The following is a 144,179-nucleotide window of genomic DNA, read 5'->3' as shown; positions in this document are numbered from 1 at the left end:
ACCTTACTTTCCCTTTTCTATTTTCTATTTATGGCTTATAATTTAAATTTTTAATATTTACTATCGATTTGTACTCTAGGGAGCACGAAGTGCAGAATCAAATATCGCTGTGATGATTTACGTTCTAATATCAATAGTTTGGCGACAATAAAGTATAAAGTAAAACTAACTCGACGTTGAAGGAAGAAAGCACAGAGCTTTTGTTCTTTGTACCGTATATCCTGATTAATTCACACTGCTTATCACGCTGTATTTTCAGAGTTCTCTGTGCTTTCTATGTGGATTACAGAAGTACAGAATAAATTGTTAGCTAGCATCTGCTGCAGCAAATCAGCAGTGTGCTACATCGCAGCATCCATGACAATTCTCCACATCCAAAAATGGAGAGAGTTATAATGCACAGAGTGGCTACCATATTTGCACAAACAGTGGTGCTAGATAGTTCGTGAACCCTGTAGAACTTCCTCTGTTTCTGCAAAAATATGACCTAAAATATGATCAGATCTTCATGCAAGTCCTAAAACTAGATAAAGAGAACCCAATTAAATAAATAGCACAAGAAACATTATACTGTACTTGCTCATTTATTTATTGAGAAAAATGATCCAATATTACATGTATTTGTTAGAAAAAGTACAGTGCATATGAGAAGTATTTCCCCCCACCGGAAGCTTTATTATTTTATAGCATTGAATCATAATTTGGTTATTAAAAGAATAAGTATATTTCACTATTTTTTTTCTCATTAGATGTGTCACAACCATGTATTCGACAATGCAGCAGATATGGCAATTGCACTTGTGAATATGCACGTGTCAGCTAATTATTATTTCATTGTGATAGTACTTAACCCCATTCATTCCATCGTTGTGTTTGTCGTGACTTGGACACAGCACAGCACCGCTTCGCTGCCTGTTTGCCTTTGGCCTTGACTGAGAAAATGGACTGTCGAGTCAACTGACTCTGAAGACTAGCGGTATTCGTTTTATATTTAGTTGTTCTTTTCAGCCGCCGTGTAGGCTTCGTTTTCCATTTGAGAGTTTTAGTTAACAGCCCTGTTTGGCCTCGCGTTTATTGTTTTCTTTTCCCTTTAACACTGTTTGCATTAAAGTTTGTGAACTATCGACCCGCCTCAGTGTCTCTCACTCCGCACTTGGGCCATATCCGAAACTGGTGACAAGATGCAGAAAATCCCTTAGTCACCTTCTCAGATGAAAAGCCAAGTAATTTCATCCCTATGGGATTTCTTTCCCAGGTCATTTGTTGCAATGAAGTAAATCGATCCAAATGCAATGACAATTGTTGTTACCCTTTCTTTAGGCTCCCACTACTGCTCTGCAAAACAATGCACAAAGTCTGCTCACCGAAAAGTATGTATTTATATTATGGACCCAATTCCCTTGGTCTGCCCCTTTGCCAAATATGTGCTAACTGGCATGTTAATTGACTATTGAAAATTGTCTTTGTCTGGGTGGGCATTAGAAGAATTGATAGTTGTGTGTAATAGAATAAGTTGTATTGAAAACAGGCTTTGGGATTGCTCTGAATCCCAATGGGCCGAATGCCAGGATCTGGGTTTATTGCTGAATCCAAATGCAGTAATAGTGTAATGTTCACTTAATAAGGAACCAGAAAGTTAATAAATTTCAAACGACGGTATGTCATGCTCATCAAACCTTATCAAGTTTAAGATCACTGTCTGTGGCTGTAATTTTTACAGACTTCTATGTGCATTTTATGGTGTGACTAGGAAATTAGGTTTTTTCAGTGGCTCGGGTGCGGTAAGTGTTGATGTTAGAGCCCCACCGAAGGTTGGGAGAGAGATAAGAAAAGGCACAGCTTTCGGCAAGGGTGGTCAACCTCCAAGATTGTATCTCCAGATTACTCCCAGTGCCACAGGCTAGAGCAGGCAGGAACGGGCTGATAGCACGGATGAGTGAGGGGCTGCAGAGGTGGTGCAGGGAACAGGGTTTCAAGTTCTTGGATTACTGGAACCCTTCCAGGGGAAGGGATGACCTGTACAGGAGGGTTGTGTCGCACCTGAACAGGAGGGCAACCAATATCATGGCTGTGAGGTTTGCAAATGCCACTTGGGAGGGTTTAAACTAGCTTTGCAGGGGCTGGGATCAGGTCAGTAAATGAAGGATCGGCCAGGAAGGTAGATGTCCGGGAAAGTATTGAAAGGTAAAATTGAAACAACAGGTATGATGGGTTAGATAGCTGTATACAGCGGGCAGCGTCATTTTGCAGGATGCGGAGTGAGCCAGGAGCAGAGTGAAGGCTTAAGGGCTTTGGCTCAATGGGCTTAGGCAGAAACTAGCGAGGCAAAGTAGGTTTGGTTTTCAATTTTTCCTGTTACTTGAGGAAAGGGGGAAGTATGAGTGTGAGGGCAGCTAGTTGTTCTCGGTGTCGGATGTGGGAGGTCCTGGAGTCTCCAAGCCTCCCGGATGTCCACATCAGCGCCGGGTGCACTGAGCTGCAGCTCCTAAGGGACTGTGTTAGGGAACTGGAGCTGCAGCTCAATGACCTTCGTCTGGTCAAGGAGAGTGGGGAGTTGCCAGAGAGGAGTTACAGGCAGGTGGTCACACCGGGGCCACAGGAGGCAGACAAGTGGGTCACGATTAGGAGGGGGAAGGGGAAGTGTCAGGTACTAGAGAATACCCCAGTGGCTGTGCCCCTTGACAATAAGTACTCCTGTTGGAGTACTGGTGGGGGGAGGGGGCAACAGCTTACTTGGGGGAAGCGACAGTGGCCGTGCCTCCAGCACAGAGTCTGGCCCTGTAGCTCAGAAGGGTAGGGAAAGGAAGAGGAGGACAGTAGTAATAGGGGACTCGATCGTTAGGGGGTCAGATTGGCAATTCTGTGGACGCTGGCAGGAGACCCGGATGGTAGTTTACCTCCCTGGTGCCAGGGTCCGGGATGTTTCTGATCACGTCCAAGATATCCTGAAGTGGGAGGGTGAGGAGCCAGAGGTCGTGGTACATATAGGTACCAATGACATAGATAGGAAAAGGGAAGAGGTCCTGAAAGGAGAATATAGGGAGTTAGGAAAGGAGTTGAGAAGAAGGACTGCAAAGGTAGTAATCTCGGGATTACTGCCTGTGCCACATGACAGTGAGAGTAGGAATGGAATGAGGTGGAGGATAAATGCGTGGCTGAGGAATTGGAGCAGGGGGCAGGGATTCAAGTTTCTGGATCATTGGGACCTCTTTTGGCGTAGGTGTGACCTGTACAAAAAGGACAGGTTGCACTTGAATCCTAGGGGGGGGCCAATATCCTGGAGGGGAGATTTGCGAAGTCTACTGGGGATACTTTAAACTAGAATGGTTGGGGGGGGGGGGTGGGAATCAAATTGAAGAGAGTAGGAGAGAGGAGGTTAGTTCACAAATAGAGAAAGCTAGTAGACAGTGTGTGAGGGAGGATAGGCAGGGGACAGAGAACGGGAGCACTCAGACTGAAGATGTAGGGGAGAAGGAAGAAAAAGATAAAGTTGTTTGCACCATCAGTGATAAACAGAGAGTAAGAGGTGGAGAGTTTCTTAAATGCATCTATTTTAATGCTAGTAGCATTGTAAGAAAGGTGGATAAGCTTAGAGCATGGATTGATACCTGGAAATATGATGTTGTAGCTATTAGTGAAACATGGTTACAGGAGGGGTGTGATTGGCAACTAAATATTCCTGGATTTCGTTGCTTCAGGTGTGATAGAATCGGAGGAGCAAGAGGGCGAGGTGTTGCATTGCTTGTCAGAGAAAATATTACAGCGGTACTTTGGCAGGATAGATTAGAGGACTCGTCTAGGGAGGCTATTTGGGTGGAATTGAGGAATGGGAAAGGTGTAGTAACACTTATAGTGGTGTATTATAGACCACCTAATGGGGAGCGAGAATTGGAGGAGCAAATTTGTAAGGAGATTGCAGATATCTGTAGTAAGCACAAGGTTGTGATTGTGGGAGATTTTAATTTTCCACACGTAGACTGTGAAACCCATTCTGTAAAAGGGCTGGATGGTTTGGAGTTTGTAAAATGTGTGCAAGATAGTTCTTTGCAGCAATACATAGAGGTACCAACTAGAGAAGGGGCACTGTTGGATCTCTTGTTAGGGAATGAGATAGGTCAGGTGACAGAGGTATGTGTTGGGGAGCACTTCGGGTCCAGTGATCACAATGCCATTAATTTCAATATAATTATGGAGAAGGATAGGACTGGACCCAGGGTTGAGATTTTTGATTGGAGAAAGGCTAACTTTGAGGAGATGCAAAAGGATTTAGAAGGCAGGTTCGATGTTGTCATTTAAAGTTAAATTGGATAGCTATATGGACAGGAAAGGAATGGAGGGTTATGGGCTGAGTGCAGGTTGGTGGGACTAGGTGAGAGTGAGAGTTCGGCACGGACTAGAAGGGCTGAGATGGCCTGTTTCCATGCTGTAATTGTTATATGGTTTATATAGATCTTTTGCAGACATGGGCAGAGAAATGGCAGATGGTGTTTAACCCAGATAAATCTGAGATGTTGCACTTTGCAAAGAGATAGTACATTGTTAAAAGCAAGACTTTACTTAGCAGAGAGATCTTGGGGTCCAAGTTCATAGCTCCATGAAAGTGGCTACACAGATCGATAAGGTGGTTAAGGTGGCTTATGGAATACTTGCTTTTATTCGTCGAGGCACTGAGTTCAAAATTCAAGGGATTATGTTGCAAGTTTATAAAATTTTGGTTAGGCCACATCTGGAGTGTTGCATATAGTTCTTGTTGTCCCCCCCCCCCCCCCCCCCGATAGGCTTTGGGGTGGTGCAGATGTAGTTTACCAGGATGCTGCCTGGTTTCGAGGGCATTTGCTATGATGAGAGGCTGGGCAAAGTTAGGTTGTTTTCTTTAAAGCGGCGGAGGCTGAGGGGAGACCTGATAGAGGTTTATAAGATTATGAGAGGCATAGATAGAGTAGACAGGGAATATCTTTTCCCCAGGGTCGAAATTCCAGAGGACATACACTGAAGTTGAGAGGGAGTAGTTCCCAAGGGGATGTGAGGGGTAAGTTTTTTACTCAAAGTAGTGGATGCCTGGAATGTGCTGTCTGATATGGTGGTAGAGGCAAATACATTAGAGGGTTTTAAGAGACGTTTAGATAGGCACATGAAGATGAGGAAGATGGAGGGATATGGACATTGTGTACGTAGGAGGGATCCATTTTTTGAGGGTTTTTGACTTTTTAGCTGGTCCAGCACAACTTTGTGGGCCGAATGGCCTGTTCCTGTGCTGTACTGTTCTTTGTTCTACATTCTTCTATGACATAAAGCAGAGAAGGGGAAATTGGCATGGAGCCTGACTGGCCAGATATGGCTTGAGATCCCCATCAAGATATTGTTAAAGCATCAAGCTTTCACTGTATTTACTAACAAATTAAACAATTACTGGAATGTCAGATATCCAAGCCTACTACTGAAAAAGAGGCAGCTTTGCAAATACTGGGATGAATACAGTAGATTATCAAGACATATTAATTCATTGAGGCAATATGCAACATAGCACAAATTGATTTCTATACAGAATTATGAGGTAATCCAATATGCCTAGGACCTGTAATACACAGTGCGAAGATTTTAGACACTATGGTTCAAATTCAGTGAACTTCAGGGGCATAGATAAGGCAAGTGTACACAGTTACAGTCTGTGAGCCGGACATGGTGATGAATGGAAGAGTCCAGACATTGTTAGTGGTGTCTGACTCCATTCTACATAAGCCTGGACATCACTTCCAAAATTTTGGATCAAGCATACGTAAGAATAGGTACTTTCTATTGCCATCTCATGATGATACAATTGTTTCACCAAGCACCCCCAGGTGAAATACCATTGCCAAGATGGAGGAGCTACATGCAGACTTATAAACAATGTTGAAATAAACTCATAAAGTACATCACCCAGGGACCTCTGGATGTGACAAGAAGAATGTTATTTAAAGCAAACACAACCAGGGTATGCTGCATAATGTAGCATGGAGTCAGAAGAGAGTCTGAGCAAAGCAATGTGGGTCATTAGAGGAGAAATAGAGTGTATAGCAGGGCTGCAAAACATTGATTTTGGACCCATGTGCTGGAATCATATGTCACAGATGTTCGACGGAATAATAGAAAAATATACCTGCAGTGGGGAAAGACCACAATCTAGTTTTCCTCCATTAGATAGGAAAGTATTGACTTCTCATTGTCAGATGGGGTAGATAAAGCCACTTCAACAGCTGGGCTTTTAAGCCAAAAACCTACCAAATGTGTGAAGGCCAGGAAAGGAGATATTTTCACTTATTTATTGAGTTGGCAGCAGCTAATAAAAAATGAAACAATAAGAATGTAAGTTCTCTAGTACCTGGTTGGTCACTGAGGCACAGATTTATAAAGCAGCCAATGAAGTGAGAGAAGAAGATATCAAAGCTTTTAAGAACTGTAACACTCTCCATAAACAATACGAATGGCGGATTCTGGATATTTTGGAGATGTCAGAGAAATTGTGTGCAATGTTCACACATATTTGATGGGAAAATGGGATGTTCAACACATACTTGAGGGAATCTCTCTTGCACTCTCATAGATCTGGGGGATTTATTGATCCACAATGTGTAGGACTGAGGGAGCCTCTCTTGATAGAAGCAGACTGAAGCCCAGCAATGTGTTTCGACTCCTGTCTCAGTGTCATGTCCAAATCCAGAGTTGACACTTTTGATTTTCGCATGGCAGACTGGATAACAGCCAACATGAAATTACATAGGAACACAGCAGGGAAAGGCACTGATATTTTAAAGACTAAAATTCTGTGGCAAACATCATGAATGGCAGAAAGAGAAATGCCTGATTTATGGGAATGAATGGCATGTATGTAAAGAGATAAATCACAGCACAGAGCGAGGTAGGTTAGAAGCACAGGGTAGTATTAAAGTGGCAAAGCATGTTCACAACGTCATGCAAGCTAACTACAATTCGTTCGTGATAATCTGAGCACGCAGTCAATAACATAATAGAAATAAAGCAAATTGGTGCAGCTACTAGAAATCTGGAACAAAGCAGAAAACAACAGCAATAGATATGTGATAATTCTGATGCCCTGTGTTAAATTCCATCTCTTGGACCTAATGCATTCACTTACACATGGGAATGGAATGCAGCCGCACTTCCACTCACAAGCAGAGCTTCAGGAAGATCTAAGGACTTGTCCCCAGTGATCCCTCTGTGCTCGTCCTCTTAACCAATTCAAGTTAAGTTGCAGGAAAACTTCTCAGCTCATCTGGGCTTTAAGGACTCAACATTAAAATTTAATGACTTATAGAAAATTTGAGCACTGTACATGTCCTGAAGAAGTGTCTCAGCCCGAAATGTCAATTGTTTACTCGTTTCCAAAGATGCTGCCTGGCCTGCTGAGCTCCTCCAGCCTTCTGTGTGTGCCACTATATACATTTACACCACCTCTAAGTTTATTGTAATTTTGATTTTTCCATTTAGCACCCCTACCTTTGCCTTCCAGCATCATCTCTTTCATTGAATCGGCTTTACTGTTTTCAACCCTATCAGCGACCTTCCTACCTCCGCCATCTTCCTGGTTCTTAAAATTTATTTGTCCTGAAAGCCCCTCCAGAGCCTGTCATGTTTCAATAAGGTAGCCTCTCATTCAAATCAACTCCAACAAATTTAAGCCGGAACTTAGCAATAACCTAGACAGTCTTCCCTCAAAAGAAAGCACCTTCACTCCCAGGAATCAACCCAGTGAATATTCTATGAACCAGCATCAATGGAAGTACATCCCTCCCTAAGTAAGGAGACTTCCAAATTTTCAAATGTAATTCCATTAATGTGCTACATTCATATAGCTTTATCCCCTTTATTGTCCATCACTTTTAAGATTAAGGCCAGCATTCTATTTTTCTTTCTAATTACTTACTCTACATGAATGCCAACCATTTGTTTTTTTAAATCCAATAAATAATCCTCAGTCCAAGTTATCATGTTACTCCTACATTGTATGTTCCACATCCTCTTAATAATCTCTTGTGTGGAATCTTATCAAAGTCTGCTGAAAGTCTAGAAGTACAGTATTCATTCCTTCCCCTTTATCTATTCCCCAGGTTACAATCTCAAAATCTCCAAATGATATGTCAAACATACTTCCCTTTCAATAATCCACGTTGTCTTTAGCCAATCCAAATATAATGTTCAAAGTTCCTTTAATAATAGGTTCTGGTGATGTCAAGTTAACTGAACCATGTTATCCATTTTTGTTCTTCCTCCTTCCTTAAGTAATTGAAGTAGCTACCTTCCAGTATGTAGGAACTGATCAACAAACTGTCATATTAAAAACAAAGGATGCACTAAACATCTCCTTAACCTCCTACTTCAATACCATGGTCTGCAGCTCATGAAGTCATGGACATTCATTGGTTTTCAGCCATATTAAACTCTCCAGTACTATTTTTAATAAATGCTAATTTCATTCTGCCTCACACTCTGGTTCAATTATTCTCCACCATTACTGAGGTTTTCTATGTAACTACTACTTTGGTTTATATTTCCTTCTACTGCCTTTTTCATTAATATACTTACTTCCACCTCATTCTATAGGGCATTCACCAAACTTCAGCTTTTTTTGCTTCTTACTTATCTATAGAAGCTTTTCTAGTTTGCTTTTATTCTTTTTACTTTTATATTTTGTTTTCCCTTATTTAGTAATACATTATTGTCTGAGATAGACTGAATCCTCTGATTAACTGTTAGAATCATAGGGTCATAAAAAAAACAAGCCCTTCAACCCATCTAGACCATGCCAAGCCATTTAAGCTTCCAGCCCCCATTGATCTGCATGGGGACCACAGCCCTCCATACCCCTACTATCCATGTACCTATCCAAACTTCTCTTAAATGTTGAAATCGAGCTCACATGCACCACTTGCGCTGGCAGCTTGTTCCAAACTCTCACACCCTCTGTGTGAAGAAGGTGCCCTCATGTGCCCCTTAAACTATTCACCTTTTACTCTTAACCTATGACCTCTAGTTGCAGTCCCACCCAAATTCAGCGGAAGAAGTCTGCTTGCATTTACCCTATCTATACCCTTCATAATTTTGTTTACCTTTGTCAAATCTTCCCTCAAATTTCTACGTTCCGAGGAATAAAGTGTTAACTTACTCAATCTTTCCTTATAAATCAGGTCCTCCAGTTCTGACAGCATCCTTGTAAATTTTCTCTGTATTCTTTCAACTTATTTACATCTTTCCATTAAGTAGGTGACCAAAACTGTACACGATACTCCAAATTAGCTCTCAACAATGTCTTATAAAACGTCAATATAACATCCTATCCCCTGTCTTCAGTAATTTGATTTATGAAGGCTGATGTATCAAAAAAATTTTTTATGCACTTTCTACCTGTGACAAAACTTTCGATGAGTTATGGTCCTGTATTCCCAAACCCCTATGTTCTAAAGCATTCCTCAGTGCCTTATTGTTCACTGTGTAAGATCTACCACCATTGTCTTACTGACACGTAACATCTTGCATTTCTATGCATTAAATTCCATCTGCCATTTTTCAGCCCATTTTTTCAGCTGGTCCAGATCCCACTGAAAACTCTGATAGTTTTCCTCATTGTCCACTGCACACACAATATTGGTGTCATCCACAAATATGTTGATCCAGTGAACCACATTATCATCCAGACCATTGATATAGATGACAAACAACAATGGACCCAGTACTGATCCCTGTGGCACACCACTAGTCACAGGCTTCCAGTCAGAGGGGCAATCTTCTATCACTCTCTACCTTCTCCCACAAATCCAATGTCTAATCCAATTTACTACTCATCCTGAATGCTGAGCAACTGAACCTTCTTGACCAACCTTCCATACGGGACCTTGTCAAATGCCTTGCTGAAGTCCATGTAGACAACATCCACTGCCTTGCCCTCAACTTTCCTGGTAACTTCCATGAAAAACTTTAAGATTGGTCAGACACCACCTACCATGCACAAAGCCGTACTGAGTATCCCTAATCAGTCCATGTCTATCCAATCAGTCCACGTCTATCCAAATACTCATGCATTCAGTCCCATAGAATAGCTTCCAACAACTTTCCCACTACTGATGTCAGGCTCAGCAGCCTTTAATTTCCTGGTTGATTTTTAGAGCCTTTCTTAAATAGCAGAACAAATTAGCTTTCTTCCAATTCTCCAGTTCCTCACTCGTTGCTAAGGATGGTTTGAATATCTTAGTTGGGGCCCCTGCAATTTCTGCACTTGCACCCACCAGGTCTGAGGGAACACCTTGACAGGCCCTGGTGTTTACTTACCTTAACTGACCTCAAGAAAGCAAACACCTCCTCTTCTGTAATCTGTATAGGGGCTATAAAGTCGATGCAGCTTTGCCTCACTTCTATAAACTCTGTGTCCATCTCCCGAGTAAATACAGATGCAGAAACACCCATTCAAGATCTCCCCATCTCTTTTGGCTCCATGCACGGATTACCATTATGATCTTCCAGAGGACCAATTTTGTTCCTTGCAATCCATTTGCTCTTAGCATATCTATAGAATCCTCTCCTTCACCTAGTCTGCGAGGGCAGTCTCATGCCCTCCTGATTTCTTTCTTAAGTGTTATCTTGCAATTCTTATACTCTATAAGACCTTGATTTGTTCCTACCTGCCCTATACCTGCTATGCACCTCCTATTTTTTCTTAACTAAGGCCTCAATATCTCTTGAAAACCAAGATTCCATAAAGCAATTATCATTATCTTTCGTTCTGACAGCACGTATAAACTTTGTACACTCAAAATTTCACCAGTGAATACTTCCCACTTACCAAGTACACCTTTTGATTGCTGGTCGCATTGCTCTATTATGGAGAGCCATTGATCATTTATTACTGCATATATTTATAATTATGATAATTTATTACCATATCAGCTTCACAATCTGCAATAACCAGCTCATACATTCATAGTTTTCTTTGTTCAAATTTAAGACTAAACTAAATCAGTGTTAACCTTAATACCGTATCATATTGTAGTTGCCTTTTCCCCCTAATTATCCCTTAATTACATTGTTACTAATCATTTCTTATTGCATAATACTAGAACTGAAATAGTATGTTCCTTTGTTGATTCATCGTTCTAGACAATTATCTCTCATATACACTTGGAGTATTGTGTCCAGTTCTGGTCACCTCACTATAGGAAGGATGTGGAAGCATTGGAACGGGTACAGAGAAGATTTACCAGGATGCTGCCTGGTTTAGAGAGTATGCATTATGATCAGAGATTAAGGGAGCTAGGGCTTTACTCTTTGGAGAGAAGGAGGATGAGAGGAGACATGATAGAGGTGTACAAGATAATAAGAGGAATAGATAGAGTGGATAGCCAGTGCCTCTTCCCCAGGGCACCACTGCTCAATACAAGAGGACATGGCTTTAAAGTAAGGGGTGTGAAGTTCAAGGGGGATATTAGAGGAAGGTTTTTCACTCAGAGAGTGGTTGGTGCGTGGAATGCGCTGCCTGAATCAGTGGTGGAGGCAGATACACTAGTGAAGTTTAAGAGACTACTAGACAGGTATATGGAGGAATTTAAGGTGGGGGCTTATATGGGAGGCAGGGTTTGAGGGTCGGCACAACATTGTGGGCCAAAGGGCCTGTACTGTGCTGTACTATTCTATATAATCCTTGGGTTCATGTTTAACTGTTACTAATTGGATTTGATCTGTTTATTTGTCCAGTAAAGTCTGTTTGATTATTGTATTGCTCTCGTGTAACTATGCCCCGAGGACCTACATTTACCACAACTATTTTGTCACTTGCTCTTTCTTGGTTCCACTCAACTGAATTCACTTTTTGAATTTCTGAGCAACAGTTCTTTCTCTCCCTTGTTTTTATCCCAAGCTTTGTTATCAGCGCTACTTCCCTTCTTTTCAGTTTTGCCTTCCTCTTCTAATATCCCGGAATAGTTAATTCTCATCATGGTCATTTTGCAACTACACTCTAAATTGCTTTTTAAATTGCAGGTCGTTATTTCTATTGTTCCATTAGCTTATCTAGCTAGTTACAGAAAACATTTAGTTCCATTTATATTTTGATAAAGTATCATTGTTTATACTATTATATTACAGATGCGAGACGTGGACACTCACTAAGACTATTGTGGCAGGATCCTGAATTACCCCTATGAACTGTGCTCGTTTGCCCCTTTTAACTGTGCTCTTGAAAAGAGAGAGAGAGTTATTTAACACCAACAACTTGTTTTTGAAAAGAGAGAGAGAGACAAAGTCTGCTCACAGGTTGTTTATGCTTTCTTCAAGGACATTTTGCTTGCTTGCATTTCTTACACAGAGAGAGGAAGGAGGAGTTATTTGAATGACCGCTGGTATCCAGTACGGGAAGATAAAATAGGAGGTCAGATGATAGACCTCAGACACATGTTTTGGACACTGAATGAGCATTGTTGTGCCTGCAGAAAAAGTGGGTTTTGGAGGATCAATCAGGCAGATCAATCCATCACTCTTGCAGTGAAAAGGAAAGGGGTTGACTGGTGGGGAGTTGTCCATGTGTCCACCCTCGCCTGGGTGATAGCTCCACCACAGAAAACCAGTCCCTTTTGTTAAAGTCACAGTCGGTGACTTTTAAAGGATTTCGAAGGACAACAAGAAGATTGACGTCATCAGCTCACCTGAAGACTCAAATCTCTCCCCCCCTCTCTCCGTCACGACTCAACTCAATACCACGAACTGAACCGAACTGAACTTCACTCATCATCGTAAGACTGCATCTTTTTACCCCTAGACATAAAGAAGCTTGGTTTTTTTTCATACACATATTTCCACACTTACCGATATACTTACTTTTATATATATAAACGTATACATAAAATCATTGCTAACCTGTTTGACTTATCTACATTTATATTACTGTATTGTGTAGTTTCTAATAAATATTATTAGTTAATAGCAATACTGGACTCCAAAGTGCTTTCCATCTCTGCTGGTTCTTTATTCCTGTCATGGGTACGTGACACTATGCGAAAGTCTCTAGATGGTTGCTATACACGAATGCTCTGGATGGCTCTTGACGTGAGTTGGCAACAGCACATGATGAATGTCCTCTATGACGACCTACCGATGCTCACCACTAAAATCGAGGCGAGAAGACTGCAACTAGCGGGGCAGTGTCTACGCCACCCCGAGCTACCTGCCAGCCTAGTCATCATATGGGAGCCCAAGCACGCGAGGATGAACCCCGGGCGCCCTCCCTAGACTATGGTCAACACACTCCTAGAAGACAGCGGCGCGGCTAATGTAGATGGACTGAACACACTGATGAGGGAGAGGGAGAAGTGGAGAGTCCGTCATCGTGCCCGACACCGGCCCCCTAGGCCTGAGCCGACATAGTAGTAGTAGTTATATTTTTATCATTCCTACATGCTAATTGGAGGTGTTCTCTTGTTTATATTGCTAAACTCTGCAAGTTCAAGCTGATGTTTTTTTGTTATTCAGCCATATATAGGAACATGCCAAATGAAACACTGTTCCTCTGGGGCCAAGGTGCAAAGCACAGAACCAGAGTCACACAGCACATATAATTACCTTAGCAGAAAAACATATAGTTCAGTTCTGAGTTGTGCCAATTGAAGTTATCCACATCAGTTCAGAGCGCAATGGTTGCAGGGTAATAACTATTCCTAAAACCAGTGGTGTGGATCTTAAGGCTTCTGTGTCTCCTAAGTGAGAAGACATCCTGGCCTGGAAGATGGGGGTCCTCGATGATGGATGCTGCTTTCTTGTGGCAGCGCTCCTCATACAGTAAATGTGTTCAGTGGTGAGGTGTGCTTTTCCTGTGATGGACTGGGTTGTATTCACTACCTTCTGTCAACTTTTCCATTCTTGGGCATTGTTCCATCCATACCAGGCCAAGGTGCCACCAGTTCGGATACTCTCCAATATGTATCTGTAGAAGGTTGTCACCATTTAGGTGACATGCTGAATGTATGCAAACTTCTGAGAAAGTGGAGGTGCTGACATGCTTTCTTTGTGATCCCAGGACCGATCCTCTGTTATGATAACACCAAGGAATTTAAGATTACTGACCCTCTCCACCTCCAATCCCCTAGCTGGCTCATGGACCTCCAGCTTCTTCCTCCTGTAGTCAGTAATCATCTCTTTGGTTTTGCTGACATTGAGTGAGAGGTCATTGTTGTGACATGATTCGACCAGATTTTCAATCTCCCTCATAGGTAGCCCATAGCCCAGCACATCACACAAACCAATCTTCCATCCTTGGGCTCACTTTACACTGCACGCTGTCGGAGCAGTGCTACCAGGATAATCAAGGACATGATCCACCCAGCCAACACACTTTTCGTCCCTCTTCCCTCTGGGAGAAGGCTCAGGAGCTTGAAGGCTCGTATGGCCAGATTTGGGAACAGCTTCTTTCCAACTGTGATAAAACTGCTGAATGGATCCTGACCCGGATCTGGACCATACTCTTCAAGTATCCGGACCTGCCCCTCAGATTTTTTGCACTACCTTACTTTCTCTTTTCTATTTTCTATTTATGATTTATAATTTAAATTTTTAATATTCACTATCGATTTGTACTCCAGGGAGCACGAAGCGCAGAATCAAATATCGCTGTAATGATTGTACATTCTAGTATCAATTGTTTGGGGACAATAAAGTATAAAGTAAGGTCAAGATATGTTAATTCATCATTACATTCGATATGGCCAGCGACAGGGGTGTTGTCAGCAAACTTGAATATGGCATTGGAGCTGTACTTAACCTCACAGTCGTAAGTATAAAGTGAGTAGAGCAGGGGGCTAAGCACACCGCTTTGTTGTGCACCTGTGCTGATGGTGATTGTGGAGGAGATGTTCAAAGGTTCAGTTATTATCAAAGTATGTATGTAGTATACAACTCTGAGATTCACCTTCTCCAGATAGCCACAATACAAAGATAGCCATGGAAGTCGTTCAAAGAGAAACATCAAACCTACCTCCACAGCACATAAAAAGAACGGCAACATGATCATTGACTCCCAAATGCCCCTCCCCAACAAAAACGCAGTAAGATCATCGACCCCCCCAACCCTTCTCCCTCACACAAAATGCAATAAGAACATCAACCCCGAAACCCCCCCCACACAAAAACCTAACAAAACTCAACAAGAACATCAGTCCCCAAAACCCCTTCCCTCGCACAAAGAAACAATGAGAAAGAACGGGCGACAGCACAGGGTATTAAAACCATAAGACTGAAAAAGTCCACAGCCCATAGTCCAATACATAAACGCAGAACCTCGGTAACATCTTCCTGCCGCATTGAGAGAGAGCCAGAGGGACACCACTCAAAGTCAGAGGCCTACCCCTTAGGCCACCATATAGACTCCTCTGGCAGCGGAGATCCAACCCATCAGCGGTCAAAAGGCAGGCAATTAGTTCTGAACCCTCACTCGCCTTCCGCATTCGCCTTGATGTTTCAATCTCCATTGATGCTTCAATCGGTGATTAATGGAAGCTTTAATCAGCAAAATGGAGTCAAGCATCGGCTCGCGCCATCTCTTCACCTTGGAGGTGCTCAAGCTAGTGCTCCCATCTTGGAACCTTCTTGGAGATAGCAAAGCGCTGGATCACTCCGTTGATGGATCCCCAAGCTGTAAATTGCAGCCTCCAGAAACACACTTAAGATGAAAAGCAGATGTAAAGCAAGTGAAGTAAACTGTTTTGTGGACTATCTGGAAGACGTTGCGGACCATCTGGATGGGTGCGTTGTACGCTGGCGCCACCTTGACCGGAAGTTGTTGTGGCCAATTCCAGGTGACTGGGGTCTGCAAGTGAGGAAATCAAAGATCCATTTGCATGAGGAGGTATCGAGACCCGAGTCTTAAATATTGAAAAGACCTGAGGGGATGATAGTGTTGAATGCAGAGCTGTAGTGAACGAGGTGAATTGAATTGAATGATCTTTATTGTCATTATACATAGGTACAATGAAACTCCGTTTGGCTTCCTCTCAGGCAATTAAATAAAGCGGGAGATAAAAACAAGACAGTAATAGAAAAACAGTATTAAATAGATAAGTAGCAGAAAATAAGTTGCAGCAGCACCAGAATATCACAGTAATGCACAAAGTGCCGTTACTGCAAGTATTTGAGTCCTTGTGTGTGCATGTGTGTGCTCACAGTTTCAGTCACTGTCCTGTGGGAGTGGTGTAATGGAGGCCACAGCCCTGGGATAGAAGCTGTTCCTCAGTCTATTTGTTCTGGCTTTTAGCATCCTGAACCTTTTGCTGGACAGCAGCGGGTCAAACAGGGAGTGGCCGGGGTGTGTGGTGTCTCTGGTTATGCTGATTGCTTTCCTCCTGAGTCTGCTGGAATAGATGGTGTCCAGTCCTGGGAGCTCCATCCCGACAATTCACTGGTCCGCCTTCACCACGCGATGCAGGTCCTGTCGCTCAGCCGCTGTGCAGCTGGCACACCACACTGTGGCGCTGTTGGTCAGGATGGTTTCAATTGTGCTTCTGTAGAAGTTAAGCAACAGCCTTCATGGGAGTTTGGCCTGTTTCAGCTTTCTGAGGAAGAGGAGTCTTTGTTCTGCCTTTTTTACAAGCAGCGAGGTGTTGGTGGTCCATGTCAGCTGTTTTGACAACATAACTCCAAGGAACTTCAGGTTTCCCACACTTTCCACTACCTCTCCATGTATATGGAGGGGGGTGTGTACTCTGCCCTTTGATCTCCTGAAGTCAATGATCATCTCCTTTGTTTTAGAAATGTTAAGGACCAGGTTGTTGTCCTTACACCACTCCATCAGATGATCCATCTCAAGCCTGTAGACTGTTTCATCCTTGTCCGAGATCAGGCCCACCACTGTGGTATTGTCCACAAATTTAATTATGGAGTTGGAGGCGTAGAGGGGGGTGCAGTCATGTGTGAAGAGTGTGTAGAGCATAGGGCTCAGCACACAGCCCTGCGGGGTGCCTATTTTTAAGATGAGGGTGGTGGAGGTGTGCTGTCTAATTCTGACTTGCTGTGGTTGGTCTGTGAGGATGTTCATAACCCATGAGCACAGGGAGGAACGAAGGCCAAGAGTGTTCAGTTTGCTGACCAGTTTATGGGGGATGACTGTGTTAAATGCAGAACTGAAGTCCAAAAATGACATCCTTACAGAAGTGTTCGGTTCCTCTAAGTGAGTCAGAGCAATATGGAGGGCTGTTGTGATTGCATCCTCTGTGGAGTGGTTTGCCCGGTAGGCAAACTGGTGTTTGTCCAGATCAGGTGGGATTATAGCTTTAATGTGTGAGAGCACGAGTCTCTCAAAGCACTTCATGGCTATGGGTGTCAGTGCTACAGGGCGATAGTCGTTCAGGCACTTCACAGCTGATTTTTTGGGCACTGGGATGATGGTGGAGGTTTTAAGGCATGGTGGAACAACAGCTTGTTGCAGTGAGAGGTTAAATATACTTGTAAACACCTCAGCAAGCTGGTCGGCACATGTTTTCAGTACCCGGCTGGGCACTCCGTCTGGGCCAGCTGCCTTACTCGCATTCACTTTCCTCAGGGTGGGTCTCACCTGGTGTTGCTTAAGAACCCGTGTGGACTCATCGTCAGGTGGGTGGATGAGTGGAGCAGCCTCCTCCCTCTGGGTATCAAAGCAGCCAAAGAACTGGTATAGGACATCAGGCAGTGTGGCGTCATCACCTGGCAGCAGATTATTGGTTTTGTAATCTTTCAGCGCCTTGATGCCTTTCCACATACTGCGGGGGTTGTTGTTATCAAACTGATTTTCAATGCGCAACTTATATTTGCACTTTGCATCCCTGATGCCCCTGCGGAGATTCCCCCGTGCTTCACTGCAGGCTTGTTTGTCTCCTGACCTGAAGGCTGCATCGCGCTCCCTGAGTAGTCCCTCACAAGTGCATCCTGATGTAGACATCTTCATTGTCCTGACGTTCCAGAGCTGAATGAAGGGCCAATAAAATGGCATCTGCTGTTTACCTGTTACGACGGTAGGCTTCAACAATTAGGCTTCTTAATCAGCATGGATAACTTTACTCACGTCTACTCTGAACATAACCCATGCTCACTTTCAAGGACTCAGCAACACTTGTTCTCAGTATTAATTTTTTGTGTTTGCACAGATTGTCTTCCTTTGCACATTGGCTGTTTGTCAGCCTCTGTGCACAGTTTTTCATTGATTCTATTGTATTTATTTATTCTACTGTGAATACCAGCCCAGCAAGAAAACGGTGACATATTGTACATGTACTTTGATAATAAGCCTAGCTTGTACAAACGGTATTTTGTATATCCTTCATTGTGCTGTGTGGCAATCATGCTAAAGAGGATGGATTCAGAACAGATCTGACATCTTAAAATTGGGCAGCCACGAGGTATCATGTGCTATCAGCAGCACAAATGTTCACTATGGTAACCTGTAGTCTCATGATCCAGCATGACCTCACCCGGCATATTCTTCTCTTTCCAATATTTTTATTATTAATTTTACATATAATACAGAGTACAAGAAAAAATATCAATACATTATACTAAATCGCATATAAAGACTCCTTACCCTATATTCATACAAATTAATTAATTCGTAAGATTGAAATATAGTAATTTTATTATTTAAAAAAATCTAACCCACTACCAAGACTGAAGCTGATTAGTAACGAAAAAAAGGAAAAAAAATTATTAGTCATCATCTGTGCTTTAAAAGCAAATCAAGGGTTTTGAAAATGATATAAAAAAGGTCCCCACAATGTTTGAAAGTCTTGGCTAGATTCTGAGATTGAAGATTGAATCTTCTCTAAATTTAAACATGATATCACATCAGGTAACCATTGAGCGTGAATAGGAGGGGTCGCATCTTTCCATTTAAACAAGAGCATCCTTCTGGCCATAAGAGACATAAAAGCCAAAATGTGGAAGTCAGATGTCTCCAAAATAATATCCTTTCCTCCAACAATACCAAATAAAGCCGTCAAAGGATTAGGCTTAAAGTTTACTTTGAAAAGTATCGAGAAAGTTTGAAATACTTCTTTCTAATATTTTCGAAGACTCAGGCATGTCCAAAACATATGAATGAGTGAAGCTTCTCCTGTAGTGTTCTCGTGCAGTGTGTTGAAACTCTGACTAAACACCAAGTTAAACCGGAGCCAATGAAGACAGAGTCGTAGTAAGGTTAACCATTTACTGTTCACTCTTCCACATTAACATGGAAGAGTTTGTGAAAAGAGTTAATGTGAAAAAGAGTTATGGTGAAAACTGTTGATAAAAAAATACAAGCATATACAGTGCCTGTTTCATTCTTGAGAACACACGCGCTCTTTTCTTTTAGCGAGTGTCTTCAGCCGCCCGGGGGGGGGGGGTCGTGTCAAACCGCTGCTGGGCTTGAGCCGACCCCGCGTTTGAAATTGAAAATCCACCATGCGCTCCACTCCAACCGCCATCTCCTTTAACAGAATCCGCGTTAACATTTTTTACTTCAACATGTCCGCTGTCACATGAACTTACGGCGTTGCTTCTATAATGTTTCTTTGTGGGTAGACATGGAGCTTTTTACGTTCATGCTGCACGCACGGGACCCCACCTTTTCTCCTTCTCCAAACTGGAAGTTACCCACAAGACGTGGCGAAACCGGAGGTGATGTCATCACATGCCACGATATACCATAGACAATGAATTTTACCTTTTGTTAAACTGTAACGTGGTTATCAACCTTTAACTTTAGCTAGAAAATCGTTACAAACAAATTATTTAAAGTGGAAATTTGATAAAGTTAAATAAATGCCTTAAGGGCAACACACTCCCCGCCTGACCTTTGTAAGGTCACTATAAACATGGTATAGAACTTTAGTCTCTAGATCAGTCTTCAGGTAGAAGTAGAACAACCTCTGTAACTGGTCTCGGTCTGGAATAGAACGTGACAATAGTTTGACATTGTTTAGGTCAATTAATATCTTAGAAAACAAACGTAGTACTGACATTTTGTTATCATCTGCAGAAGTTTAAAAAAATAACTTTGTGCACTCAACAGATTAAATCCTAAAAACTGCAGTTTACTGTACCTGGTTAGAACCACGCAAAAACAAATTGTCAATTTGTCAGCAACATCTCAATTCCACTTATCACTAATACTACAGGCATGGCTGGGTTCAGTTTTAATGTTTTGGTATCACCCTTTTTACACTTATCTCTAAAAACATAAATACACCCGTTGCAACTGGCAATCTTCCACAGGGAGGGCACACGACTCCAAACCTCTGGGAAGCGTGGTCTGGTGAAGCTGTCAAGCAGTGGGTTGTAACATACCAGAGAACCTCCCTCAGCTACTATAAAAATCGGGTCCTTGTGAATAGTAGCATGCCTACGGCCTGCAAAAAGGAGGAGATATGACTTTAACTGGCGTGTCCTGGAACGCATGTCAAAACACTGAAATGAGACGAGATGGTTTGGTAAAGAAGTCCGGGTCATTCTCTTCCCCACCCAGGAGATAGATAGTTCCATTAAGGTTAACACCAGCAGCATGACACTGCAGTCTCCAGCTGATTAGTTTCAACCCACACGTTGTCACAGACCACATAATAATGACAGCACTGGAAGGTGTATACTGAAGGGTTTTTCCACCCAATGAATAAATGGCATCTTCACTTGGGACGGATACAAGCATGTGCTGAAGATGATCTCTTGGCAGTGATGCGCATTGTTCCCAGTCCATTGTCTCCATGTTGCATCGTGGGATGGGGCCACCTTCCACATACAGGTCACTTCCATGCTTGCATGCAGCAGTAATCTGCTGGTGCAATCGATTTTGCCCACTGACACTAACAGCATCATCATCACAGTGCAAAGAAACTGCCAGCGTGTGCGTCCGAGTGACCTCTTTTCCAATCAGGTAAACATGACAATTTCACCAATTTCCTTTAAACTGGATACCAGATTCTCAAAGTATTGTGCTCATTCTTCCTTGTCACGACCAATCCAGGTTTCTATTGCCTTGGCTGGTTTCTGAGAGCGGGGAACATCATGAGGGACCGGGAGCTGTCTTAGGTCTTGAAGTGAATCTCTCCAAGCTTCCCATCTGCTTAGCTTGTGCTCTGGTAGCAGAGTGTCCCAGTCGGAGAGCTCGGAGGTAAGTTCCCTGAGGAGGGCTCTTCCCTGGATTGTAACCGGCGCCAGTAGACCCAGGGGATCGAAAACACTGTTGAAAGTGGAGTGAACTCCATGGCAGGTGAATGGTTTGTTAGTGGTCGGCACAGAGAACGTGAATGTGTCGGTTGTGATCTCCCAAAGGTTACCCAAGCTCCTTTGTGTGGGTGTAGTTTCTCCACCTAGACCTAGGTCCTTGATCGCTGGAGCACAGTCATCGGGTGGGAAGGCCTCCATGACTGCCTGCTCTTTGTTGTTTGGCAAGCGCTGATGTGGTTCTCTGGACGGTAGTGGGGCAACCCAATTGGTTGCTTCGTCTCTGAAGATCTTTGTGTCCATTATTTTTAAGAAGATGATGTCTTCCACTGATAGAGCAAGTTTATTGTTGTGCTCAGTTTGGGGCGAAGACTGACTGTCCCAGTGTCTTCTCAGCTACTTTACTAAGCTTGTGCTTTTGTTGTGTTTCCTTGATACACATAATGCTTGTGCAGGGCTGAAAAGTTGAATGGCAGCCACTCTCTAGCATGTTAGTCTTGAGCATGTTAACTGTCGGTTTGTGTACGTTACCAAGGCACACCTCCCATATCATCACCCAGCCCAGATCCAGACGTTGGGCGAAGGGGGCGTTGTGTGGTCCATTGACCTGCTGCCTGACTTTGTGCACCCTAAGAACGTCTCTTCCGAGTAGCAGGAGTATTTCTGCTTCCAGATCCAGTTCTGGGATGTGTTTGGCAATGTGGTGGAGATGGGGCTGGTGTAGCACTGCGCTTGGCGTCAGAATCTCGGATTGGTTATCCAAGATCTCGTTACACTCTCAGAGTGGAGGGAGACAGGTGATGACTTTGCCATCCAGCGACTCGAGCTGGAAGCCTTCGGCCTTCCTGCCATATATTTCTGCGATGCCAGAGCAAGTTCTGAAGTAGTATGGGAATGGATTACTTTCTACGCTGAACAACTCAAAGAACTCTGGTCTCACTAGTGAACGGTCGCTCTGGTCGTCCAGAATTACATAGGCTTTGATGGCCTTGTCTTTAGTTCCCTTAGGGTATACCTTAGTGAGGCAGATCTTTGAGCACAAACGGCCCGACTGACCTGGACTGCAAACCTCTGTGCGGCTCGAGCTGACAACAGTTGTACCCCTCCCTCCCCGCCATCCTCTTGTGAGAGCGGAGGAAGCTTGGCAGTTTGCGATGATGGGCCGGGATGCATGGCCCCATAGTGATTAGTGCTGTTGCATTCCGAGCACTTTATGGGGAATGTACGCTCTTTAGCGAGGTGGGAGGTAGAGGAATAGCACTTAAAACATATTCCTTTTTCCTTGAGAAGGGCCTTTCTTTTGTCAAAGGGTTTGTTTCTAAACATTCTGCATTTTTTGAGGGGGTGGGGTTTGTTGTGCAATGGACAATTCTTGCTAGGGTCATCGTTGGTTGAGAATACTTCGGTTTTATGCACTGAGATGGGTTTATTGATGTTAAAATTGTTCAAAATGGATTTGACTGGCTTGGTGTGAGTTGTGGTGCTACCTTGATTCATGAGGGAGGGTCGTTTTGCCTTTTCGCCTCATTGCACACAAACCCACTAAAATACTCAAAGGGAGGGAACCGACCACCGTTCTCTTCCTTGTACTCTGAGCCAATAGACACCCACCTCTCCTGCAGCCCAAATGGAAGTTTGTCCACAAATGGTCCAATTCTGCATGAACTATCCAGCTACGACAGGCCAGTTAAATAGCCGTCTTCTTTAGCACCTTCAATCTCCACGAGTAAATCTCCGAGTTCTTGTAATTTAGTGTGGTCCTTGGCTGACACCCTAGGAAAATTGTCCAGCCGTTGAAATAGCGCCCTCTCAATAATTTCAGGGGCTGCATAGCAGCCCCGAAGTCTCTCCCATGCTTTGTGTAAGGCTAGCTTGGGGTTGTTGACGTACACTGAGCGTATGCATTTCACCTGTTCACTTGATTCCTTTCCCAGCCATTTAGTCATAAGGTCCAACTCTTGGGTGTCTGTGAACTGGACTCCGCCGCCGACTGCACTGGTGAACGAGGAGTACCACGCACAGTGATTTTCAAGCTTATCGTCAAACTGGTACAGTCCTGAATTGACAAGGTCTTGTCGCACTAAATACTGTGCCAAGGGTTCTGCTGCAGGTGGCATGTGAGCTGGGGGAATATGTTGGGGAACATATGACTGGGCGTGTACATTCATGATGGGATTTGATGTTCTGACTTCAGCCTTTGTTTCTGATCTCCCCGGATCTGGTAAGTTTGGTGTCGGGAAGTATTTGTAGTTAGCCCTTTCATACTTGAGTTTGTGGCAAGGTTGCAACTGTGAGTTGTCTTCCCCAGGTGGACGTGATGCAACGAAGTTTCCCTGTGATTTCACATGAGATGAGATGCCAACAGGCAAGTACAGAGAGGGAGAATGAATCTGCAGGTCAATTTGATTGGCCCTTTCTGACATAGATTTTCCTGCTTCATCTAGAACATGCATTTCTTCAGTGTTTTCCAATACTTGTGCTTCCACCGCGGCCGCATCAGCTTCTCGTTGTAGTCTCAGCACTTCTAACTCTGTATCTATCCTTGCCTTCTCCAACTGGTCTTCCGCTTTTCCATCTTCAGTTTAGCCTCTTGGTTAGCGTATGACGCTCGCACCTTGGCGGCTTCTGCTTTAGCTCCTGTGAGGGCAGCCACACTTGCTGACGTCCTACTGCTCTTGGCGCCGGATGCAAACGACTTGGTGCTCGATCGCGAAACCATCGTACCACTCGTCGAAACATTTAATGATTCCGCCTTTTCACTGTAGTGTTCTCGTGCAGTGTGTAGAAACTCTGACTAAACACCAAGTCAAACCGGAGCCAATGAAGACAGAGTCGTAGTAAGGTTAACCATTTACTGTTCACTCTTCCACATTAACATCGTATGGTGAAAACTGTTGATAAAAAAAATACAAGCATAAACAGTGTCTGTTTCATTCTTGAGACCACGCGCGCTCTTTTCTTTTAGTGAGTGTCTTCAGCCGCCCAGGGGAGGGGTCGTGTCAAACCACTGCTGGGCTCGAGCTGACCCCACGTTTGAAATTGAAAAGCTGCCATGCACCACTCCAACCGCCGCTTCCTTGAACAGAATCCGCGTTAATATTTTTTACTTCAACATGTCTGCTGTCACATGAACTTACGGCGTTGCTTCTATAATGTTTCTTTGTGGGTAGACATGGAGCTTTTTACGTTCATGCTGCACGCACGGGACCCCACCTTTTCTCCTTCTGCAAACCGGAACAAGACGCGGCAAAACCGGAGGTGACATCATCACATGCCGCGATATACCATAGACAATGAATTTTACCTTTTGTTAAACTGTAATGTGGTTATCAACCTTTAACTTTAACTAGAAAATAGTTAGAAACAAATTATTTAAAGCAGAAATTTAATAAAGTTAAATAAATGCCTTAAGGGCAACACATCTCCATTATTACATTTATCACAAAATACGGAGATATATCTAAGTAAAACTCAGACAACTTATCCTTGGTCATATGGCCCTATGGACCACTTTAAATTGAAGGAGAGAGTGACAGGCACATAACGATGAAGTGTTAACCAATTTAAAAATTTGATTCCAAGTTTCCTCAGAAAATGAAGTCTGTAAATCTTGTTCCCAAAGATTTTTAATTTTATCTAAAGGAGCACTTCTCATTTCCAACAGCACATTATAAATATTAAATATATTAGAACAACACGAGCGAGGGCTGGAGGGGAATGAGGACCATCACTGGGTTCCAGCAAACTAGCAACAGAGGAGCTGAGGGCAGTGTGGACAGGGCCAATGAACTTAACCTGATCTTTAACAGATTTGACATTGTGGCCCCTGCCCATCCCCCACATGAGTCATCTGTTGTCGGCCCCCAACTGACACATATTCCACTCTCCCCTCCTACCCCTCCTCACAGTCCCCCACCCTGCTCTCATGACTATACCCCTTCCCCACATGAAACCACCACGGTGGGCTTCACGGCTGAACAGGTGAGAAGACCACTGAAACATCTCAACCCAAGCAAGGCTGCAGGACTGGTTGGTGTCAGTACCAGGGTGCTCAAAGCCTGTGCCCCTCAGCTATGTGGAGTACTTCGCCATGTCTTCAACCTGAGCCTGAGGTTCCGGAGGGTTCCTGTGCTGTGGAAGACGTCCTGCCTCGTCCCTGTGCCGAAGACGCTGCGCCCCAGCGGCCTCAATGACTACAGACCGGTGGCATTGACGTCCCACATCATGAAGACCCTGGAGAGACTTGTTCTGGAGCTGCTCCGGCCTATGGTCAGGCCACACTTAGATCCCCTCCAGTTCGCCTACCAGCCCCGACTAGGAGTTGAGGATGCCATTGTCTACCTGCTGAACCGTGTCTACGCCCACCTGGACAAGCCAGTGAGCACTGTGAGAGTCATGTTTTTTGACTTCTCCAGTGCATTCAACACCATCCGCCCTGCTCTGCTGGGGGAGAAGCTGACAGCGATGCAGGTGGATGCTTTCCTGGTGTCATGAATTCTTGATTACCTGACTGGCAGACCACAGTACGTGTGCTTGCAACACTGTGTGTCCGACAGAATGATCAGCAGCACTGGGGCTCCACAGGGGACTGTCTTGTCTCCCTTTCTCTTCACCATTTACACCTCGGACTTCAACTACTACACAGAGTCTTGTCATCTTCAGAAGTTTTCTGATGACTCTGCCATAGTTGGATGCATCAGCAAGGGAGATGAGGCTGAGTACAGGGCTACGGTAGGAAACTTTGTCACATGGTGTGAGCAGAATTATCTGCAGCTTAATGTGAAAAAGACTAAGGAGCTGGTGGTAGACCTGAGGAGAGCTAAGGTACCGGTGACCCCTGTTTCCATCCAGGGGGTCAGTGTGGACAAATATCTGGGGATACGAATTGACAATAAACTGGACTGGTCAAAGAACACTGAGGCTGTCTACAAGAAGGGTCAGAGCCATCGCTATTTCCTGAGGAGACTGAGGTCCTTTAACATCTGCCGGACGATGCTGAGGATGTTCTACGAGTCTGTGGTGGCCAGTGCTATCATGTTTGCTGTTGTGTGCTGGGGCAGCAGGCTGAGGGTAGCAGACACCAACAGAATCAACAAACTCATTCGTAAGTCCAGTGATGTTGTGGGGATGGAACTGGACTCTCTCACGGTGGTGTCTGAAAAGAGGATGCTGTCTAAGTTGTATGCCATCTTGGTCAATGTCTCCCATCCACTACATAATGTACTGGTTGGGCACAGGAGTACATTCAGCCAGAGACTCATTCCACCGAGATGCAGCACTGAGCATCATAGGAAGTCATTCCTGCCTGTGGCCATCAAACTTTACAACTCCTCCCTTGGAGGGTCAGACACCCTGAGCCAATAGGCTGGTCCTGGACTTATTTCATAATTTACTGGCATAATTTACATATTATTATTTAATTATTCATGGTACAACTGTAATGAAAACCAATTTCCCCCAGGATCAATAAAGTATGACTATGACTACTATAGATCCATTATAAAAAGGTTTCAAATTAAAAATTATATCCAGTAGATTCTTATCAGGACTGAAATGTACATATTTGAAACCAGAAAAAATCTCTTATTTGTAGATATCGAAAAAATGAGCTTTGGGTAAACTATATTTAGTTGACAGTTGTTCAGATGAAAAGAGACTTTCCTCCACAAACAAGTCCTGAAAGCATTTAATACCTAGTCTATCCCATTCTTTAAAAGCCACATCAATCATAGAGGGTTTGAAAAAATAATTAGAAAAAATGGGACTCAAAAGAGAGAATCTCAATAAGCCAAAGTATTTTCGGAATTGTATCCAAATTCTCATAGTGTGTTTATCTACCAGATTATCAGTTAACTTACTCAGAGAAAAAGGAAGTGAGGATCCAAGAAGAGAAATAGTAGAGAATTTATTAACAGAGTTAGCTTCTAAAAAACCCACATCAGGCAACTCTCGTGATTAACGTAATACAACCAAAATGTAAGATTTCTTATATTAACTGCTCAATAATAAAATCTAAAGTTTGGTAAGGCTAATCCTCCATTCTTTTTATCTTTCTGAAGATGAATTTTATTTATTCTAGATCACATACTCTTAACATTACAGATTTGCTAATTCACTGAAGGTATGGCTCATCTTCCCAGTGTCTAGCCTCCACTCATCTACACAAAATCATTGTGCCAGTTTTGTCAGTGATAAATCCAAAGGAAAAGAATGCAATGAAATCTTTACTTGCCTCATGGTTGTACCATTCCTCTGTGGTAATTGTAGGTAATTATGGGTGGTTGCTGATTGAAATCCATCACATGAGATTCATATCAGCCTGGGCATATCAGACCTTGTGTAATTGATATGAAGCCTGTGCAACCAATCCCCTTTTGGAAAACAACTTTTTGTATTAAGTATCCTTGTTTATTTCAATCAACCATGATACTGAAAAAAGCCAAGAGTGAACAGACTTAATGATATCAGCAAAATGATTTTCAACAGAATGTAATAGGATGCATAATAACTTTGCTGTCAGTTCCCTGTTAGAATTAGTACCATGGTGAAGCTTGTTAAATTGGTAAGGGGCATTACAAAATAGGGCATCAGATATGTACCCCCGTAACTAAAATGACTAAGTGAAATTCTAAGTAATTCTTGCTCCTGTTTTATTGAAGTCTTGAGACTGCTCTAACATCTCTCTGTGTGTGAGCTTTCTTTCATTATCTTGATAGATTGTGCATTGGAGGCAGAGAATAAGTATTGATATCCTTGTTAAGAGATTTGCATTTCTGATGAGGGTGATTAATATGCTGCACCTGCAGCAATGGGAAACAATACAAATTCCCTCTTCAATGGGCTCTGAGGAGACATTAGCCATGGGATTGTGTTTAATACTAAGACACCGCATTAGAATTGAAATTGGTGCGGTGGCAAGGGGTGTGTAAAGGGAGCGTGGATCATTACATCCAGTGAAGGGAGGGAAAAGGGTTGCGGCGGAATGTGGAACTGCTGGGATGTTGTGGGGGACATTCTGTGGGAATATTGACCGACAGCCTGTATAGGTCCGGAATGATATTCGTACACGGTTCCTTGCAAACTCTGATAGGATGGCAGGGAGGGAGACTGATGGTGACAGCAATAGCACGGAGTGTGAGTGGGAAGAGGGACTAAGAACAGGAAGATGATGGGTTGGAAGAGAAAGAAAGGAGGTGGGTCTAGTGTGGGTAGATCAGAAAGTGAGGGAAGAGAAGTTGAGGAGAGGGGCCCGAGGGCAAAATTGCTAAATGTAGTGGTAAGATTTGAAGGGGAAGTGGGAGTAAAGAAAATCAATCCACTCAAGCGAACAAAAATCATCAGAGGGCAAGTAGGGGAAGTGAACCATGTGAGAATTTTAGGAGGTGGAAACCTGCTGATAGGATGTAAAACGAAGAGCAGATGGAGAAGGCAATGAAGGTGACTAATGTTGGGAAAATCAAAGTGTCCAGGGTTGTAGGAGTTGGAGCACAAAGGGTCAATGGTTGCAAGGGGGTGATCTCTGGGGTTCCCCTCAGTGTTAATATGAAGGAGCTAGTGGAGAACTTGAGGGTGAGGAATAGTTCAGTGAAGAGTGTGAAAAGAATGACAAGGGAAGCAGAGAAAAGGGAGACTGAAACCATTCTGGTAGAATTTGAGGATAAGGTGCCTCCAAAGGAGTTATATTCTGGATTTCTAAGATACAGTGTAAGAGAATATATATTAAAACCTATGAGGTGTCTCAATTGCCAGGAGTTTGGGCATGTGGCCAAAGTGTGCAAAGGAAAGAGAAGATGTGCAAGGTGTGGTGGGGAACATGAATACGCAAAATGTGGAGAGGGAGTGAGACCAAAGTGCTGTAATTGTGGAGGTAACCATAGTGTAGCGTACTGGCGATGTGAAGTGTTGAAAAAAGAGGTGGAGGTGCAGCAGATAAGGGTGAAGGAAAAAGTCTCATCTGCTGAGGCAGTCAAGTTGGCAGGACAGAAGAAAACGAATGAGGGAGGGTGTAGCAAAGAGCAAGCGGCAGCTAAAGGAGGGCAAGATAAGAAGAATGCATGGATAGAGAAGAAGAAATTGGTGACCTTTATAGCAGGAGTGGTAAACGCAACTTATGAGATCAAATCTAAAACTGAAAGGATTCAGATTATTGTGAAAGCTGCAGAGCACCATTTGGATATGATAGGATTAAAATGGGAAGAAGTAAACGATGAACTCAGGGTACAGTCAAGTCAAGAGACAGTATGTGTGAGGATATTACTAATAATGCTACTTCTTCAATGGAATGCATGAAGCCAGATTGCTAATGGACAAGATTTCAAGCAGTTTATAGCTAGTAGGACAGAAAAAACAGATATTGTGTGTATCCAGGAGACCTGGTTAAAACCTAATTTAGATTTTGTTTTATATGGTTATGAGGCAGTAAGGTGAGACGGGAGCGAGTGAGGAGCAGGAGGATGTGCAACTTATGTAAAGCAAGGTATTCCTTATAGAATACTAGGTGTAGGAAATGAACAAGAGTATGTGGTAGTAAAAGTATGGGCTGAAAGGAAAGAGTTGGTGATTGTGAATTATTATAATCCATGCAAAAGACTAGAGTTAAACAAGCTTGAGGAGATAGAAGGGCAGAATAGTAGTAACGTTGTTTGGTGTGGTGATTTTAATGGACATAATGTATTATGGGGGAGTGACAGAACAGACAACAATGGTCGGGTAATAGAGGAGTGGCTAGATGAGAAGTATTTAGTGTGCCTGAATGATGGCAGTAGTACTAGAATTGATGTTAATACAGGTAAAGAGTCTGTGCTTGATCTTACATTAGTATCAAACTCCATTGCATCAGTGTGTGATTGGTTAGTGTACCAAGAAGGAACTGTAGCGAGTGATCACTACTCAATCTGGTGCAAGATAAATATTTCTGCCTCATTGGTCACAGAGAATACAGGTGGGAAATGGATCCTTGAGAAAGCCAATTGGCAGAAACTTCTGGGAAAAAAGTGATAGATATCTAAGTCAGGTCAGTGATGGAATGGACATAGAAACACTTGACAGCATAATAAAACAAGGTATAATATCAGCTGCATTAGAATCCATTCCTAAAAGTGAAGGAAGAACAAAAAAGAGAGTAATACCATGGTGGGATGATAATTGTAAGGAAGCAGTGAGAAATAGAAATAACTGGTTAAAAGAACTCATAACTTCCAACATATGATTCAGTACAAACAAGCTCAGACAGTAGTAAGGAGGACAATAAGACATGCTAAAAGGGCGCATTATTGTGATTCAATCGGAAACACAACTCAAGTAGGAGAGGTGTGGGGGATGATAAAAAGGATGGGAGGGGACAGGAGAGAGTGGAGGTACCCAGCTCTGGTTGATGGAAATGTGACTGCAGTAACAAATAAGGAAAAGGCAGAGTTGTTGGCAAACACTTTTTTTATGGTACATAGTTCCGATAATTTGTCTGAGAAGGGAAGAAGAGGTAGAGGGAGAACAAAAGCTGAAAATATGGAGGCGTTATGTAGGAAAACTAACCTTGACGGTGTGCAACACGTCCCTTTCAGCATGGGAGAATTAAGAAAGGCACTAGATAAAATAGGAAAGACTGCACCAGGTAAAGATGAAATATGTTCTAGTATGATAAAACACTTGAGTGAAGGAAGTCTGGAGAAACTACTGCTTCTGTATAACTAGGGAGCTGGAAAGAGGCAATAATTATTCCAATAAGGAAACCTGGAAAAGATGCCAGCAGGCCAGGAAACTACAGGCCAATTGCCTTGACGTCACATGTATGTCAGAAAAGGATCTGTAGAGGTCAATATTAAATTATCAAAATCAGAGGGGAAGAGCATCGTGTGGAGAAGGATAAATAAACAGTGGCAGCAGCATTGGGATAGATCAATAAAAGGAAGACATTTACATTCAATTCAGAACAGAGTAGGTATGGGAAGAAGTAGGGGAGTAAAGCGGAAGGAGCAAGTATACAATTATAAGTAGACTGAGAATTGGGCACAGCAACCTTAATGGTACTCCGTCCATCAGAAATAAACATCCAATTTATGTCAGGAAACTGAAACAGTAGAGCATATCCTTATTTCATGCAGGAATTTTGCACAGGAAAGACAACAAATGTTACAACAATTACGCAAAATAGGACAGGTAGAGAACAGTGTTAAAGGTTTATTGGAACGTGGGGAGAGTGATCAGGGCAGGAAATGGTTGTTTAGTTTTTTAAGGGCGACGGGACTGGAAAGACAGTTTTAAAGTGAATGGGCAATGAGGGACAATAAATCCTGAAGATGGCAGTAATGAAACAGTGGGGATGCCAACTGCTGTAAAAACTCAAGGAAGAAGAAGAAGAATTGAAATTGGAACTGGCTTATTATTGTCATGCGGACTGAAAAATAGTGAAGAACTTAGTACTGCAAGACATCCATACAGATCATCTCAAGACATACATATAGTGAGCTAGGATATGGGAAAAGTAATAACAGAATGCAGAATATAGTTACAGACAAAGAGCAGTGTAGGGAGATAAGGGCCATGAATACATAGACTGTGAGATCAAGAGTTCATTCTTACAAGTCTTTTATGACAACAGGTTAGAAACTGTTCGGGCTTGGTGGTGTGTGTTTTCAAGCTTTTGTATCTCCTGTCTGAAGAATGAGGGAAGAAGGGAGGTTGTTCAAAGTGGTAGGGGTCCTTGATTTTGTTGGCTGCTTTTGCAAGGCAGCAGGAAGTGTAGACAGAGCTGAAGGAGAGCTAGTCATCTGCTGTATTACCCTTTCTTACCATGAATACTTTAGCACCTCAATATCACAACACTTGATAATGGCACTTGGAATCTTAAACAGCAACTGCACACCAAAAACACAGGCACTGTATATACCTGAAACAGAAACAGTAAGTGCTGGGACTGCGCAACAAGTCAGGTCGTATCTGAAGGGGAAGAACCAGAGTTAATCATCAGGTCAAAAACCTTTCATCATCGTTACCATCCCTAAGTGTGGTTAAGAAGGCATACATTATATAGGGTGATTAAGAAGGCACATGGTGTGTTGACCTTCATTAGTTGGGGGAATTGAGTTCAAGAGCTGTGAGGTAATGTTGCAGCTCTATAAAACTCTGGTTAGACCACACTTGGAGTATTGTGTTCGGTTCTGGCTATCTCATTATAGGGAAGTTTCAGAGAGGGTGCACCTCGATATGATCTTGCACAGAAAATTTTCAGCAGCCTTTACATTTTATTCTGTATTGTTATTATTTTCCTGGTTCCTCAAGGTCGTTATAGCAGGGGGTGGTAGTGGGATAAGTTCCCACTACCTATTAAATGCTACCAATGGCGTGTGTCTCAGATAATCTTCAGCTCCTGGCCTTCATGCGTGGCTTAACTACTAAGCCTGGCGGATCCATTTCTACTGACAGGAGAAGGGAAAAGGCAGGTTACTGGTGCCTTAAAAACAGTCGCTTTGGGCAGAAGGGGCTCGTCAGCCGCGTTTGGCAGCTCACTTAGGAGAAGGAAAACCCTAATCTCAAACCTCTGCTGCCTTGTGGCTGTATCTACTCACAGGGAGACTTTTGGAGTAAATTCTGAGGGAAAAGTCCAGAGCTGGAGTCCCTAAGGTAGTCCTACGTTAAGATCAATGCTGACTGGCAGCTCCTGTGACGTTACTGGTGCCAAAATGTGTCGGTTTCTGCCATTCCTTTGGATTCGTCAGCTGCGTGGGGGAGCCTGTTATATGGACAACAGCTTGCTCTCCATATTGTACTGTTCTGACTTGCATATCACGGAGGGAACTGGGACAATATCCATGGTAAACCCTAAGCAACAGAGGGCCTTAAAAGTATTGTTCTAGCTGAGAGTGCTGTGCAATGATTCGATCTGTGTGAACAGCATGCAAGGCAAGCTTTTCATTGTAGCTTGGTACATATGAAAAGAATAAACCAATTAATAAACCAATAAACTTAGTCCTTCAGGATTCATGATTCAGTATTAAACCTAGCAATTTTTTTTCCCCAGCTTTTTCTGTTTGTTTGGTCTATTCTAATGTAAGATCATCTACCTGTTAAATTAACTTATCTCTCATCATGTCTGAACATTTAAGTATTTCTAGTGCTACAGTTTCCTTTTGATTTTGAGCTTCTTAAAAGGTTATTGATTGAAATGTTCTATTCAAAATATAGCCTAATATATCCCTCTCTGGGCCCAGGTTGAATTACAAGTATTGAACATACAAAAAGTGTCATAACTGAGCCAAGACTTTGACCATGCATCAAGAAGTTGAGATACTGGCCATTCCAAATTTGTGGTGTAGAATAATGGGGAAGGAAATTAATCTCATGTGAAAGAAAGGTTATTAGATGAAGATATTGATCTTTAAGATGTACTAACGTATCAAGCATTACTTACAGGAGAATAATGGATGACAATTATTTCATCAAAAACAGTAATTGAAAATTAATAAGGTCTAAAACTTTAAGATGTGCAAAGAGGTAACAACTGCAAAAACTACACAGTAAAGTAAAGGTATCCGTTAGTCTTGCGAGACCATGGATCTGCGCCTGGAAAGTCTTCACTCTCCAGGGTGCAGGCCTGGGCAAGGTTGTATGGAAGACCAGCAGTTGCCCATGCTACAAGTCTCCCCTCTCCACGACACCAATGTTCTCCGAGGGAAGGGCAAAGGCCGATACAGCTTGGCACCAGTGTCGTCACAGAGCACTGTGTGGTTAAGTGCCTTGCTCAAGGACACAACACGCTGCCTCAGCTGGGGCTCGAACTCACGACCTTCAGATCACTAGTCGAATGCCTTAAACACTTGGCCACGTGCCCAGAGAGAATCTAAATGTTGACCCTGCTCCACCACTCGATATGATCATGATCAATTTGATTTTAAACTTAACTCTGTTTTCCAACCCAATCGCCCAAAGATCTTCATTTCACAGGACTCCAAATATCTACCTGAGCCAAGAACATACTTAATCCACAACCCTCCAGGAGAAAGGTTTGCAAAGATTCATAACTCTCCCTGGAAATAAATTCCTCCTTCTCCTCACTGGCTCAGTCCTCAACCTGAAATGGTGCCTCCTTGTTCTTGACTCATACAACAGGAAACGTAACCTCAGTGGCCACGTTATTAGGTACACCTGCTCATTAATGCAAATATATAATCAACCATTTCTGCTTAATGGTTCTGGTTTTGCATGATTCTTTTAATTGCATCATTACTGAACTTCATAGAGATATGATTTCCTGATACAAGAGTGGCCGTTTGTCTAATTTCATCACTTCTGTCTCAATGCACAAAGCTGTTTGGTAGAGTGCCATATTACAAGCTTTTCATCAAGATGAAAGGACATGGAAGAAAAGTTCTTACATCAGCAGAAGCAGAATATTGGTTTAAGCCGGAAACAAGGATGCAGGAAAACACGGTTTCTCAGACTGATGGAAAGTACATATTGGAATTTCTCCTGCTACAGCTGTTATTATATTAATGATCTGGATTTGCAAATACTCAGCAGAATTTCCATGCACTCAGGTGAGAAATTAAACTTCAAGGAGATATAGGCTGACATGTGGCATGGGTCAAGAGGTGGAAGGTGAATTTTGATGCAGGGCAACCTCCAGTACCTAAAAAGTGGCTCCAGAGTGTATATTCATAGTCTTCTACTGCTGTAGTCCATCCACTTCAAAGTTCAACATGTTGTGTATTCAGAGATGCTCTTCTGCACTCCACTCTTTTAATGCATGGTCACTTGAGTTACCGTCACCTTCTTGTCATCTTGAACCAGTCTGGGCATTCTCCTCTGACCTCTCTCATCAACAAGCTGTTTTTGCCCACAGAAATGCTGCTCACCTGATGTTTTTTTCTTGTTTTTTACAGACCATTCTCTGTAAACTCTAGGGACTGTTGTCAAAATCCCAGGAGATCAGTGGTTTTTCAAATACTCATACCTCCCCATCTGGCACCAACAGTCATTCCACAGTCAAAGTCACTTAGATCACATTTCTTCCCCATTCTAAAAAAAAACTGAACCTCTTGACTATGCTTGCATGCTTTTATGCATTGAGTTGCTGCCACAGGACCCATATCACCAGGTTCAGGAACAGCTATTACCCCTCAACTATCAGGCTCTTAAACCAAAGGGAATAACTTCACTCACCCCTATACGGAACTGTTCCCACAAACTATGGACTCACTTTCAAGGCTCTTCATCTCACGTTCTCAATATTTATTGCTTATTTATTTACTATTATTATCTTATCAGGCTTTTCTTCTTTTTGTATTTGCACAGTCTGTTGTCTTTTATATTTTGGTTGTTTGTCTTGTTTTGTACATATTTTCATTGAATCAATTGTGTTTCTTTGTATTTACTGTGAATGCCACAAGAAAATGAATCTCAAGGTTGTATATGGTGACATATATGTACTTAGGTAATAATAAAATTACTTTACTTCACACAAAAGTCTGAATAGGTGCCTGCATTAATGAGCAGGTGTACTTGTGTACCCAATACAGTTGCCGCTGATTGTATGAACCAATATACTTTAGTAGGAAGAATTAGAAGGGGTAATTGTGGTGGGGTGGAGGTACATCTCTACCAAAGGAGGTGTGAGACGCTCCTTCCCTCTGCAAGACTGCAGGTCACCCTTAAGCAAGGTGGGGCACCCTGCTTAGCCCCCCCACCACCACCACCACCACCCCCGATCCGGGACACGTGAAGCCACGGGGAGCAGATGGTGGATGGTCGTACGAGCAGATGGTCATATCACAAGTTGTGGTTATGCGACTACTGACGCCTGGCTTGTAAAGACACTCACAAGCAAAGAGAAAGGCTGCAGATGTTGGAGATCCAAACAACACACACAAAATGCTGGCGGAACTCAGCAGGCCCTCTGTCCTCTCAGATCAGGTTCCCCCTTCTCCAGCCCCGTATCTCTTTCACCAATCAACTTCCCGGCTCTTTACTTCACCCCTCCTGGTTTCACCTCTCACTTTGTATTTCTTCCTCCCCTCCCTCACCTTCCAGCTCTGACTCCTCATCTGTTTTCCTCCATTCCTGATGAAGGATCTCAGCCCAAAATGTTGACTGTACTCTTTTCCATAGATGCTGCCTGGTCTGCTGAGTTCCTCCAGCTTTTAGTGTGTGTTGCTTGTAAAGACACTGCCCAGAAGATGGCAATGACAAAAGATTTCTGGAGAAAAATTTGCTAAAAATAATCACGGTCATGTAGACAATATTGCTCATGTCATACGACACTGTATGTAAAGGTGACAATGCTGAATATAAGCTGGAGGACTTAATTCAAAAAGGGACGCAGGGTTGGAGGGATTATGCATACTGTAGATGTGCAGAGTTCATTGCAAGTAGTAGGGCAAGTTAGGAATGGAATTAATAAGGATATAGAATCTTGCAACACACATCAAAGTTGCTGGTGAACGCAGCAGGTCAGGCAGCATCTGTAGGAAGAGGTGCAGTCAACGTTTCAGGCCAAGACCCTTCGTCAGGACTAACTGAAGGAAGAGTGAGTAAGGGATTTGAAAGTTGGAGGGGGAGGGGGAGGGGGAGATCCAAGAGTTGATAGTGGAGGAAGGAGCTTCCTTAAAGAAAGGGGCTTCCCTTCCTCCACTATCAACTCTGCTCTTAAACGCATCTCCCCCATTTCATGTACATCTGCTCTCACTCCATCCTCCCGCCACCCCACTAGGAATAGGGTTCCCCTGGTCCTCACCTAACCACCCCACCAGCCTCCGGGTCCAACATATTATTCTCCGTAACTTCCGCCACCTCCAACGGGATCCCACCACTAAGCACATCTTTCCCTCCCCCCCCTCTGCATTCCGCAGGGATCGCTCCCTACGCAACTCCTTTGTCCATTCGTTCCCCCCATCCCTCCCCACTGATCTCTCTCCTGGCACTTATCCGTGTAAGCGGAACAAGTGCTACACATGCCCTTACACTTCCTCCCTTACCACCATTCAGGGCCCCAAACAGTCCTTCCAGCTGAGGCAACACTTCACCTGTGAGTCGACTGGGGTGATATACTGCGTCCGGTGCTCCCGATGTGGCCTTTTATATATTGGCGAGACCCGATGCAGACTGGGAGACCGCTTTGCTGAACATCTACGCTCTGTCCGCCAGAGAAAGCAGGATCTCCCAGTGGCCACATATTTTAATTCCACATCCCATTCCCATTCTGACATGTCCATCCACGGCCTCCTCTACTGTAAAGATGAAGCCACACTCAGGTTGGAGGAACAACACCTCATATTCCATCTGGGTAGCCTCCAACCTGATGGCATGAACATCGACTTCTCTAACTTCCGCTAAGGCCCCACCTTCCCCTCGTACCCCATCTGTTACTTATTTTTATACACACATTCTTTCTCTCACTCTCCTTTTTCTCCCTCTGTCCCTCTGAATATACCTCTTGCCCATCCTCTGGGTCCCCCCCCCCCGTCTTTCTTCCCGGACCTCCTGTCCCATGATCCTCTCGTATCCCCTTTTGCCTATCATCTGTCCAGCTCTTGGCTCCATCCCTCCCCCTCCTGTCTTCTCCTACCATTTTGGATCTCCCCTCCCCCTCCAACTTTCAAATCCCTTACTCACTCTTCCTTCAGTTAGTCCTGACGAAGGGTCTCGGCCTGAAATGTCGACTGCACCTCTTCCTACAGATGCTGCCTGGCCTGCTGCATTCACCAGCAACTTTGATGTGTGTTGCTTGAATTTCCAGCATCTGCAGAATTCCTGTTGTTTGCGTTTAAATATAGGATCTTGGCTTATTCCACTGAATAGAAGATGGAGAAAGTCATGACGAAGCTTTATGAAACACTGGAATGTTGTGTCCTGTTCAGGGTGATGAATTGGGGAGGCTTTTGGGAAGCCACGGAAAAGATTTAGCAAGATGACTCCAGGGCTGATGGACCTTGGTTGTGCAGATAGATTCAAAAAGCTCAGGTTCTTCTCCCACCATGGAAATGGGGGTGAGGAGATCTGATACAGGTAATTAAAATCATGAAGACTATAGATATAGTTGACATTGTTATATATTTCATTATTAAATAGTATAATAGCTAACATAATAAACATTATTCTGAAATAGCTATAATAGACATTACCGTTCCCAATGGCAGAAAGGTGATGGATTAGAGTAAAAAGTGTGAAGGTGATAGACAAAAAATATATCCTCCTGTTACTTTTGACTCCTCCAATCACTTTCACAGTTACTTTCTTACGTATTTCTTGAACTTGACAATGAGGACAAAGTGGCACAAGGAGATATTTTTTGACACAGCAGGTGACTAGGTCATGAATGTGCTTCTTGTGTTAATAGAGGAAGTAGGTTCAATAGCACCATTTAAAAAGCAGAAGTCAAAGACTTTTTGGGGCTACAGAAAGAGAAGGCAGAGGAGTGGCACTGGCTAGAATATGAGGAGCTTGTTCCAACCAGTAAGGTCAAACAGCCTTTTGATATAACTACTCTGGCCAAGTGGTTAAGGTGTTCGTCTAGTGATTTGAAGGTCGTTGGTTCGAGTCTTGGCTGAGGCAGCGTGTGTGTCCTTGAGCAAGGCACTTAATCACACATTGCTCTGCGATGACACTGGTGCCAAGCTGTATTGGTCCTAATGCCCTTCCCTTGGACAACATCGGTGCTGTGGAGAAAGGAGACTTGCAGCATGGGCAACTGCTGGTCTTCCATACAACCTTGCCCAGGCCTGCCCCCCGGAAACCTTCCAAGATGGTCTCATGAGACTAACGGTCGCCTATATATAATAAACTATTCTCCATTTCTGTAGTCAGTTGGAATTGCTTCACATTTTCTTTTCTGTTGTGTGCTTCAAAATCTTGGTTTGGATGCAATTTAAGTATGTGTTTTGAAATTCTAGCGATATATCTCAAAGCATTATTCAGCGTTGATTGGCTCAGCGAACTCCAAGTCCTAACTGCAAGCACAAGTCTGCAGAGAAGTTCGAGGATTATTCTGTAATCATCCAACAACAGGAATAACGCTGCAAAGAAGTAAATATTTGCCTTGTACCGACTTAATTGACCTGGACCTTGAATTAGGAGTATGTCACTTTTGTGTCGTATGTAATCTAACTTCAAGAACTGAAAATTGGGCTGGTCTTGAAAGTTGCATTAAATGCATGATTATCATTCCATGGCTGCTGGTGCATTGGTGGCCATCAATGTGCAATGATGCAAGGGCATAATACACAGGTCTTCAACAGCTCATTCATGGCCATAGAGTTGGGCAGAGACACACTTTGTTAATTTGCAGTAAAGCTACTCCTTAAACCTTCATCAAAGTGGGCATTCAAGTGCCACTGCTTCCCTACCGACAGTGCTCCTCTTCCTCCTATTCAGGTACATAGCCCTCTCCTAGCTGATCCTCAATACCATTTACCGATCTACTGACATCACCACACAATAACCAATCATCCCTTCTCTGAAACCCAGCCCTAGTAGAGGTTATCCTAACCTCCAGTCACCAATCTTACTCTTTAGATTATTCCTAGTCCAACCACTAAATCCCACTTCATCCTTACTGAAACCCATTGATGTGTGGAGGTACCTTGCATCACTAACCACCTCCTGCTCTCTCTCTCTCCCCCACAATCCTTTGGAACATACCAAGAGTTATCAGGTTTACTCTGGGCACTCCCAGTGGATGAAAGACCGATCACCTTGAGCACCGCTGAGTTCTGCAATACGCCCGTGGAGAACACGTTTGTTGCTTCTTACCAATGTAGATTGACAGGAAACCGCCAAGTTCTGAACATTGCCTACGTCGGCTCAGCTCATAAGCCCACTGGGGGGAAAATCAATAGGTTGCAATATCCGCCGTCTAGGTACCTGACAACTGCATTTTTCCAAGCTAACAGGGTTTGTGGTCATTTTTCCAAAACATATTAATCCCATCTGTTGAAGAGGACCATGATCGAAAATCTACCATAAAGCGGCGACTCCACATCCTCTATTCTCTTTGTATATTTTTAAAGGGACAAAAAGAGGTTAAAATGGTTTTGCCAGGCCTTTATTAGAGTCACGTCGGTTCTGGTTTATAAACCTTATAAAATTTAAAAAACACTTACAGACGAACAATTCTTTTAAAAGGTATTACTGGAACTTCTGAAGTACTGGTATCGATACGCAAGCCCATTTACTGCTGTTGCGCCGTCAGTACTGCCGCTTTCCAATGAAGGCAACGGTTGGCTGTGGAGTTCCAACGTAGCTTTGTAGAGGAGCTGTAAACCAGGATTTCCAGCTCGGGGTTGAAATTAAAGCGGAGCAATACGCCGACGAGGGAGCATCCACCTCACAGATCTAAATATTTCGCTGCTGTTCTTCAAATGACCCCGAAATGGATGGTCATAAAGTGGATATACTACGTGAAGTGAGTAGTCTCCATTTTTAGAAGTTTCCTACCGCTCTCCCGGGTGCTCCTTAACGTTTGAATGAAACTAAAACCAATACCGTAGAGTATCTAAGTCTGACTTTTGCCCGAGTCACTGTTTTCAAAAGTTCAGATTTGCGCTGTGGATATAAACGTTTGAATTGTGGCGAAATGTTTAAGCGTGCGTTGGCTCGGATGGTCATAACTCTGAGCTGCGTAGTCGCTGTTGCTTTGTGAGAGAGCCGCTGCAATGGGTTCTTGGGGGTGGTGGGCGATTGATATATTGGGCAAAAGTCTAAGGAGTAGATGTGGGCGATATTCTTGACTTTGGCGGTGAACCCAACTGAGTCTGTCGTTTAAACCTCTTCTATTCGGAAATGATTAAACATTACTTACTAAAGAGAGCAGAGGGACGAATGAGTGCTGTCGAGAAACTTAACGTAATGCTTTATCTATGGTGTTACTTTACGAATATACATAATTACGCGCAGTTAACCGAAAACCGAAATAGATTCTCTACCTAATTCAGTTCACAGTATGCCTCACTGTTATTAATTCGAGGACTCAGCTCAAGCATTTGTAGCGTTTTAAAATCTCGTACCAGTCAATCGTTGTACCTGAAACAATATCGAACAATAAAACGGTGTTACCAAAATATCTTTTTGCCAACTGATATCAAACAAGAGAAAATTTGCAGATGCTGGAAATCCAAGCAACGCACAAATGCTAGAGGAACTCAGCAGGCCAGGCAGCACCTATAAGGAATAAAAAGTACACTCGGCGTTTCGGGCCGAGACCCAACGTCGACTGTACTTCTTTTTTCTATAGATGCTGCTGGGCCTGCTAAGTTCCTCCACCATTTTGCCTGTATTACCAACCGCTATGAACGATTTGCGTAGTAGCACCAACAAGATAAGTACCACGCCCAGGTCTTTGTAAGAGCCAGTAAAAAGTTCGCTGGGGGGGGGCGGGGGTGGTGCAATATCACAGAGTTATATTTTCCTAGCCTAATGTTTCCCAAACTTTATTAGCCCAACGCCCCTCTAAAACACTTTCATACTACTTGCCAACACCCCTCTTAGGCACTGTACATATACTTTTCAGTGCCCCAGTAGTGCAATATGATTCATGTCTACCATATGCTAACATGAGAAAAATTATTCTGTTTTACATTTTTATTTTTCTTTAAACCTAGCTTATACAGTACCTGTGTGCTGTACAGAAGGTTCACTATCAATGTGATCCTTGAGCTTGAGGGCTTTTAGCAAGAGTTGAAATATCTGGTTTGAGTTGTGACAGCAAAAGCCTTCAGTCCACCACCCATGAGTATGTGGTTCACTGCAGTGAAGACATTTTCATCAAGGTAGAAGGATGGAAATGCTACTAAGGGCAGCTTGGCTCTTCAAACGCCTAGACACTTTGTATGATGGTTTAGCCACATACCACAACAGCTGACATTTTTTAAAAGTAATTTTGCTTCATAATTCTGAATTTCGATAATTTCTTCTTGCAAGCTGTCTTCCTATTCTGCCACCTTGCAAAGATCCTGGAATCAATTCTGAAAATCCTTCATCAGTGACTTCAGGTGTAAGCAGTGCTCTTGCAAATCACCATCTGTGAAAGAGAGTGCCATACTTTCCATATAGGGAAACTGTGAGAATGTCCTTCTAACGTTTTGCTTGTATATTTCCAATTTTCTGATAAATGTGGACACTACTTTTTGCCTGCATTAAATTGAAATTCTCACCCTGCAGTTTCATATTTAGTATGTTCACTTTGTCATACAGATCGGTTAGATATGCCACATCTCCGCATAGTTCAATCTTGTTTCTCAAACACTTGTCAGATTTGAGCAAAAATTCAACCACAGTGTCAATAAGATAAAGGAAATGTTTTAAGCTGCAGCCTTTTGACAGCAACACACTTCAGTGTAAGTAAGCAAGCATTCAAACTCTTCATCGATATCTTGGAATAACTGTTGAAATATTATGCAGTTTAATGGATGAGCTTTAATTTTGTTGATGGATATTACAAGAGTCATGCTTGAAAAAAGTTGCTGGCTGAAGTTTTTGGCTGTGATAAGATGATGAATTAGATTGCAAACAGACTTGGAATTTCCGTTTTTCATAAATGCCACTAAACCAGCATGGCGACCTATCATATATGGTGCTCCATCTGTTGCTCAAGAAATCGTGTTCCTAATACTTTTATCCTCAATATAGATTATGGGCTCATTGTAGGTTGATTCTCTGTTGATATATTTATAAGCTTCCATTTTTGATAAACCAGAGGCATTGGTTTTAAAATAATTGTATCTATTTTAATGGTGAGTGTTTCTGATAAAGGAGGCATTATTAATCTTTCACCAACTGTATCAGATTTTGCACACTTTACTATCATTTTGTAAATGTTATAAGAAACAATGAGACCATCAGCAAGGTCATTTTTAGCTTTCTTGGCAAATGACTCGAGTGTGCAACGCTTTTCGAATACTTCTTTCATCTTCCGGAACTGAGTAACACCACAAGTAACCTTTTCAGGGTGTCTTTGATGGAAGTGTTCTGCAATCTGGATGGTTTCATGGCATCATTATATTGATGCACTTTCTGTGGTTTCTGTTTCTTACGGTATTAGAATTCAAGGCTTCACCGCCTTCAGACTTGGAGATCATGCTGAACTTATTTATCCATCATTAATAGGGCTAAATTAAAATTAAAAAGTTAACACTAACTGGGAATGCCTATCGGATGTTGACGATGGCAGTGAGTTGACAGGGATGGAACTATGGTCGCGGCACGTAGAGGAATGGCAAGGCAAAGATCAGGACGATCACAACAGCGAAAATTACGTTGACAAGGATTCAGATTGGAATCTGAATGTTAGTTGGGATAGAGCTGGTGTGGGCAAGCTACCTTTATACTATGCCAGATAGCACGATTGATCAATCACACAGGGTTTCATTATCCCCGAAGATGGTGACTGCACATATGAAGCTGAGGTCACCTTGAACACCTCAAGCAGAATCATCGAGTTTGGCACGTTCACTGATTGGCTCTGTTTCACCATTTGGTTCCGGCCAACGTGGTATCATCGCGTAACCTGTTTTCTGTAGAGAAAGTTGAGGGGATGTACTTGACTTACCAACTGTTAAATTGCATGAATTCATTCCGTGCCACACATCATGGAAACTGTTGGGCACCCTGTTTGCTTATTTATGCATCCCCAATAATGTCTGTTTGGTTGGTAAGATTGGATGAGATTGTTGAGTTTCAGACGTGTTGTGACGACGAGTGCTCACTGCCTGCAGAGCTGTGGTTCTCCCTGTGTTCCAATGCCTTGTGCTTTTTTTTTTGGAATTGCCTGCTCTACTGACGGTTGGTCATGTCTCGTGCCTCATTAAGGTGCCACTTACTCCTTCCCTCCCGCCCCACCCCCCCCAGGAATCTTGAACACCCCATGACGACTTCTGTTTCCCCTAATGCTCCCTTGAGACACGTAACTGCCCCCATTGGGAATCACTGTCCTAGCCCAATAAACAATGCAAGTACAGGAATGCATTATTTTGACCTCTTCACAAGGCATCATGGCATGGGATGGACCAAATCTCTCAAAAGTAATCTTTTTTTAAAAACGTAGAACAATACAGTACTGGACAGGCCATTATGCCCGTGATGTGCTGACCTTGTTGCCTCTTCACACTAAGTACCCTCTTGCTGTGTATGAAAGATATCCATCCATTTCCTTGATATTCTTGTGTCTATCTAAAAGCCTGTTAAACTTCATGAAACTGCTTGAATCTACTGCTGCATCTGGTAACTCTCCATGTTTTAAAAAAAAGTCTCCCATGTTGCCTTTAAACATACCTTCCCCCAGCGCCCCCTCCCCAAAACCAGCAACCTTAAAAGCATGTCCTCTGGTGTTGGATATTTCTACCCTGGAGAAAAGATTCTTGCTGTCTTCCCTGTCTATGCCTCTCATAATTTTAAAAACCACAGTCAGGTTTCTTCTCAGTCTCTGATGCTGTAGTCATATCCTCTTGATCTTTTGGAATTTTTAGTTCTCTTGACTTTTGACTCTTGCACAGTTTCACTTTGAGAGTTCATTTTCCTTTCCTTTGCACGCATTCTGGACATCTCTTTGTGTCAGCTCAAATCCTTGAAGAATCTTTATCCAGTCAGATTTGTGCCAAAGTGCATTCAGTGAAATATTTGTTACTTCTGAAACTCGCTTGCACAAAGTAATGAGAAAATAAGGATTAGCAATAGGACATGGCTGTTTGGTTCGAGTAGTCTATGCTATTCACCAAAATTACAGCTGATCTAATTTGATCTAATTCACCTTTGCCTCCAAATCCACTCTGGCCTTGAATTTATTTAGGCTCTGGATTTCCTGCATTGCAAAACCTTCTGTGTCTATGATTTATTTCAGGACCATTTTCCTGCATGTAGAACATGGAAAGCAGGTCTTTCAGTCCATGATGGTGTGCCCAACCAATTACATTAGCTAAACTAATCCCTTCTGCCACCACAATGCCTAGATCCCGCCATTCTCAGTGTATGCTGTGTGTGTCTGTGACCCTCTCAAAATCTTCTATGACATTTGCCTTCACAACCATCCCTGGCAGAACATTTCAGGCGCCCACTGCTCTGTGTGCAAAGTCTCAGCCAGAACATTTGCCTTTTATTCCCCTCAGTAGATGTTGCTGTGTTCCTCCAGCATTTTGTGTGTTGAACTTGAATTGCAGATCTCTTTTGAATTTAAACACCCCCCATTTTGAATGTACATCTTCGAGTATTAGGCATTTGGACCCTGGGCAAAAGTACCAACAGGCCACTATACCTAAGAATCTCATAAAATTATAAGATTCTATTAGGACTACTACTTCTTCTTCTTGTTTTACGGCAGTTGGCACCCAGCTTAATGGTGCATTACCACCACCTTCTGCTCCGGAGTGTGCAATAGACTTACATTCCAAATTCCTTCACCCAATCATACACACACACATACCCTAACCTACATTTTATCCTCCCATCTTTGACCATCCTGCTTATTCATCATATCCTATTTTTAAAAAAACCCTGTACGCCTTAAGAAAGCTAAAAATACCCTGACCTGTGCTCTCTCACCCATGCACAGCAACCCTTTTAATGTGAGTTCCTGCACCCCCAATTCTCTTAGATTGATTATCATCATCATCTCTCTCTCTATCCCATACTTCCTGCAACTCAGAACTACGTGTTCTACTGACTCTTCTTCCTGACATTCCTCACACAATCCTGTCTGGTGTTTCCCTACCATTCTTAAAACTTCTATTAGGACTCTTCCAGTATTCTCCAATAACCAGTAACTCTGACTCTTTTCCGAATGAATTAGAACTGGTTTATTCTGGTCATATGTACTGAGATATGGTTAAAGCTTGTCTTGCATATGTGTTCATACTACACGGTGCATTGAGCTGGAATAAGGTAGAGTAATAACAATGCAGAATAAAGCTTAAAAGTTTCTGAAAAAGTTCAGTGCCGGTAAATGATAAAGTGCATATTGAGGTAGATTGTGAAGTTGAAAGTTCATCTTTTCCCACTTAATCTTATCACATTTAATCTTTTGAACTGTGGTAGATACTGTCCTTAAGCTGTTTTTGTTTACTTTCAAGCTTTTGTATTATCCGCCAATGGGAAAGGAGAGAAAAGAGTATGTCTGGGCTGGGTGGTATTTTTAATGATGCTAGCTGCTTCATATAGAAAGCCTACAGCACAATACAGGCCCTATGGCCCACAATGCTGTGCCGAGCATGTATTTACTTTAGAAATTACCGAGGGTTACCCATTGCCCTCTCTTTTTCTAAGCTCCATGTACCTATCCAGGAGCCTCCTAAAAGACCCTATTGTATCCGCCTCCACCACTGTCGCCAGCAGCCCATTCCATGCACTCACCACTCTCTGCATTAATAAAAAAAACTTATCCCTGACATCTCCTCTGTACCTACTTCCAAGCACCTTAAAACTGTGCCCTCTTGTGCTAGCCATTTCAGCCCTGGGAAAAAGCCTCTGACTATCCACACGATCAATGCCTCTCATCATTCTATATACACCTCTGTCAGGTCACCTCTCATGCTCTGTTGCTCCAAAGAGAAAAGGCCAAGTTCACTCAACCTATTCTCATAAGGCATGTTCCCCAATCCAGGCAACATCCTCTTAAATCTCCTCTGCACCCTTTCTATGGTTTCCACATCCTTCCTGTGGTGAGGTGACCAGAACTGAGCACAGTACTCCAAGTGGGGTCTGACCAGGGTCTTATATAGCTGCAACATTACCTCTTGGCTCTTAAACTCAATCCCATGATTGATGAAGGCCAATGCACCGTATGCTTTCTTAACCACAGAGTCAACCTGCGCAGCAGCTTTGAGTGTCATATGGACTTGGACCCAAAGATCCTTCTGATTCTCCACACTACTAAGGGACTTACCATTAATACTATATTTTGCCATCATATTTGACCTACCAAAATGAACCACCTCACATTTATCTGGGTTGAAATCCATCTGCCACTTCTCAGCCCAGTTTTGCATCCTAACGATGTCCTGCTGTAACCTCTGTCAACCCTCCACACTATCCACAACATTCCCAACCTTTGTGTCATTAGCAAATGTACTAACCCATCCCTCTACTTCCTCATCCAGGTCATTGATAAAAATCACGAACAGAAGAGGTCCCAGAGTAGATCCCTGAGGCACACCACTAGTCACCGACCTCCATGTGGAATATGACCAGTCTACAACCTTCTGTGGGCAAGGCAGTTCTGGATCCACAAAGCAATGTCTGCTTGGATCCCATGCCTCCTTACTTTCTCAATAACCCTTGTATGGGGTACCTTGTCAAATGCCTTGCTGAAATCCATATACACTACATCTACTGCTCTACCTTCATCAATGTGTTTAGTCACATCCTCAAAAAATTCAATCAGGTTAGTAAGGCATGACCTGCCTCTGACAAAGCCATGCTGACTATTCCTAATCATATTATGCCGCTCCAAATGTTCATAAATCCTGCCTCTCAGGATCTCCTCCATCAACTTATCAACCACTGAAGTAAGACTCATTGATCTATAATTTCTTGGGCTATCTCTACTCCCTTTCTTGAATAAGGGAACAACATCCTCAACCCTCCATTCCTCTGGAACCTCTCCCGTCCCCATGGATGATGTAAAGATCATTGCCAGAGGCTCAGCAATCTCCTCCCTCACCTCCCACAGTAGCCTGGGGTATATCTCGTCCAGTCCCGGTGATTTATCCAACTCAGTGCTTTCCAAAAGCTCCAGCACATCCTCTTTCTTAATATCTATATGCTCAAGATTTTCAGTCTGTTGTAAGTCATCCCTACAATCACCAAGATCCTTTTCGTAGTGAATACTGAAGCAAAGTATTCATTAAGTACCTCTGCTATCTCCTCCGGTTCTAAACACACTTTCCCACTGTCATATTTGATTGGTCCTATTCTCTCAGCTCTTGTCCTCTTGCTCTTCACATACTTGTAGAATGCCTTGGGGTTTTCCTGAATCCTGCTCGCCAAGGCCTTCTCATGGCCCCTTCTGGCTCTCCTAAGAAATATAGAAACATAGAAAATAGGTGCAGGAGTAGGCCATTGGGCCCTTCGAGCCTGCACCACCATTCAGTATGATCATGGCTGATCATCCAACTCAGAACCCTGTACCTCCCTTCTCTCCATATCCCCTGATCCCTTTAGCCACAAGGGCCATATCTAACTCCCTCTTAAATATAACCAATGAACTGGCCTCAACTGTTTCCTGTGGCAGAGAATTCCACAGATTCACCACTCTCTGTGTGAAGAAGTTTTTCCTAATCTTTGTCCTAAAAGGCTTCCCCTTTATCCTCAAACTGTGACCCCTCGTTCTGGACCTCCCCAACATCGGGAACAATCTTCCTGCATCTAGCCTGTCCAATCCCTTTAGGATTTTATACGTTTCAATCAGATCCCCCCTCAATCTTCTAAATTCCAACGAGTACAAGCCCAGTTCATCCAGTCTTTCTTCATATGAAAGTCCTGCCATCCCAGGAATCATTTCATTCTTAAGCTTCCTCCTGCTAGCCTTATAATTTTGTAGATCTCTATCATTACCTGGTTTTTTTTAACCTTTTGTAATCTCTTCTTGGCTAGATTTTCAACAGCCTTTGTACACCATGGCTCCTATACCCTGCTATCCTTTCCCTGTTTCATTGGAATGTACTGATGCAGAACACCATGCAAATATCCTGTGAACATTTGCCACATATTTTCCATACATTTCCCTGAGAGCATCTGTTCCCAGTTTATGCTACCAAGTCTCTGCCTGATAGCTTCATATTTCGCCTTAATCCAACTGAACGCTTTCTTAACATGCCTGTTCCTATTCCTCTTCAATGCGGTGGTAAAGGAGATAGAATTGTGATCACTATCTCTAAAATGCTCTCCCACTGAGAGACCTGACATGTGACCAGGTTCATTTCCAAATACCAGATCAAGTACAGCCTCTCCTCTTGTAGGCTTATCGACATATACTTTATATACTTTATTGTCGCCAAACAATTGATACTAGAACGTACAATCATCACAGCGATATTTGATTCTGCGCTTCCCGCTCCCTGGATTAGGAATATTAAATATTAAAAATATTAAAAATTGTAAAAATGAGTAAACATTAAAAAATTAAATTATAAATGATAAATAGAAAATAGAAAAATGGAAAGTAAGGTAGTGCAAAAAAACCGAGAGGCAGGTCCGGATATTTGGAGGGTACGGCCCAGATCCGGGTCAGGATCCATTCAGCAGTCTTATCACAGTTGGAAAGAAGCTGTTCCCAAATCTGGCTGTACGAGTCTTCAAGCTCCTGAGCCTTCTCCTGGAGGGAAGAGGGACGAAAAGTGTGTTGGCTGGGTGGGTCGTGTCCTTGATTATCCTGGCAGCACTGCTCCGACAGTGTGTGGTGTAAAGTGAGTCCACGGACGGAAGATTGGTTTGTGTGATGTGCTGCGCCATGTTCACGATCTTCCGCAGCTTCTTTCAGTCTTGGACAGGACAACTTCCATACCAGGTTGTGATGCACCCTAGAAAAATACTTTCTACGGTGCATCTACAATGTTTGTATGAAAATTAGTGAGGGTTTTAGGGGACAGGCCAAATTTCTTTAGTTTTCCCAAGAAGTAAAGGTGCTGGTGGGCCTTCTTGGCAGTGAACTCTGCTTGGTTGGACCAAGTCAGGTCATTTGTGATATTGACCCCGAGGAACTTAAAGCTTTTGACCTGTTCCACTTGCGCACCACCGATGTAAATTGGGTCGTGTGGTCTGCTACTCCTTCTGAAGTCAACAACCAATTCCTTCGTCTTGCTGACGTTGAAGGATAGGTTATTGTCTTCGCACCATGGCACCAGGTTCTTAATTTCCTCTCTGTACTCAAACTCATCATTACCTGAGCTATGGCCTACAATTGTTGTGTCAATAGCAAACTTAAATATTGAGTTTGATGGAAACTTGGCTACACAATCATGGGTGTACAGAGAGTACAGCAGGGGGCTGAGTACACAGCCTTGTGGGGCACCGGTGCTCAGAGTGATTGTAGAGGAGAGCTTGTCCCCTATTTTTACAGCCTGGGTCCTGTCTGTGAGGAAGCTGAAGATCCAGCTGCAGATCTGAGTGCTAAGGCCCAGGTTCCGGAGCTTAAGAATCAGTTTATTTGGAATGATGGTATTAAAGACAGAGCTGTAGTCAATGAAAAGGAGCCTTACGTATGTGTCTTTATTCTCCAGGTGTTCCAAGGAAGAATGTAGGGCCAGAGAGATGGCATCTGCCATTGACCTGTTGCTCCGGTAGGCGAATTGCAAAGCGTCGAGGTTGACCGGTAGGCTGTGGTTGATGTGTGCCATAACCAATCTCTAGAAGCACTTCATAGCGATTGATGTCAGAGCCACAGGTCGATAGTCGTTCAGGCATGCCACCTTGCTCTTCTTCGGCACTGGGATTATCGTTGCCTTCTTAAAACATGAGGGGATCTGAGACTGAAGCAAGGAGCAGTTGAAGATGTCAGCAAACACTCCAACTAGCTCGCTTGCAGAGGCCCGGAGAACCTGTCCCATTGCCTTCCTTGGATTTATCTTCAGGAAGGCCCTTCTAACGTCCTCCTCGGTGACGATGAACCTCGATGCCACCAGGTCGGATTGATCCGGAGGGAGCAGGACGCTCCTCCTCTGTTGGAATCTTGTGTGGAATATGTTAGGTTCGTCAGGAAGAGAAGCACCACAGTTATTGATATTCCCAGCCTTTTCTTTGCGCCCAGTGATCTCATTTAGACCCTGCCATAGTCGACTGGCATCCCTCTGGTTAGCCTGGGCTTCCAACTTGGTTTGATATTGCCTCTTGGCACCCTTAATGGCTTTCTGGAGATCACGCCTGGATTCCGTGTAGTGACTGGTATCCCCGGACCTAAAAGCCGCAGTTCTAGCCTTTTTCTTCCTCTGTCCCTCTGACTATACCCCTTGCCCATCCTCTGTTTTCCCCCCCTCCCCCTTTTCCTTCTCCCTGGGACTCCTGTCCCATGATCCTCTCATACCCCTTTTGCCAATCACCTGTCCAGCTCTTGGCTCCATCCCTCCCCCTCCTGTCTTCTCCAATCATTTCGGATCTCCCCCTCCCCCTCCCACTTTCAAATCTCTTACTAACTCTTCATCAGTTAGTCCTGATGAAGGGTCTCGGCCTGAAAAGTCGACTGTACCTCTTCCTAGAGATGGGAAGATGGGCTGCTGTGTTCACCAGCAAATTTGATGTGTGTTGCTCTAGCCCTTAAACGGGACTTGACCTCATTATTCATCGAAGGTTTCTGGTTAGGGAATACCCGGATCGTCTTGCGAGACACACAGTCCTCCGTGCATTTCCAAATAAAGACCATGACTGCTGAGGCATACTCATCAAGGTTAGCTGCTGAGACCCTGAATACTAACCAGTCCACCGATTCAAAGCGGTCATGGAAGATCTCACCCATATCCTCCGTCCTACGCAACACTACTTTTGACACCGTGACCTCCCGCTTCAGTTTCTATTTGTAAGCCGGGAGGAGGAGAACGGCCTGAAGGTCCGATTTTCCGAAGTGAGGTCGTGGGACGGAACAGTAGGCATCCTTGGCTGCTGTGTAGCAGTGGTCAAGTATATTCGGGGCTCTAGTGGGGCAGGAGACATGTTGGTATAACTTTGGCAGCACCTTTCTGAGGTTGACCTGGTTAAAGTCCCTGGCTGTAATGAGCAAAGTCTCCAGATACCTGGTTTCAAGTTCACTGATGTTGGCATACAGTATGTTCAAAGCACACTCCACGTCTGCCTGGGGGGGAATGTAGACCTGTGTCAGTATGACCGAGGTGAATTCCCGTGGCAGATAGTTGGGACAACACTTCACCGACAGGTGTTCCAGGTCCGGGCTGCAGGAGCTTGTCAGTGCCACTGTGTCCGAGCACCACGCAGTGTTGATCAGACACCACCTCCCCTCGTCTTGCCCGATGGATCAAAAATCCCTCTGGTTGGATGGCACAGTCGGGGGTGGCAGGGGAGAGCCAGGTCTTGGTGAAACAGAATACACAGCAGTTCTGCATCTCCCTGCAGTAGGTGAGTCTCCCTTTAAGATCACCCACCTTGTTCTCTATGGCTTGCACATTAGCTAGTAGGATGGTGGGCACAGGGACCCGGAAGCCCCTCAGCTTCAATCTGACCAGCAGCCCAGCTCTTCTCCCACACTTCCTCAGTAAGTAGTGCATCTTTCCAGGTTTCCATCGATGCAGTGTTTTGTTGTCAGCTCTTTGAGGTTGGTGGATGCATCCCGGGGATCGATCGGTGGGTCGCGTCGTCGGGTGCTGCAGGTCGGGCTGAGTGACGGGGGAGGCTCCGCTGCCACTTCCAGCTGCCGGGGGCCCGGGCTGTCGATTGGGTCGGGCCCCGAAGCCGACACTTAATCCCGGATGGCCAGGCTCCTGGCTGAAACAAGTCCTTAAGCTGAGTCACGGTTGTGGAGGCCTCCGCTCCAGCCGAGCCTCGGGCTCGATTTCCGAGGTCGGCGGTGGAGGCCTCACTTCCGGTAGCTGTGGATGGCCACAACGGGGCTTTACGGTGGTCGCTCCGGGGAAGTGTCTGGGGCACCTTGAAGTCTCCGCCGTCACTTCTGTGTGGTCGTTTGCTCCGGAGAGGTGCTGGTCAGAATGGGCCGTGTCTCCAAGCGCTCCGGCACGGTAGCAGGCCGCGGGTCTCTGGGAATGTGGTGGGCCTCGCTGGTTGGGTCCAGAGTTTAAGAAGAAATTCTGGCGCAGTGGTCTCCAGCTGGGTCAGCAGCTTCGCCAGAGTGTTGTTGATCTTGCTAGATTGAAGGTTTAGAAGGATTTCTTGGGTATAGGATAGTGGAGAGGGCAGTTTGCTCGGGAGAGCACGTGTAAAGCTGCCAGTTACTGGTGCCATCTTTCTTTCTACCTTCCTGAACACACCTAACAAACTCCATCCCATCTAAACCCCTTGCTCTTGGGAGATGCCAATCAATACTGGGGAAATTTAAATCTCCCATCATGACAACCCTGTTATTATTGCACCGATCCAGAATCTGTCTCCCTGTCTGCTCCTGGATGTCCCTGTTACTATTGGGTGGTCTATTTAAAAGAAAACACCCAGCAGAGTTATTGACCCCTTGCTGTTCCTGCCTTCCACCCACAGAGACTCTGTAGACAATCCCTCCATGACTTCCTCCTTTTCTGCAGACGTGACACTATCTCTGATCAGCAGTGCCCCCCCCACCTCTTTTCCCCTCCCTCTCTATACGTTCTGAAACATCTGAAGCCTGGCAGGCTAAGTAGCCGTTCCTGTGCCTGAGCCATCCTAGTCTCTGTAATGGCCACAACATTAAAACTCCCAAGTACTGATCCACGCTTTAAGTTCATCCACTTTGTTCATGATACTTATGGCATTAAAATAGACACATCTCAAACCATCAGTCTGAGTGTTTCCCTTCTTTATCACCTACCTGTCCTCCCTCTCACGCTGTCAACAAGCTTTCTCTATTTGAAAGCCAACCGCCCCTTCTTCCTTCTCTTCAGTTCAGTTCCCACCCCACCAGCGATTCTAGTTTAAATTCTCCCCAACAGCCTTAGCAAACTTCCCTGCCAGGATATTGGTCCCCCTTGGATTCAAATGCAACCCGTCCTTTTTGTACAGGTCATTCCTGCCCAAAAGAGTCCAAATGATCCAGAAATCTGAATCCCTGCCCCCTGCTCCAATCCCTCAGCCAGACGTTTATCTTCCACCTCACTCTATTCCTATACTCACTGTTGTGTAGCGTAGGCAATAATCCTGAGATTACTACCCTTGAGGTCCTGCTTCTCAACTTCCTTCCTAACTCCCCGTAGTCTGTTTTCAGGACCTCTTCTCTTTTCCTACCTATGTTGTTGGTACCAATATGTACCAAGGCAGAGAGGAGAGCTGACTGAGTTCATAGAGGTGACCAGCTGAGATGTGACCAAAATTGTCTAGTTTCTTGTGGTTGTATACAGAGCAGTTGCTGTGGTGCATTGATTTTTTTTTTAATTGCCAAGATTTGATGGGACCATGCCAAGTTTCTTTAACCTCCTGCGGAATTAGAGGTGCATGTGAGCTTTGTTTGTTGTGACATCCATGTAGTTGGACCTGGACAGACGATCAAGTGGTGTTCATTCCCAGGAGCTTGAACCTCTCAACCTTTACTCTCTGACTGGGCCTGTATAGCACACTGCAATGGAGAATTCCCAAGCTTTACTGCCTGCGAGTTGTGAAATTTCTCCTCATTTCAGTGCTAAATGGCCTATCCCACCTTCAGAGTCTGTGATCCTAGGTTCTAGATTTCGCAGTCAAGAAGACATCCATCTGGTAAGAACATGGTACATTTCAATGAGATCTCCACTTAATTTGTCTAAAATGTATAAAATAGAGGCCTAATCTACTTAATCTGTCTAATACTGTCAAATTAGATTAGATTAATTTATGAGGACACTCAGTCCTCGTTTATTGTCATTTAGAAATGCATGCATGCATTAAGAAATGATACAGTGTTCTTCCAGAGTGATATCAGAAAAAAAAACAGGACAAACCAAAGACTAACACTGACAAGACCACATAATTATAACATATAGTTACAGCAGAGCAGTGCAAAGCAATACCATAATTTGATAAAGAGCAGACCATGGGCACGGTAAAAAAAAGTCTCAAAGTTCCGATCGACTCCCGATAGTCCCTGATAGCAGGCGGCAGAAGGGAGAAACTCCCCCTCCCATAAACCTCCAGGCGCCGACAACTGTCGATGCATTGGAAGCACCCGACCACAGCCGACTCTGAGTCTGTCTGAAAGCTTCGAGCCTCCGACACCGAGCACCAAGCACCATCTCTGCCGAGTACTTCGACCTCGTCCCGGCCGCCGAGCAACAAGCAAAGCCGAGAACTCGGGGCCTTCTCCTCCGGAGATTCTGGATCACACAGTAGCAGCGGCAGCGTAAAAGGCATTTCAGAAGTTTCTCCAGATGTTCCTCCGTTTTCTCACGTCTGTCTCCATCTAATCAGGGTTGTGCACGGCACCCTACTTGACAGATTACAGACATCATTCACTGGAGTGGCCGCGCAAGTTGCGTCGCGCCGCCATCTTCTCCTCCTCCTCAACTCAGGAACTATTTTGATGTGTCTTCTGTCACACGATGGAATGTGTATTTTTTGGATAAGGAAACGCAGGTGCATTGATCTTAACATCAATGAAATTTCTTTTATTCTTGTGTAGTCTTCAGCCTTGTATAAGAATGCACTTTTTATAAGGGCTAATGTTATCATTGTACACTGTACCTACTTGTATGTTGTAGTGAGTGTAGGGCCACCTCAAGCCCCCTTCAATATCAGCAATACCTTACCAAAAGCAAGAAGGGAAATAATTATTGAGGAGAATGCTATTCTTTTTTTCAGTTATTGTCTTTTATTATATATTCCAGATTCATTTTGATTAGATGAAACATTTTGGTAGTTCATTGTTTTCTTTCTCCCTCTTCTGTATTGCATTTCTGGGGCGCTTTCAAATGGGCGAACTAGCAGCAGAGCTGATCAATGGATACAGCTAAATATTCCTGTTTCAGCCAGCTACAGCTGAGAATCACTACTGTATCTGAGGTCTGTATAGTTAATAGAGATGTCTTAAGGTGATTTGAATAATCCAGTGCTGCTTAAAAGTGGCAGAAATAATGTCAATGGTGGCCATACGATTTTTAACCACCATTACTGACTATCTTGCTGGCAAATGTACCGTCTCTGGCAAATAAAATTGACAGTCTCAGCTAGGGTGCTGCATCAGAGACACATTAGGACAGCATGCGGCTTCTGCTTCACGGAATCCTGGTTAACCCCTTTCATACCGGACGCAGCGATTCAACTTGATGGATTCACTGTGCACCGTCAGGATAGGACTGTCGACCCTCTCAAAAGCCGAGGTGATGGTGGTGGTGTATGCCTCATGATCAACTCCTCTTGGTGCACAAAAGTGTCAGTGATGTCCCAATTCTGCTCACCAGATCTGGAATATCTTGCAATTAAGTGCCATCTATTTTGCTTGCTGTTAAGAGGTTTCTATGATCATTTTGTGTGGTTGAGTATGTGCCCACAAAAATATTCCTAACCAAATGCCGCAGATGAACAGGAGGTTTGTCACCTGCTGAGGACTAGATCTGTGACACTCGCGTCTGACGACTCAGGCCCATACAGGAAAAACAGGTATGACTTGCAGAGTGATGAAACTATTCCAGGTGAGGTTGGAGATGACATCAGATGTATGTCAACTCTGGCAAGGATTGCAGGACATTACATGCTACAAAGTGAAACCCAATAGTGCGAATGGCAGTGATGCTTCACTACCAGTTGAGCTCAGCGCCTTTTAAGCCTGCTTTAAAAGGGAGAATATAACTACAGCTATGAAGGTCTCTGTCTTGGAGGCCGATATCAGGAGGGTGAACACTCGTAAGGCGGCAGGCCCAATGGAGTACCTGGTAAGGCTCTGGAAACTTGTGCCAGCCAACTGGTGGGTGTATTCAGGGACATTTTTAGCCTTTCGTTGCTTCAGTTAGAAGTTCCCAGCTCCTTCAAAAGGGCAATTGTTATATCAGTGCCCAGGAAGAGTAGCATGAGCTGCCTTAATGACTGTTGTCCAGTAGCACTCACATTTACGGTGCTGAAATGCTTGGAGATGTTGGTCATGGCTAGAATCAACTCCTGTCTCAGCAAGGACCTGGACCCGCTGTGATTTGCCTAATGCCACAATAGGCCTATGGCAGACAAAATCTCAATGTCTCTTCACATGGCCTCAGAACACCCGGACAATACGAACACCTCTGTCAGGATGCTGTTTGCTGACTATAGGTCAGCATTTAACACTACCCCTCCTACAGTCCTGATCGATAAGCTATGGAACCTAGGTCTCTGTACCTCCCTGTGCAATTGGAGCCTCTACTTGGGAACTGGAAGACCATAATCTGTGTGGATTTGTATTAATAACTCCTCCTCGTGCACTTCCAGGATCTGTGCTTTGCCCATTGCTCTACTCCCTCTTTACCTATGACTGTGTGGCTAGGCATGGCTCAAATGCCATCTGTAAGTTTGCTGATGATAGAAACATTGTTGGCGGAATCTCATGGAGATGAGAGGGTGTACAGAAGTGAGATATAGCAGCTAGTTGAGTGGTGTCACAGCACCAATCTTGCACTCAACGTCAGTAAGATGAAAGAGCTGATTGTGGACTTCGGGAAGGGTAAGATGAGGGAGCACAAACCAACCCTCAGAGTGGGATCAGAAGTGGAGAGAGTGAGCAATTTCAAGTTCCTGGGTGTCAAAATCTCTGTGGATCTAGCTTGGTCCCAACATATCGACGTGGCTATAAAGAATCCAAGGCAGTGGCCATATTTCATTTGGAGTTTGAGGAGATTCAGTTGGTCTCCTAAGACACTCAAATTTCTGCAGATGTCCCATGGAGAGCATTCTGACAGGCTGCATCACTGTCTGGTATTTGGGGGCGGGGGAGACGGGTGAAGCTACCATACAGGATTGAAAGAAGCCACAGAAAGTTGTAAAATTGGTCAGTTTCATCTTGGGTATTAGCGTCCATTGTATCGAAGACGCTTTCAAGGAGTGGTGTCTCAGAAATGCGATGACCATTATTAAGGCCCCCATCACCCAGGGCATGCCCTGCTCTCATTGTTACTGTCAGGAAGAAGGTACAGGAGTGCACAGTCAGGGATTCAGGAACAGCTGCTTGCCATCTGCCGTCAGATTCCTAAATGGATATTTAACCCATGAACGCTACCTCACTTTTACTATTTTTGTTTTTGCACTGTTTCAAATTTAACTATTTAATACACATTTACAGTAATTGATTTCATTTATTTTTTCTTATCATGTATTGCATTGTACTTTGTATGTTAACGAATTTCACGACGTGCTCCAGTGCCTCATTCTGGCTTTCTCTGTAACTGCAACACAACATTCTTTGATCTGTTCGTACTGCCTGGATGTTCTTGTATATGGGATGATTTGTCTGATTGCACTTGCTGCCTGTTTTGCTGCTGGCGTTTAGGGCAGCAAAGAAGGTCCTCCATCTCTGTCTGTCATATTGTCGCATGCAGATATAGAACGATTCTTCATTTCAGTTTCCATAACAATTTCGTTTTACCAGTCAGAGTTGTTATCCCGAAACTGAATCCCTGATCCTCTGGCCTCTGCCCTTTGACCTGTTTGGCATGGGTGACCCTACCAAGAGCCAAAGCATAAAGCCCTGATTCCAGCCAACGTGGCTGTCGAGGTCATTGAGGCACGCAAGCCTCCAAACCCTACGGCACGGTTGTAGTCCTCTTGGAGCACCTGTATGTGTGGCATGGAAACAAATGCCTTTCACTGGACCTCAGTACATGTGATAATAATAAATCAATTATTGATAAGGGTGTTCATTTGCCAGAACCACTGCGGGATCTATAGGATTTTGAAAGTCATTGATCAATGAAACCATGGAGTCTATCACCATCTGTTTCAAAACTCTTGGATGTAGATCATTGAGTCCTTGGATTTCAGACTCACCAATGATTTCCTTCGATACCTAATTCTTGTTGCTTCAGACGTCTGACAGGTTATCTTTGTCTCTCTCCTGGCCACATACTATTTATTTAATATCTCTGGCATTTCTTATTCGGCCACCCGCCCCCCTCCCGCCCTCCATTAATTCAACTATCTCTGTAAGGGGCTGCATTTATTGGTATTGTCAAAAGTAGTGAGAGGTAGTGAAAAGCCTTTTATGCATGTCATTCATGGTATGCATAATTATATTGAGGTAGTTAAAAAACCAAAACTGAATGCAACATATAGTTTTTCATTTACAGAGGAAGTGCAAGGGTTATGATTGTACAGTGGTGCTGGAAAGTTTGTAAACACTTTAGAATTTTCTCAACTTCGGACGGACTTCCGGGTCATCAAGGGAATGACGGCGTAAGGAAAAGGTCTCTCGACAAAAAAGAAGGTAAACTGCCCCATAATTGAATTTAGACAAATACTTAATATTGCATAACTATATTAATAAAATGGGCAAGGATGATGTCTAAGAACAAGATTAAAAAGTCCGCTCCGGGAAGGCTGATAAACATAAAGAGACGCAGCAAGGCGACGGGCCTAGCTCCCCCACGGCAAGCCAGGACGGAGATAATGAGGGGGAATCGGTGACTCTATCCTTGATTCTCGGAGAGATTCGTGAGTTCCGACAAGATAACAGCAAACAGCTGGAAGATATTAAAGGAGAAATAGTAAAAACTAACTCGCGGATAGATGAAGCCGAAGCGAGGATTGTTGGAATTGAAGAGAAGCTACAAAACGCAGAGGAGGTGATAGCAGAAATGCTGAAACTGCAAGACCAGCTCCAGTGGAAACTAATAGATCAAGAAGGCCGCTCGAGAAGGGAAAATGTGAGGATTTACGGAGTTCCCGAAGGAACTGAAGGTAAACCCGGATTGATGATTCCCTTCGTGGAGAAGCTACTTAGAGAGAACCTTGATATACCAGCCGCAAAAGACCTACAGATAGAAAGAGTTCACCGCGCGTTGGCACAACAGCCTCCAGCAGGCGCCCAGCCCAGATCGATTCTGGTCAGATTTCTCAGTTACAGAACGAAGGAAGAGGTGCTTAAAAGGGCATGGCAAAAGAAAGGTTTCATGTGGAACAACTGTAAAATCAGTTTAGACCACGACTATGCACCGGGGATTCTTGCCAGACGGAAGGAATATACGGAAACATGGAGAGTCCTGAAGGAAAACAACATCAGATTCCAGACCCTGTATCCAGCTCGGCTGAGAGTCTTTTACGACGAAGGGACAAAAACTTACGCTACGGTGGAGGAGGCAACATTGGACCTGGCGGACCGGGGACTACCTATTAAAGTTATCACCCAACCGGAGTCGCTACTGGAGAGGATTCGGCAGAAGTCGTGGCAGTTAGTGCGGCGAGGACGCTCCACTCGAACCAGAGTGTCAAACTACAAGGAAAAGCTGCAAATATTCAGACGCGAATGTACAGAGAACACAGATTAATTAAGAGAAATGACTGAAAAGAGTAAATCGGACTTAAAGGTAAAATGAAAACTGGTAACTGAAAGTAAACTAGACGGAATAACTTGAATGATAACAATATGGTCGAGACATAAATAGGAGAAAATTCTCTATGATTATTCAAACTGCTGAGGGCCCTCTAACACAGGGTGAAGATAGAGGTTATCCCTCTGAACTGAGGCGGGTCGGTGCTCAGGCCTCACTGTGGGAAGTCGGGAAACATTTTCAAATGTTGCACGTTCAAAAATGTCTAGGGTGTGGTTATATGTCTTGGCTTACTGTTGAGAAGGGATTGCTTACTGTTTGGTTAGAAAAGGAGAGTTTTTTTTTCTACTCGAGAAAAATGCAAACTGAATTGGTAAAAATAATTTCCTATAATGTTAATGGGGTTTTGAATCCAATTAAAAGAAATAAGATTATGTCTAAATTGAAAAAAGAGAGGGCACAAATAGCTTTCCTCCAGGAAACACATATGAGCCAATCTGAACATGGAAAATTAAAAAGAATGGGCTTTAAGCATGTATTTTATTCATCATATAAATTGAGTCACAAAAGAGGGGTAGCTACTTTAATATCAAGTACTCTTAATTATGAACATATTTCAGAGACTAGAGACAAAGAAGGACGGTTCGTAAAAATCACAGGAAGAATAGAAGGTACAGAAATAACATTGCTGAATGTTTATGCTCCTCCAGGTTGTGAATGGTCATTTTATAGACACATTTTTGACCTAATGGTCAGTTCTCAAGGGGTAGTAATTTGTGGAGGGGATTTTAATATTAGATTAAATCCTATATTAGATTCTTCAAGAATAGTTACTCAGAATAAACCTCTGACTCGGAAAGTGAATTCATTGATGGAGGAGTTGGGAATTATAGATGTGTGGAGGGAATTACACCCTACTAGTAAAGATTATACATATTACTCTTTCCCTCATTCAGCCTATTCAAGGATAGACTATTTCTTTATCTTTAATACAGATAGACTCAGGATAAAAAAACTGTAATATTGCAACAATTGATCTGTCGGATCATAGCCCAGTCTCTATGTCTCTAATCCTGGAAAGGAAAATGAGGAAAACACTATGGAGGCTAAACTCACATATACTCAATAACTCGAAAGTAATGGAGAGATTAAGGGGAGAAATCAAAGAATATCTAGACCTTAATGACACGGAAGAAACATCACCAATGATCTTATGGGATACATTGAAAGCTGTACTGAGAGGGAAAATTATTTCCATTACCACTCACACGAAAAAAATCAATGCACAAAAATTAGCAGACCTTCAAGGAAAATTAAAACAACTTCAAGTTGTAGATAGCAACAAAAGTAATTCAAATCGAATACAGGAAATTAGGAAATTGCAAAGTGAAATTGACGATACTTATACGTTGGAAACTCAAAGGAATTTTCTTTACCTGAGACAAAAGAATTATGAAGTGGGAGGTAAATCAGCTAGATTATTAGCATATAAATTACGAAAACAACAAGCAGACAATACAATTCATAAAATAAAGAATCCAAAGACAAAGCTTGTGGAGAGTACAATAGGGAAAATTCAGGAGAGTTTTGAAACATATTATCGAGAGCTGTACTCCCAACCCCGGGCCCCCAATGAGCCCTATATAGACAGTGTATTGAATTTTTTAGATCTACCTAAACTTACAGATTTACAAAATGAAAGTTTATTAGAACCAGTAACTGTCAAAGAACTGAACGTGGCCATCTCTAGGTTAAAGGCTGGAAAGTCCCCGGGTTCTGATGGGTTTACCTCAGAGTGGTACAAGTCCCTGAAGACACAGTTAGCCCCAATACTACTTAACACCTTTAATTGGATCTTGCAGAGAGGAGAAACTCCACCTTCCTGGAGAGAAGCGATTATTTCAGTTATTCCTAAAGAGGGTAAAGATAAACTAGAATGTGGCAATTATCGGCCAATTAGTGTTCTTAATTTAGATTACAAACTATTTACATCTATATTAGCGCGCAGATTGGAAAAGCTTTTACCTGGCCTAATCCACTTAGACCAGACTGGATTTATTCAACAAAGACAAACACAGGACAACCTAAGGAGAACTCTGCACATATTAGAACAGGTTAATAAGAACGAGACAGAGACAATGGTAGTAGGATTGGACACTGAGAAAGCTTTTGATTCGGTTAGTTGGGCATTCCTATACAGAGTGTTAGGAAGATTCGGCTTTCAAGAAAAGTTTATTAAGGTAATTTAGACTCTATATGACAGCCCTACAGCCCGAATTAAGATAAATGGGGACCTCTCTGACTTCTTCATCTTAGAGAGAGGCACTAGACAGGGATGCCCAATTTCTCCTCTCCTTTTTGCGCTATATATTGAACCGCTTGCCCAACTAATAAGACAGAGCGAAATCGTAAAAGGTATCAAGGTGGCAGGGATTGAACAGAAAGTGACGTTATTCGCAGATCATGTTTTAATCTATCTGAGTGAACCAGAAAAATCATCTATAGGATTGTTTACACTGTTGGATGACTTTGGGAAAATATCAGGTTATAAAATAAATGTAAAGAAAACGCAGGTTATGTGCCTAAATTATACACCATCCAAAAAATTGCAGGATACATATGATCTTAAGTGAGAAGCTAAATCATTAAAATATTTAGGAATAACCCTGCCGAAGGATCTTTCAACACTGTCACAGGTAAATTATGGGCCATTAATCTCAGAGATAAAAGCAGATATGCATAGATGGAATCTTATCCCCTTTTTAAGTTTAAATTCAAGGATAAATACTATAAAAATGAATATTCTTCCTCGGTTATTGTATCTTTTCCGTACTTTACCGGTGGAGGTGGATGATAATCAATTCAGGGAATGGGACAAATGGATTTCCCGCTTCATTTGGCAAGGAAAGAAACCTAGAATTCGATATAACACCTTACAGTTAGGGAAGGAAGGAGGAGGTATGGTTCTTTCTTGCCTGAAAAATTATTTTTTTGCCTCACAGATAACCCCTCTGTTATATTGGTGTAATAGGGAATATAAGGCTAGATGGAAGGAAATAGAATTTGGATTAGTTGACAGTTTTCCTCTTCAGGCCTTAATAGCTGTCAAAGGATTGATGGCTCAGTTGGAAAAATTTAAAAACGCTTGGATAAATCTTACATTAAAAGTATGGCAGAAGGTGGTTAATTCATGTGGAATTAATAACATGTTAAAACTCTTTAGATGGTGTGCATATGATACCGAATTCCTTCCCAACAAAGGAGATAAAAGATTTGAGCTATGGATAAAGAAAGGTCTTACAACCTACCTCTCATTTATAGATAAAAAAGTATTACAAAGTTTCCAAATCCTGCAGGACAAACATGGCCTAGAACACAATGACTTTTTTTAGGTACCTTCAAGTACGAAATTATGTTAACCAGAGTTGTAGATATACAGACCTATCAACAGTATAATTAGAATTTTTCAAGATTCTGAATTCGGCTTGCAGTTCAATACCTAGTAGATCAGTTTCTCGATTATATAATGCACTCTCCCATGCTAAAAATGTAAATACACTGTATATTAAAGAGAAGTGGGAGAAAGAAGCGGGGTTGGTACTTTCAGAGGAGGCTTGGGAGAAAATCTGCAGCTTTCAATGGTCCTCGACTAGTTCTTTGACTTGGAGAGAACATTGTTGGAAAAACGTTATAAGATACTTCAAGACCCCATATCAGGAAAAATATAAAGATACAAATGCGATGTGTTGGAGAAGGTGCGGCTCCAAGGAGGCAAATCATTTTCATATTTTTTGGGATTGCCCTAAATTAAGTCTATTTTGGGAAGGTATTCATAGAACATTAGTTAAGGTACTTAGGTCCCAGATACCTCTGAGCTTTGAGACGCTCTATTTGGGGCATGTATTGTTTCTTGAACAGAAGGAAGATATAAAGTTGCTGCAGGCTCTCTTAGCGGCAAGTAAGAAATCAATCACTAGAAAGTGGCTAAATCCAATACCACCTACATTAGAAGATTGGTACGAAATTATCTTGGAAATATTTAAAATGGAAAAGTTGACTTACTCCCTGAGAGCTCAAAAAGAAAAATTTTATCAAATCTGGAATAAATGGATTGAATATATAACCCCAATGCGAGCAGACTTTAGATGACTCTGCTAATGATTTATACTGCTCTTCTCATCAACACAGTAATATTGCTAACGTAAGCAACCCTAGTCTAAATGTTTGTTTTTTTTGTTTTCTTTTGGAAAATAGAGAATTAACACAAGTAAAGGGAAAGATTTGGGAAAGGGATAAAAAAATAAAAAAATTAAGTAAATAAATACATAGGGATTGGATAATTATGTCTGCGGGCAGGAGCAAGCATGAACAAATTAGGATATAAACACCCACAATGGTTGATACTTAGGTTTATATACAACATTTTGGACCAGTGGAAATGGTCCAGAAGGGTTATATGGAAACTATTCTTACCATTTTTCTTAACAACTAATTCCATTACTTAGCCTAATAGGTTAGATTTACCACAGTACATAATTATCTATTTAAATGTTTATTTTCCTTCTATATCATCTCAATGTGTACTTAAGAATGTATAAATAATTGTAGTTTTATACATATAAAAAAATGGAAAAGGTTATATGTGTGAAAAAAGTACATGATATTTGTGAATTCCTTATCCAAATAAAAATAAAATTAAAAAAAAAAGAATTTTCTCAACTTCAGCATAAGTATGCCCATATCTTCATGGAAGTCCTAAAACTAGATGAAGAGAACCCAATTAAATAACACGATTCACATGAAATTGCTGTCAGCTGTGACACTTCTGCAATCAAAGTGGTTAGAAGGCTTTATTTTTATATAAGAAGAAATTATACTTGTTCATTTATTGTGGAAAAATGATCCAACATTGCATGTATTTGTTGGGAAAAGTATGTGAATCTTTGCTTTCAGTAAGTGTTATGATCACCTTGTACAGCAATAACTTCAATCAAACATCTTCTGTAATCGTTGATCAGTCCTGCACATCGGCTTGGGGGATGTTTTAGGGCATTGCAATAGGCCATTTTAAAATTGCTTCAACTCTGGGATGTTGATGGGCTTCCTTGCATGGACTGCTTGCTTCAGATCCTTCCACAACATTTCTATAGGATTAAGGTCAGGACACTGACTTGGCCATTCCAAAACACAAATTTTCTTCTTTTTAAACCATTCTGTTGTTGATTTACTCTTGTCTTTTGGATCATTGTCTTGTTGCATTATCCAATTTCTGTTAAGCTTCAGGTGATGGACTGCTACCCTGACATTCTCCTGTAAGATATCTAGATACAATTTTGAATTCATTGTTCCCTCAATGATTGCAAGCTGTCCAGGCCCTGAGGCAGCAAAGCAGCCCCAAACCATGATGTTCCTTCCACTATGCTTCACAGTTGGGATGAAGTTTTAGAGTTGGTGTGCAGTACCTTTTTCCTCCAAACATAGCAATATGCATTTCTGCCAAAAAGTCCAACTTTTGTCTCACCTGTCCACAGAACATTGTCCCAGAAGCATTGTAGAACATCCAGGTGGTCTTTTGTAAACTTGAGACATGCAGCGGTTCTTTTTGGAGAGCAGTGGTTTCCTCCGTGGTGTCCTTCCATGAAAACCAATCTTGTTCAGTGTTTGTCTTCTAGCGGACACATGAACAGAAACTTTAGCAAGTTCTAGAGATTTCTTCAGGTCTCTTGCTGTTACCCTTGCGTTCTTTTTGACCTCCACACCCACTCCTAGGGAGAGGAGCAACAGTACTGAGTTTCCTCCATTTGTAGACATTTTCTCTTACTGTTGGCTGATGAACACTTAGGTCTTTAGAAATGCTTTTGTAGCCTTTTCCATCTTTATGTATCAATACAGTTCTCCTAAGGTCCTTTGAAAGTTGTTTTGATCGAGGCATGATGCACATAAACGGATCTTTTTTGAGAAGAGCAGGGTCTGTCAGTAACTTGACTTTGTCTGTCTTTTTGTAGGGCAGGGCACCTCTACAACCCATATCTCCAATCTCATCTCATTGATTGGAACACCTGACTCCAAATAACTTTTGTAGAAGGCATTACCCCAGAGGTTCACATACTTTTTCCAACAAATACATGTAATATTGGATCATTTTTCTCAATAAGTAAACAAGTGTAATGTTTTCATTATTTATTTAATTGGGTTCTCTTTATCTAGGGTTAGGACTTGTGTGAAGATCTGGTCACATTTTAGATCATATTTATGCAGAAATAGAGAAAATTCTACAGGGTTCACAAACTTTCTAGCACCACTATACATAGAGGAATCAAGAGTACAACTTTTAGTGTATCAGAGGTCCTTTCAAGAGTGTAATAACTGTCTTTGTTTCTGGTAGTTTATGCTCTGAGGCTTTTGTATTTTCTGCCTGACAGGAGAAAGGAGGACAGGGAATGACCGGGATGGGACGGGTCCTTGGTTATACTGACTTTTATGTCTTGTAACTTCAAAACATTATGCTAATTCAAAGGACGATGCGGGGAGTCCAAAATACAGCTTTACGTTAAGCAAGGTGCGAATGTATCACCTGGTAGCTTGATTTTGTATGCAATTACCATATTTTAAATATAACCTGTAATTAATAATTTGAATGAACAAGAATGCTTAATTAAACAAATAAACAAAATTATTCAAATATTATTGAAATATTAGATATACAGCACTCCTCCATGTTTAGTTATAAAGTCCAATTCAATAGACAATGCATCTCAACTATATACATAATATACATTACAATACAACTACTTTATAGAGACATCCACGGCAAAGTAAACTTTAAATTGTCCCAATTCAGGCTTAAAGATTTAATCTCTGAAGGACTTCTTATTCTTGTGGGACAATGTCTTTTCTGACAAGGGGCATCACTCAGTTTGGCAAGTGATATTTGAGGCTGTGAAACAATATTGGGTTCTAGGGCCTCCTCTGTGGTGGTTGTAGGAGTCAACCGAGATGCAGAAAGTCGTTCTGGCTGTGGTTGCTACCTTGGAAAGGTGCATTTAGTTCACTGGAGTATTCTCTTATTAATCCTTCAGTTGCTGTCTCTCTTTATGAGCTGATCTCTCATCTTGATTTCCTCATCCACAGCATCAACTGATGAATCCTCTGTTTTCGCATCTCCATTGACTCCTCCTTAAAAAATTTTTAGCCTTTCTTTCATCCATCCAGCTGGTCTTTGATCTTTGCATCTGCTGTTACAAGCAGCTTATTGTCTCCCACTTGACGTTCATGCAATGCACACAGAGTAGATTCTGGTTCTTTATATTTAAAAAGCTGAATGCTTGCCACTTTCTTCCAGCTCTTTGAATTCACTTCCAGCTTAAAACCAGGTCGTGTTTTGCAAGTTAACTGCCTGATTAACGTATCAGAAGCTTTCTCAGATATGTTCCCTGTAAAAACTGTAGTCTAACCACTGCCTTCATCACTTTTGTGATACCTCTGAGCAGCACGAAGCCCTTCCTTCGTCCGATATGCTTTCCAGCCAGAGGCACCGAACTTGGCACCAACACCTGTTTATTCTCTGGGCAATTGTTCAAAGTGTACAGTATGGAGACAGTTTTGGCATCATCCAATACCTTTTAGTTGACTTCATTGCAAGGAATGTGGCATGCAATTGGTGGGCAGGCCTTTTAATCGAGTTGTAATTATCTGAGCCACTCACGTCCCAATACATGTTTTCCTGTTTTTACCACATACAAGTTCAATGTGGCTTGTTGGTTGTTGTATTTTACTGCTACAGTTGTCTTCCCCACAGGAGTCATCTTTTCTTCAGTACAAGTTCTTAGTTGGATGTTTGCAGGCTTCTGTTTGGTATCTTTGAAATGCTGTTCAAACTCATTTTGTAGAATGACTGAGACAGCTAGGCTAGTGTTGAATTCCATTTTAATTAATTCACCCTTCACTTGTGTAGGCCATATTGCTTGTCTGTTGTTAATCTTCACACTGTAAATCTCAAAGTTATACAATCCTGTGTCACTCTCATCATTATCAGCATGCAGATTAGCACTGTTTTTGAAACTGAAACTTGTCTTTTTAGCTTTTTCTCTTCCCGGAGCAGATTCAAAATCAGGTTTATTATCACTGGCGTGTGTCATGAAATTTGTTAACTTAACAGCAGCAGTTCAATGCGATACATAATAGAGAAGAAAAAAAGTAAAAATAAATACAGTAAGTAAATCAATTACAGTACAGTTTTCTCCCGCCATCCAAAGGTAGAGCATTCCTATGAAACGGTTTGTAAGCCAAAACGTCGTAAAGCGAAGAAGCAGTTACCATATATTTATATGGGAAAACTTTGTGAGCGTTCGCAGACCCAAAAATAACCTACCAAATCATGCCAAATAACACATAAAACCTAAAATAACAGTAACATATAGTAAAAGCAGGAATGATATGATAAATACACAGCCTATACAAAGTAGGAGTACTTTTCCACAATCATTACTGAACTGTTCTCTGTAGCGAAAATCTCACGCAAGCGCTGTTGGCAAAAACACAGCGCAAGCACTCTCCAGTAACCTTTAAGCTATGAAACTGCCAAATCATACCAAATAACACGTAAAAATACACAGCCGATATAAAGTAGAAATAATGTATGTACAGCGTAGTATCACTTACAGGAATCGGGAAGACAGCGCAGAGCACACTGATGATGGTGTGTTAGGCTGAGCCGTCGCAGGCTGGGGTGGTGCAGTGGCCCCCACCCTCTAGGTTGCTGAGCGATACATTGCTGCGAAGGATGCAGGGGTTCAGTGGTAGTCGGGAGGCATCCAGCACATCTTTAAGAAAAAAGCCAAAATAAACATGCCAATTAATTACGTGTCGGGGGACACATAATTAATTAGCATGTTTATTTTGGCTTTGTTCTTAAAGATATGTTGTGTGCCTCCCGGCTACTGCTGCATTCTCCGCGAATCGGTACAGTATCTGTCCGCGGCGTGGGTGTTGGGGTGATGGGACACTGGGGTGTCATCTCGTCGTCTGTTTCCATTAGAGCAGGCAGCTCATCTTCTCCTATGACTGCCCGCCTCAATGTCAAAGGTCGAGGTTCGTCATCTGCTGTGGCTGATGTGGAAGGCTTGCTTGACTGCTGAGCCTCGTGCATTTTTCTATCATACAGTTCTTTGTAAGGACTCAAACCATCTTGAAAATATCCCCTAAACCTACGTACCCTTTCAAAATTAAAGTCATACTTTATCATTGAAGCAAAAATCGCACGTAGTTGCTTCACTTTTGCTACTGCATTCAGTTTTGATTGTTATCTTTTCCTCTTCCAATTGCATCAGTTCTTTATCTATCAGTTCTTGGTCATGAGATGCCAAAACTTCTTCAACATCATCTTCGTCAGCTTCCACAAGCCAAACTCACTTAGTCCTTACTTCATTCACCACAATCGAAATGCTTAATTATGTCTAGTTTTACGTTAAGTGTAGCACCCTTATGAGCTCTTTCAGGCTTTTCTGACACCATAGAACTCATCTTGCAAACAGCTGCTCACAGGCACGTGTTAAAGCAAAGCCGGCTGGAATGCAGTTCTGAATCCGGGGAGAGCGGCTGCTTGGGGCACGCGCTGCCTTTTATCACGCGCTGATTTTTTCGCGTGCTGAATTTTTTTATTGCGCGCTGCTTTTTTTTCCGTAAGTGAAAAAACCTTCTGAAAGCGAAAACAGGGTACTAATGTAGGTCTTTCGTAACAGTGAGGTTTTGTAAAGCAAACATTGGAAAAGTGGGGGACACCTGTATATGTATAGTGAATAGATTAAAAATTAGTCAAAAGCTGGAATAATATATATTAAATAAGTGAGGTAGAGTTCACGGATTCAATGTCCATTTAGGAATCGGATGGCAGAGGAGAAGAAGCTGTTCCTTAATCGCAGAGTGTGTGCCTTCAGGCTTCTGTACTTCCTACCTGATGGTAATAGTGAGAAAATAGCACGCCCTGGGTACTGGAGGTCCTTAATAATGGACGCTGCCTTTCTGAGACACCACTCCTTGATGTCCTGGGTACTTTGTAGGCTAGTACCCAAGATAGAGCTGACTAAATTTGCAACCTTCTGCAGCTTCTTTCACTCCTGTGCAATAGCCCCCCCCCCCCACCCAATACCAGAGAGTGAGGCAGGCTGAATGCTCTCTATGGTGCACCTGTAGAAGCAGTCCATTTATTTTTGTCTGCCCGACATCCTCTTTGTACGTGTCATATCTTGTTGCATTTTCTGCAAGTTTCATTTTAACTTCTGTATTTGGTGAATGTGAGCCCCTGCCACAACGTAATAAAATTTGTTTGGCCGAGCTGATTTCTGGTTAGATGATGCAATTTTATTCACATTCATTCCTGATTGCATCTCAATTGCTTCCTCTGCATGCTGTTTCTGTTGAAGCAGTGATTTGCGCTGCTCATTTGAATGTAAGCTGTGCTTCAGTTAGGAGCCATTTTTTGAATGCTTTCTTGTAAGATTCCACAAACTAAATGATTTCTTGGTGTATCATTAAGTCCATTACCAAACTGACGATGCTCAGGTAATCTCTTTAATTCAGCCACACAAGCTGAAATGGACTCCCCTTCCTTTTGATTCCGCTTATGTTCTGCAATCAATAATGGCTTTGGTTCAAAGTGTTCCTGTATTGCTTTTACAGTAGCAGCTGAGCTAATTTCTGCAGGTTTGTTTGCACAGTCAAACTTCGAAGTAAACTTTATGCCTTTGTACCCAATGATCTCAGCAAAATTGACACTCACTTTTCGTTGGTTATTTTATTTACTTCAAAATGCTGTTCTCATAGCTCTGTGTACATGCCCCAATTACCTGTTGTACAATCAAACTTGTCAATCTTTCAGATCGAGCCAGCCATTTCTAATTTTTTTAATGATTATTATCACCTAGTTCTTGCCCTTTATGAACCCTGAATTCTTCTATTTATGGCCATTTTGTCCGTTCATTGCACTTTCTATTTTAGTGCGAGCATCTGACTGCACTTTATCAAGTCTGTAGCCATGTCGGGTTAGTTTTAAAAATGCCTCATCGCCAATGTTAAGTTTTGTAACTTCAAAACATGAAACTAGTTCAAAGGATGATACGGAGAGTCTGAAATATGGGTGTAATTTCAACTTTCCGTTACGTGAGGCACACACGTATCACATGGAAGTGTGGTGGCCTATGCATTAATGTATTTTAAATAATCTCATGTTCAGTCTTCCTTTCTATTTTTAATTTTATGACCTTTCTTTTTTGGATTTACCACTGTCATTAACTTATTCTGTCAGCTGTGGCCAGACCAGTTTTCTTGTTGCAAGTTTGTGCCTCAAAGGATTTTTTTTTTTGTAAACCATAGGTTATTTCTTTAAATGCTAGTCATTCTCTGTCCACCGTCATTGTAGGACATCTCATCTCTTCATTGTGGCCCTGATACTTCCCAAAATTAGCTGCTGAGTCAGTTCTTCTAGGTTGGTGCTTCGTAAGGTAAATAACCAGGATAGAACCTGACAATGAAAATTCCTTATTAAAGGTAGTCAACCTTCCACTAACAGTAGTGACTGGTATGGAAACATATTAGTGTCAAGGTTCAAAGTAAATTTATTGTCAATGAATGTATATGTCAGTATATACATACTACCTTGAGATTCATTTTATTGCAGGCATTTACAGGAAAATAAATACAATATAATTTATTAAAACTGTAAATTGAGGCTGACAAAAAACAATAAACACAAATTGCACAAATAATAAAAAGTAAATAATTTTGAGAACTTGAGTTGTAGAGTTCTTGAAAGTGAGTTGATAAGTTGTGGAATCCGCTCAGTGTTGAGGTGAGACAGTTTATCCATGCTGGTTCTGGAGCTTGATGGTTGGAGGGTAATATCTGTTTCTGAACCTGGTAGCATGAGATCCAAGGCTCGTGAGCTTCCTGCCTCATGCTGGTAGCAAGAAGAGAATATGGCCTGATTGAAGGACTTCTGTGATGATGGATGTGGCACTCCTTGTAGATGTGTTCACTTTGGGGAGGGCATATACTGTGATGGACTGGGCAGGTTATACCATTTTTTTGGTAGACGTTCCCAATCTTGGATATTGCTGTTTCAGGACCAGGCCATAATGCAACCAGTCAGGATGCTCTCCACTATGCACCTATAGAGGTTTACCAGAATTTCAGATGATGTGCCATTTCTACACACACCTCTAATAAATTAGAGGTACTGTTGTACTTCCTTTGTGATGGTTCTTGCTTGCAGGTCCTAGGACAGATCTTCTGATGTGATAATACCAGGAAATTTAAAGTTATAGACCATCTCCAGTCCATCCCTAATAAGGACTCATCCCGTACATTTCTAAATTTTATAGTACAGTGGTATATTGAACATCCTACATTCTGTATATTGTTCCTAAAGGTACAAACGTGTGTATACTCCACTCATCTTTGTGAATCTCTAGGCGTGCCTGGCTTGGGAGAGCTGACCCAACAAAATGATGAAGTCACCAACATGGGATTGTGTCTCTCAGCCAGTGTCCAAGACTACTTTTGATACCCTGTGTATGTTTAGTACCATCAGTGGTGGCAGAACAGAGTTATATAACTTGGAAGAAGTTGTCCCATCACTTATTCCTGATCCTTTGAAATATCATGGCTTCTGGCCACAGATCAGAAACCTACCAATGGTTTCCACCTGCAGTCCCTTCCGAGCTTGCTGAGTCGATACTTGTCCAAGTTGAACCCTGCTTGGAAGCTGCACTGAAGGCAGCAAGGACACAGATGATTCCTAGGTTGGGCACTTCATCATCTTGCATCAAGAATAGCTTGTTTAAGTTGCCACTAACCAAATGACCAAATTCTGACAAGCAATGCTGTCTGACTGCACGGTGAGAGAACCCACTTGGGGGGGATTGGGGTAGGAGAAGACTATCTAATTGGACTTGTTCTGCTAATCCATCCACCTATGATAATAACAGACAGAAAATGCCAGAGGAGCTCGGCAGGTGAGGCAGCGTCTATGAAAGTGAATGAGCAGTCAAAGTTTTGGGCCAAAACCCATCTTCAGGACTGGAAAGGAAGGAAGAAGATGCAAGAATAAAAACTTGAGGGGAGGAGAAGGAGTGTAGCTCGAAGGTGAAGCCAGGTGGGTACTAGAGGTAAAAGGCTGGAGAGGAAGGAATCCGAGAGGAGAAGAGAGTGAATCATAGAAATGGCAGGAGGGGGGGACCCAGGGGAAGATGATAGTCAGGTAAGAGGCCAGAGTGGGGAATAGAAGAAGAGGGGTGGGGGTTAATATAACCAGAAGGAGAAATCAGTATTCGTGCCATCAGGCCAGAGGATATCCACACAGAATACAAGATGTTGCTCCTCGACCCTGAGGGTGGCCTCATCACGGCCCAAGAAGAGGCCATGGACTGACATGTCAGAAGAGGAATGGGAATCTGGAATTAAAATGTTTGGCCGTCAGGAAGTTCTGCTTTTGGCGGATGGAGCAAAGGTGCTTGAAGAAACTAACGCCCCCCCCCACCAGACTTACGATGGGTCTCTCCGATGCAGAGGAGGCCAAATCGGGGTCACTGCGTGCAGTAGACGACCCCAGCATATTTGCAGGTGCAGTGTTGCCTGACATGGAATGACTGTTTAGGGCCCTGAATAGAGGTGAGGGCAGAGGTGAACAGGCCGGTGTAGCACTTTGGTCCCTTGCAGGGATAAGTGCTGGGAGGGAGATTAGTGGGGAGGGACGAATGGACAAAGGCATCACAGGGGGACTGATCCCTGTGAAAAGCAGAGCATTTGTTGATGTGATAACTACACAGTCCTTGTGCAGGAAGAGTTCTTCCTTTACACCAAAAACACCCCATCCATTTTATGACCCCTCCACTGTTCTTCATGAAATAGCTTTGGAGCTGATCTCTCAGCTCAAAACGAAGCAATGATGTGACACTAAGAATTTATGTATCCTGAAATTTTCTACAAGGATTTTTTTAATCTTGAGAACCACAAATTCTCTGGGCTACTATAATCATTAAATGAATGGACCAACCCAGCTTCAATGAAAAATGTAAAAAAAATATAATTGAAATGCTAATCTAGCACAGTTATGCTTACCGGAAGCATATTAATCAGTTGAACACTCAGTTAATTGTGAATGGTGGACAATTAAATGAGTTGTAGAAAGGGATCCCATGAACTTGCTTATCCTTATTAATACCAAAGTCAGCACGAGAATCCACAAGTTGAGGCTGAAGCATTTGCATGGAGATAGTCCATCTTCAACCTCTTACTGAGGGCCCACCTATCCAGACTCCAAGTCTTCAGTCAATTTAATTCCAAAATACACTTGGGTAATTGGTGATAATATTTCCTCCTCACTGACACTGGTGCACCTCAAGAGTGTGTGCTCAGCCCACTGCTCTACTACCTCTATACCCATGACTGTGTGGCTAGGTATACCTCAAATACCATGGTAGAATTTCAGATGGTGATGAGAGGGTGTACAAGAGCGAGATAGAGCAGCGAGTGGAGTGGTGTCGCAGCAACAACCTTGAAAGATTGAAAGGAGATAGAGCGGATTGTGGACTTCAGGAAGGGTAAAATGAGGGAACACGTACCAATCCTCGTGGAGGGATCAGAAGTGGAAGGAGTGAGCAATTTCAAGTTCATGGTTGTCAAAATCTCTGAGGATCGAACCTGGTCCTAACATAACGATGCAGTTATAAAGAAGGCAAGACAGCGGATATATTTCAGTTGGAGTTTGAAGAGATTGGTTTGTTACCTAAGACATTCAGACTTCTATAGATATACTGTGGAGAGCATTCTGACAGGCTGCATCACTGCCTGCTACGGTGGGTGGGGGTTTGCTACTGCACAGGACCGAAAGAAGCTTCAGAAAGTTGTAAAATTAGCTCCATCTTGGATACCAGCCTCCATAGTATCTGAGACATCTTCAAGGAGTGGTGTCTCAGAAAGGTGACAGCCATCATTAAGGACCCTCATCACCCAGGACATGCCCTCTTCTCATTGTTACCGTCAAGAGGTACAGAAGCCTGAAGGCACACACTCAGTGATTCAGGAACAGCTTCTTCCCCTCTGCCAAACAATTTCTAACTGGACATTGAACTCATGAACACAATCTCAGTATCTTAAAAATAAACTACTTCTGTTTTGCATTTATTTAAATATATTTACTTATTTATTTTTTCTTTCTATGTTGTATTACATTGTACTGCTGCTGCTAAGTTACCAAATCTCATGACACATGCCGGTGATAATAAACCTAATTCTGAGTGAAAACAATTTCACTACTTCGGAGCTACGAAGGATTTGAAGGTATCGACAATCATCTTGAAAATGAAGATTTGCAGGATGCAATAGTTCAAAGCATTGTATGAAGGCAGTCCATACACTGTATTCGATATTTTGCACAGACCTTTTTTATCTTGCAGTCAATCAAGGGAACACAGTAGTGTCAACTGGTTGAATTCCTTTGACCGTTAGGAACTACAGTTTTATAGAACTGTTGCATTATTGTTAGCGTTCATTTAAATACATCATTTATATTTAAATATGCATATTTAAATTTTATTTAAATAGATCATTTGTTACTCAGTTAAACAGTTTTTTCAATACATTTTTAATTATTTCCATGAAGCTCCGGTTAATTGGGGCAGCTGCTTAACTGGGCCAAAATGTACTGGTCCTGATGTGTCCCAGTTAACCAGAATCTACCGTATATCATTGTTCTCAAGGGCTTGAGAGCTGTTAACTCTATTGTTTACTCTTTTCTGTCGATGTTATCTGGCCCTGCTGAGTTCCTCCAACATTTTGTGTGTGTTTCCTGTTTATCACTTTGTCACGAAGGGAGTTTGCAGCAGCTATTAGTCTACCAGCGCAACTTTGCTATGTGGAAGAAAGTTGGGGAATAGACAATAGGTGTAGGAGTGGGCCATTCAGCCCTTCGAGCCAGCACCGCCATTCACTGTGATCATGGCTGATCATCCACTATCAGTATCCAGTTCTTGCCTTATCCCCATAACCTTTGATTCCGCTATCTTTAAGAGCTCTATCCATCTCTTTTTTTGAAAGCATCCAGAGACTTGGCCTCCACAGCCTTCTGGGGCAGAGCATTCCATATATCCATCACTCTCTAGGTGAAAGTTTTTCCTCAACTCCGTTCTGAATGGTCTACCCCTAATTCTTAAACTGTGGCCTCTGGTTCTGGACTCACCCATCAGCGGGAACATGCTTCCTGCCTCCAGCGCGTCCAATCCCTTAATAATCTTACATGTTTCAATAAGATCCCCTCTCAGCCTTCTAAATTCCAGAGTATACAAGCCCAGTTGCTCCAATCTTTCGACATATGACAGTCCCGCCATTCCAGGAATTAGCCTTGTGAACCCTTCAAATTATTTTCCATAAACCTTTGCATGTCTGACTTTGGGAGCTAATAAATCCACATCCATTAAGTTGTTCTTTGGAGCCTTGGTGGGGGAGAGATGTTGAGGTGAGCTCTCAGGAGCAAAGTTCACTATTTCTGACCATTTCAGCTCCGTGTCCAGCTGCAGAATTATCAGATATGATTGTGGTTTGGAGGGGTAACAATGTAGGCCCTTATCGGGGAGGTTCTCAAATTGACCTTGGAAGTATCATGTTAATCTAGTGTGACGCTTGTATAAATCAGTAAGTTTACAGATACTGAGGACTTGAGATATGAACTGAAACTGCTAAAAACCAGGATGCCAGTTTCACAGTTTCTTAATATTTACCTGCATGATTAAAGATGTGATGACTCGTTAAAGGAAATAATAAGGCTGTGGTCTGGAATGGAGCACTTTGGTCATGAGGAGAGCCTGGAGAGAGGAGGGGGGTTTTCTTGCAGCAGCGAATGCTAAGCGAGGAGATGATTGAAGCAAGTAGTATTTGAAGGGTATAGATTGGGTAGTCTGCAGGAAATTCTTTTCCCCAATAGGGGAGGTAGATAAAGTTGGAAGGCATGAATTTGGGGTAAGGGAAAAGAGATGTGGAGGCATGATATGAACCTCTTTCATCCAGAGTGATTACCTGGAATATGCTGCATGAGAGAGTGGTGAAAGCAGAGCCATGGGCAGCATTTAAGAAAGCCCTTGATGTGCACTGAATTGCATTAGGCATAGAAGACAGTGGGCCAGCTCCTGGAAGATGGGATTAATGTAGATGGGTTGTCATGGATGCAGTGGGCTGAATAGCCTGCTTCCTTGCTGTATACCTCTGAGTGCCTAGATCATCAGCAGTTGCATGAGGAATTGGACTGACTTTATTTCTTACATCCTTCACATACATGAAGAGTAAAAATCTTTACGTTAAGCCTCCATCTAAATGTGCAAGGTGCCATCATAGTAATTTATAATAAATAGAACAGTCAGTGTAATGTAGAGTACACTCAAATCAGCTTGAGTAAATCAGTCTGATGGCCTGGTGGAAGAAGCTGTCCCGGAGCCTGTTGGTCCTGGCTTTTATGCTGCGGTACCATTTCCCGGATGGTAGCCTCTGGAACAGATTATGGTTGGGGTGACTCGGGTCCCCAATGATCCTACGGGCCCTTTTTGCACACTCCTCAATGATGCTGAGCTCTCTGGAGGGGTGGGAAGCGGGTGTCAGCGTGCCCTTTCCTAAACTTCATTTCTGTGATGTTGAAACGTGTGCATTTGAGTTTGCATTAAGTGTAGCGAAGAATCAAGTATCTTAATCTCAGGTGGTGACGAGAGGACGTACAGGAGTGAGATATGCCAACTAGTGGTGTGGTGCTACAGCAACAACCTGTCACTCAATGTCAGTAAGACGAAAGAGCTGATTGTGGACTTCAGGAAGGGTAAGATGAAGTGTTACGTACCCCGTAACTGGGTTGCCAAACCAGCAGAAATGGATCACTCAGTTGGAGTCTGGATTACTAGAACTAAGAAAGTTTTATTAAAGAAACAAGCAACACAGTAATCGAAAGGATAATAAATGCAACAGTTCAGCAATGATAAACACACATGAGCACAGAACTAAGATAACAGCATCAATCAAGCTCTATCGTTGTCTAGGGGTAAATGACCAATTTCAAAGTGACACAAAGTTCAGTCCAATTTAGTTCAGTTCGCAGTAACTGTTCCCATGGCGATGGACAACGTGGGGGGGGAGGGAGAGAGAGATCGAGAACGACTGATCATTCAGAACGGCTTCCACTCACAGACCAGCGATATTGCTCACAAAGCAGCTTTCGGGCGGGTCCTTTGTGATGTCACCTGAGGTCACCGACTGTGACCCCTCCTCCAGATGCGGTCAATCCTCTGCAGTGAACCCGGCACCCAAGCGAGGGTGGACACACACCAGGTTCCCGCTGATCGTACCTTTCCACCCTGTGCGTTTAAGGTCCGGTACTTCCCACTGACTCATGAGAGGCGCACCGCTTCCAGGGTCTCGTTACCTCGGGTGTCGTGTGTGCTGCCTTAGCGAACCTGTCCCTTTTTATCCCCCTGCTGGGGTATCGCCTGTCCATCACTTCAAACAGTTCAAGGTTCAAAGGGGGAGCCGCTCCAGACAGCTCTCTCTCTCCCGTCCCTTCATTACACATCTCCAGATGCTGTTTCATTGTGTTCCTTATCTCTCTCTTGAAGACAGGTGGCAGACCGACTGCTGATCACACAGGACAGCTAACATCTTATCTATGTGTATTCTCGTCACACTTCCCCCCCCCTTTAAGGATTTTTACCGGGAGGTAAAAATTACAAACATGAATACATTATTTGATACACACACAAATATACATCGTTATCAGCTATTTGGCTAATACAGAGAATTTGAAGTTGTCAACACCTTGACAGACAGTCATCGCATTTTCTGTTCCTTTTACATGTGTTATTAATAATCCCTTAGACCAGGCTCCAACTTAGTAAACTTCATAGTGGCCAAAAACACTGATGAATTGCAACCAATGTAACCTCTCATTTGGTTTTGTCCCGGACCACAATAACTTCTCTCGCAAGGGCTTAGTAGGAGGGGGAGGGGTATTGACAGCAAAGTTATTGCAAAACTTCCTACAGTACCCCACCATCTCCAAGAGCCTTCTGAGGGCCCTCTTGTCTGTCAGGGTTGGGAGGTCAGCGATAGCCTGCACTGTAGCTTGCATCGCTGCCAGCTGCCCCTGTGTCACCACAATTCCCAGGTAAGTGACCTTCACGTGGCCGAATTCATTTTTTTCAAGGTTCACTATCAAGCTGGCTTCAGACAGCCGTATTAAATTGCCAATACACACCTCTGTGTTCATCAGCCCTTTAGTCACTGAATTACTCATTATATATGAATGTTGTTTACTAGGCTGACCTATTGTAACAGACATCACCCAACGTCCCAGTTCTTTGCATCGCCTCGGGACAATCAAGCACACGGGTGCGAGTCGTTTAATTACTTCTGCTAAAGATTCGCTTTGTTCAGGGATTAAGGGAGAGACCTTATCAGTAGACCTGGCCAAAACAATAGCCTTCTCCCATCTGATCGATCCCATACTAATCTTTTCAAAATGGTTTTTTCCTCTTATCAGGGGGCCCCTAGCTTCATTGATTTCCACACTAACACCGACTAGGTTTGTTAGCATATCAAAAGCCGACGACCGTCTCAGTTCGCGTCGGTCATGATCAATAACATTCTTCCCCCTGGGCAGCCAGTAAATCTCTTTCATGATTCCACCAACCGTTTCCTCCAGCACCGCAAAATGTCCACCGGGGGGTACCTCGTGGGCCATGTTAAAAACCTCATCCCCATAACTCTTTTGCACCACCCCCCACTCCTCATCTGCGGGTACTGTACTTGATTTCCCTTTTTCCCTTAGCACTTCCTCCTCCACACAATAGCCTACTAGTTCCCTTGTTAAAGCTGTGTCAGAGAGAGCTGTCTCTGCCAAAACCATCAGCCCCTCGTCTCGCTCTTGCGTCGGCACAAATTCTTTCCTGGCTACTGCTACGTCTGTCCCAGCTCCCTCACTACCTCTTGTCTCACTACACTCCTTCTTTTCATTTTCTACCCCCGTCTCATACAAGGTTGGCAGAAATGTGTCAGCTAAATTTACCACCACAGCCCCATGATGAACCTGTGAGTCCATGGGCGGGGCCTCACTGCTGGCAGGCCGACCTGTCAACCTCACGACTGGGAACATGATTCCCCCGGCGATGTCATTACCGAGCAAGACTTCCACGCCTTTCATCGGTAATTCGGACCTCACCCCAATCGTGACTAGTCCAGAGACCAGGTTGTTTTGTAAGTGTATCTGGTGCAAAGGGACTGACTCTGTCCCTTCCCCAACACCTTTGACCTCTACCTCCCCAGTCTGGGTCTCTGAGCTAAACTCTAATACACTCTCCAGTATTAGTGACTGACACGCTCCCGTGTCTCTCCAGATCCGCACTGGAACTGGTTTTAACCCCTCCTTCACTGACACCAATCCAGCCGAGATAAACCTCTCGCGCCCTTCCTGAACCTTGGCAGACCTGCCCTTCCCTAGCGGTTCGCTTAACAGCTCAATACAGCCATTCAAAATTGCCGTTTTTCTTTTTCCCATCTCCTTCTTTGGGGCAAAGCACCTGGACGCAAAGTCTCCGACTTTCCCACAATTATAACAGACGACCCCAGGAGACTTCCTACCAGACTGCTCCCGGTCTACTTTATCCTTTTCACTAGTTCCCGGCTTACTTACTGACTTTTCTGGCGGACTCTCCCCGCCGTCCTGACGACCCTTTTGGTAGCCTTTACTCGGGGCAAACTTCATTTTATGCGTCAACGCATACTCATCCGCTAACTTAGCAGTTGCGGCTAACGTGGCTGCCTCTTTCTCATCGAGGTAGGGTCTCATACCCTCAGGGACACAACCTTTAAACTGGTCAATCAGGATCAGTTGTAGCAGTCTGTTATAATCCCCCTCTTACCCCCTTCGAGGCGCACCAACGCTCACAATATGTCTGCATCTCACGGGCAAACTCCAAATACGTGCGGTCCCACTGCTTTCTCGCATTCCGGAACCTCTGGCGGTATGCCTCCGGGACCAACTCATAAATCCTGAGGATGGCCTCTTTTACCACCTCATACCTCTGGGCATCTTCCGCGGACAAAGCGGAGTAAGCTTCTTGGGCTTTCCCTTTCAGTACACTCTGAAGTAACACAGCCCACTTATCCCTCAGCCATTCCTGACTTATAGCCACTTTTTCAAAATGGAGAAAGTACCGATCCACGTCGGTATCGTCAAATGGAGGAACCAGCCTAACCTCCTGGGTCGCCCGGAACCCTCCACCTTGGTTCGGCACGAGCCCCTGCTCGGCCCTTATCTTTAACTTCTCCAGCTCAAATTCCCTTTCCCTCTGTTTCCCTCTCTCTTCTCGCTCCCATTGCCTCTCTTTCTCTTCTCTGTCCAACTGTCTCTCTCTCTCTCTTTCTCTTCTCTCTCCAACTGTCTCTCTCCTTCTTGCCTTTCTACCTCTTTCTCTTTCTCCTGCCTTTCTAACTGCTTCTCTTCGTGTTCTAACTGCCGTACCCAGAACTCGTGCTCGAGTCTCAGTTTTTCAAGCTGTACCTGTACCGCGTCTCCAGCAGGTTTTTCAATAGACACCACCCCCAGCTCGCCTTGGGGAAACACACCTTTAGATACATAGTGCTCTACAGTAGCTCTGTGTATCTCCTCTCTCCTCATTGTCGACTTCACCTTCGCAAGATTCAACCGTTTGGCCACAGCTACCAATTCCGATTTCCTGGCATCCTCTAATTCCTCCAAGGTCGGCGCCTTTATAAATTCCTCAGCCTCCATTTCTGCTGTTTGTCTTTTCTTTCTTTCGGGAATTTTAACCCAATCAATTTACTCTGTCCCAAATTTAGCGTTCAAAATCCCGGACGAGAACCCCACTTATGTTACGTACCCTGTAACTGGGTTGCCAAACCAGCAGAAATGGATCACTCAGTTGGAGTCTGGATTACTAGAACTAAGAAAGTTTTATTAAAGAAACAAGCAACACAGTAATCGAAAGGATAATAAATGCAACAGTTTAGCAATGATAAACACACATGTGCACAGAATTAAGATAACAGCATCAATCAAGCTCTATCGTTGTCTAGGGGTAAATGACCAATTTCAAAGTGGCACAAAGTTCAGTCCAATTTAGTAGTTCAGTTTGCAGTAATCGTTGCCATGGCGATGGACAACGTGGGGGGGTAGAGAGAGAGAGAGAACGGGAACGACTGATCATTCAGAAACGGCTTCCACTCACAAACCGGCGATATTGCTCACAAAGCAGCTTTCTGGGCGGGTCCTTTGTGATGTCACCTGAGGTCACCGACTGTGACCCCTCCTCCAGATGCAGTCGATCCTCTGCAGTGAACCCGGCACCCAAGCGAGGGTGGACACACACCGGGTTCCCGCTGATCGTACCTTTCCACCCTGTGCGTTTAAGGTCCGGTACTTTCCACCGACTCGTGAGAGGCGCACCGCTTCCAGGGTCTCGTTACCTCGGGTGTCGTGTGTGCTGCCTTAGCGAACCTGTCCCTTTTTATCCCCCTGCTGGGGTATTGTCTGTCCATCACTTCAAACAGTTCAGGGTTCAAAGGGGGAGCCGCTCCAGACAGTTCTCTCTCCCGTCCCTTCATTACACATCTCCAGATGCTGTTTCATTGTCTTCCTTATCTCTCTCTTGAAGACAGGTGGCAGACCAACTGCTGATCACACAGGACAGCTAACATCTTATCTATGTGTATTCTCGTCACAGAAGGAGCACATTCCAATCCTCATAGAGGGATCAGAAGTGGAGAGAGTGAGCAGCTTCAAGTTCCTGGGTGTCAAGATCTCTGAGGATCTAACCTGGTCCCAATATATCAATGTAGTTGTAAAGAAGGCAAGACAGCAGCTATACTTTATTAAGAGTTTGAAGAGATTTGGTACGTCAACAAATACACTCAAAAGCTTCAATAGTTGTACCGTGGACAGCATTCTGACAGGCTGCATCTCTGTCTGGTATGGAGGGGCTACTGTACAGGACCGAAAGAAGCTGCAGAAGGTTGTAAATCTAGTCAGCTCCACCTTGGGTACTAACCTACAAAGTACTCAGGACATCTTTAAGAAGCGGTGTCTTAGAAAGGCAACATCCATTATTAAGGACCTCCAGCACCCAGGGCATGCCCTTTTCCCACTGCTATCATCAGGTAGGAGGTACAGAAGTCTGAAGGCACACACTCAGCGATTCAGGAACAGCTTCTTCCCCTCTGCCATCCGATTCCTAAATGGACACTGAATCTTTGGGCACTACCTCACTTTTTTTTAATATACAGTATTTCTGTTTTTGCACATTCTTTTTTAATCTATTCAATATATGTTTTTTATTATTTCTTGTTTATTATTTTATACTATTTTTTTTAATTATTTGTTTATTTTTTTTCTCTCTGCTAGATTATGTATTACATTGAACTGCTGCTAAGTTAACAAGTTTCATGTCACATGCCAGTGATAATAAACCTGATTCTGATTAAGACTCTGCAACCACATCACCATTGCAACTAGGTTTTGCCTCATGGAATTTGCTTTTTATTCTGATTTCAAATGTTTTTTCTTGGTCAAAAACAGTTAATTATTTATCCAAGTTGCGCTTGACCTTCTGAACTTGTACAGCTAGCACTGCCTGCTTCACATCCAGTAAAATATTACTTTGAATTACACAATCCTTCAACATATCATGGTTTTCATCATGTGCCTGCTGGTCCTTGTCAATTTTTTTTTGCAGATACACCATACAGAGTGGTCTTTATATTATATTACAACTCTGGTCTGGAGAAACATTGACTCTGGGGGTTTACGTGTAAATATTTAAATGACAATAGACTTGATTGTATAATAAAATGCATCACGACCTCACAATCTAGCTCACCTGCACTGCGCTTCCTCTGTAACTGTAACAATATATTCAGCATCTCACACAAAATGCTGGAGTAACTCAGCAGGTCAGGCAGCACCTACAGAAACGAGTAAACAGCCGACATTTCGAGCCGAGACCCTTCCTCAGTATTTACTTCTATAGATGCTGCCTGACCTCTTGCATTCCTCCAGCATTTTGTGTGTGTTGCTTTGGACTTCAGTCATCTGCAGACTTTGTATTTTTAATATATTGTGTTCTGTTTTTGCTTTTCCCTTTTACTACCTCTGTTGTGAGATTATCTGTATGAATGACAAGCAGAGCTAACTGTTTTCTCTGTACCTCAGTACATGTTAAATAAAATGCCAATTACCAAGAAATATCCTTCTTGTAGTGATCTTTAACACCCTCTATCATTCACGCTTTTTTCTGGCACTATAGCTGTCGTCTTAACCACTAACAAAGTTCTATAGGGTCAATTCTTCACCAAACAATTACTTTGCACTAAAGTGGAGTATGATTCTCTACTTTGTGGAAAGGGGCCAGATGGTAGAATGTTTGGTAGTCCTTACAAAATTACGGAATGTTTTCTGCATCTCAGTACTCCCAAGTACTAATGGATGTTTGCATAATTGCCACTGAAGTGTTAGAATGAAAACGTTCTGAGAGCCTGTTTATCCTGTCTTTTCTGTTCTTTATTTAAATTTTTTTTTTCGTGGATGTAAAAAAAATGTTTCTTACAAGGAAAGTAATCGCCAACACACATCAAAGTTGCTGGTGAACGCAGCAGGCCAGGCAGCATCTCTAGGAAGAGGTGCAGTCGATGTTTCCTAGAGATGCTGCCTGGCCTGCTGTGTTCACCAGCAACTTTGATGTGTATTGCTTGAATTTCCAGCATCTGCAGAATTCCTGTTGTTAGAGTAATCGCCAATAGCTTCTGTTAATCCTGGTGCTGAGGATCTTAGAGAAAGATCACAGCCACATTTGCCACTCACACCAAATGGAACCGTTCCTACCTCATATTAGGAGGTAGGGAATTCCCAAAATCGAGAAAGTAACCAGGATTCCCTTTTGTTTATTTGGGACTCTATGCTGCTTAATTGGGGCAGGAGATGGTTGCTAACATCAGATGCACTTGCATGGCTGTTAAGCTATGCTTAGAACGAACAGTTTTAAAATAATGACTGTCGTGTGCTTGTGTTCAAATGGCAGTTATCTTTGTCACTGATAGTTGGCGAGAAATAAGTATTAAGCAATGCAGAATTGTTTGTTCACTGCGGTGTCAAGCATTCAGGCACAGAGATGCCAGAAGCAGCCATGATTGAAAATGAAATGATGAATTTGGAGGTATTGACTTCAAAGTTGTAATGAAAATGAAGATTTGGAGGATGCAGGAGTCGATAGCATTTTATGAAGGCAGTCCATTATTTGTGCTGATTTTGTTCATTTACAATCAACCAAAAATCACAGTATCCTCCAATAACTATTAAGAAGTAATACAGTTTTGATAGTATTCTAATTTGTTCTCTATTTCTTTTAAATACATAATTTGTTGCCCATTTAAACAGTAATTTGTCTTTTTTTTTATACCTTTTAAAATATTTCCATGATGTTGCGACAGGTTGGAGCACAGTGAATTGGACCAAAATGTACTTGTCCCGATGTGTCCCAGTTAACCGGAATTCACTGTATTAAGTTAAAATTTTCTGCTTTTTATCTGATGAAATGGAAGCATGCACTTGGCAATCAAGAGATAGAGAACAAAGGCAACCTTTTTTGTAAGCATTGTCTACAGGCAGAGAACAATTTCATTTGGGGAGGTGGGATTAAGTAACAAAAAGAACTTATGTAAACAAGTTAATAGACAATTTAATGTCCATTTGTAGCTACTGATTTCCAAGCCATAATAGTTATTTCAGTTGATTATTTGGATTACGTGTATAAATAACAATGTGTGTGTTTTTTAAAAAAATTATCGGCAGTGGTTGCCTGTACATGCAGTACATGCTTACCAGAAATTTGGTAGTTCAAGACCAGGTGCATTGAATCAATTGCATAGCAATGGGTCATTTGGGGCATTTGATCTATACTGTTCTCAGTATTGCACAGAAACCTCGTGCCATTGTTTAAATCTCGTGGTATATTCATGCCTCTCTTTATTAAATGCATCTTTACTATTGCCTCACCAACTCATTGTGGAAGCGAATTCCATTTTCTTGTACCTCTTTATCCAGCTTTCCAATTGGGTTTATGAACAACCTCTCCCATCCTTCCCCAAGATTTCCTTTGCAGTCTGGGCAAAAGCAACTACACAGAGAAATTACTTTCCTTCTGCAGTGAATTTCCCCCTTCCCCCACTGAGGTCTAGAGCCAAGAGTTACTGCTTCATAATAAGGGAGGGTTGTTTTGGACTGAAATTTCTTCACTCGGATAGCGGTATATCTCTAGAATTCTCTGCTGCATTTGTCTTTGCGGCACAGTCAATGAGCTAGTTCAAAAACGAGTGTGATAGGTTTCTGGATATTATGGGAATCGAGGGTTATTGGTGTGGTGCAGGAAAATGGGGCTGAGGTGGAAGGCTAGTCATGGTCTTAATGAATGGTGGAAGAGGGTTAAAGGTTCTTGTTCCAATTTCTTATATTCTTAACTAGATTTTCCTCTCCGTTCATATGCCAAGTACCCTCTACACAAAACTTCAGAGGCCTGATGGCCTAAAGCAGGGATGGCCAGCATGGATTGTCATTGAGGACAATTTTGCTGTCACTGAACTCTCACACTCTGATACTCCATCTGTAGCTGAGGGTTGGAAGGTTACTCACTCTAGTCATAGTCCTCATTTGGGAGTGATGGGGTAGGGGAGTGCTGGATGCAGCAAGTTGAGAGAAAGGATTACTAAGCTTGCACAATAAGCATACAACAGATAAATGCATTGCAGAAAACATAAGAACCAGGTTGATGCACAAAAACTTGATGTGGCCATGTATTGATTGGGAAACAGCTCAAACATGGTAACAATTCTCAGAAATGCACAGATCACGGAAAATTTGCAGCTGCTCCATAAGGGCATAATTAACACTGAAATGAAAAGTAAATAAATTTTGCTGGTGTTTACTTAACATTAGTTAGACTTCAGTGTACGATTCCGCCTGCAAATTTGTTCTCTTGTATAAGACTGGTGGCAGAACTCTGTGATGAAATGAAAAAGATGAAGATAAAACTGACACCTGTCCTTCAAAATTAATTTCACTATTTTGTCCACCATTGAAGTTAAACTAACTGGTTTTATCCTTTCCCCCCCTTTAAAGTTCAAAGTGAAATTTATTTTCAGTGTACATACGTGTCACCACATGAAACCCTGAGATTCTTTTCCTGTGGGCATACTCAGCAAATCTATAGAACAGTAACTGTAAGCAGGATCAATGAACAACAAACTACAAATATAAATAAAAAGGAGTAAATAACAAATATGAAATACGTAACAAGATAAAGAGATCTAAAAAAAATCTAATCTAATCTTTAAAAAAAAAGGTAGAGTCCTTAGAGTGAGACCATCGGTTGTGAGAACACCAGCAATAGAATGAGTGTCATTATTCCCTTTTGTTCAAGAGCCTGATGGTTGAGGAGAAGTAACTGTTTTTGAGCCTGGTGGTGTAAGTCCTGAGGTAGCTGTGCCTTCTACCTGATGGCAGCAGTGGGAAAAGAGCATGGCCTGGATGGTCAGAATCTTTCATGTGTGTTGCTTTTCTACGGCAACTTTTCATGGAGATGTGCTCAATGGTTGGGAGGGCTTTACCTGTGATGTACTGGGCCAAGTCCACTACCTTTTGCAGGATTTTCTGTTCAAAGGCATTGGTGTTCCCATACCAGGCTGTAACACTTTCCACCACACATCAATAGAAGTTTACCAAGGTTTTTGATGACATGCCCAATCTCTGCAGATTCCTGAGATGTTGTCCTTAGAGGCGCTGTCATGTTTTCTTTGCAGTACTGTAATATTTATATGATGGGTCCAGGACAGTCCTTTGAGATGGTGACGCCCTGGGATTTAAAGTTACTGATCCTCTGATGGAGAGTGTTATGCAGAACTCTGGTTCCTCTCTGCTGAAGTCTACAATCAGTTCCTTGGTCATATTGGCACTGAGTGAGAGGTTGTTGTTATTACACCACTCAGCCAAGTTTTCAGTCTCCCTCCTGTGTGCTGATTCATCACCACTTTTGATACGACCCACAACAGTGGTGGCACCAGTGAATTTGTACGTGGTGTTGGAGCTGTAATTAGTCACACAGTCCTAGCTGCATCCGTGATTTAAGTGCATCTGTGTAATATGCATGCACTCCTTTTAAGAACTTTTGGTACAATGTGGAATGATTTTAGCGTTGTTGTGATTTTTATTGATTTGACCACTCCTTAATGACTACTCACATTCTGATTTTCCTAAGTTTGTATGCTTTATTGAGTTTCTCAGTGTTTTATTTTGGCTATGGAATTTTCTAACCTCTGTTTGGTATCATGTTCCTGGTCTTTTGATATACTGACATGGTCATCTGCCATCTGATTTCTAAGAGGACATTGAACCCATGAACCCTTGTTAAAATTTCTGTTTTTGTGCTACTTATTTTAACGTAACTATTTAGTATACATATAATTACTGTAATTCAATTTTTTCTGGATTTATCATGTACTGCTGCTGCAAAATTTAACAAATTTTATGATACATGCCAGTGATATTAAACCTGATTCTGGTATCTACTTTCTCTTACGTTCCCTTAGTTTTTTAAAGTAAGCTCTCAATGTGTTATTGTCTGTTTTATGCATGCAAACAAGGTTAAATCAACTTGTTGTCTCTTGTCTATGTGCTACTTCACCTTTGATCCTACAGAATTTTGGCAAATTTACAGAGCTACAAGTCCTAGTGTGGAGTATTCATTGGATCCAACAATTACTGATATTGCCCTGAGCAGTTTGTGATTGATGCAATTTTCAAAATATCACCTAGAGCAGAATATATAGTATAGAGTCAAGGTAATTAATATCTTGGTGTTCACAGGTGTTCATTAGGACACTTAAATGTGGTGCATTTTCACTTGGAATTGCTGAGGTCTGCCTTCCATTTTGTGGAGACGTGGGCAGACCTTTTATTCCTTTGTAATCACCTCTACCTTGAGCATTTTAATATGTCCCAGTGTTATTTGCCTTTTGTCTTAAAGTACTCATTCATCTTTAACCATTAAAAATGCTTGAAAGAGATAGAATAGTACAGCACAGTGCAGGCCCTTCAGCCCACAATGTTGTGCCGACCCTCAAACCCTGCCTCCCATATAAGCCCCCACCTTAAATTCCTCCATATACCTGTCTAGTAGTCTCTTAAACTTCACTAGTGTATCTGCCTCCACCACTGACTCAGGCAGTGCATTCCACGCACCAACCACTCTCTGAGTAAAAAAACCTTTCTCTAATATCCCCCTTGAACTTCCCACCCCTTACCTTAAAGCCATGTCCTCTTGTATTGAGCAGTGGTGCCCTGGGGAAGAGGCGCTGGCTATCCACTCTATCTATTCCTCTTATTATCTTGTACACCTCTATCATGTCTCCTCTCATCCTCCTCTCCAAAGATTAAAGCCCTAGCTCCCTTAATCTCTGATCATAATGCATACTTTCTAAACCAGGCAGCATCCTGGTAAATCTCCTCTATACCCTTTCCAATGCTTCCACATCCATCCTATAGTGAGGTGACCAGAACTGGACACAATACTCCAAGTGTGGCCTAACCAGAGTTTTATAGAGCTGCATCATTACATCGCGACTCTTAAACTCTATCCCTCGACTTATGAAAGCTAACACCCCATAAGCTTTCTTAACTACCCTATCCACCTGTGAGGCAACTTTCAGGAATCTGTGGACATGTACTCCGAGATCCCTCTGCTCCTCCACACTACCAAGTATCCTGCCATTTACTTTGTACTTTGCCTTGGAGTTTGTCCTTCCAAAGTGTACCACCTCACACTTCTCCGGGTTGAACTCCATCTGCCACTACTCAGCCCACTCCTGCATCCTATCAATGTCTCTCTGCAATCTTTGACAATCCTCTACACTATCTACAACACCACCAACCTTTGTGTCGCCTGCAAACTTGCCAACCCACCCTTCTACCCCCACATCCAGGTCGTTAATAAAAATCACGAAAAGTAGAGGTCTCAGAACAGATCCTTGTGGCACACCACTAATCACAATCCTCCAATCTGAATGTACTCCCTCCACCACCACCCTCTGCCTTCTGCAGGCAAGCCAATTCTGAATCCACCTGGCCAAACTTCCCTGGATCCCATGCCTTCTAACTTTCTGAATAAGCCTACCATGTGGAACCTTGTCAAATGCCTTACTAAAATCCATATAGATCACATCCACTGCACTACCCTCATCTATATGCCTGGTCACCTCCTCAAAGAACTCTATCAGGCTTGTTAGACACGATCTGCCCTTCACAAGGCCATGCTGACTGTCCCTGATCAGACCATGATTCTCTCAATGCCCAGCGATCCTATCTCTAAGAATCTTTTCCAACAGCTTTCCCACCACAGACGTAAGACCTAGTACTAGATCTAGTATGGCATTCCCCCTGGTCGGCCTGTCCACATACTGTGACAGGAATCCATCCTGGACACACTTAACAAATTCTGCCCCATCTAAACCCTTGGAACTAATCAGGTGCCAATCAATATTAGGGAAGTTAAAGTCACCCATGACAACAACCCTGTTATTTTTGCACCTTTCCAAAATCTGCCTCCCAATCTGCTCCTCTGTATCTCTGCTGCTACCAGGGGGCCTATAGAATACCCCCAGTAGAGTAACTGCTCCCTTCCTGTTCCTGACTTCCACCCATATTGACTTAAAAGAAGATCCTGCCACATTACCCACCCTTTCTGTAGCTGTAATAGTATCCCTGACCAGTAATGCCACCCCTCCTCCCCCTTTCCCCCCTCTCTATCCCTTTTAAAGCACTGAAATCCAGGAACATTGAGAATCCATTCCTGCCCTGGTGCCAGCCAAGTCTCTGTAATGGCCACTACATCATAATTCCATGTATGTATCCAAGCTCTCAGTTCATCACCTTTGTTCCTGATGCTTCTTGCATTGAGGTACACACATTTCAGCCCTTCTACCTTACTGTCTTTACACCGTTTATTCTCCTTCTCTTTCCTCAAAACCTCTCTGTATGTTAGATCTGGCTTTACTCCATGCACTTCTTTCACTGCTCTATCGCTCTGGGTCCCATCCCCCTTGCAAATTAGTTTAAACCCTCCCGAACCATGCTAGCAAACCTACCTGCAAGGATATCTTTCTATTTTTTTTAAATTGAGGTACAGCACAAAATACAGCCTTTCAGCCCTTCGAGCCATGCTGCCCAGCAACCCCCTATTTAATCCTAGCCTAAACAGGGGACAGTTTACAATGAGAAATTAACCTCAGTGTGCCTTTGGACTGTGGGAGAAAACCAGAGTACCAAGAGGAAACCCACACTGTCACTTGCAGAACGTGCAAATTCCTTACAGGCTGCAGTGGGAATAGAAACCAGATTGCCTGAACTCTATAGCATTGTGCTAACCACCACACTATGGCTAACAAAGACAAACTCCTTCTGAGTTTGGTATTATCCAAACTTTAAATCTCAGACTCCACATAAACTCTCCAGCCCATGTCCATGGCAATCCTCTTAGCCTAACACCCCACCAGAGCTCATTATTTCTGTCATGTGGATAACATGTGATGGCTTCTTTGACCTTGCTCTCCACTGACGTAGTCGGTTCCTTCCTCCGCCTTTCCCTCGGTCACGTACAACAAGACTTGGTGTTTCTCAGTGGTGCAACTTTTATCCTGCAAGTTAGGGCAATATTTCAGCGGCTAAATCACTCCAGCATTTTCTGGTTTGGTGCCCATTAAAATTGTTGCTCCTTGCCATTTATAACCAATTATTTTGGGTACAGCTGGATCTGACAGGAGAAGTGAATGAAGTCTTCCCTTGGAAAACTGTGCATGATTCCAAAATTGCTGTGTTAATGCAGAAATAGCCCAAGTTCTTTCTCCACACTAAAACAACTTTTGTAGCCCTCCCGCTGTTTTATCCACTCGAAGCGCCTCACAATTGTGAGGAGCTCCATGATCTCGTTTGAGCTCAGTTAGCTTCCCCTGCCACTTCCCTCCTTCACCCTAGACCACTCAGCCCACGTCCAGGACCTTCGTGCCTCCATTGCATTTCCATCCAATCTTGCTCTGACCCTGAACTTAAATCCTCCATTAGTTTCTCCCCCATCTCTCATGTTTCCTCCAAACTCACTTCCTGTATTGCCATCCTACTCCTGTTAAACAGATAACCACCAAACTCCTAAGCTCCATTGTTTCCGAGATTAAAATGTGCAATGTCTTCTCTTGGAGATTTAACTCTTTCCTTCAGATCGGCCATCCCTACTCTTTCCTCCAAGGAATAGATAACCCTTACAGCTTTTCATCAACACTAATGACATTCTTTGTGATTACAAAAGTGATAAACAGACCCTCTTCTCTGCTGAATGCCCAGGGCAAAAATGATGAGGTGAACTGGGACTTAAATGTTGAGGTGAATGGAAGATCAAAAATTGGATGTTTAGAACTGCATTTTAAAAAAAAAGCAAGTGAATAGGAACAGCAAGAAAAGTGAACAGCATCAGCAGATTTTTCTCTTGTTAGTGAATAGGAAAAGTTTTTATTTTCCAGAGGAGGTGCCGAAGGAAGCAGATTTTGGGGATGAAGAAGGTACCAAAATGGAGATCAATATGAGAAGGAAATTGGAGGTAGCCTTTTGTGTAGCAGGATGGAAGTAATGAAACAAAAGAGGCCAAAGACAGAGATGGCTGTGAATTTTGATTGACAGCCCATAAAGATGCAGACATCCCACCTCTCCCGGAAGTTCCGGGAGTCTCCCGCACATTAATAGTGGCTCCCTGATGCCCGCAATTTATATACAATATCATGGAAATCAATTTTTTTGAGAGTGAGCGAGAGAAAAGCGCGAGAGAGTGCGAGAGCGACCACGAGAGAGAGAGTGCGCATGCGAGCGTGAGCAACCACAAGAGAGACAGAGAGAGAGAGAGAGCGCACCATGGCAGAGTGTTCTTAAAAAAAGAAAATATAAAAGGTACGTCACCCCAGACTACACGAAAGTGTACCCCAACCTAATAGGGGTCAAAATAATGACAGTGTTGCTCGCTGCACTGTTTGCAACAGTGACTTTTCTATTGCCCGTGGTGGGTTAAGACTGTAAAAGACATGTTGAGGTGAGGTTAACAGGTGTCATTCGTTCGTTAGCATAGCTAACGTTATTTAAACTAGCTGGCTAGCTGCTAAGGAGCTACTCTATTGCAGACATCCCACCTCTCCCAGAAGTCTCCCGCAAATTGATGGTGCTACATCCCTGAAATCAGTTTTTGCAGGGTGGGATGTCTGAAGATGTAAAGGTAGAATGACTGAAGGGAAGTGAATACTGTGGAGAGATAGCACGGGGAACCTGAGATGGTTTAGTCTTCCTGAATTGAGAAGGCTGGTGGTGCAGAAGCGGGTGGTGGTGACCAATGAAGATGGCTTGGAGTAAAGTGGGTGGGCAATAGGGGGCAGTGATTTTAAATGAGAAGCGAAGGAAGGAGAGATGCAGTGGAGCAGAATATATGCAAGATATCCATGCCTATAAGTGGCAAGTAGCATAAGATAAAATTAGACCTGGAGGGCTCATGTACATTCAAAAGCCATCATCCTTTTGACAACTTCCTGATTTGGATGCATTCTAGATCTAGGCTGACAGGACTTGATCTGTTTGACAGGGGCAGAGTTGGGTGTGTACATCATGAAAATATTTGAGTCTTGTCTAGCTCTGACCAGCTCACCTGGCTCAGGAAACCTTGCCCACCTTGGCAAACAAATGCCACACGTGCTTGAGATGGGCCCAGACAGCCACAGTCTGATCGGGCCTTGGCTGGACTCCAGATTTACAACCAAATGGGACTCAAATAAAATCATGTACAGTAAAAGCTGTGTCCACAAGTAAACAGTCCAGATGCCAATGCTGAAAAGGGCAGTGATTGTACACCCATTGGCCATAGCTATAGGATCAGCACTGGGGAGGTAAACTGGACCTGAAGAAAGTAGCCAGATTAGTCCCAGTGGGAAGGAAGGTCGTTGAGAGAAGGTTGGTAGGGTTTGAGGTTTCAGACCCCAGGAGCAGCACAGAGGGAAGGTACTGACCCTCTGATTTGTGACAGGAGATGTGAGTAGAAGAGCTGTGCTAAAATGTAGGGTTTCAGATGTGTGGGCGAACTGAAGGAAAGAGTGATAGCAAGAGACCTGTATAAATAAAGAGGAAAGAATCATGTCAGGTTGACATCAGGTTCTTGGTTACACTGTAGGCACTCAGCTGGGAGTATCATTTCCTGCCCAAGGTTAATTTCTTTTTTTTTGTAATTTATTTTTTATTGAATTTCATCATCAAACAAACATTTCCAGAAGATGTATTTCAGATACTGTACATTAATATCATATAATCATATTTGTCACAAATCTCCACATAATATTTATCTGAGGTATATGCTTACAGAAAGGAAAGAAAGAACAATCGAAAGAAGAAAACTATGTACATAGTAGGGAGTGATCTTTTTCTTTTACAACATATTCATTGACTTGTGAGAATAAAATCAGGCCTATGAGGTGTTATGTAGTTAAACCATTTTTTCCAGCATGAATAAAATTATTCCAACTTATGATTAACAGATACTGTTATCTTCTCCATTTTGTAAATGTCCATTGTAATTTCCATCCATACATTTAGAGTTGGGCTCTCCTGTGATAACCATTTCCTGGTAAGAGTCTTCACCAGCCTCCAGCAGTACATTCATTAAATATTTATCTCTTTTCAATCACTCTTCAGGTATATACCCAAAGTATATGGTATACTCTGTATGGGTATTTCACATTTAAAGATGTCTTGTAGGGCATTATGATCCCACTCCAATTGTCTTTGATAATGAGGCATTCCCAGAAAATATGATAATGGTTTGCAATTTGATTTCCACAGTTTCTCCAGCAAACAGGGGGGTTGTTATCATAATGGAATTTCAGAGAGGGTGTAATAAAATCTTATCAAGTTTTTCCACCCGAACTCCCTCCATTTCTGTGAACTGGTACACTTCCATTGATACCTCCATATTATTGTCCATTCTTCCTCAGATATTATTATCCCTCCTTCCTTCTCCCATTTTGTTTTAATGTATGAAGTTGAATGTGCTTTAAGATTTGATAAACCCTTATACACGCTTGAAGTGATCTTACTACCGTTGTCTGAATTATATGCTTTTCTAAACAGCTCTATCAGACATGCACTTGCCTTGGTTATATTTTAAACCATCTTATTAACATGCTGTCGCATCTGTAAATACCGGTAAAAGTCTTGTTTTTCTAACAAGTGTTTCTCTTTGAGCATTTCAAAACTGAACAGTGTTCCTTCTTTCATTATATTGCAAATAGCTGTTATTCCTTTAGCTGTCCAGTCCTTAAATCCAGCATCCAGTTTATTTTGCGTAAAATCCAAGTCATATGCACACCATTTAAGAATTGCAATGTCTCTCTCCAGTTTATATTCATAATAATAGTTTTCCATATTTTGAGAGTCCATTTCACCCACGGGTTGTCAATATTATTTATGTAACTTTGTAGGTTGTTATCAGCCAAAATTGCCGGTATGGGGATGGAAAGTATCCTCTCCTCAATGTTTTTCCATTGAGCTTCATATGATGGGTTGCACCAGCATATCACGGCTCTCAACTGTGCTGCAGAATAATAACCTCTAAGAAAAGGTAGGCCTCATCCTCCCCTTTCCTTGGCTAATTGCAAAGTTTTGAGACGAACCCTAGGCCTTTTACCTTGCCATATATATCTTGATAGCATCTTGTTCCATTCATTGAATTGATTTTGGTTTATCTCTATTGGTAGGTTCTGAAAGAGATACAGTAGTCTTTTTTAAGTAGTTTGGGCAGTATATTCATTTTAATAGATTCAGTCCTTGAACTGAGACCAAGAAAAGGGATTAGGTTCCACCTTGTTATATCTTTCTTAATTTTTTTTATATATATTGGCTGGTAATTGCATTCTGATAATTTTGCCAAATGTTTTGGCATAATGATGCCCAAATATTTGACGGACTCTGTTTGCCATGCCGAAGTATATCAACTTTCAAATTCTCTTGGTGGGCTATAGTTATATGAAAGTAGTTGGGTTTTATCTGTGTTGATCTTGTATCCTGATAATTGGCCATATTGTTCAAAGGATTGCATCAATTTAGGTAAAGAGTCTGTTGGTTGCCCTAGATAGATCAAAATGTCATTAGCATATATAAGTTTTTTTCTTCAGCTTTATTAATTATATACATACTAATTTGTTGAATTACTGTATTTTATAGCTGTAGAAGATTATATATTAATAAAAAGATTTAAAAAATGACAAAATGTCATCCGCGTAACAGGCCATTTATGCTCTGTCCCTTTAATAGTAATTTCCCTGATATCTTCATTTTGTCTGATATACTGAGCTAATGGTTCCAGATATAATGCGAAGAGTAGTGGTGACTATGCACAACCCTGTCTGGTGCCCCTTTCTAGTGTAAAACTATCAGATAAATATCCATTGATTTTAATCCTGGCAGTAGGATTGTCACATAGTGCCTGTATAGTTTTAATAATTGTGTCATGTAGACCAAATCTATGTAAAACTCTATAGAGAAAATTCCAATTAACCGAATCAAATGCCTTTTCAGCGTCCACGCTTATCACTATTGCTTCAATTTCATTCTTTTTATATGATCCATAATGTGAAGTGTCCTTCGTATATTGTCTTGAGTTTGGAGTTGTTGTATGAAACCTGTCTGATCATTATGTATCAGTGTGGGTAGAAACTCTGCTAATCGTTTGGTCATGATGGAGGTAAATATTCTATAAACCGCATTAAGAACAGATATTGGTCTAAATAACCCACATTCCATTTTATCCTTGCCTTCTTTCGGTATAGCTGAGATTATCACCCCCTTCCAGCTGGGTGGCATTTGTGCCTTTCTCAGGGCCCAGTTCAATGTGGGGAGTAAAACAGGGATTAACTCACTTCTAAACTCTTTATACCACTCTGCCATATATCCATCTGATCCCGGTGATTTGCTTAATTTAAGCCTACTAATTGCAGTTTTTATTTCAGCTTCAGTTGTGTCAGCTGTCATCTTTTCTATTTTGTTCTTTGCTTAAAGTGGGTAACTCTAAAGAATTCAGGAATGTGTCAATTTGGGTTAAGTTTCCCCCTGTAACTTTGGAATATAGAGTTTTGTAAAACATTTCAAAAGCTTCATGAATTTCACTTAGCTTATTTTTTTTATCACTTTTGTTCTTGGATCCCTAATGCTATGAATTGTATTTTCTGCTATCTTTTTTTTTCAATTTCCACGCCAGTATTTTCATAGATTTAGATCCACTTTCGTAGTGTCTCTGTTTCAGAAACATTAAATTTTTTCTAATTTCTTGGGTAGCCGAACTATTAATTTCATTCCTAATTTTTAAAATTTCCTCTAGTATATCCTCTGCCAAACTCAATTTGTGTTTTTTTTTCTAGTTCCTTCAGCTTATTTTGTAATTCCTCTAATGTTCTATTCCTTATATGAAGATATCGCTATAATTTTCCCTCTTAAGACAGCCTTCAGAGTATTCCATAGAATGGGAGGTGAAACCCCTCCATTATCAGTGAATTCTAAGTAAAGACCAATTTCTTTTTTAATTTGTTCCTTAAAATAGGGATCATTGAGTAGACTTGAATTTAGTTTCCAAATAGTATCCTTTGGTTGTAGGTCAAAATCAACAGATAAATATATAGGTGCAGGATCACTTAAATCTATTGTCCCAATTCCACAGATGATTATTTTGTCTCTATCTTTTCCAAATATTATGAAATAGTCTATTCTTATATATACGGAATTGGGGGCAGAATAATAAGTGTAATCCCTTCTGTCGGGGAAAAGGTCCCTCCATATATCAATTAGTCCAAAATCCTCAAAAAGAGTATTAACTTTCTTATGTAAGGACTTTGTTTCATAAGCTTTCCTATTGGAAGAGTCTAGCTTTGGTTGTAATTGTAAATTTAAGTCCCTCCAACATATCAAGAGACCTTCTGTTTCCGTTACAATAATATTAGTAATTTTCTGGAAGAAACTTATATCACTTCCTGGGGGTGCGTATATATTCAATAAAGTAACTGGATTTCCATCTATATTCCCCCTTACCAGAATATATCTGCCCTCCTTATCTCCCATTTTGAATACTTTTTCAAAATTTAGCTTACTTGAGATGAGAATAGCAACTCCTCTTCTATGTCCTGATTTATATGAGGAGAAAAACAAATTAGAGAAGCCCATTCTCTTTAATTTTCCATGCTCAGTATCACTTAAGTGAGTTTCCTGTAAATATACTACATGGGCTTGTTCTTTTTTCATTTTTGATAGAATTTTACTGCGCTTGACTGGATTCAACAGCCCATTGACATTAAAAGAAATGAATTTTACTTTGTCTTTAGCCATGTGTATTTATCTGTTAGTATATCATTAAAATTTGCAGAATATAACTTAATTGATCTACTCCCTGAACAAATAAGAGCCAAAAAAGGCAAATAATGAAAAAAAAGGTAACGAAGGTGTGATTCCAAGGCTGGGGTCTCTAGATGACCCTGGGTAGGGCTAGAAGAAAAGTCTAGCCGTGGGGGTTAGCCCCTCCTACCTGTGGGTTGAGGGCCCCTGTTGCAGTACCTATAAAAGTAAGTAAAAAAAAAAACTACATCCGTTACACAGAAATGATCTCCCTGTGTATTCCTCCCATGTATATATATTCTCATTTAGGTGGGGGAAAAGGAATGAATAAATGAATTTTCAAAAAATTGAGTAATATAAAAACCACATTATAACACACATTTCTCAAGATAGTTATATCACCTAAAAGTTGCTGGTGAACGCAGCAGGCCAGGCAGCATCTCTAGGAAGAGGTGCAGTCGACGTTTCAGGCCGAGACCCTTCGTCAGGATTAACTGAAGGAAGAGTTCCTTCAGTTAGTTCCTTCAGTTCTTCCTTCAGTTAGTCCTGACGAAGGGTCTCGGCCTGAAACGTCGGCTGCACCTCTTCCTAGAGTTGCTGCCTGGCCTGCTGCGTTCAACAGCAACTTTTATGTATGTTGCTTGAATTTCCAGCATCTGCAGAATTCCTGTTGTTTTAGTTATATCACCGTCTATTTTTGCTTCCGTTTAGCTTATCAGCACTTTTAAAGTTAGTCAAACCTTAATGGCTCTTCTGGAGGAGGTGAGGGTTGTCTTCGGAGAACTCACAGTCTCTTCCTAATATCCTTCTCTTGTCCTGTTGCTGTCCCCTGCTTTCTCGATTCTCTTACTATTTCCCAAGCAGCTCGGGACAACTGTTCAGCCAGACTTTCCCTTGGTTTGACCACGCTAATGGACAGTTGTATCCCTTCTTGGTAAAATGCTCTCAGTTTAGCAGGGTACAGGGTTTGAAATTTAACCTTTTCTTCCTGTAATGTTAGTTTTGCTTTGGAATACTTCCGTTTCTGTAGGACCGCTGGGGAGTAATCATGATGGAAGTATATTAACTTCCCGTTCCAAAACACCCTCTTCTTACCCCAGGCCCTTCGTAGAATCTCCGCCTTGCTCTTGAATCGGAGAAATTTAAGTCCAATGGATCGCGGTTTACTTTGTCTGTCTCAGGCATGCTGCTGGGCGAGAGAATGGTGCGCCTTTTCTGTTTCCATCTCCATATTCGGGGGAATCTCCAGCGCTTCCGGCAGCAGCTTGTCTAGAAAGTCTATCATCGACACTCCCTCCAATCCTTCGGGAACATTATAAATCCTGATATTTTTCCATCGTGATCTTCCCTCCTGGTCAAGCAATTTACTTTCCTGTTGAATTAATCGTCTTACTTAGTATCTGTTCCACCTTTTGCACACAATCTTCCACCTTCTCAATTTGAGTCTCTGCCACCGCTATTTTCTGATTGACGTTGGCGAGCTCTGACTTTATATCATTAAGTTGCTGCTTTATATCTTTTTGGACTTCCCTTATCTCTTCCAGAATCTTCATCATACTTGTGGCTTCACCTGAATAAGGCCCAGCGTCAGCCTTGCAGCCACGCTCACGTGTAGGAGAGCCGCGCGCTGCACCTCTCTCTTCCATAGGCTCCGCAGTGATGCTTTTTTTATCTCCATTCTTCCTCCCCGTTCTTGCCCCCCTTATCAATTCAGAAATGTTCGAAAGATCTTAGATTTGATGCATTAACGGGGCAAAATATCCATTTTTCTGGAGGAGCTGTTGATTTAAGCTGCCATTCTGAACGATGACGTCACCGGACCCAAGGTTAATTTCATGCGTTTTTGTCTCACTTAATGATTTACTGTTGACCGGTCTAACTGTGTATTCAATTATTTGCTTTCAGATTTATAGAAGGATTCTTTCCCATGGAGAAATGTCATTTGCCCAAAGGATTAGAATTAAAACCTGGAGACCACGCAGACAATTACCTGGACCATTGGTAAGTTTTTTGTAAACATTTATCAATCGTTTGTTTTCTATTAGATAAAAATATTGGGGCTCATCTTCCATTGCCTGACATTGCCGCTGGTGTGTTCCTAGGGTGTACTATTTGTTCCACTGTCACTTATCTCTACGGGCACAAGAGTTTCTGCAGATGCTGCAAATCTTGAGCAATGCAAGCAAAATGCTGGAGGATCTCAGCAAGTCAGTGAGCAAATATGGAGGAAAATTTACAATCGAATTTACAGGGTGAGACCCTTCATCGGGTCTCTGATTCAGCTGGATTCTGACGAAGGATATTGGCCTGAAAGGTTGGGCTGTTTATTTACCTCCATAGATGTTGCCTGACCTTCTGAGTTCCTCCAGCATTGTGTGTGTGTGTGTGTGTGTGTGTCTCTCTCTCTCTCTCTCTCTCTCTATTGCTGAAGATCTCCATGGGGAATCTAGCTTCCAGCTCTTTGGCAGGGTAAGGAAAGGCTCTTCATGCAGGAAGCAAGCTGCTCTCATAGAACAGCTGGTGGGACCATTTCCTCAGTTCCCCTTTCTCCTCCAATTCACGGACAGACTTTTGCTTTACGTTGATCCATGGCGATGTGCCTTTAGGACTTGGCATTAGCTACAGGGTCTGGATGAAAAATCCTGTATATCCTGAAGTCCAAGATATCCTGAAGTGGGAAGGAGAACAGCTAGAGGTCATGGTACATATTGGTACCAATGAAAAAGGCAGGAAAAGGGAGGAGGTCCTGAAAGCAGACTTACAGGGAGTTAGGAAGGAAGTTGAGAAGCAGGACCACAAAGGTGGCAATCTTGGGGTTACTGCCTGTGCCACGCGACAGTGAGTATAGGAATAGAGTGAGGTAGAGGATAAATGCATGGCTGAGGGATTGGAGCAGGGGGCAGAGATTCAGATTTCTGGATCATTGGGACCTCTTTTGGGGCAGGAGTGACCTGTACAAAAAAGACGGGTTACACTTGGATCCCAGGGGGACCAATATCCTGGCAGGGAGGTTTGCTAAGGCTATTGGGGAGAGTTTAAACTAGAATTGCTGGGGGGTGGGAACTGAACTGAAGAGACGAAGGAAGAGGCGGTTGGCTCACAGATAGAGAAAGCTTGGAGACGGTGCAAGAAGGAGGATGGGCAGGTGATAGAGAAGAGATGCACTCAGACCGATGGTTTGAGATGTATCTATTTTAATACAAGAAGTACAATGAACAAAGCCGATGAGCTTAGAGTGTGGAACAGTACTTGGAGCTATGATGTTGTGGCCATTACAGAGGCTTGGATGGCTCAGGGGCCGGAATGGTTACTTTGAGTGCCAGGCTTTAGGTGTTTCCAAAAGGACAAGGAGGGAGGCAAAAGAGGTGGAGGTGTGACACTGTTGATCAGAGATAATGTCATGGCCGTAGAAAAGGAGGAAGACATGGAGGGGTTGTCTACGGAGTCTCTGTGGGTGAAGTTAGGAACAGGAAGGAGTCAATAACTCTACTGGGTGCTTTTATAGACCACCCAATAATGACAGGGACATCGAGGAGCAGATAGGGAGACAGATTCCATAAAAGTGTAATAATAATGAGGTTATCGTGGTGGGAGATTTTAATTTCCCAAATATCAATTGGCATGTCCCTAGAGCGAGGGGTTTAGATGGGGTGGAGTTTGTTAGGTGTGTTCAAGAAGGTTTCTTGACACAATATGTAGATCAGCCTACAAGAGGAGAGGCTGTACTTGATCTGGTATTGGGAAATGAACCTGGTCAGGTGTAAGATTTCTCAGTGGGAGAGCATTTTCTAGATAGTGATCACAACTCTATCTCCTTTAATATAGCATTGGAGAGGGATAGGAACAGACAAGTTAGGAAAGCATTTAACTGGAGTAAGGTGAAATATGAGGCTATCAGGCAGGAACTTGGAAGCATAAATTGGGAAAAAGATGTTCTCAGGGAAATGTACGGAAGAAATGTGGCAAATGTCCAGGGGATATTTGCGTGGAGTTCAGCATAGGTATGTTTCAATGAGACAGGGAAAGGATGGTAGGGACAGGAACCGTGGTGTACAAGGCTGTTGTATATCTAGTCAAGAAGTAAAGAAAAGTTTATGAAAGGTTCAAAAAGCTAGGTAATGATAGAGAGTGAGAAGATTATAAAGCTAGCAGAAAGGAGCTTAAGAAAGAAATTAGGAGAGCCAGAAGGGGCCATAAGAAGGCCTTGGTGGACAGGATTAAGGAAAACCCCAAGGCATTCTACAAGTATGTTAAGAGCAAGAGGATAAGACATGAGGGAATAGGACCAATCAAGTGTGACAGTGGAAAAGTGTGTATGGAACTGGAGGAGATAGCAAAGGTACTTAATGAGTACTTTGCTTCAGTATTCACTACGGAAAAGGATCTTGGTAATTGTAGGGATGACTTACAGTGGACTGAAAAGCTTGAGCATGTAGATATTACGGAAGAAAATGTGCAGGAGCTTTTGGAAAGCATCAAGTTGGATAAGTCACCGGGACCGAATGAGGTGTACTCCAGGCTACTGTGGGGGGCGAGGGAAGAGATTGCTGAGCCTCTGGCAATTATCTTTGCATCATCAATGGGGATAGGAGAGGTTCCGAAGGATTGGAGGGTTGCAGATGTTGTTCCATTATTCAAGAAAGAGAGTAGAGATAGCCCAGGAAATTATAGAGCAGTGAGTCTTACTTCAGTGGTGGGTAAGTTGATGGAGAAGATCCTGAGAGGCAGGATTTATGAACATTTGGAGAGACATAATATGATTAGGAATAGTCAGCATGGCTTTGTCGAAGGCAGGTCATGCCTTACAAGCCTGATTGAAATTCTTGAGGGTGTGACTAAACACATAGATGAAGGTAGAGCAGTAGACGGAGTATCTATGGATTTCAGCAAGGCATTTGACGAGGTACCCCATGCAAGGCTTATTGAGAAAGTAAGGAGGCATGGGATCCAAGGGGAAATTGCTTTGTGGATTCAGAACTGGCTTGCCCACAGAAGGCAAAGAGTGGTTGTAGACGGGTCATATTCTGCATGAAGGTTGGTGACCAGTGGTGTGCCTCAGGGATCTGTTCTAGGACCCCTACGCTTCGTGATTTTTATAAATGAGTTGGATGAAGAAGTGGAGGGATGGGTTAGTAAATTTGCTGATGACACAAAGGTTGGTGGTGTTGTGCATAGTGTGGAGGGCTGTCAGAGGTTACAGCAGGACATCAATAGGATGCAAAAATGGGCTGAGAAGTAGCGGATGGAGTTCAACCCAGATAAGTGTGAGGTGGTTCATTTTGGTAGGTAAAATATGACAGAATATAGTATTACTGGTAAGACTCTTGGCAACGTGGAGGATCAGAGGGATCTTGGGGTCCGAGTCCATAGGACACTCAAAGCTGCTGTGCAGGTTGACTCTGTGTTTAAGAAAGCATATGGTGCATTGGCCTTCATCAATTGTGGGATTGAATTTGGGAGCTGAGAGGTAATGTTGTAGCTACATAGGACGCTGGTCAGACCCCACTTGGAGTATTGTGCTCAGTTCTGGTCGCCTCACTGCAGGAAGGATGTGGAAACCATAGAAAGGGTACAGAGGAGATTTACAAGCATGTTGCCTGGATTGGGGAGCATGCCTTACGAGAATAGGTTGAGTGAACTCGGCCTTTTTTCCTTTGAGCCATGAAACGTGAGAGGTGACCTGATGATGAGAGGCATTGATCGTGTGGATAGTCAGAGGCTTTTTCCCAGGGCTGAAGGCTAGCACGAGAGGGCACAGTTTTAAGGTGCTTGGAAGTAGGAACAGAGGAGATATCAGGGGTAAGTATTTTACGCAGGGAGTGGTGAGTGGGTGGAATGGGCTGCTGGTGACGGTGGTAGAGGCGGATAAAATAGGGTCTCTTAAGAGACTCCTGAACAGGTATATGGAGCTCAGAAAAATAGAGGACTATGGGTAACCCTAGGTAATTTCTCAGGTGAGGACATGTTCAGCACAGCTTTGTGGGCTGAAGAGCCTGTATTGTGCTGTAGGTTTTCTATGTTTCTAAGGTCTGCCCCATTCTTATTTTAAAGACTTTCCACCCTCTCTCATGAGTGCTGTCTCGCTGGTGTATAGCTCAAGGGATGTCTTCATTTGTTGGCCATTTTTTTCATGTTTTAGCCCACCAGTAAAATTTGCTAACATTTGATGTGGGTTTGTCTCCCGTTGTGGCAGCTGGGACTTTCTTCAATTTGAGTATGTGTCATGAGCAGTGTTGGCTGTCCGTCCCTGGGCACCCTGAGGTGAATAACATGCTACACTACTTCAGAAGGCAATTCAAAATCAACAGTGTTTTGGGTCTGTCGGCACCTATAGAATGGGTTGGGTACTGATGGCAGTTTTTCTTCCCTGCATGATGCTAGTGGACTTTATTTTGTTTTAATTGCTGATTCTAGTTGCTTGTAAACATACTATCCTTCTACAACTTATTACCATTCGTTTTGTAACTTTTAAAACGATTCAGTGGATTCTTGGTTACTGCTGTTAATACCGAATATTGTCATGTCTCTTTTATTCCAAGCTTCTGTCTGATTTGAATTGTGTGGCTGCTAAGGTGATGGTATTGAAGACCATATCATTGATAAATAGTCCAGTAATATTGAATTATTGAGCTGTGCAAAATACAAGCAGATCCTTTGGCCCATCAGTTCTGTGCTGACCTTTTTGCTTATCTATAGTAATCCCATCTGCCTGCATTAGGACATTATCCATCCATGTACGGCTTTGGAGGCGGTGCAGAGGAGGTTCACCAGACTGATTCTGGAGATGAGGGGGTTGGCCTGTGTGAAGAGATTAAGTTGCTGGAGCTATGCTCGCTGGAATTCAGAAGAATGAGAGGGGATCTTATAGTCACGTGTACAATTATGAAAGGGAAGAATAAGATGGAGGCAAGAAAGTTGTTTCTGCTGGTACATGAGACTATAACAAGGAGACATAGCCTCGAGACTTGAAGGAATAGATTTTGGATGAAGGTAAAGAGAAACTAGTTTCCCAGATGTTATGTTTTGTAACTTCATAACATTAAAACTAACTCAAAAGATGACGCACGAGTCCAAGATGGGGGTCTAACTCGGAGTTTACTTTCAACGAGGAGTGCACTTGTCACGTGGTAGCATGATGATGTATGCAATTCACATATTTTTACATATAACCCATAATGAATTATCTAAAGGAGCAAGAATGCTCAGTCAAACAATATATATGTATACAAGATTACTGAAATATTACATACACAACATCAGAGAACAATGAATCTGTGAAATTCTCTGCCTAGTAGAGGCGACCTCATTAACTGTACTTAAGTCACAGATTTTTATATAGCAGTGGAATTAATGATTATGGGGAAAACGGCAGGTAAATGGAGCTGAGCCCGGAGCCAGATCAGACATGATCTTGCTGGATGTTTTGGATGGCCTACTCCTGCCTCTGTTTCTCATGTCCCATGTTCTTGTGCTTAATTAAGAATCAGAATCAGGTTTATTATCACCGGCATGTGGCGCGAGATTTGTTAACTTAACAGCAGCAGTTCAATGCAATACATAATCTAGCAGAGAGAGAGAGAAAAAAAAGAAAAAAATAAATAAATAAACAAGTAAATCAATTGCGTATACTATATATTTAAAAAAAAGTGAGGTAGTGTCCAAAACTTCAAAGTTCATTTAGGAATCGGATGGCAGAGGGGAAGAAGCTGTTCCTGAATCGCTGAGTGTGTGCCCTCAGGCTTCTGTACCTCCTACCTGATGGTAACAGTGAGAAAAGGGCATGCCCTGGGTGCTGGAGGTCCTTAATAATGGACTCTGCGTTTCTGAGACACCGCTGCTTGAAGATGTCCTGGGTACTTTGTAGAGTGGTGCCCAAGATGGAGCTAACTAGATTTACAACCTTCTGCAGCTTCTTTCAGTCCTGTGCAGTAGCCTGTCCATACCAGACAGTGATGCAGCCTGTCAGAATGCTCTCCACAGTACATCTATAGAAGTTTTTGATTTTATTTGTTGGCATGCCAAATCGCTTCAAACTCCTAATAAAGTCTAGCTGCTGTCTTGCCTTCTTTATGACTACATCAATATGTTGAGATCCTCAGAGATCTTGACAGCCAGGAACTTGAAGCTGCTCACTCTCTCCTCTTCTGATCCCTCTATGAGGATTGGTATGTGTTTCTTCATCTTACCCTTCCTGAAGTCCACAATCAACTCCTTCGTCTTACTGACGTTGAGTGCCAGGTTGTTGCTGCGGCACCATTCCACTAGTTGGCATATCTCACTCCTGTACGCCCTCTCGTCACCACCTGAGATTCTACCAACAATGGTTATATCATCAGAAAATTTATAGATGGTATTTGAGCTATGCCTAGCCACACAGTCATGTGTATATAGGGGGTAGAGTAGTGGGCTAAGCACACACCCCTGAGGTGTGCTACTGTTGATAGTCAGCGAAGAGGATACGTTATCACCAATCTGCACAGACTGTGGTTTTCCCGTTAGGAAGTCCAATTCTGTCAAATAGTCTCTTAAACATAGTCATTGTATCTTGATTACACCACTTCCTCTGGGAACATGTTCCAAATTTAGTAGCCATTCAATTTTACCATGCAGCATTATACACAAAGAATTTTTGCTGTAGTTGAGGGATGTTTAAGTCAGTAGTTTTATTCTATTCAATTGTTAGTTGAGAAGGTGGCATGAGTGAACAAGTTCTGGGAATGGAGGGAGAGGAAAAAGTCAACCTGGGCTGCTGCTCCACATCAGTGACCTGTTTGATCATGACGATAACAACTCAATTGGTATCCATTTAATAGTCTAAAACACCGTCTGAAATATTGCGACTCCCATCTTATTAATGTCTGCTGTCTCAAAAGAACGCTTGGCATGGCATTAGCTCACTTGGAGGTGGACTACTGATTTGGAGGGAAAGTTTGTTTCCAGTGGAACTTGTGCTGCTTCATCATCAAGAAGCAAGAAATTAAAATGCTGGGGATGCTCAACAGGTCAGGGAGACATCTGTGTCAGGAAAAAAAGTCTTGCTGCTGTTGTATAGTGGTAAAGTGAAGGCAACAAAGGAAATGTCTGTGATAGGGTGGAGACCAAGGTTGTCCAGTTGATACAATCTTATTTTCCTGTTCCATCTAAGAAAGGGAACTGATTGTTTGTTGGGACTGGCTCATTTAAAAAAGAAAGTGATTATCAACCTCCGAAGACTTAATATTGAATTCAACAATGTGAGTCAGAATCAGGTTTATTATCACCAACATGTTGACGTGAAATTTGTTAATTTAGCAGCAGCAGTTCAATGCAATACATAATCTAGCAGAGAGAGAGAGAGAGAGAAAAATAGTAATAATAATCTTCTTCTTGTGCCTTGCGTGTTACACGCTTGGGCGATCATGGCTTTCCACATCGAACGATCCCATGATCAATGATGTCTCGCACACTTAGATCTGTTAGTTCTTTCACAGTGTCCATATATTTTCTTCTTTGCCTTCCTCTTCCGCGTTTCCCAGGCTTACGGCCTTGTAAGACATTCTGTTTCTCCCTTTCTGATGACATGGCCCAGGATGTTAAGTTTCCTTTCATTTAATGTTCTCATTAAAGATCTTTTTGTATGGGCACGTTGGAGTACTGTCTCATTAGTTACCCTATCTCTATATGATATTTTCAGCATTCTTCTAAGAAACCACGTTTCTGTTGCTTCTAAGTTTCTTTGGAGTTCTGGTGTTATAGTCCATGTTTTAGAAGCATACAGCAAGATTAATATTAATAAATAAAATAAAACATAATAAATAAACAAGTAGATCAATTGTGTATATTGAATAGATTTTTTTAAAAATGTGCAAAAACAGAAATACTGTATATTTAAAAAAAGTGAGGTAGTGTCCAAAGGTTCAGTGTCCCATTTAGGCATCAGATGGCAGAAGGGAAGAAGCTGTTCCGGATTCGCTGAGTGTGTGGCTTCAGGCTTCTGTATCTCCTCCCTGATGGTAACAGTGAGAAAAGGGCATGCCCTGGGTGCTGGAGGTCCTTAATAATGGACGCTGCCTTTCTGAAACACCACTCCCCAAAGATGTCCTGGGTACTCTGTAGGCTAGTACCCAAGATTGAGCTGACTAGATTTTCAACATTCCGCAGCTTCTTCCGGTCCTGTGCAGTAGCCCCCGGCCATACCAGACGGTGATGCAGCCTGTCAGAATGCTCTCCACAGTACAACTGTAGAAGTTTTTGAGTGTGTTTGTTGACATGACAAATCTCTTCAAGCTCTTAATAAAGTCTAGCCGCTGTCTTGCTGCCTTCATGACTACATCAATATGTTGGTATCCTCCGAGATCTTGACAGCCAGGAACTTGAAGCTGCTCACTCTCTCCACTTCTGATCCCTCTATGAGGATTGGTATGTGTTCCTTCGTCTTACCCTTCCTGAAGTCCACAATCAGCTCTTTTGTCTTACTGATGTTGAGTGCCAGGTTGCTTCTGCGCCACCACTCCACTAGTTGGCATATCTCACTCCTGAGGTGCGCCAGTGTTGATCGTCAACGAGGAGGATATGCATCACCAATTTGCACAGACTTCTGGTTAGGAAGTTGAAGATCCAATTGCAGAGGGAGGTACAGAGGCCCAGGTTCTGCAACTACTTAATCAGGATTGTGGGAATTCATTCATTCAGGTGCCTTGCCGTTTGGCGTGGGCGATCATGTCTCTCCATCCTTCACGGTCCCTGACCCTCTGAATTGTAGTTGTTGCCTCCCCTGTTTCTAACCATGATGTTACTCCATCTATCATTTTCATTCTCTGTGTGCGTCTGCTTCTTTTTCCTTCCGGCTTTCTAGTTGTAACTAAATGTTCTAATGTCAGTCTTCACATGATGTGTCCAAAGAATTTTGATTGCTGTTTTCAGATTTTTTTAAGTGATGTACATTTTGTTTTCATTCTCTTTAGAACTTCTTCGTTGGTTATCCTGTCCGTATATGATGTGCATAGCATTCTTCTGAGGAACCACATCTCTGCTGCATTGATTCTTTTTCCATTGCATTTGTGATGGTCCATGACTCGCAGCCATACGTTAATATAAGAAGAATGTAGCAGCTGAGAGTTCTAAGGCGGATGTCAAATGTTATTTTCTTGTTCGTTGGGATGTTTCTCATTTCTGTAAATGCTGTTCCTGCCATCGCTATTCTTGCTTTTGTCTGTTCCGCATTTGCCATCAGATGTTACCCATGATCCAAGGTACTTGAAGTTGTGAAGTTGTTTCAGGATTTCATTTCCCAATACGATCCTACAGTTGTGGGAATGATGGTATTAAATGCTGAGCTATATTTGATGAACAGCACCCTGACGTAGGTGTTTGTGTTGTCCAGGTGGTCTAAAGCCGTGTGGAGAGCCACTGAGATTGTGTTTGCTGTTCTCCTATTGTGTCGATAGGTAATCTGCATTCGGTTCAGGCCCTTGCTGAGGCAGGAGTTCAGTCTAGTCATAAGCATCCTCTCAAAGCATTTCATCACTGTTAATGTGAGTGCTACTGGGTGATAGTCATTAAGGCAGCTCACATTATTCTTCTTTGGCACTGGTATTGTTTCCTTTTTGAAGCAAGTTGGAACTTCTGCCCATAGCAGTGAGAGGTTGAAAATGTCCTTGAATACTCCCGCTAGTTGGTTGGCACAGGTTTTCAGAGCCTTACCAGGTACTCCATCGGGACCTTCTGCCTTGCGAGGGTTCACTCTCTTTAAAGACCACCTAACATCAGCCTCTGAGACAGAGATCACAGGGTCATCAGGTGCAGCAGGGATCTTCACAGCTGTAGTTATATTCTCCCTTTCAAAGCGTGCATAGAAGTCGTTGACTTCATCTGGTAGTGAAGCATCGCTGCCATTCATGCTATTGGGTTTCACTTTGTAGGAAGTAATGTCTTGTAGTCCCTGCTAGAGTTGCCATGCATCTGATATCGCCTCCAACCTCGTTCGAAATTGTCTCCTCACCCTTGAGATAGCCCTCCTCAAATCATATCTCATTTTCTGATGCAGGCCTGGGTTGCCAGACTTGAATGTCACAGATCTAGCCTTCAGCAGACGACGTACCTCCTGGTTCATCCACGATCTGACTGATGATCAGATGATGTTGCTTCAGCTTGCATGGAGTAAGGTTAGAGTAACTCATTGGAGCTGTACAGGAGGTCAAAGGCAGAAAAACACTGTGGGATGGAAAACTTGAGTTAATCAGAATCAGGTTTATTATCACCAGCATGTGGTGTGAAATTTGTTAACTTAGCAGCAGCAGTTCAATGCAATACGTAATCTAGCAGAGAGAAAATAAATAAATAAATAAAGTTACTTATATTGAATGGATTTTTAAAAATGTGCAAAAACAGAAATACTCTGTATTTAAAAAAATATACATGCAAGTGGACCTAGAGTTTATCATAAGAGGCTTTCTACCAAGAACTTACCATCGTGGCTTCAGTTTCTTCAAAACCTGTCGTTACTAAAAAGTGTTAATCTGCTTAATGCTAATATAATTTTTCAATTGTGAACAAATGTATACTGTAAATCTCTGGTGTAAACATTTAGAACTCAGGAGGAGGAGAAGTAATCCTTCCTGGCCTTCAACCTTATTTCATCAATCATTACAAGCTTCAACTTAACATCATCTACTAATACTTAACAACATATCCCCTGATTCCATTAATATCCAGAAATCCACCTTTTCTATCTTGAATGAACTCCATGACCAAGCCTCTGCAACACCAGTGGAGAGTTCCAAAGATTCAGCACCTTCCTTATCTCAGTCCTGACTGGCCTATCTCTCATTCTTAAATTGTGCCTCCTGTCTGGACTCCTCAGCTGTAGGAAACCTACCCCCTTTATCCAGCCTCTCAAGATTTTTGGTTTCAGTGAGCTCCTCGTATCACTCCAAACTTAAAAGAATACGGTCACAGACTACTCTGATGCTCCTCTCAGGATGCACCCATTGTCCCAGGATCAATTACTGTTCTGGCCAGCTGGAGGCATAGTGGCATCAGTGCCGGACTTCGGAGCGAAGGCTCCCGAGTTCGAATCCAGCCGGCTCCCTTGCATGCTTTCCACCCGTGTTGGGTTGAGCGTCAATCTAGCAACCCAGCCTCGTAAAAAATAAGAAAGCCTGCTTTAAAAAAAACGTCATCATGATGGCGTCCCGATGACTCCATTTGGAGTTAAGGGCTAGAATAATAATTACTGTACTGTAAATCTTTACAGCACTCCCTCAGTGGTAAGTGCATCCTTTCTTGGGTAAAGGGCTAAAAACTGCAAATGACGTATCAAAGTTCTATAGTTAAAAGTAAATTTATTAACAAAAGTACATGGATGTAATCATATGCAACCATGAAATTCGTTTTCTTGTGGACATACTGAATAAAACCATAGAATAATAACCATAACAGAATCAGTGAAAGACTGCACCAGCTTGGGCATTTATCCAGTCTGCAAAAGACAACAAACTATGCATGTACAAGAAGAAATAATAATAATAAATACAACTCAGTTATGGGACAAGTGATTTTCAGTGAACCCTTTGGTTCAAGAGCCAGATGGTTGAGGGTTTACAGCTCTTCCTGACCTGATGCTGTGAGTCCGGAGGTTACTGCACCTTCTTCCAGACGGTAGCAGTGAAAAGAGACCATATCTGGGGTAGTGGGAGTCCCCATTGATGGCTGCAGATTTCCTATGATAGCATTTTGTGTAGATGTGCTAAGTCATAAGATGGGCTTTACGAATGATGTATTGGGGCGTATCCACTAATTTTTGTAGAGGTTTTGGTTCAATTGCAATAAACCCTATGTAATTCCTTATTCCTGTATTTAAAGTGTTTTTGCAATAAAGTCCAATTTTCTTAATAATTGCCTATTCACCTGTATATTGGTCTTGAATTTTTAGCCACGTGTGAGATACTAGAAGACTGAAGGGTGGCTAATGTTGTGCCTTTATTTGAGATGGGCTGCAAGGATAATTCGGGTAACTAAAAGGCAGGATCTACCTTCATTTTAAAAAGTCAAGAACTGACTAGGGAGAGTCACTATGGCTTCATGCATGCGAAATCAAGTCTCACAAGTTAGACCAAGTTTTTTGGAAGAGGTGTCAGGGCCGAGGGCAAGTGTTGCCTATATGGACTTTGGCAAAGATCCCTGCGGTAGACTGGTCTGAGAGGTTACTTCATGTGGAATCCACAGTGTCCTAACTTTGTGATAGTAGTTGAAAGTTGGTTTTCAGATTGGAGTACACCATTGCTTGACATTTCTAAGCAGGAATTGCCAAAATTTCAAGAGTGTTAGGGGCAGAAGTGAGTGTACTCGCTTATTACAAAGGCAGAGGTTCTTGAAAAGCATTAGGGTCTGAAGATGGATCAGTCACCTGGACCAGATGGACTACACACTAGGGTTCTGAATGAGGTAGTTGAAGAGATTGTGCTCCTTCAGGAGTCACTAGATCCTGGAATCGTTCCAGGGGACTGGAAGTTCATGAATGTCACTCCACTCTTTAAGAAGGAATGGGATAATAGGAAATTATAGACCAGTTAGCCTAATTGCAGTGATTGGCAAGATGTTAGAATCTATTGTTAAAGACGAGATGTCGGGGTACTTGGAGCCACAAAATACAATGGGCCAAAGTCAGTGTGGTTTCATAGAACATAGAACAGTTCAGCACAGGGAAAAGCTCTTCGGCATCCAATATTCTGCCAAACCAAAAATTAGTGATCAAATGGCCAACTTAACTAGTCCCTTATGCCTACACAATGTCCATGTCCCTCCATTGTCTTCACATTCATGTGTCTATTTTAAAAGTCCCAAACGCATCTGCTTCCACTACCATCCCAGGCAGCACATTCCAGGCACCCTCCACTCTCTGTGTAGTCACTTTCACTCCAAGATCCCTCTGCACATCAACACTATTAAGGGTCTACACACTGCCTCTTCACATTTGAACTACCTAGGTGTAACACTTCATATTTTGTCAGGCTGAACTCTATCTACCATTTCTCTGCCTATATCTGCAAATGATGTATATCCCACTGTGTTCTTTTCCAGTTATCTATGCCATCCACAATACCACCACCAATCTTTGGATCATCTGCAAACTTGCTAACCCACCCATGTAAGTTTTCATCTTGGTCATTTACATACATCACAAGTAGCAGAGGTCCCAGTACAGATCCCTGTCGAACACCACTAATCATAGACCTCCAGCTTGAACAAGTCCCTTCAACCTTCACTCTCTGTCTTCAATGGACTAATCAGTTTTGAATCCAAACGCCAATTCACCATTGATCCCGTGCATCTAAATCTTCTGGATGAGTCTCCTGCGTCTTACTAAAATCCATGTAGACAACATCCACAGCTCCACCTTCATCAATCACCCTCGTTACAAGACTCAATCTAGTAAAACACAATTTGCCCTGCACAAAGCCATGCTGGCTCTCCCTAATTAGGCCATGGTTTTTTAAATGCTCATAAATCTTATCCCTAAGAATGCTGTCCAGTAGCTTCCCTACCACTGATTTTAGACTCTCTGGTCTATAATTTCCAGGATCATCCCTAGTTCCCTTCTTGAACAATGGAACAACATTAGCTATTTGCCAGGTCGCCAGGACCTCTCCTTGGCTAGAGAGGACATTAAGGTATCAGTCAAGGTCCCAGCAAGCTCATCTCTTGCCTCTCTCAATAACTTGGGGTATATTCCATCAGGGCCTGAGGACTTAGCCACCTTAATATTCTTTAAGAGACCCAACACTACCTCCTCCTTTACCTTGAAATGGACTAGCCTATTACTGCTCTTAGCACTGATCTCCCTTTCGTCCATATCCTTCTCCTTAGTAAATGCTGAAGCAAAGTACTCAAGGACCTCACCCACATTCAAGCAAGGGTTCCTCCCTTTACTGTTAAATGGTCTCACCCCTTCTCTAGGTATCCTCTTACTTTTGATGTATGTATAGAATGCTTTGGAATTCTCTTTAATCCAACTTTCCAAGGACTTTTCATGGCCCTTGCTAGCTTTATTAATTTCCTTCTTGACTTTCTTATAATTCTCCAGAACTCTGCTTGATTCTAGCTTTCTAAGCTTTACATATGTTTCCTTTATCTTCTTGACTATACTTATCACCTCCCTCGATGTTCAGGGTTTTCTTACCTTAACACCCTTGTCCTTCTGACTGGGAGATGCTGTACCTGTACTCAGTGCAGTTGGTTTTTAAACACCCTCCACGTGTGGTATGGGGATTTGGCCAAAATCAGATGCTTCCAGTGAACTTCCCTGCAAGATCCAAGCTTATCCTTACCTATGGCCTAGGAATTGTTACTGTTCCCTAACTGCTCACCCACTGAAGGTCAGTCACCTGGCCAGGCTCCCTGGCCTTTGTCAGTTCCAGTCCAACCCTTCTTCTTGTTGGACTATTTACATATTGATTTATGAAAACCTCCTGGATGCACCTAACAAACTCTGCCCCATCTAAACTACGTACAATAAGAAGCTCTCAGTTTATTATGAATAAAGTTGCAGGCCCCCATGACAACAATCCTATAACTTTTTATACCTTAATCTGTCTTCAACTCCTTGCCCACCTCTTTTTACCGTCCTTTCTATCTTACGGAAAACATCAAAACCCTTGAACGTTAAGCACCCATTCCTGTCCCTCTCTCAACCAAGATCTGTAAAGGCCACAACATCATAGTTCTCTAAGTGCATCATCTTTACCTGTAATACTCCTAGCGTGAAATACGTAGAATTCAACCTATCTGTTCTATTCTATCTACTACTTTGCTCCTGCCTGTTTTTACTGACCCTGATATTTACCCAACTCTTTATCTCTCCGCTTTCTAACCTTAGTGCTCTGGCTTCCATCCCCCTGCCAATCTAGTTTAAACCCTCCCGGGTAGCCCTAGAGAACCTCCTGGCCAGGATGTTGGTTCCCCTCCATTTTAGGTACAACCTGTCACATTTGTACAGTTCACTCCTAACCCTGAAGAGGCACCAATGACCCAAGAACCTGAAACCTTGGCTCCTGCACCACTTTCGCAGCTTCTCATTCATCTGCACCGTCATCCTATTCCTACCCTGACTAGCACGTGGCATCCGGGAGTAATCCAGAGATTTGGAAGTCCTGCTCTTCAGCCTCTTTCTTAACTCCTTATACTCTCTACGCAGGACCTCTTCCTCCTTTCTACCCATGCCATTGGTGCCAATGTGCACCTTGACCTCCAGCTGCAGAAGGATGGGAGAGGGAATTTAAATTGGAGAAGTGCCAAGTGATGCATTTTTGGAAGTTAAACCAAGACAGTACACAGTGAAATGCAGGGCCCTCAAGTGCTGAAGAGCCTTTTACCTAGGGGTATAGGTACATGATTTCCTGAAGGTCGTGATACAGGGTGTTAAAGAAAGCATATAGCACACTTGTCTTCATCAGTGAGGGCACTGTAACATGGCATCCCAAGAGTTGTGATGCCAAGTTGCAGTTGTCCGAGACATTGAGATTACATTGGAGTATTATGTGCAGTTTTCGTTGCTGTGCTAAAGGAAGGGTGTGATTAGCAGAATTGATTTGTGTGGTTGTTGCTTAGGGTAGAGGACCATAGTACAGTGGACATGATCTTTTCACTGAGGCAGCTCCAAGAGAAATGTGTTGAGCAGCAGAGAAGTCTCTATGTCACATTTGTTAATCTAACCAAAGCGTTTGACACTGTTGGTAGAGATGGCCTGTGGAAGCTCCTACCAAAATTTGGCTGCCCCCCCCCCCCCATGCCTAACCAACATCATCCATCGGTTCCACAAAGGCATGGAGGGCCGCATCAACAAGTGTGGTGAGTTGTCAGACCCATTTTCCATCAGCAACAGCGTAAAACAGGGTTGTGTTCTGGCTCCTACTCTGTTTGGACTATCCTTCACTGCTGTTCTTCAGGATGCCACATCAGACCTGAAGTTAGGGGTCTTCCTACAAACGAGGGCTGATGGTGGGCTCCTCAGCCTCACAGGATTGAGAAGAAAAACAAAAGTCAGGGACATTGTGACACATGAGTTACAGTTTGCTGATGACTGTGCACTGGTTGCCCACTCTCTCGAAGACTTACAGGATTGAATAGTTTGCTTCTTTGCTGTAATATAATGAATCTCATATTGGGAAAGTAGGCATGGCCTCCCTCCAAGAGGATCACAACCCTGTAGGGTTTGGAGGCTTGGTGCCTCAATGACCTGGAGAGCTATGCTATGCTTTGGCTCTTGGTAGGGTCACCCATGCCGAACAGGTCAAAGGGGAGATGCCAGAGTAAGAGTGGGCCACCGGTCCTCCAGGTTCAGGGATTCAGCTCAGGGCTAACAACCCTGACTGGTAAAACAAAATTGTTGCAGAAATAACAATGAAGATCCCTCTACATTTGAGTGAGATGACTTTCCTGAGTCCGCTCCTGGGACTTGCATAGCTGACAGTAGTGAAAGCCAAAAGAAGCTACTGACATGCTGAAGGAAGCCCTGAGCACCACAGTTGGAGGACCTTCATTGCTGCCCTAAACACCAGTGGCGTAATGGACATTAAATACGTAAGGAAGTGTGGCTTCAGTATCTTTCCCTGTCAGTACTTAGTGATTGAGACAAACATTGCCCGAAAAGTCAACTATACTCTTTTCTATAGATGCTGCCTGGTCTGCTGGGCTCCTCCCGGCACTTTGAGGCTTTCCAGCGTCTACAGATTTTCTCTTGTTTGTTATTAGAACATTTTTACCTGCTCAGACCCGTGCATCAAATGAGACAGCATTGGAGGTATTGTGTGGAGAAGATAGAAGTTGTTTCTCATAGTTATCTTTTCCATACCCTCCAGGACCAGGACTGATGTTCAAACCTGCACAAGTTGGAATGCTCCTATCATTTGGGAAGGGACCTTTAACCCAACGGATTTCGATGAGATGTACAAGAAAAAGGACACCGTTATTGGTCTCACAGTCTTTGCAGTTGGCAAGTACGTAAAGAACATAGACATAAAACGTAGAACAGTACAGCACAGTACTGGCCCTTCGGCCCACAATATTGTGCCGACCCTTAAACCCTGCCTCCCGTATAACACCTACCTTAAATTCCTCCATATACCTGTCTAGTAGTCTCTCAAATTTCACGAGTGTATCTGCCTCCACCACTGACTCAGGCAGTGCATTCCACGCACCAACCACTCTCTGAGTGAAAAAAACCTTCCTCTAATATCCTCCTTGAACTTCTCACCCCTTACCTTAAAGATGAGCAGTCTCAATTCTAATAATCATTTATTTTAGAGTACAAACAAACATACAAATACTAAACAAATGAAAAACAATGCTAAGAGGTAAATGAACGGCAAAGAATGTGAAGGCAAAAAGAATAAAGATGGTGCCTCTGAAAATCCATCACTTTTATTGTCGAGATAAGTAAAACTGGAAATAAACTAGTTAATAGGCTACATAATTAAAGCAATTCCATCACATGGGTAATGAGCTAATACTTAGCCGATGAAAAATGAAAAAGGTGATTAAACGGTTAGTTTAGCTGCTATACCACCTTCTGCCAGTGACTGTGAAAAATACACGAGTTTGTTTAAAAGGTACAAATCTTATAAAAAGTATTATTTGAAAAAAAGAATTCTCTTTGCTGGTGTTCCAGGAGGAAACTGTCTAGACTTTGGGTCAAATTGATCTGATTGACTATGACATTCAACAGTTAAGACATGGATAGTTGGTAATTAAAAACGTAAAATGGAAATATAAAACAAAATAAAGATCCCTGAATATCTTTATGCATTTTCAAGCCCACATTATCCACAATGTGCTTAGCTTCTGGATAACAGAACTCATTTTGCACAGGAATTAATTTTAAGATGGGCACGATCTAAATATGCCTGAGTGGCTGCCAAAGACCTGACATGATCCAAAAAGAACTAGTTAAGGAAATTTATTTAAAATACTACAGGAAGTAGTGTTATTTCCAGACATGTAAATCATTTCTGGAAGCCCACAAAAGTTGCCTGTGAGGCACTGATTAGAAAAGAATGATCTTTGTGGTCTCAGAGAACTTTAACATTACTCTTCCTTCGACAATGTTTCACTTTTATTGTAAAAAATATTCCATACAAACTTGCGTACTTACAAGCACACGCACAAATCAGCAGTACAAAACTTTTGCATTCATGGTCAATATATTCATTGGTATCAAGCAACACACATAAAAAATGCTGGTGAGCGCAGCAGGCCAGGCAGCACCTCTAGGAAGCGGTACAGTCGACGTTTCGCGCCAAGACCCTTCGTCAGGACTAACTGAAAGAAGAGCTAGTAAGAGATTTGAAAGTGGGGGGGGGGGGAGGGGGAGCTCCGAAATGATAGGAGAAGACAGGAGGGGGAGAGGGGGAGGAATGGAGCTAAGAGCTGGAAAGTTGATTGGCAAAAGGGATATGAGGGGATCATGCCATCAAGTTGGAGGCTACCCAGACAGAATATAAGGTGTTGTTCCTCTAACCTGAGTGTGGCTTCATCTTGACAGTAGAGGAGGCCGTGGATAGACATATCAGAAAGGGAATGGGACGTGGAATTAAAATGTGTGACCACTGGGAGATCCTGCTTTCTCTGGTGGACAGGGCGTAGGTGTTCAGCAAAATGGTCTCCCAACCTGCGTCGGGTCTTGCGAATATATAGAAGGCCGCATCGGGAGCACCGGATGCAGTATATCACCCAGCTGACTCACAGGTGAAGTGTCGCCTCACCTGGAAGGACTGTCTGGGGCCCTGAATGGTGGTGAGGGAGGAAGTGTGAGGGCATGTGTAGCACTTGTTCCGCTTACAGGGTAAGTGCCAGGAGGGAGATCTGTGGGAAGGGATGGGGGGAGCGAATGGACAAGGGAGTTGCGTAGGGAGTGATCCTTACGGAAAGCAGGGGGTAGTGGGGGAGGAAAAGATGTGCTTCGTGGTGGGATTCCGTTGGAGGTGGCAGAAGTTACGGAGAATAATATGTTGGACCCGGAGGCTGGTGGGGTGGTAGGTGAGGACAAGGGGAGCCCTAGTGGGGTGGCGGGAGGATGGGGTGAGAGCCGATGTGTGTGAAATGGGAGAGGTGTGTTTGAGAGCAGAGTTGATGGTAGAGGAAGGGAAGCCCCTTTCTTTAAAAAAAGGAGGACATCTCCTTCATCCTGGAATGAAAAGCCTCATCCTGAGAGCAGATGCGGCGGAGACGGAGGAATTGCGAGAAGGCAATGGCATTTTTGCAAGAGACAGGGTGGGAAGAGGAATAGTCCAGGTAGCTGTGGGAGTCCTTAGGCTTATAGGAGACATCAGTGGATAAGCTGTCTCCAGAGACAGAGACAGAAAGATCTAGAAAGGGGAGGGAGGTGTCAGAAATGGACCAGGTAAACTTGAGGGAAGGATGAAAGTTGGAGGCAAAGTTAATGAAGTCAGCGAGCTCAGCATGCGTGCAGGAAGCAGCGCCAATGCAGTCGTCGATGTAGCGAAGGAAAAGTGGGGGACAGACACCAGTATAGGCTTGGAACATGGATTGTTCCATGAAGCCAACAAAAAGGCAGGCATAGCTAGGACCCATACGGGTGCCCATGGTTACACCTTTAGTTTGGAGGAAGTGGGAGGAGCCAAAGGAGAAATTATTAAGAGTAAGGACTAATTCTGCTAGACGGAGCAGAGTGGTGGTAGAGGGGAACTGGTTAGGTATGGTGTCAACTTTTTTACAGCCATAGCACCATGGCCACTAATGTGTGCCCCCCCCACCCCCGGAGTGACACATCATTTCAATGCTTGAGGGCTTTTCACACCTGACTCAGCCCCTCCATGTGCAGTTGCAGATAGACCTTAGACTGTGATCCTTCTCCACAGAACCTTGGAGTTGGCTGCACTGAGCTTAGCACATCCCTCAATGCACACTCTTCAGCCTGGAATCTGCCAGTCAGCCAACTTGAGAGTGACTTTGAAACCATTCTTCCAAACTTTAGCTTCCCACAGAAATTAGTCTTAATCTTATTTCATGCAAAACGTCATCTTAAGCACTGCGTTTGTTGTGGGCCTTGACTCCGAGAAATTTCAGGTCAAGTAACACTTTGGGCATCATGCCAACAGTGCCCTTAAATTTTTGCCATTGCTGTATACACTTTGGCTCCAACAACTTCTCCAACGAAGTGGAGATATTGTGTGGGACAACAGGAAACCATTCATTTTGTATCATGTCAGGAACCAAGGCTTTTCCAATGATCTCTATTGTGCCGAAGATAGATGCGTAAGCACAGGCTCAGACGTTGTCTACTTGCTATGAGAGAATGTGTCCTGCATTAAAATTCATAAAGCAAAGGTTTTCGACCAGTCTGGCCTCATTGTACTGAATTGGTTACACATGAGATTGAGATCTAGGGACACAAGAATTGTTGGAATATCAGGGAAATAGGGTTAGTGAGAGGACGTTAACAGTTTTGAAGAATTGTAGCTTGTGAGTACAGCCTCTGCTACAAACATCAAATTGGAATGATTCCGTGTTGTGTATTTATGGCTTGATGAAGCTTTCACCTCCAGACCCTATCAGCATAGGTGAATTGTCCAATATTTTTAAAACTGGCTTGCTTATAGACAAATTTAAATTCGTGTTGCTTTCACTTTCTTAAGATTGAGAGAGGGAGATCTAGGAAAAGAACGAATGTGTCACAGTCACAGGAGATGGGCTAGTCTCTAACATCCATTATTAGCCTACCAACTGCCAAAGCTATCTTGACTACTCTTCTTCCCAACCTGCCTCCTCAAGATTTCCAGCATCTGTAGAATCTCGTGTTTATTTTTAGATTTAGGTTATTTTATCTATGTTTTCCACTCTTAACTGCTCCCATTCATTCACTGACTGATAAACTTGTTTGCTGCTTGTTCACCCTTGTTTTGCATCATCAGCGATGTTCTCCTTCCCTGCAAGCTAACAAACCATTCTCCTTCCCAATTCTGATGAAGGGAAACATTCTGTTTGTTTTTTTTTCTTTCTCCCACAGATGCAGACTGACCAGCCTAGTGTTTCCAGCATCTTCTAACCACTTAAGGGTTGGATTAACACAATTTTAGGAATGAGGGATAGGGACAGATCTGTGTCATGTTTGTGTCAAAATTTGCAAAGTCCTACTTTAAGTTGTCAGAGTAAAGGGGATGTGTTTAGTGTGTTTACTAGTTGTAATTACTTGTTAAAATCTGTTGACTCAAATGTTCTGATGCCTGGGTTAAGTCTTCTTGGGTAAAGAAGAATTTGGTCAGTGTATTAGCTGAAAGTGAACCTGTATTCCTGGTCTTGCTGCTGATAACTGTGATCTTGGGAGCTTATTGCCCAGTCCCCATGTTAAATTTTCCAGAATCAGAGGTTGGGGGAGTGGTGGTGAGGTAATGCAAAGAAAGTGAAGACTGGTTTGGTCACCATTACGTCTGGAACTGTTAGTATTGGCTGATGTTGCCTCTGCATTTCACGCAACTTCATAGCTTGAGATTGTAAAATTAGAAAAGAGTTGGTTGTGTGAGCCAAAAAGTGTGTGAGTCTGTTTATTATGCTTCTAAGAGAGTTTACCTTTCCACGTTTCAGCTACTTGGACTTGTACTTGGAGCATTTCCTGACGACTGCTGATGAACATTTCATGCCGGGATTCCCTGTCATCTTCTGTGTGTTTGTAGATGACCTGACCAAGCTTGAGCAGATAGATTCAAAGCTGAGTGGAAGAGGGAAAGTCAGAAGTTTTAAAGTTGAACGGCACAAGCGATGGCAGGACAATTCCATGTTCCGTATGAAGCAGATCTACGAGTTGATTGACAATCATGCCAAAAAGGAGGCCAGCTACATATTTTGCTTTGATGCGGATCAGTATTTTCAAGGCCGCTTTGGCACAGGGGCACTGGGTGAATCGGTGGCTCTCCTGCACGCCTGGTTCTATAGAAAGCCAAAGTTTTTGTTCACTTACGAAAGTAATCCTCACTCCGCAGCGTACCTAGAGGGCGAGGGGGATTTCTACTACCACGCTGCTGTGTTTGGTGGCACTTGGCAGAGTGTGAGGAACCTGACAGAGGCCTGCTACCTGGGGATTATGCAGGACAAGGAGTGAAACATGGAGGCCCTTTGGCATGACGAGAGTCACCTTAACAAATACTTATGGTTGCATAAACCCACCAAAATCCTTTCGCCAGAATACTGTTGGGATCCAGAAATTGGATGGCGGAGAGACATCCGTGTGTTCCGGCTGCTTTGGGTCAAGAAGCAGTATGCAGTTAGTCGAGAAATTAACTAATTATTTGAGAAAAGGGATTTATATTGATTTTTATCTCTTTCCCCTTGGTTGTTCTCCTGGCAGACACAGAGTGGACTAGGTGCAAAGGGGAATAGCTGAAGTCTGTCCTGAATTATATGTGCCTTATCTTTCCTCACACATACCGAATTTAGAAAAGGATCCCCTTTTCCACCAGTCTGTTGCAAGGCACCATCTTGAAAGTGGGTCTGAAGCTTATTAGAGGAATAATTGGCCTGGAGATGATTAAATCACTGAAATTTTCTGATGGTGAAATGGTTCTTGGATGGCCCTCATTTCAGTTAATATGTCCTCCTACTAAGCAGCAGCCAGAAAGAACAGCCACCAACAAGCCACTCACATGCTGAGAGTTGGAGGGATTTTTTTTTCAATGGACTATTCACAGATGAGGGTTCCGCAGAGGAAGTAGAAAGGGGAGATGAGGTCAGGCAGCCACCAGTTTGACAAGGAAGATGGGAAAAGGAAGGACACTACATAGGATGAGATGGAAGACGCCAGCACCATCTCGCATTCCAGATTGAATTGTCCTTCACTCTCTACCAGGACTTGAGCTGATCCTGTGTTTACCTGCTGCTGTACTTGTGCACTGGGCTACATCTGTACATACATGCACGCTAATGCATCTACTAAATCTTCAGATGTTTAGCGTCAGTCTATTTCAAATTACTGTAATCAGTAAATAAAATCAGAATTCTGCACTAAATTCAGATATCCACCTAGGAATCTTTTGTTAGCAGGTTTAGCATAAATTCTCATAATTTCATTGAAACAGCTACTACCTCGATGATTTTTCATTGTAATAATCTTTAGTGTGTCCATCCAATGCCAGAAACAAATTCCTTTTAAACACGGTTCTGGGTCAAGTGGATAAAATAAACTAAAGCTTTAATGAAATATTTTTTTAAAGAATAAAAAAATCTGTGAATTATGTTTACAGAGACCCTTTAAGGTCAGCACTGATTTTACATTGTTTTTATATCATTAATAATTTGCAGATCTTTCTTTTTGGGTATGAAATTGTATGTTTGAGTTGGGGTGAATAAATTTACAATTCTGGCAAACGTGTTTTCATTTTGAATTTGAGAGATGTACCTGTGTGTGTTTATTTTGGCACTTGTGTAGTTTTGCTGAGTTAACTCTACAAAATCTCATGGAATGGGTGAGCTCCAACACCTTGGCATGCTTGCCTTTCTCTCCCAAATGATTGCCAGTCCGAGTCCATGTTGGGGAGCCCGGCAGATTAGACTAGACTGCTGGAGCAAGTACACATACCATGTATTTGAGGAGTCAGCAAAACTCATTGATTCATGAATCATTGTCAGCTGTGTCTTTAGCTTCACACACCCTGAGACTTGCAATCTCTTCTCAAAACACAATTCAGTTTTTTTTCCCCACAGATTCCTTGGGGGATATCTGAGGAATATAAAGTTGGCGAAGACATAAACAACAGAAGATCATGCTGAATGGTCTTTGAACTGTGGCAATATGATTAGTGGAATTCTCTGTGGGTCTGTGTCAAGGCTATTACTTTGTTTTTCTCTAGACTAATGGCCTGGACATGTGGGGGGTGGGGTGTAAGCACAGTTTTGCAATTTTCAGTTGACATAAAAGCTAGCAAAGCAATGAACTGCAAAGAGGAAAGTGATAGCAGCAGGTTAGTGGAAATAGTAAGTAAAATGTATTGGTGAGAAACATCAATTGATGCCAAGTAGAATAGAGATCAATGCAGTCCTTTTGGCTTGGATGTTATGCCAACCAGTACAAATGTACTCCACAATCAATTTAACCCTCCCTGCCTACACAGCCTGTACTCTCCATTTTTATTAAATCTGTGCCTATGTGAGAGTCTTTTCAATTTCCCCCTTGTATCAGCCTCTGCCACCACTGCCAGAAGCTCATTCCAGGCACCCATCATTATCTGTGTATTTAAAAACAAAACTAAATTGGACATAATTATAAACTTTTCTCCACTCATCTTAAACAGATAGCCTTTGGGATGAGTCATTGCCACCCTAGTAAAAGGTGCTGGCTTTCCATTCTATCTATGACTTGTAATTTTCTACACCGCTATCGTCCTCTCAGGTTTTCTTATGTGGACAGCATCCTAGTCAATCTCCTCTGCACTTTCTCTAAAGCTTCCACATCCTTCCTATATGAAGCAACTGGTACTGAACATAATACTCCAAGTGTGGCCAAAGCAGAGTTTTATAGAGCTGCAACATTACCTGGTGGTTCTTGAATTCAAACCCCCGGCTAATGAAGGAGAGCACACCAAATACCTTTTTAACCACACTACTGATTCCCACAGCAATTTTGAGTGATCTGTAGACTTGGATCCCTAGATCCCTCTGTTCCTCCACACTGTTAAAAAATCATGACCTTGACCTTGTTCTCCATTTACAAGTGTGACCTTCCAAAGTGCATCACTTCACACTTTTCTGGATTAAAATCCATCTGCCACTTCTTAGCCCTGCTCTGCATCCTGTCAATATCCTGATACAACTACAACAGCTTTCTACACTATCCATAACACCTCCAACTTTTGTGTCACCTGCATACATACTAACCCACCCCTTCACTTCTTCATTCAAGTTATTTATAAAAATCACAACGAGCAGGGGTCCCGGAACGGATCCTTGCAAAGCACCACTAGTCACTGACCTCCAAGTAGAATAGACTCCAGCTGGCTTCTATGGGCAATCCAATTCTGAAAACATGCAGACACGTTTCCATGGATTCCACGCCTCATGAATTTCTGAATGAGCCTTCTATAGGAAATCTTGTCAAACAACTTACAAAAATTCATATGTGATACATTCACCACTCTGCCTTCATCAGTTTGTTTGTCACCTCCTTGAAAAACTCAACTACGGTCATGAGGCATGACCTGCACCTCACATAGCCATGCTGTCTATCGATAAGAGGGCTGTGCTTCTCCACATGCTCATGAATCCTGTCCGTAAGAACCTTCTGCTCACCACTGATGGATTTTGGTTGGAAAAATAAGTTGAAGCAATACAAAATATATTTTTTAAAGAAGATAAACTCAGACAATGTTGGAGGTGTGCAATTCAATTCATGGAGAAAGAAAACTTTTATTTTTCAGTTCTGAGATGATCTGTCAGAACTGGGCAAGAGAAATCCTTAGTTTTCAGTAACAGTAGGATTGACAGAAGATAGGCAATAGCTTTCATAGGATGAGACCAAATGAGCTAATGTGGCTTCAATATCTATATGGCTAATAGCAGGGTTGTGGGACATGTTCAGCAAATCAGCTTATGCAAAATGAGAGAGAAATACTGAACCTGTCTCCCAGTTAGATAACTGACAAAATGGTCATTTCTGAAACAGGAGGAAATAATGAGCAAGACACAGAAAAGTTGTTGGTGAACGCAGCAGGCCAGGCAGCATCTTTATGAAGAGATACAGTTGACGTTTTGGGCCGGGACCCTTCGTCAGGACTAACTGAAGGAAGAGCTAGTAAGAGATTTGAGAGGGGGAGGGGGAGATCCAAAATGATAGGAGAAGACAGGAGGGGGAGGGATGGAGCCAAGAGCTGGACAAGTGATTGGCAAAAGGGATATGAGAGGATCATGGGACAGGAGGCCCAGGGAGAAAGAAAGGGGAAGGGGGGAAGCCCAGAGGATGGGCAAGGGGTATAGTGAGAGGGACAGAGGGAGAAAAAGAATGTGTGTATAAAAATAAATAACGGATGGGGTACGAGGGGGAGGTGGGGCAGTAGCAGAAGTTAGAGAAGTCAATGTTGATGCCATCAGGTTGGAGGCTACCCAGATGGAATACAAGGTGTTGTTCCTCCAACCTGAGTGTGGCTTCATCTTTACAGTAGAGGAGGCTGTGGATAGACATATCAGAGTATACCCCTTGTTCGCACTGGTAACACTTTGATCACTTAGCAGTAAAATAGACTTTGTTTTTTGTTCTAATTGTATTTTTTCTTGTAAAAATTGGATATAATTTAAGTTTAACATAATGTTTTGTGCACCTTGCTGAAATCATGCTATGTGCCTGTGATGCTGTTATGCAACATAGATAATTATAGGCTTCATCATCAGAAGATAAAAAATCAGGGAAGATGAGCTCAACTTTCACAAAATACTGGACCAGCCTCAGATGGAATATGGTTTTAATTTCTGATGGGCCCCTTACAGGAAAGTTCCTTTACATTGCATTCTCTGGGAGTGTGTGTCACTAGCAATGTTACCCTTTGTTGTCTGTCCTTAGATGAGTAACTAGCAAAGCCTTACTGTCCTTAATTATTCTGATTTTATTAAAATTCTTTGTGTTACCTTAGTGCTTTATTCAGCAATAAGGAGGGCTGGTTAGAGTTAAACATATTTGTGTGGGATTGAAGTAACAAATATGCCAGCCTAACTAAAGTCAGGAGGTTCCCTTATTAATTAACAGAAAATAATTGTTTGGATTATGATGGGGAAAGTTATTTTACGGGACTTTTTGAGTTCGGTAACATGTCCATGACTTTAGAACATAGAACAATACAGCACAGAAACAGGCCTTTTGGCCCACAATGTTGTGCCAAACTAATTAAATAAGTAATCACATGACTAACTAAACCAGTGTTTCCCAACCTTTTATCTTTAAGCCCAACGCCTACCTCCAAAGCACTTTCATACTTGACAACACCCCTGCCAAAAAGCATTTTAATACTTGCCAATGCCCCCCTTCAGGAACAATATACTTTCTGGCACTCCCATTGTGTAAAAATATGTCTAGCATATGCTGACATGAGAAAAATTATTCTGCTTTAGATTTTTATTTGTCTTTAGACCTAGCTTACACAACACCTTGATATCAATATGACCCTTGAGCTTGATGGTCTTTAGCAAGAGTTGAAATAACTGGTTCAGGTTGTGATAGCAAAGGTCTCCATGAATAACAATGTTCAAGTAGTTTCTGCTTTTCCCACACAGTAGGCTTATTCAGAAAGTCAGAAGGCATGGGATCCAGGGAGGTTTGGCCAGGTGGATTCAGAATTGGCTTGCCTGCAGAAGGCAGAGGGTGGTGGTGGAGGGAGTACATTCAGATTGGAGGATTGTGACAAGTGGTGTCCCACAAGGATCTGTTCTGGGATCTCTACTTTTCGTGATTTTTATTAACGACCTGAATGTGGGGGTAGAAGGGTGGGTTGGCAAGTTTGCAGACAACACAAAGGTTGGTGGTGTTGTAGATAGTGTAGAGGATTGTCAAAGATTGCAGAGAGACATTGATAGGATGCAGGAGTGGGCTGAGAAGTGGCAGATGGAGTTCAACCCAGAGAAGTGTGAGGAGGTGCACTTTGGAAGGACAAACTCCAAGGCAGAGTACAAAGTAAATGGCAGGATACTTGGAAGTGTGGAGGAGCAGAAGAATCTTGGGGTACATGTCCACAGATCCCTGAAAGTTGCCTCACAGGTGGATAGGGTAGTTAAGAAAGCTTATGGGGTGTTAGCTTTCATAAGTCGAGGGATAGAGTTTAAGAGTCGCGATGTAATGATGCAGCTCTGTAAAACTCTGGTTAGGCCACACTTGGAGTACTGTGTCCAGTTCTGGTCGCCTCACTATAGGAAGGATGTGGAAGCATTGGAAAGGGTACAGAGGAGATTTACCAGGATGCTGCCTGGTTTAGAAAGTATGCATTATGATCAGAGATTAAGGGAGCTAGGGCTTTACTCTTTGGAGAGAAGGAGGATGAGAGGAGACATGATAGAAGTGTACAAGATAATAAGAGGAATAGATAGAGTGGATAGCCAGCGCCTCTTCCCCAGGGCACCACTGCTCAATACAAGAGGACATGGCTTTAAGGTAAGGGGTGGGAAGTTCAAGGGGGATATTAGAGGAAGGTTTTTCACTCAGAGAGTGGTTGGTGAGTGGAATGCACTGCCTGAGTCAGTGGTGGAGGCAGATACACTAGTGAAGTTTAAGAGACTACTAGACAGGTATATGGAGGAATTTAAGGTGGGGGCTTATATGGGAGGCAGGGTTTGAGGGTTGGCACAACATTGTGGGCTGAAGGGCCTGTACTGTGCTGTACTATTCTGTGTTCTATGTTGTTCTATGTATGTGGTTCACTGCACCGAAGCCTCTTTCAACAAGAGTAGGAGGATGGAAATGCAATGAAGAGCAGTTTGGCTGTTCTCCAAAGACCAGGAAACTTCATGTGACTGTGTAACCAGATGCCACAAAAACTGACATTTTTGAAAAGCATTTTTGCTGCTTCATTATTCTGAATTTCGATGATTATTTTTTGCAAGCTCTCTTGTTTTTCCACCTTGCAAGGAAATATGTTAATTACCCAGTCTAGAATTTGAAGATTGATCAAATCCTTGAATCGATTCTGAAACTCCCATCAGTGGCTGCAGGTGTAAGCAGTACTCTTGAAAATCAACGTCAGTGACAGAGAGTGCCATACATTCCATACAGGGAAACTGTGACAATCTTCTATTCCGAATGTTTTGCTTATATATTTCCAATTTTCTGATAAATGTAGACACTACAATTTTTACCTGGATTAAATTGAAATTCTCAACCTTCAATTTCATATTTACAATGTTCATTTTGTCATACAGATCAGCTAGGTATGCTGTAACTCCACATAGAAGTTCAATCTTGTTTCCCAAGCTCTTGTCAACTTTGAGCAAAAATTCACCCCTGTTAAAAAGATCAAGGAAACATTTTAAGCAGCAACCTTTTGGCAGCGAACACACTTCAGTGTGAAGAAGCAAGCGTTCAAACTTTCCATTGGTATCTTGGAATAACTGGTGAAATATTATGCTATTTAATTGATAAGTTTAATTTTGTTGATAGCAGATATTATAAGAGTCATCCCTGAAAAAAGTCCCTGGCTGAGCTTCTTTGGCTGTGCAATGTTGACGATGAATTACACAATGGATTGCAAACAGATAGTGGAATTTCATAAATGCCACTAAACCAGGATGGCGACCTATCATATATGGTGCACAGTGTTCCTAACCAGAATACTTTTACCCTCAATATACACCTTGAGCTCTTTATAGATTGACTCTCTGTTGATATTTGTTTTTCTCTTTTTACAAAAGAGAATTTCTTCATAAACTTCAATTACAGTTGACTCATCCAGTTGTATCCCAATTTCTGTTTTTTGTAACTCTGTGCATAGTTGACACTCAATGTTTTTACTCATTTCGTCAATACAATGAGCTACAGAGTTATTACTCAGATAAATTGATTTAAAATACTGGTATCCATTTGAGAACAGTTGTAAGCACTTATAATACAGCAGGCATTGTTAATCTTTCACCAATTGTATGAGATTTTCCACACTTTGCTATCATTTTGGAAATGTTACAAGAAGCAATGAGACCACCATCAAGGTCATTTTTATCTTTCTTGGCAAATGACCTGAGTGTGCAATGCATTTCAAATGCTTTGTTCATCTTCTGCAACTGAGTAACACCACAAGTAGCCTTTCAGGAAGTCTTTTACAAGTGGTCAGCAATCTTCATGGTTTCAGGGCTTCATTAGACAGTACAATATTACAAATAAGACATTTGGGGCATTGCTGATCAGATGGGAATAGAATAAAACAGTACTTCAGGAATATAGTATTGTATTGACACACTTTCTATAGCTTCTGTTTATTCTGCATACCCTTATACTATTCCAGTCAGCACGATTGACGAATCACGTGAGGTCTCATAATCCCCAAAGATGGCTCTTGACCGCACATATGAAGCTGAGGTCACTTTGAACACCTCGAGGAATCCTTAGAGTCAGCAGGTTCATTGATCGGCTCTATTCGACCGTTTGGTCCCGGTCAACGTGGTTTCGTTGCGCGACCTGCTTTCCATAGATCTGCTAAGAAGGTTGAGAGCGTGCACTTGACCTACCATCTGTTAGATTGCATGAACTCGTTCTGTGCCGCGAGGCAAGGGGAACTGTTGGGCACCTTGGTTGCTTACTGATGCATCCCAATAGTGTCTGTAAGTTTGGATGAGATTGCTGAGTTTCAGATGCATTGTGACAACGAGTTCGCACTGCCTGCAGATCTATGGTTCTTCTTGTGTTCCAGTGCATCATCCCTGTTTTTTTGGATGTACCTGCTCTACTAATGGCCGGTCAAGTCTTGTGCCTCAAGTTAGGGTGTTGCTTACTGCCACCCCTCCCCCCAAGAGTCTTGACTGCCTCCCAATGACTTGTATTTCCCCTAACACCCCCTTAGGAAATGTAAATGCCCCTTGGAGGGGCAGCACCTCCCCTGTTGGGTATCACTGAACTAAACAAATGCCTTCTGCCTAATGTCTATATTCTTCCATTTTCCTCATATTCATGTGCCTATCTAAACATCTCTAAAAGTCCCTAATGTATCTGCCTCTACCACGACCCCAGGCACCCACCACTCTGTTTTTAAAACAAACTTGCCCCTCACATCTCCTTTGAACTCGCCCCTCTGCTACTAGACACCTCAACTCTGGTAAAAAGATGCTGTCTGTCTTCATCTATGCCTCTCATAATCTTACAAACCTCTATCAGATCTCCCATCAGGCTCTGCCACTCCAAAGAAAACAACTCAGGTTTGTCCAACCTGTCATTATAGCACGTGCCTTCAAATCCAGGCAGCATCCTGGTAAACTTCTTATGCGCCCTCTCCAAAACTTCAACATCTGACGAGAACTGTAGATAATACTCCAGATGCAGTTAAGGGTCTTGTCCTTCACAGTGTACAGTCTCTTTACATTTGAACTACCAAGATGTAACACTTCACATTTGGCTGGTTTAAACTCCATTGGCTATTTCTCTGCCCATATCCACAAGATTTATATTCTGCTATATTATTTGCTAGTCTTCTTGTGCTATCCAGAATACCATCAATCTTCATATCATCTGCGGATTTACTAATCCACCCATCTACATTTTCATCCAGGTCATTTATACACAGTACACTACAAACAGCAGAAGTCCCAGCACAGGTCCCTGTGGAATGCAATTAATCACAGACCTCCTCCTAGGATAAGTCCCTTCAACAATCAAAGTAAATTTATTCTTTCAGTACATATATACCACCATATACAACCCTGAGATTCATTTTCTTGCAGGTATATTTAATAAATGCAATAACCATGATAGAATCAATGGAAGACAATAAGTTGTGCAAGTACAAAAAGAAAGAAATAATAATAAATAAATAAGCAATAAATATCAAGAACGTGAGATGGAGTCCTTGAACATGAGTCCATAAGTTGTGGGAACAATTCAGTGAGGACAAGTAAAGTTATCCCCACTAGTTCTGGAGTCTGATGGTTGAGGGGTAATATCTGTTCCTGACCTGGTGCTGTGAGTCCTGAGGCTCCTGTACCTTCTTCCTAATGGCAGCAGTGAGATCCCTGGTCCCTGATGATGGATGCTGCTTTCCTGCAACAATGTTTTGTGGAGATGTGCTTGATATTGAGGAGGTCTTTACATGTGATGGACTGGACCATATCCACAACATTTTGTACGATTTTCCATTCATGAGCTTGGCTGTTTCCATACTAAACTGTGATGTAGTTACTCTATATACTCTCCACTACACATCTATAGAGGTTTGTTAAAGTTTTACATGACATGCAGAATCTTTGCAAACTCCTAAGGAAGTGGAAGTGCTACTGTGCTTTCTTCATAATTGCACTTACATGCTGGGCCCAGGATAGGTCCTCTGAAATAGTAATACCGGGACATTTAAAGTTGCTGACCCTCGCCACCTCTGATTTTCTAGTGAGAACTGACTCATGGATCTCCTCATTTCCTACTGAGTCAAAAGTCAGTTCTTTCATCTTGCTAACATTGAGTGAGAGGTTGCTGTTGTGGTACCACTCAGCCAGATTTTCAGTCTTGCTCGTATATGCTGATTCGCCACCTCCTTTGATTCAGGCTAAAACAGCAGTGTATGTCTGCCTATGACAGTGGCATTGGAGCTGTGCTTAGACACAGTTATAAGTCGAGGAAGGGGCTAAGCACACAACGTCTTGGTGCACCTGCGCTGATGGAGGTTGTGGAGGAGATGCTGTTACTAATCCGAACTGACTAGGGTCTGCAATAGAGGAAATCGAGGAGATAGTTGCAAAAGGAGATATTGAGGCCAAGGTCTTGCAGGGTATTGATTCGTTTTGAGGGGATGATGGCGTTGAATGCTGAGCTGTAGTCAATAAAGAGCATCCTTATTTATGCATCTTTGCTGTCCAGATGTTGAGTGAAGAGCCAATGAAATGGCATCTGCTGTGGACCTGACTTAGGCGGGAGGAGAAGATGGCGGCGCGCAGCCCTCCGGTGAAAAATGATATGGTATCTGTTAAATAGGGGCCGTGGACAATTCTGATTTGTTGGAGAATAGATGTGAAAGCACAGAGGAACATCTGGAGAAATTTCTGAAATGCCCGTCCGCTGCTGTCGTTACTGTGTGGTCGTGAATCTTTCGGAGGGTAGGCCTCAAAATCCCCGGCCTCGCCTGCTTTTGGCGACTGAGAAGGAGGTCGAATCGTTCGGTCAGAGATGGCGCTCAGTACTCGGTGTCGGAGAGCTGATCAGAGCTTGAAGTTTTCGGATTACTCAGAGTCGGACTGTGGTCGGCATGGCAGGGAGAGTTTTTCTTCTTTCTTCCGTCTGCGTGAGATGTGGGACATTTGAGAAACTTTGAACTTTACTGTGCTCACAGACTTCTTCATCAATTTATAGTATTGTTACACTGTTTGTAACTATATGTTATAATTATGTGGTTTTGTCAGTTTTTTTAGTCTTGGTTTGTTCTGTGTTTTGTGATATCACACCAGAGGAAATAATGTATCATTTCTTAATGCATGCATTACTAAATGACAATAAAAGAGGATTACGTGTCTTCATAATCATAATCATAATTTGCCTGTGGGCAAATTGGAGTGGATCTACGAGGAGTTAATACGTTTTATCACCAACCTCTCAAAACACTTCATCACTCTGGATGGAAGCGCTACTAGAAAGAGGTTGCCACGTTCTCTTTAGGCACCAGTATAATCGAAGCTCGCTGAAACAAATGGATAAGTTGGACTTCCAAAGCGAGAGGCTGGATATGTGAGTAAATGCCCCAGCCAGTTGATCAGCACAGGTCTTTAGAACTTGGCCAAGTACCCCATCTGGGCCAGAGGCTTTCTGTGGGTTCACCCTCCCGAAGGATGCTCTCACATTGGCGTCTGGGACTGAAATCGCAGGGTCATCGGGGGCTGAGTGAGAGTCTGATGGTTCCTCCTTTTTTTGACAGGCAAAGTGAGGATAAGAGGCATTGAGCTCATCTGGAAGCAAAGCCCTGTTTTCACATATGTCACTTAATTTCACTTTGTAAGAGGTGACAGCATACAAGCCCTGCCACAGCTGTTGAGCATTCTTCATTGATTCAAGTTTTGTCCAGATTTGCCATTTCACCAACGAGATGGCTTTTCAGAGATCGTACCTGGACCTCTTGAAACTTCCTTTTTTACTGCTACCCTCTATCATCTATTGGCAAGCTAGTTCTGAATCCAGATGGCCATGTCATCATAGATCCCATGTATCTCTATCTTCTAGATGAGCCTCCCATGAGGGACCTTGTCAAATCTATGTAGAGAACATCCATAACACTGCCTTCATCAATCACCCTCATCACCTCATTTAAAAAACCTCAATCAAGTTAGTAACACATGACTTGCCCTGCACAAAGCCATGTTGGCTCTCCCTAATTAGGTTGTAGTTTTCCAAATGCTCATACATACAGTCCCTAAGAATTCTCTCCAGTAACTTATCTACAACTGACCTGAGACTCATTGGTCTATAGTCTATAGAATTATCTCTGGTTCCCTTCTCACTGTACACTTATGACTGTGTGGGCTCCAAGGCCATTTTCAAGTTTGCTGATGTTACCATTGTTGTAGACTGAATCAAAGGTGGTGACGAATCAGCATATAGGAGGGAGATTGAAAATCTGGCTGAGTGGTGCCAGAACAACGACCTCTTACTCAATATCATCAAGACCGAGGAGCTGATTATTGACTTCATGAGGAGGAAACTGGAGGTCCATTAGCCAATCCTTTTTAGAAGATTAGGGGTTGAGATAGACAGCAATTTTAAATACCTTGGTGTTATCATTTTGGAGGACCAGTTCTGGGCCAATCCATCACGAATAAACCCCTTCCCGTCATTGAGCACAACTACGTGTATTGTTGTCAATGGGAAGCAGCATCCATCATCAAGAATCCCCACCACCCAGGTCTTGCTCTTGTCTCACTGCTGCCATCAGGAAGAAGGTACATTAGCCCCAGACCACCAGATTCAGGAACAGTTATTACACATCAACCATCAGGCACTTGACCCAGAGGGGATGACTTCACTGAACTTCACTTGCCCCATCACTGAACTGTTCCCACAACCTATAGACTTACTTTCATGGACTCTTCATCTCATGCTCTCATTTTTTTTTTTTTAGACAGCCGTTAGTCTCGTGAGACCATGGATTTCCGCCTTGGAAGGTTTCCAGGGCGCAAGACTGGGCAAGGTTGTATGGAAGACTGGCAGTTGCCCATGCTGCAAGTCTCCCCTCTCCACACCACCGATGTTGCCCAAGGGAAGGGCACTAGGACCCATACAGCTTGGCACCGGTGTCATCACAAAGCAATGTGTGGTTAAGTGCCTTGCTCAAGGGTACAACACGCTGTCTCAGCCAAGGCTCGAACTAGCGACCTTCAGATCATTAGATTAACCCCTTAACCACTTGGCCACGCGCCAACATTCTCAATATTTATTGCTTATTTATTTAGTATTATTCTTTCTTTCTTTCTCTGTTTGCGCAGTTTGTTGTCTTTTGCACTCTGGTTGAATAGCCAGTTGGTGTGGTTTTTCACTGACTTTGTTATGGTTTAAATTCCATTAGGGATTTATTGAGGATACCTGGGGGGAAACGAATCTTAGGATTGTATCTTGTGACATTTGAAAATAAATTTACTTTGAACTTTATTGAGTGATGGAACATTAGCTGCTCACCAGTCCTCCAGGACCTTGCCTCTGGCTAAAGAGTACACAAGGATATTGGTCAAGGCCCAAGTGATCTCTTCTCTTGCCTCCCTCAATAACCTGGAGTATATCCCATCAGGCCCTGTGGACTTATCTATCTTAAATGTTCTTTAAGAGCCCCAACACTACTTCCTTCTTTACCTCAAAGTACCCTAGCATATTATTACGTGTGGTTCTGATCTCTCTGTCCTCCACCTTTTTCTCCTTGGTAAATACTGATGTAAAGTACTCATTATTGATCTCACCCACATTCTCTACATCCAAGCATCTTTATCCATAAGTGGTCCTATCCTCTCTCTAGTTATCCTCTTGCTCTTGATATATGCAGAGAGTTCCTTGGGATTCTCTGTAATCCTATTTGCCAAGGACTTTTCATGGCCACTATTGTTCTTTATTTTTGATGCAGACATAGAAACATAGAAAATAGGTGCTGGAGTAGGCCATTCAGCCCTTCAAGCCTGCACCGCCATGCAGTATGATCATGGCTGATCATCCAACTCAGAACCCTGTACCTGCCTCCTCTCCATACCCCCTGATCCCTTTAGCCACTTTAGATATGTGGTGGAGAAGAATGGGACTGATCCTCAAGTTGATACTCTAAATTGGAGAAAGGCTAATTTGAGAAAGGATCTGGAAGGTATGGATTGGTTTAGGTAGTTTCTGGCATAGGAGAATGAGGGGAGATTTGACAGAGGTATACGAAATTATGAGGCGAATAGTTAGGGTAAATGCAAGCAGACGGGTTGGTTTGGACTGGAAACAGAGGTCGTGGGTTAAGGGTGGAATGTGAAATACTTAAGGGGAACCCATCGGGGAACAACTTCACTCAGAAGGTGGTTTTAAGGCACTCGTGAGACCACACCTGGACTATTGTGTGCAGTTTTGGTTCCTTATTTTAGATATTGAAGAAGGTTCGAGAAGATTCTTGAGAATGATTCCAAGAATGAAAGGGTTACTGTATGAGGAATGTCTGGCAGCTCTTGGGCTGTATTCCCTGGAGTTCAGGAGAATGGGGCAGGGGAATCTCATTGAAACATTCCGAATGTTAAAGCTGAACAGATTGGATATGTCAAAGTTATTTCCCAACTTAGGGGAGTCTAGGATAAGAGGGCATGACTTCAAGATTGAAGGATCTCCATTTAGAACAGAGATGCGGAGAAATTACTTTTGTCAGAGGGTGGTAAATCTGTGGAATTTGTTGCCACGAGGGGCTGTGGATATCAAGTCATTGGGTGCATTTAAGGCAGAGATAGATAGGTTCTTGATTAGCCAGGGCATCGAGGGGTACAGGGAGAAAGCAGGGGAGTGGGAATGACTGGAAGAATTGGATCAGCCCATGATTGAATGGCAGAGCAGACTCAATGGGCCGAATGGCCTACTTCTGCCTACAACAGGTTATTAAGAAAACAAATGGAACGTTGCCCTTCATTGCTAGAGGGATTGAATTCAAGAGCAGGGAGGTCATGCTGCAACTATACAGGGTACTGGTGAGGCCGCACCTGGAGTACTGTGTGCAGTTCTGGTCTCCATATTTGAGAAAGGATATACTGGCTTTGGAGGTAGTGCAGAGGAGGTTCACCAGGTTGATTCCAGGGATGAAGGGGTTAACCTATGAGGAGAGATTGTGTCGCCTGGGACTATACTCTTTGGAGTTCAGAAGAATGAGAGGGGATCTTATAGAAATATACAACATTTTGAAAGGGATAGATAAGATAGTAGGAAAGTTGTTTCCATTGGTAGGTGAGACTAGAACTAGGGGACATTGCCTCAAGATTCAAGGGAGAAGATTTAGGACGGAGATGAGGAGAAACCGTTTTTCCCAGAGAGTGGTGAATCTGTGGAATTCTCTGCTCAGGCAAGCAGCTGAGGCTTCTTCACTAAATATATTTAAGAAATAGTTAGATAGGCTTTTAGTAAGAAAATTAAGAGTTATGGGGAAAAGGCAGGTAGATGGAGCTGAGTTTACGGACAGATCAGCCATGATCTTATTGAATGGCGGGGCAGGCTCAATGGGCTGGATAGCCTACACCTGCCCCTATTTCTTATGTTCTTATGCTCCTGTATCTCATGGTCTTATAAGTGTGGAACGAGCTACTAGTATGGATAGCTGCTAGGTGGATGCAGGTTCAATTGCAACGTTTAAGAGAAGTTTGGATAATTGATTCGGGGGGTGGGGGGTGGGTGTGGGTGTCTATGATCCAGGTGTGTATCGATGGGACTAAGCAGAATAACAGATCAGCACAGACAATGTGGTGCTCTAAGACACCTGGATTAATGATGTTTTATATTCATGTCTATCCTGTAGAACTCACATATATCAGTTTCATGGATTTACATATGGTATACTGTGTGCAAATAAAGTATTTCACCACAGCTTAATCTTTTATGCGTACATTTATTTATTTTTGTTTTGCAGATGGTTGTAATCTTCTCAATCTTTGAGTAAATCACGTTAGTTGTTCATCATTTTCTGTGAAGTAAAAGAACTTTTGTTAGAATAGCTTTCTCAAAATAAATTGTCAAAGGATCCATTTAAATATACTCTTCATCGAACTCTTGGATGAAAGGTTTTCTTTTGATGAATGTGTGGGTTTGACTAACACATGATGACAACTCACAATCTGAATCAAGCAATATTTAACTTTAATGACACTTAAATGACAATACTGCAATTTCTACTTGGAAACTTAGCTTTAATCAGTAATTAAAATAATTCCAGTTATAACTAATGGTTCCACTTCCTTAGACAGAGGTTACTTTTCATTTCAGTCCCTCATCACATATTTTGCTTTTTATTGTCTCTGGATGGGACAGGTGCCTCTGAGGGTGCATGCCACATAGTACTATCCCTTGTGCCATTTTATCTCTCTTAACGTTAGCCCCATAACAATCCTACCCTGTTGTTCTTTGAGGTGGTTGGCTTTGTCAGTCTTGTAGTAAGTTTTAACGAAACTTCCATACATGACATGGGCTACAGAAGGAGCATTCAGATGCTCATGGAATGTTGTTTGATGCTATTGACCTGCCCAGGTACTCCGTGTGTGAGCATTTCAGGCATATAGTGGATCCAGAATGAAAATTGTTGACTTTGATCCATGCAGTTTTTAGAAAATAGTTGACTCACTGCACAAAAAGTAGCTCCAATTTCAAGCCATCGCGGATATTCCACCAAGATGCAACACAGAGCATCATAGGAAGTCATTCCTGCCTGTGGCCATCAAACTTTACAACTCCTCCCTTGGAGGGTCAGCCACTCTGAGCCAATAGGCTGGTCCTGGACTTATTTCCATCTGACATAATTATTATTTAACTATTTATGGTTTTATATTGCTATATTTATACTCTGTTCTTGGTTGGTGCAACTATAATGAAACCCAATTTCCCTCAGGATCAATAAAGTATGTCTGTCTGTCTGTCTATCTATCTATCTATCTATCTATCTATCTTTTATATTGGTGTAGCCCTCCTATGTGGCTGGAGGAGGGTTATGCATAAACTCAGTCCCTAGCAATTTTCCTGAAATCCCAGGTGACCAGGTGTGCTAGTCACAGGGAAGAAAGGGTTAACTTGGAGTAGATTCCAGAGTTAGGAAATCAGAATCACAAGGACAATGACTTAATAATGCAGGAACTGCCTCGGTATACTAGATAGGTTCCTGTTCTAAACAAGTGCCAGGAAAGTCAACAGCTGATGTTTTCCATCGAATGCTGATGGTACAATCTGTCTCAATATACCATCTCTGCAAATGCTGAGCAAAAGCAGATACAGTCTCCTCACACTTCCACTTTAACCCTCTCGGTCGACAGTACGTGATGTAGGCCACCTGTGTGGAATTCCCATATCAACATACAGAAATCAGCCTCAAATCTTTCCAGTTATTTCCTTGTAGCCAGTATTGAGAACTTATTTCTACATATCATCTTTAATATAGTGAAGTGGTTCAAGGCATGTTACAGGAGCATTACTGAACCAGTTTTGACACTGAAGCACATAATAACGGGTGCCACAAAGCTTAGTTGGAGGCATGTTTTAATCAGTGAATAAAACGCTAGGTGCATTACGGAGGAATTTCCAGAACATGTCCCTTGGGAGCTGGAGGGTCATCCATCAGGTGTGAAATGAAGGAAAATGGGAATTTCTAAGAGTGTTTGGAGGGAGGGGATACAGAAATGTCAATGGAATATGGGAAATGTGTTTGGTTAGGAGACGGCCGGGGAAGGACTTGAGCATGATGGAAGAAATGTGGTAGCAACGTTAAACGGATGGATATCCAGCAGTCACAAGAGCTGAAGCAAGTATACTGTTAAAGGATATTACCTTCCTTGCTACTTCAGTGACCATTGGTATTTGAGGGTGCATAAGAGATTCACCAGGATGCTGTTTGGATTAGAGAGTATGAGCTATAAGAAGTGGTTGGACAAATTTGAGAAGTTGAGGGGAGACCTGATAGATCAATAAAATTGAGAGACCTAGAAAGGTAGACGGTCAGAATCTTTTCCCCATGGCAGAAATATAAAGTAGTAGACTACGCGCATTTCAGATGAGAGGGGAAAAATTTAAAGGAGATGTTCTTGGCAAGTTTTTACAGACAATGGAATAGGCTGGCGGGGGTAGAGATGGAAAGAGATATGACAGTGGTGTTAAAAAGTTTGTTAGTCACATTAATATGCAGGGATTGGAGAAATGTGAATAATTTAGTTTAACTTGGTATTGCATTCGGTAAAGACATCATGGGTTCTTGTACTGCTCCATATTTAAGATCAGTTAGGGTACCTCAGTTAGCCATTCATTGTAGGCAGACACACGGGTGAAGACAGTTGGCTTGTTCTTTTGATTGCAGAGGGACGATCCAAAGCTGACGATTCCATGCACCTCCCAGGTAGCTGCGTCATTTTGGCAGTTCAGGGGGCCTCCAGAATCTCCCTGGTGGGGTACAGAAACAGAGCAGAGTTGCTACAGAGGAGCTCGGCATCTGTCAATGATGCCTGTAAACGATGGGCAATTTCTGCAGGTCAACTTACGTTGCATCCAGAGACAACTCCATCGCCGCCGGCGCACACCATTGACTCCTTTACCGTAAACCACCACCAGGAGGGCTTGGAACAAGTGGCGTAGTCCACGACAGGCAGAAAAGCTTGTTGCAAGATATTAGATGCAGTACTACCGCCACCTGGAAAGGAACCAAATCAGTTAGCACTGAGAAATTGGCAAAGATGTTTAAATGGTAATAACGTGTTCAAAGCTGCTGCTGCCAGACACGGTCTCCGTCCTCCAAGCTGTTCTATGGATTTTTCCATGTGTACTCTCAAAATCCAATTGGAATGTTCTTTATGATAAAGTCATCCCAGGGAGGTCTCAAGACCAATCATTGACTGTTACAAAGTAATGTAGCTAGAACAAGATACCAGGAGAACAAATAGTCTATTTCAACAAGTGCCTTGGGATATTAAAAAAAAAACACACACTGAACATTGGATTTGATCTCCCTTTTGGTGGATGACACCCTCAATAATTCAACCACCCCCCACACCCATCTGATAATTCCCACAATGTAGAGTCATAGCATCATTGAAAAGTATCATAGCACAGAAACAGGCCCTTTGGCCCATTTTGTCCTTGCTGAACCATTTAATCTGCCTACTCCTATCGACCTGCACCAGGTCTATGTCCCTCCATACTCCTACTATCCATGTACCTGACAAGCTTCTCTTAAACATTGAAATTGAGCTCGCATGCACCACTTGTGCTGGCAGCTCGTTCTACACTCTCATGACCCTCTGAGTCAAGAAGTCTCCCCTCATGTTCCCCTTAGACCTTTCACCCTTAACCCTTGGTCTCAGGTTGAAGTCCCACTCAACTTCATTGGAATTCTGGATTATGTCCTCGAAAGTCAGTCTATTACATTGACTCAGAGAAACTCGTGGAACAAAAGGAGATGTAACAGCAGTGAAAGTGAATGATTGTGCCAGTAAACTTGGACTTAGAGGAAAGGTGTCTGGATGGTTTTTACACAGAGAGTGGTAGGTGCGTGGAATGGAGTTCTAGGGGCGGTAGTAGAGATGGATACATTAGGGACATTTAGGAGACTCTTAGATGGGCACATGGATATAAGAAAAATAGAGGGTTATAGAGGGTAGGAGGGAAGGGTTAGATCGATGGTGGAGTAGGTTTTTATAGGTCAGCACAATTTCGAGTGTGGAATGGCCTATACTTGCTGCACTGTTCTATAATCTGCATACTTAGTTTGTGTTCTTTGTTCTATAATGTCCTGGAATCTTCATGCACTCATGACATGTCAGAAAGCTGGCAGTTAGTTAAATATTTTTTACCTAAGGCTTGAGTGGTGGAACTGATCCTTGTAATAAGTCTCTATAATATATTGGTTAGGAAGGGGGAGAAATCAACTGGTGTTCCTGCTTCAACCTACAGCTGGGCAAAGCAGATGTGTGGGTTTGACACAAGACTTCACAAATGAGATGTGGCCATGACTGAAGGATTTTCTTCCTCTCATTTGTGGCTTGGTTTAGTTTTTGGAGGGTGACTGGCACCCATGGAGCTGGAATGCTTTGAGGAGGCGAGCAGAAAACAAAGAGTGGAAGCAGTGGGAAAAAGTTGGATAATCAGATGGGATCCGTAACAGAGAGTCAAGGTAATATCCAGGTATCAGTGTGTCTTAAGACCATAAGATATAGGAGCAGAATTAGGCCATTCAGCCCATCGAGTCTGCTCCACCATTCCATCATGGCTGATCCTGGATCCCACTCAACCCCATGCACCAGCCTTCTCGCCATATCCTTTGATGCCCTGACCAATCAGGAAATGATCAACTTCTGCCGTAAATAGACCCACAGACTTGGCCTCCAGTGCAGTCTGTTGCAGAGCATTTCACAGATTTGCTACTCTCTGGCTAAAAAAAATTCCTCCTTACCTCCGTTCTAAAAGGTCACCCCTCAAATTAGAGACTGTGCCCTCTAGTTCTGGATACCCCCATCATAGGAAACATCCTCTCCATATCCTCCATATCTAGACCTTCCAACATTCAGTAGGTTTCAATTAGATACCCCACATTCTTCAAAATTCCTGTGAGTACAGGCCCAAAGCTGCCAAGCGCTCCTCATATGTTAACACTTCATTCCCGGAAAAATCCTTGTGAACATCCACTGGACTCTCTCCAATCACAACACATCCTTTCTGAGATATGGGGCCCAAAACAGTTGACAGTACTAAATAAAGTAAATTGCAGCTGACTAGTGCCTTATAAAGGCTCAGCATTATCTCCTTGCTTTTATATTCTATTCCCCTTGAAATAAGTGCCAGCATTGTATTTCCATTCTTTACCACAGACTTGACCTGTAAATTAACCTTATGGTAGTCTTGCATGAGGACTCCCAAATCCCTCTGCACTTCTGATGTTTGAACCTTCTCCCCAGTTAGATAATAGTCCGCACTATTGTTCCTTTTACCAAAATGCAAAATCATACATTTCCCAACACTGTATTCTAGTTGCCACTTTTTTGCCCATTCTTCCTATTTGTCTAAGTACTGCTGCATTAACACATTGCTTCCTCAGCACTACCTATCTTCGTATCATCTGCAAACTTTGCCACAAAGCCGTTAATTCTATTATCTAAATCATTGACAAACAACATGAAAAGTAGCGGTCCCAATACCGACCCCTGAGGAACACCCCTTGTCATCGGTAGCCAACAAAAAAAAGCCCCCTTTGTTCCCACTCACTGCCTCTTGCCTGTCAGCCATTCCTCTATCCATGCCAGTATCTTTCCTGTAACACCATAGGATTTTATCTTGTTAAGTAGCCTCATATGTGGCGCCTTATCAAATGTCTTCAGAAAATCCAAGTAAATTACATCCGCTGCCTCTCCTTTGTCCATCTTGCTTGTTACTTCCTCGAAGAACTCTTAACAGATTTGTCAGGCAAGATTTCCCCTTACAGAAACCATGCTGACTTTGAGTTACTTTATCATTAGTCACCAACTACTCCGAAATGTCATCCTTCATCATAGACTCCAACATTTTCCCAACCACTGAAGTCAGGCTAACTGGCTTATAATTT

General features: G+C 42.7%; 2 protein-coding genes and 1 pseudogene across 2 annotated transcripts in view; 1 reads left to right on the top strand and 2 right to left on the bottom strand.

The window, feature by feature from the left end:
• Nucleotides 1-20,085: 20,085 nt before the first annotated feature.
• Nucleotides 20,086-23,115, bottom strand: LOC140188482 (kelch repeat and BTB domain-containing protein 4 pseudogene; annotated as a pseudogene).
• Nucleotides 23,116-39,940: 16,825 nt separating this feature from the next.
• Nucleotides 39,941-122,946, top strand: LOC140188506 (alpha-1,3-galactosyltransferase 2-like). The gene is made up of 4 exons (XM_072244841.1): nucleotides 39,941-40,591; nucleotides 100,675-100,770; nucleotides 117,606-117,743; nucleotides 122,347-122,946. Exons 1-4 carry the CDS (start codon nucleotides 40,548-40,550, stop codon nucleotides 122,858-122,860), a joined length of 792 nt encoding a protein of 263 aa, XP_072100942.1. The 5' UTR covers nucleotides 39,941-40,547; the 3' UTR covers nucleotides 122,861-122,946.
• A 15,546-nt stretch (nucleotides 122,947-138,492) lies between these two features.
• The window catches only part of LOC140188507 (chymotrypsin-like elastase family member 2A), a 16,881-nt gene continuing 11,194 nt past the window's right edge, over nucleotides 138,493-144,179 (bottom strand). The window contains exons 6-8 of the mRNA XM_072244842.1: nucleotides 141,127-141,275; nucleotides 140,879-141,028; nucleotides 138,493-138,575 (exon numbers count right to left, since the gene is read on the bottom strand). Coding sequence (XP_072100943.1) covers nucleotides 138,558-138,575; nucleotides 140,879-141,028; nucleotides 141,127-141,275 — 317 coding nt within the window. The 3' untranslated portion in view covers nucleotides 138,493-138,557. The remainder of the gene's footprint in view (nucleotides 138,576-140,878; nucleotides 141,029-141,126; nucleotides 141,276-144,179) is intronic.

Source organism: Mobula birostris, chromosome 27 (genome assembly GCF_030028105.1).
Source record: "Mobula birostris isolate sMobBir1 chromosome 27, sMobBir1.hap1, whole genome shotgun sequence".
In the NCBI taxonomy this organism is placed as follows: domain Eukaryota; kingdom Metazoa; phylum Chordata; class Chondrichthyes; order Myliobatiformes; family Myliobatidae; genus Mobula; species Mobula birostris.
Note: the sequence above shows the minus strand (reverse complement) of the source record. Positions and strands in the feature narration are given on the sequence as shown.

Bases quoted from the DNA above. Each gene is read 5' to 3' on its own strand.
- LOC140188506 (XM_072244841.1), top strand. From the start codon at position 40,548: ATGACCCCGAAATGGATGGTCATAAAGTGGATATACTACGTGAA. The intron at 40,592-100,674 runs GTGAGTAGTCTC...ATTTGCTTTCAG, and splicing joins AAGTGGATATACTACGTGAA to ATTTATAGAAGGATTCTTTC. The intron at 100,771-117,605 runs GTAAGTTTTTTG...CATACCCTCCAG, and splicing joins GACAATTACCTGGACCATTG to GACCAGGACTGATGTTCAAA.